We start from the raw sequence: 129,496 nt of genomic DNA, 5'->3' as shown, positions 1-129,496 counted from the left end.
TTAAGGCCCACCTAGATAAGCCAGGGTGGTCTCCTCAGCTCAAGATACTTAAATTACATCTGCAAAGACCCTTTTTCCCAGTAAGGTAACAATCACAGGTTCCAGGGATTAAGACATGGACATATTATTTAGGGGGCTACTATTCAGCTAACTATAGTAATTAAACATGCTTTGTGGCAAGGGACTTTGAAGCTTTGTAAATATCCCATTTCTCATTAAGCTTTCACTCTTCAGTTTTCATATCCATTGATCATTCTGGGTTGAATTAAGTATTACTATGAGGGTTGCCAAATGGTGGGTTTCTAATCCCATCATTCACTTTACATTTATTAGTTGGCAATATAACATAAGGGAAGCATCATCTCCTCGCATTTATTTGTTTTTTTAACTTATAGTAGTTTGGACTCATGGATTCCTATTTAATGGGTCGTAATTCATTACTATAACTATTTATTTTGATACCTAAATTGTTCTAGACTTGGCCAGTAGGACCTTCATCCAGCTGGCTTCTGTGTCCTTCTAACATGTTCCCATCATTCTTGGAGGACATCTTCATTTTCTGGTACAACACTATTCCGGGCTCATCTTGAGTCTCTTCCCTTCCTCAGACCTGGAATTGGTCATTTCTCTAAGAAATCCTGATTCCTTTTAGTGCTATTTAGGAATCTAAACAAGACTGCTAGCATATTTGTTGCCATTGATAAGTTATTGCTCCTGGACCCTATTAGCAGACAGAGCTAGAGAATATACACATATATTCACATACACACACATCCACATTTATTTCTGTATCTATCTATATCAGCATATATTTGGAACCAAGAGTTCACAGCTTCCAATTCCAACCCAACACTGGGGACTCATTCTAGTTTTCTCCCTTTCCATATGTACAAGTCTCCAATAGTAAAAACCTGCTGCCACTGTCCTCAAAATATTTTTTTATTGGAGAAGTCCTCCTGGTATGTGACCAACCTGTTACCATTGCCAATCCCTTTAAGAGTGGCCCATCTTACCTCTCTTGGGCCCTGACACCATGCCCCAGGCTACCTCCCCCCATGCCCTTGCAGATTCCTTCTTTCCTTGGACACATTTAACTGGCTTGAGACTGACTTTTCGTGGAAGGGGTGGTAAAAAATATTAGTATTTATAATAAAAATAATAACAGTAAATTTTAATTCCTCGAATAGCAGGTAAATAGTGTTTCATCAAACAATTCAAAAAATTCAGGGCAAGTAAAAGTCTCGTAGGACCCTCTGCCCCACCCAATACCTACCACAACTATAGGAAGCATGATGAGTTTGCTGTAAGTCTTTCCAGATATGTATTAGGTGCTTACATGTGTCTCACCTGTATTATGACACCAGCCTCCACCAGCCCTCCTGCCTTCTGGCCTTGCTTTCAACACAACAGCCAAGATCGTTTTAATAAGATCAGATCATGTCCCACCACTCTGCAAGTAGCCCTTCAGTTACTCCTCATTTCCCTTAGAGTAAAAACCACAGTTCCTCCAGCGGGCCACTCTGCCACTCCTGACCCCTCCGACCTCATCTCCTACCACTGCTTTCAAGCCCTTCTTCAAGCTGCTCCAACCTTGCTGGTCTCCACGAGGCACCCTCAGCCTGTGGGAACACTCCCCACTTAGGATGATGACCTTGCCCTTGCTTGGATCTGGCTGTTTTGTGGCTTGTCACCAGGTATGTCTCATTTGCAATTGCCTTATTGCATGTGGATTTTATAGTGTTACCACGCGCAAGGGGGTGGAGTAAGTAGGGCCTGAATATTTCCTGAGTGTGTACTTTATACTAGGCACTGATCTGTGGAGACAGTGGTGAACAAGGCAGACAGGATCCTTGTTGTCACGGATCTTACATTCTAGTAGGACAGAGAAATGTAAAGGAAATAGACAATTACATAAAAGCCCAGGTATTGTAGACTGTAGTAAGCACTGTGAAGGAAATAAACAGGATAATATGATATGAGGGCCATGTGGGCAAGCCAGTCTGGATGAATGATCGAGGAAGTTGTCTCTGGAGAGGTGACATTGGGGTTGAGACCTAAGCCATGTTGGGGAAGAGCTGAGGAAACAAGGGATAAAGGCTTTGAGAAAGGAAAGGACATGGTGTGCTCTAGGAACCTGGAAGACGGCTGGAGCACCATGGGTGACTGGAGAACAGAGCAAGGGCAGCGAGGGGTAAGCCAGACACTGTGGGTCCTCCTAAGACATCCTCAGCAGTTTGGTTGTCATCTTAAGGTGATAGATAGTGGATGGGGCACCTGGGTGGCTCAGGTGGTTCAGCGTCCGACTCATGATTTCAGCTCAGGTCATGATCTCACAGTTGGTGGCTTAGGGCCCTGTGTGGGACTCTGTGCTGACAACATGGAGCCTGCTTGGGATTCTCTCTCTCTATTTCTCCCTCTCTGCCCCTCCTCCACTTAAGCTCACTCTCTCTCTCTTTCTCTCTGAAAATAAACTTAAAAAAAAAAAAAGGTGATAGCGGAAAGTTTCAAGCAAGGAATGGCATGATTCAATTTATGTTTGTCAAAATCACCATGGTGTCTTGTCCAGTCTTCTCTTCCAGGAGCCCAGAGCAGCACATTCTTTTAGTGATGTCCTAGTTCCTGTCATTTCCTCTGGCATCCTAAAATCTCCAACGGATGACATTCCACCTAGACCTGTTATTCTCAAAATTTAGAGTACATTAGAATCACTAGGAGAGCTTGATAAAAATGGGTATTCTGGGTCCTTACCCCAGAGAATGTGATTTAGCAGGCCTGGAGCAGGGGAGCCAGGAATCCCCATTTTAGCAAACTCCTACATCAGTGGTGCTCAAATTTCAGGCTGATCAGAACTACCTGGAGAGCTTATTAAAATACAACTGTCTGGGTCCCATGAATGGCTCAGTTGAACATTCCACTCTTGATTTTGGCTCAGGTCACGATCCCAGGGTCGTGGGATCAGTCCTCGTGCCGGACTCTGTGCTGAGCATGGAGCCTGCTTAAGATTCTTTCCCCCCCCCCTCCCCCTCCCCCCTACTCACATGTGCAGGCGTTCTCTCTCTTTCTCTCTCTCTCGAAACAAACATAAAACAAAAAATCGCAGATGTCTGGGCCTCACCCCCAAAATTTCTGATGCAGATCTGGAGTGAGGCCCAAGATCTATATTTCTAACAACTTCCCAGGTAATACCAATGCTACCGATATTATTGGTTCAGAAAAAACATTTTCAGAACTACTGCCCAAGTTGAGTCTAACAAAAGTGATCTCTGGGACCACACTTTGAGAAACACAAGCCCAGGGACTAAAGCTAATCTTACCAGTATGTCATAAAGATCCTTTGTAATATCTCCCCAGACTATCTTTTTGGTCTCATCTTGTTACACCCATTCTCTGCCCTGGGACACCTGCTGGCATTCTTTCCTTCTGACACAGAATTCCAACAATTCCTGGCATTTGCTGTTACTGTGCCCACTTCTAGGCCTTTGCACATGCTACCCTTTCTCTTTGCCATGCCCTTCACCTAATCATTCCCTTAAGACTCTGCTCAAATGTTGTCCCTTCTTTGTTGAGTGTCCCCCAACGCTGTGCTAGATATTTATTGCTTCTTTCATTGGCTTGCCTAACACTTTGTATACATCTCTAACATAGAGACTCCAAAACATTTTTGACCAAGAATGGAAGTAAAAAATTCATTTTATATTGAAACCAAATACGCATATAAGAAATATATGAAAGATATAAGAAATTAAAATGTGATTTTGTAAAACAATATCAATATGCACTGATATTCTATTTCATTTTTTTAAATACTAGCTAGCTATGACTTTTTATTTTTATTATTTTTTAAATGGTTCTTTATTTTTGAGAGAGGGAGAGAGAGAGAGAGAGAGAGAGAGAGAGAGAGAGAGACAGGTAGGGGGGACAGAGAGAGAGCGAGGGGGACAGAGGATCCAAAGCAGGCTCTGCACTGACAGCAGTGAGTCTGATGGGGCTCAAAGTCACTAATGATGAGATCTTGACCTGGGCTGAAGTTGGACTGAGCCAGCCAGGTGCCCCTATTTTTATTTAAAAAAATTTTTTAACGTTCTTTATTTATTTTTGAGGGGGAGGGGCAGAGAGAGAGACACACACAGAATCCCAAGCGGGCTCCACACTCTCAGTGCAGAGCTTGATGTGGGGCTCGAACTCATGAACTGTGAGATCATTACATAAGCTGAAATCAAGAGAAGGACGCTTAACTGACTGAGCCACCCAGGCGCCCCTATTTTTATTTTTTAAACGTTTACTTATTTATTTTAACAGACAGAGAAAGCATGCATGAGCAGTGGAGAGGGTCAGAGAGAGAGGGAGAGAGAATCTTAAGCAGGCTTCATGCTCAGCTTGGAGTTTGATGCGGGGCTTGATCCCACAACTGTAAGATCATGACCTGAGTGGAAATCAAGAGTTGGACACTTAACGATTGAGTTACCCAGGTGCCCCAAGCTGTGACTTTTTAAAAAAAAATTTTTTTTTTTTTAACATTTATTTATTTTTGAGAGACAGAGAGAGACAAAGCACAAGTGGGGCAGGGGCAGAGATAGAAGGAGACACAGAATCCAAAGCAGGCTCCAGGCTCTGAGCTGTCAGCACAGAGCCCAACAAGGGGCTGGAACTCACAAACCGTGAGATCATGACCCGAGCCGAAGTCAGATGCCCAAACAACTGAGTCACCCAGGTGCCCCCCAATTTATGACTTTTTAAATTGACCTTGAAATGAACACACAGCTCCAGTACACTTTTCTCCTATCACATTGTAATTTTATATTTATTTCCTCAATTAAAATGTATTCTATTTGAAATTTGGGATTGTATCTTATTTATCATGGATCTCCAAAGCATACTAGTGACTTTAGCACTTAATAGACACTCAATAAATAGTAATTGAATGAATGAATGAATACAGGGCCTATGCCTTTGATTCTCCTTATTCAATGTTGATCTAATCATTAATGTCTAGCTAAACACAAGTCAGTAGGATCGATTGCTGAATCAACTGAATACCATACGGAAATCAATGAACGTCAACCCTTATCTCTTGCCATATACATAAAAATTAACTAAAAATGGATCATGTATCCTCACATGGCTGAGAGAGAAATGTCTCTTATGTTTCTTTTTGTAAGAGCATTAAACTACCCTCATGACTTAATTACCTTTCAAAGGACACACCTTCTAATACCATCACATGGGGGTTAGGATTCTAACAGAAGAATTTTGGAGGGACACATTCAGTCCCTGCAGTATAAAACATAAAATTATACAATATTTGAATACAAAACCAGGAGATTATTTTTGTAACCTGGGATAGGCAATCACTTCTTAAAACACAAAGCATAAAACAGAAAAAATTGACAAACTGGACTTTACCAATATAAAAACTTTTGCTCTTAGAAAATGCATTAATGGGGCGCCTGGGTGGCTCAGTCGGTTAAGCGGCCAACTTCAGCTTAGGTCATGATCTTGCGGTCTGTGAGTTCGAGCCCCGCGTCGGGCTCTGTGCTGACAGCTCAGAGCCTGGAGCCTGTTTTGGATTCTGTGTCTCCTTCTCTCTGACCCTCCCCCATTCATGCTCTGTCTCTCTCTGTCTCAAAAATAAATAAATGTTAAAAAAAATAAAAAAAAAAAGAAAATGCATTAATGGAGCACCATTTAGAAAATGAAAAGGCAAACCATAGATTAAGAAAAAATATTTGCAGCACATATATCAAAGAATTTATATCCAGACTATGTAAAGACTCCCAAAATTCAATACGATATTAACAACCCGATTTTTTTAAAAAATGGAAAAGATATTTTAAATATTTTGTCTATAAAGATATATGAATGTCAGATGAACACATGAGAGGATGCTCAATATCATTAGTCACTAGGAAAACGCAACTTAAGACCACAATAGGAGGGATGCCTGGGTGGTTTAGTCGGTTCGTGTTCAACTTTTGATTTTGGCTCAGGTCATGATCTCATGGTTCGAGAGTTCAAGCCCATGTCAGGCCCCACACTGAATTTGGAGCCTGCATTGGATTCTTTCTCCCTCTGCCTGCCCCTCCACACCTTTCAAAATAAATAAATAAACAAACATTAAAAACAACACAATAAGGCATAACTTCATACTCGTTTAAATTGGCTAAAATTAAAAAGATTGTCCACACAATCTTGGCAAAAACGTGGGGCAGCTGGAAGTACTAGCGGGAATGTAAATGGTACAACCACTTTGGGAGACAGTTTAGCAGTTCCTTGAAAAATTACACATACACTTACTATACTACTGTACTACTCACCTATTTCATTTTTTTAAATTTTTTGTTATGTTTTATTTTATATTTGAGAGAGAGAGAGAGAGAGCAAGCAAGGGAGGGGCAGAAAGAATCCGAAGCAGGCTCCTGGCTCTGAGCTGTCAGCACAGAGTCCAACACAGGGCTCAAACCCATGAGCTGTGAGATCATGACCTGAGCTGAAGTAGGACCCTTAACAGACTGAGCCACCCAGGTGCCCCTCACCTACTTCACTTCCAGTTTTTGACCGAGAGGAAAAAAAATGTCCAAAAACTTGTTCATGAATGTCCATAACAGCTTTATTTGTAAATCCCCAAACTGGAGACAAGCAAATCTGTCAACAGGAGAATGAACAAACATATTATGGTTAATCCATAGAAAGAAATATTACTCAATAGTAAAAAGGAATGAACTATTGATACATGCAACAATGTGGGCTAATCTCAATTATGCTGAGTGAAAGAAGTCAAGCAAAGAGCACATATTGTGTGACTTCATTTATATATAATCCTAGAACCTGCAAACTCATGTACAGTAACAGGAAGTAGATCAACAGTTAGCCAGGGACACAGATGGGAAATGAGATAGATTGAAAGGGGTATGAAGAGACTATTAGATTAGAGACTATTAGAGGTGATGAAATATTTGTTACCTTGTGAAGATAGTTTCAAGTGAGCATAGATAAGGTACAACCAATCTAACTATACCTTTTAAATATGAGTAGTTTATGGTATTTCAGTTATTACCCATGACAAAGTTATACAAAACTATTAATGACTAGCTAAATATAACTCATAAACCTAACAAACAAAAGAAAAACCCAAGTCCAAAATATAATGTATTTTAAATGCATACCTTAAAAAGGAAATAAAGGATAATGGAACTCAAAGCATTTGGGAATCTTTGAAGATCAATAAAAACATCCAACTAAGCTTATTTATAATATAATGGAAGTAATAACCATGCTACAGCTCAGAGTATAAATGTTATACAGCTTGAATATGTACAATAATAATAGCTAATAAAATCCTGTGATGGGAGAAAACTCAATAGGAGGATGTATAAGAATTCTAATTTCCAAATATTTTGTGTGGGGGCTTAATTAAAATCTTCCCAAATGCAAGCAGAGATGAAGAAGAAGGCAAAAGGGAAGAAGAAGAAAAAGAAGAGACAGAAGGAGGAGAAAAAAAGGAAGAGGAGGAACAGGGAAAAGGGGAGAGAAAGTGGGAGGGGGAGACACACTGGGGGAAGGAGAAGAATTAAATTCATAATAAGTAAAATAAGATCATAAGTATTAATTTTGATTTTTTATTGGCATGAAAAATTTATCAGTTGCAGATGATGAAACAAAGATTTGAGTACAAGTGGTTTATTTGGGGCCAAATCCAAGGAAACACCAGTAGAAGAGGAGAAAGTGAGACAGGGAAGGGAAGGAAGTGAACATGTTAGCAAACATGACAAAAAATTATATTAAAGATAAATAAATAAATGCAATCTGAATTTCATTATATATTAAAAAATAATATATTATCAAGGAAATTACTGTGTGGGGAGTTTGAGCACTCTTTCTGTGAAGAATTCTGTGTGAGTAGTTTGAGTTCTCTCTCAAGAGTGGAGAATTCTGGGACAGAAAACCAAGTGTCACTCAACCTGAGAGGAGAGAGAGCTGGGGTATGTATCCACCAAGCCCTGTCAATCAATGGTTGAGGGCTACTCTCAGATGTGTTAATTTTCCAACACTTCCAGCCTGTCCATAGATGAGCAGGAGCAGGCTGCAGTGGAAATAGAACCTTCAGACAGAGTCCCAGGGGCTGGAAATTAGATTTCAAGCTGACATGCATGGAAATAATGTGTGTTAAGGAAACAAGGGAGGGCATTCTGTACTGGTCATCCATTACATGCCAGATACTGTAACAACTAAACAGACCGACAGCAACCTTAAGAAGTTTAAATTTCCTCTCACTTGAACACAGCTTCTTAGTTTGATGTTAGCTCTCTCCTACACAACCATGCACATGCAGACAATAGCAGAATATCAGGGGAACACTTATAAACAACTATCAAGATTTAAACGTGCCAAAGCTGGTACCAGCTCTTTTATTTTTCCTTTAACTCTGTCTGCTTGCAATCATATCTAATAACAATAATTTAGATGCAGGAGAACTCAATTTCCTAATATGATATTTAGACTTGCTCTGTCACTAGACCCAAAGCACAGAGTAGCAATCCTTAAAAAAATTTTTTTTAAATTTATTATTATTTTAAATATAATTTATTGTCAAATTGGCTAACATACAGCGTGTAAAGTGTGCTCTTGGTATTTGGGGTAGATTCCCGTGGTTCATCACTTACAATACAACACCCAATGTTCATCCCAACAAGTGCCCTCCTCAATGCCCATCACCCATTTTCCACTCTCCCCCCATGCCATCATCCACCTTCCATTTGTTCTTTGTATTTAAGAGTCTCTTATGGTTTGCCTCCCTCCCTCTCTGTTTGTAACTATTTTTTCCTTTCCCTTCCCCCATGGTCTTCTGTTAAGTTTCTCAAGATCCACATATGAGCAAAAATATATGGTATCTGTCCTCTGGCTGACTTATTTCACTCAGAATAATACCTTCCAGTTCTATCCACATTCCTGCAATTGGCATGATTTCATTCTTTCCCATTGCCAAGTAGTTTTCCATCATATACATAAACCACATCTTCTTTATCCATTCGTCAGTTGATGGGCATTTAGGCTCTTTCCATAATTTGGTTATTGTTGAAACTGCTGCTACAAACAATTGGGGTACATGTGTCCCTATGAATCAAGAAGTGCTATTATTCTGATAAGATCTAAATGCTCAATAAACAGGCAAAGTCATTCCCAAGAGTCTCTTTATAGTTCTAGCCTGAGAAGACACATCTATGCTCATGATTTTGACTCTCACCTCTCAGAGTCTATGGGACTGTGGACGGGGGGGATGGTAATAAATTACTCTTGTCCAATAGTTTATGAGAATGCACCCCCCACTGCATCATCCATTCATATTAGTTGGTGAGTCATTTCTGGTATGAGAGCCTTATTTGGTCAATGGTAGTTCTCAATGAAGGGAAAAAGATATATTAATTTTAAAACATACACCAGGAGAATACTTTTCTTGATGTCTTGACCCAGGTTGACAACAAAATTTTTCAGCTGGACACGGAGACAATGTATTTTTCCAAAGATGGACTGATTCTATTGAAATGACATGAAAGTTTTATGGCTGGAATCCTAGAAGGATGTGTGGTTTTCAATAAAATATTAATGAAAAAAAGCATTGTTAAAATGATACATTTCCCTTGGCATCACTTAAGCCTTGAATTCAGAGCTATTTCTGGACTTTTCATTCACATGAGGCAATACATTCTCTCTCTCTCTGTCTCCCTCTCTCTGTGTCTTTTCCTGTATATTAATTTGAATTGTATTTGCTGTCACTTGCAATTGAAAGAGTTTTAACTAATTCAGAAATTGGACCATGCGTGGTGTGGTTTCCAGGCAGCCAAAATCCTACAAATGTCCACAAGAGAGCCACAAAAAACAGATTATGGAAACACAGAGCATTTAAGTAGAAAGGAATTTAAACATTATCTAACCCAACCATGTCACTTTTAGGACAAGTTAGTAAATCTCCAAGAAATTCAATGAATCAATATACTTTCAATGAATGAGACTTTAGAGGATAGGGTATTATAACCTAGAACCCTGAACATTTACAGGAAAAAAAATCGTTTTTGAGAACAACACTCAAAAGTCAATACAGAGTGTCATGAAGTTTTGTGGATAGGAATTGGTCCCAATTCATGATGCAGCACAATCACCTCATTTATTCTCAATAAATATATTTTGAGCACCAGAAATGTATTAGTCATTGAGTTAGGTGATGGGCATAGAACAGGGAACAAGATCAGCAAGGAATATACATACCTTCAAGGAACATTGTGTCTAGTGGGGAAGGCAGTCAATAAACTAAAAGTTCTACGCAAATAAGTATTGTTGCTATTATAATATACACTGCAAAGGAAAAGGTTGACATGAATGAATGTAAGAGGAGGATCTGCCCCTATGGTGGTGTGGTGGGGGGAAGGGGGGAGGGTTGGGGAATCCAAGAAGGTTTCTGAGAAAATGGTATTTAAGTCAAGACCTGAAGGATACTAGAAATTTGCCCGGTGAATTTGCAGGTTGGAGGATTCCAGGCACATGCAGAGCCTCTTGATGGGTAAGAGTTTGGCTTCTTAAAGAAAGAGAAAACAAGCCAGCATAAGTGATGATTAGTAGAGTGGAGAAGAATAACTCAAACAAGGCCAGGAAGATAGGGAGAAGGTAAGATCACACAGGGACTTCTGGGCAGTTTGGAAAGAAGTTTGGACATTATCATAGGAGCAAAGGAACCACTCTTCACACACGGTGGGGTGGGTTGTGGTTTGGAGGGGGCCAGAACGAATGGAGAGATAAGACAGGCATGAGAAAAACAATCCAGGCCAGAGATCAAAAGACCGCAGACAGTACTAGTTTCAATGGAGGCAAAAGTGAGGATAAATACAGGAAGTGGACTCTTAATATTCTGGAGGTATTCTCTGGCTTTCCTGTACTGGTTGAAGTTGTGTGTGGTCACTTACAATTCGAAGGGTTTTTGCTACCGCAGAAACTGGTATCAGGGGCAGGGTGTTTTAGTGGGGAAATGATGATTCAACGAGGAGGGTGGTGTGCAAGGAGGGAGAGAAAGCAGATGAGAGTAAAGAATAACAGCCAGGTTTCTGGAATGAGGCAGCGAGGGGATGGATGCTGGTGACGTTTACCAGCTTATAAAACAAAGGAGGAGAAGGAAGGGGAATACCATAGGATCATGATGGCATACCAGAGAGCTACTTTTGAACTGTGTTCCAGCTTAAGGACTTGATAAGAAAGCCAACTAAAATAGGATTGCTTTGGGAAGGGTAAAAACTACTGAAGCCAGAGAGTCTCCAACATTTCCACCTATGTTCCTGTAAAGCAGAACTTCAGCATGTCGATGTTCCGGTAAGTAAAATCTCTGACATCATGGCAGACGATTCAGCTGGCATCCCTTCAATCTGATATCCTTTAAAAATCCATTAGCCAGGGGTACCTGGGTGGCTCAGTTGGTTAAGCCTCCAACACTTGATTTTGGCTCAGGCCATGACCTCACGTTTTTCGAGTTCGAGCCCTGCATCAGGCTCTATGGGGGCAGTGCACGGCCTGCTTGGGATTCTCTCTTTCTCCCCCTCTCTTTGCCCCTCCTCTGCTCGCTCATGCTTGTGCACACAGGCTCTCTCCCAAAATAAATAAATAGACTTTAAAAAAAATTTTTTTTTTAATCTATTAGCCATTTACTTAGTGGAGGTAGAGTTCCACAAACAAGGAATTTTAAAAATTTTGAGATTTTGTGTTTCTGTGTTTATTTCTCACCACAATCCAGAAGGAGAGTCATCCTCAGCCCTGTCCTAGTAGGTGGGAAGTATGAAGTGGAAAGAGGGTCAGGGTGGGGCTAGGATTTAAACTCAATGTAAACTGCATGTAGTTCCTGAAGCTTATATGTCACATAATGATTGGTTGTGGGTTCCCACTTGTTCCAGAAAAACATATTCAAGTATCTTAGCTTTTTAAATGTTTTAAAATATAAGGAGGGAACTCAGTAGATGCATGGAGTACTTTGTGCTGATTTTAAAAAAGAGATTAGGGATTGGGGGGAAAACCTTTATAAAGACTCAAAAACTCATGGTACAGTTCAGTTATTTTTGATATGTTACTAGCTTTACAAGTAAGTTTCAACTTTGCTAAATAAAATGTGGGAATGGGGACAACTGATTTTTACATCCTCCAAATTCTGCTCATTGTATCTCAAACACAAAACACCATTAAAACCAAACAGCATATAATTTATAGTATGGCATTTGAAAAATACTTTTTTTAAATTTTATGGGGCTCAAACTCACAACCTTGAGACCAGGAGTCACGTGCTCTGTGGACCAATCCAGCAGGCACCCCTATAATATGGCATTTTTTTAAAATGAAGCAAAGTTTTAATGATTTTTAAAAATAGGCTAAGCTGTTTACCAAACCAAATATTACTTTACCAATCCTTAAAAGGAAGGAATTAAATATTACTATTTAATATAAAATTTTAAGCTTGAAATCTTAAAAAAATTTTTTTTAAATGTTTATTTTTGACAGAGAGAGAGACAGAGCACAAGCAGGGGAGGGGCAGAGAGAGAAGGAGACACAGAATCTGAAACAGGCTCCAGGCTCCGAGGTGTCAGCACAGAGCGCAAGGCAGGGCTCGAACCCACAAACTGTGAGATCATGACCTGAGCCAACGTTGGACGCTTAACCGACTGAGCCACCCAGCCGCCCCGTAAACTTGAAATCTTATAAAAGAAAAGAAACACACTTCCAAAATAACACCAAAAAAGACATGTCTTTTTTAAAGCTTTTAATTTAAAAAAACAAAAACAAAAACAACAAGAAATCGATAAAACAGGAGATGGCATTCAAAAGGACAAGTAATTAAATCATAATATTTCTGTTTCTTTTAATTTGATGTAACAATTAATTTTCTTTGGAGTGTTGGTTTTTTAATGTGCATTTCTTCCCAAAGAAAAATCACCAAGAAATAAGTTTTCCAACATAAAAAATCTACTCAGGGTTTCCTTGGGAGCTATAAACAACGGGCGCACTTTTCAGGGACAACACAAACGTGAAACTAATGACGCAGAAACCGCACCAGATTCTTACACACTCGGGCATACGGTGACACAAACACCAGTGCTTTTTCTTGAGGACTCACGAGACTATTTCCAGTTTTGACCTGGGAAGAACAAAAACTAGGATAACTTTCTCTGTTTGGCAGAGAAATCTCATCGGCTTCAAATACCAGCTCTGTCACTGTGAAATGAGTTGACCTAAGGTGTCACTCTCTATAATTCAATTCACAGAGCACAATGGATTCACAGAGCTCTTTCTGTAAAAGGCATGTGCGGTGCGTGCGTGTATATGTCTATGTATGTGTTGCATGGTTTTTAAATTTTTTTGAAAATTTCTTATCATAAAGATTCCATCTAAGGATTAGAACTTCCTTCTGCCTGCACAGGGTTCCCCAAGTTCTGTCACTCTGCCACTAACACCAAGCCTCTTGGTAATGCTTAGAAGCCTGCATCAAAGACAGGAAGGGAAAAGCAGAAGTGAAAGGGAGATGAAAACATAGGACCCAAGAAACAGAAAAACCTAAGAAAGCTTGCTTACCATAATACTAATTGATGATATAATAATTTGTACCCCCATGACATCCAACATAATTCTGAACTCAGTGTGTTTCTAAATTCAGTCATAAAATCCTGTTCATGTTAGCTTATCCAATACATGCAACCTATTTTTTTGTTTGTATAAATAACAGGCAAAATTTATACATAAACCTAAATTTGTACAAATGTTGTCCTGTCCTCCAGGTGGGTTGGAGTAATTACTCTATCACCGGATCCCTATTTTGTGACCGTGAATAAGTTTTTGTATGGCATGCTTGTTTTATCAACACCATAATTGTAATAAGATAAATACTCTCCACCCTGGATGAGTCCATATAAATACCCATTTCAATAATAAATACACCCATAGTCACAATTTGCAATGGAAGTCCTGAATATGTATTAGACATTTCAAATAAATAGCAAAGCTGGAGTGTTATACCCTGAAATGCTAAACTGTCATTCAGGAAGTTGAAGGAAAACTTGAACATATTTTCTAGCCAGTTAATTTTTTTTAATGTTGAAATTTTCAATGTAAGTCACAATTTCTGAGGTTTATATTAGAAAAGAAAAACTCAGCAAGAAAAATATTGTAAGCATTTCTAGTGACCCTACTATTGAACGTCTCAGTCTCAATGCATACAACAATACTGTTACATTTTGCTCTTAGACCCTGTTCTTTCATTTTTCCAGTGGAACTCTGTAGTCACATGTGTTTGAGTAGAATTCTGAAGGAAACAAGAAGAGGGGATGACAGAACCAGTGTCATGCTCTTCCTGTATAGATTCTACGTGCCATATGGAACAACCCAACCTTTGGCAAACTTCAGATCACAGGGTACATGTTTTAGGAGTCCACCAAATTCAAATCTGTGGTTCCCAGGTTTCAAAGGCATTAATGTAGTAGTTGTCTGGGAATTATCAAAGGCAGAGGAAACACCGCCTCATGGTAATATACTAGATGGAAAACAATTAGCATTTTCAGGTAGTAGCGATTGCGAGAGAAAATTAACTGCAGATTCTCCACCAGACTCACCTCAAAATTTCAGGATACCATGAAGAAATTCCAAGGCAGAAAACCACACTAAATTCTAAGGTTTCACATTCTCATCATGCATCATTCTAGAATGTTCTAGAATTGTATCATGGACCTTTGCTGGAAATCTGATTCTATGTATTCAGACCAGAACCAATAGTTAAGAGTTGCGGGTAAGATTCTCATAAAAGAAAAGGCGTTTCTATATTCAAAGTCTTTATAGCACATTTTTTGTAGGACTCACCAGAGGAGGAATAGAACTTTTTTAGGTTTATAAACCACAAAAAATGTGAATGACGTTTGTAGGGTTTCGTGGCCATGCTGAACATGTAGCAAAACTGGAATGGAAGTCAGGCAATAATGTTCACATCCTGGCTCTTTCGGTAAAACCATATTTGTGGGTATGTAGGGTACTTTTCCTCCATCCAAAAGACAATCCAAAAATTCCTCCACAGACTCTAGATATAAACTAACAAATGACATCACCTTTAATGGTGAAATGAGGAAACATAAAATATAACAGTGAAGAGTTCCACATCTTAATGGTAATTTCCTTAACAAAAATAAATCACCTGACACCCAACTGATCAAAAGGAGGGTATGGGCTAATACTTTAACATTTTAAAATTTGCTACTACCATAATGGTACTAGATCCCAATATTAATTGGCATCTACATATTTCTTTGTAGTGTTGAGGTTTTCATATATTTTTGCACGGTTAAGACTTCTTCTGTGGATATAGTACCTATGATATCCTACCAGGTTCCAATATATAGCATACCATATTTGCATTAACAAAATATTATTTTTCATTTTATACTTTTAGATTACTATCTATATGTGATGAAAAGTATTTAATATTTTTGTCTCCAAACTTCCTCTGTAAAAGAGGATGCATCTTATACATACCTGTATGTGTTACAGAACAGCAATTATATTGGGTATGCTTGTTTCTTTGGGTTACAATTTCCTTCTTTGTCCAATGATAGAGGCCCCTACTAAGTTCATTAGGCTGTTGCAAACATCAAGATCATTTAGGCACAAGGTTTTTGAGATAAATAAAGCATTATAAAAAATGTTCTTACCCTGTTACCAGCTACAGGAGCAACAAGGGATTAAGTCAGATCCCTCTGGGGAATATAGAATTTCCTCTACTGTAGCTAGGTGATAAGACCTGCCCAGTTCCTTGGCTAATGGATGGGTCAGCCTAGAGAAGAAAAAACATTTAAAGAGACCTTTCCAAGGCTGGTAGGAAGTTGAATTTTCTTGCCAATGGAATCAGCTGAACTATCTATTCTGTACACGTTAAGTTTGAAGTTGGCCTTCAATTTCCAACCGTTGCCCAAGAGTTTAAAGAAGAGAGAAGGTCACACCTATGGAAGTAAGAGATAAAATGTTTTTGTCTGTAGTTAAACACAAAAACACATCTCTGTTAAACTGATCCCTTGCGTTTAACACAATGACTGAATTTCCTTTCAGAAGGTATGGTTGCATAAATATTTCTTATGATTTAACCTTCCACTAATCTAAACAATTTTTCTTAAAAAATACCCCCAGATATGCTTCATCCTTTAACACTGCCCAATTAGTTGAAATTTGAATACTTCTTCCAGCTCTGTAAATACAATCATTTTGTCTAAATTTTTGTCTCAACATAAAAATCTCAGCATAGGGGCCAGCTTTTACTCAAACTACCTGTTTCAGATATGTATTACAATGGAAAAGACAACCAACAAATAAATATATGAGTAGGAAAAAAAAGGCTGGAAGTAACTACCTTTAAAATAATTGGTTGGTAGGATTATGGCTAATCTAATCTTGATTTTGGTCCACTGGCCTACATCCTCTACAAACTTTTTTTTTTAAGGTTTATTTTTATTTATTTTGAGAGAGAGATAGACAGCAAGCAGGGGAGGGGCAGAGACAGAGAGAGGGAGACAGAATCCCAAGCAGGCTCCACGCTGTCAGAGCAGAGCCCAACGCGGGGCTTAAACTCACCAAACGTGAGATCATGACCTGAGCTAAAATCAAGAGTTGCACACTTAACCAACTGAGCCACCCAGGTGCCCCTCTCCTCTACAACCTTTGAACATTTTTCTGTTTTACAACAAGCATGTATTACTTTTACAAGAAGGGTATGGGGGAGTCATTTACATAGAAAGAGTCTCAAGAATACTAGATAAATATACAACACGAGATGCCTTTGACATTGTCTCAGACACTGAACAGGAAATGGAAGGCTCACAAAAGTTCCTCTTCACAGCTAGCTCAACCTGCTTGAACAATGCTAAGTGTGTAATAATATTTTTTTTTTTTTAAAAGAGAGAGATAAATACCGTTTTAGAAAAAATTAAAGCACATTTCCTTTTAGGGGCGACTAATTCAGCAACATTTAACGAAGCTTTTAAAACGCAATTGTCACAGAGCACCATTAAATATTCACACGAAAGAGACACAGGCAGCTTAAAGATGGACATGTCCTTGTTCTTGAGATGCCCAATCCGCTTGCGACAATATGAAAAATATTCAGTGCATCTGGTTGGGGCCCACATGGATGATGACGTGTTTCTCGTAAGCCCTTTTCATTGTTTTCTCGATTTGCTTCAAAAACACTTGTGGGATTCGTCCACATAAAGTGTGCACAGTCTCCAAAAACTTCAGCTGGAGAGGGTAATACATGGATTGGAAGAGATTGTCTTGAAAGGGAAACTGAAAAATGGTTTTAAAAAAAAATGAAAGAAAATGTTTATTTTAGTTACTGAAATGCCATTTAAAACGCAAACAACATTTACCAAAAAATGAAGTAGGGAATTAAGCATGCAAGCATAGGTTTGGAAGTTCTTTTTTTTTTTTTTTTAATTTTTAAAAAATATTTATTTTTGGGAGAGAGAGAGAGCGCGTGCGAGCGCGCGAGCATGAGTGGGGGAGGGGCAGAAAGAGAGGGAGACACAGAATCTGAAACAGGCTCCAGGCTCCGATCTGTCACCACAGAACTTGATGCGGGACTTGAACTCACGAGCTGTGAGATCATGACCTGAGCCTAAGTCGGACGCTTAACCGACTGAGCCACCCAGGTGCCTCAGTTTGGATGTTCTTAGACATAGTGGAAGGGAACTCTGAGGATAGAAATTCAAAACCTGATTCAATCCTGTGCAACCTGAGGCAATTACTTTACACTATTTGGGCTTCACTTTCTTTCTTTTGTTCTTTTTTTTTTTTTTTTTTTTTTTTAAAGATGGTTTATTTGGGTCCTTAAAACTCTTAAAAGCTAAGACCAACATGTATCTTCAGGGACAGGATATTCTCTACATAGTATGCTCTTGCTGAAGAGAAGCAAGGCTCAAGTAGAGATGTGACACCACCTGCAATAAGACACTGAATTCCTCACATATTTTGTTTGTCTCAATCTCTTCTTTTCCAATTTTTTTATTTATTTTGAGAGAGAGAGAGAGAGAGAGAGAGAGACAGACAGACAGAAGGGCAGAGAGAGAGAGAGAATCTTAAGCAGGGTCTGTGCACTGCCACTGCAGAGCCTGATGCGGGGCTCCATCCCACGAGCCATGAGATCATGGCCTGAGTTGAAACCAAGAGTCAGATGCAGAAGGGACAGAGCCACCCAGGTGCCCCTGTGTTTGTCTCAATCTTAAATGAAGAAACTCTAGGGTATGTCTATAGTAATCTGATGAAGTCCACAGTTTGGCAATTACTAGTGAAATCTAACATCAATGAAATTCATTTTAATAATTCAGGTACCAAACACTGCTTGTTGGTTTTTTTCCCATGTAATCCTGTGCTTTTCTTTTCTTTTCTTCTCTTTTCAAGCAGGCTCCCTGTGGGGTGTGGAGCCCAACGCCGCAGGACCTGAACTCACGACCCTGAGATCAAGACCTGAGCTGAGATCAAGAGTCAGATGCTTAATTGACTGAGCCACCCCGGTGCCCCATTTTTAAAAAAACATTCTCTTGTCTTCCCATGGAAGGTGTCTATAAACAGAATTTTCGAAAATAGATCCTGAAGATCATGTAGTTATGAGCATGTGTCAAATTTTTATTATAATCTGGTTGAAATGGAAAAGGCCTCTAGTAAATGAAGTTAAAGATTCATTGTTGGCGAGGAAATTTTATACAAAGAGAGTAGAAAAAAAAAAAGGAAGAAGAGTGAAAAGGTCAGTAAATGCTTGCCTGGCAGCAGAGTGGGTGGGTGTCTGGTTTCCTAGAACAAGCCTTAATCCCTTTAAAGTTCATCAGAAATATTGCATAAGCGTGTTTATCAGAAATGCGAATTTCTTCCCAGAAGGAGATTATGCATTATGTAACGCAAGAAGGACCATGTTTGGGACAACTGTTTTCTTCCGCAGCACAATTTAGACTACTGATCAACTCCTTTTTCATCATGGTGTCCCTAGTGATAGGAAAATAGGTCAAAACCTGGAAGTCATCCTTGATTCTTTCTTCCCTCCCACGTCCCTCTTTTCATTAATCCACAAATGCTGTAAAATCTGTCTTTCCAACGAATCCTACATGTGGCCACCACTGCCAACCTTCCCGGTGCCACACAAGTACATGCCATCCCCATGTTGCTCCTGGATATCTCCAGTAACTCTCATCAATAGCCCTTGTGTTTTCACTCTTGCCTCCTTGCACTGAGTTACTGAGGTGATATTTTTAAAGCAAAGATCAGACCGTATCACTTTCCTGCAGGGGCTTCATGCTGCAATTAAAGTAAGATTCCAATTCCTCTCTTGTCCTCAAGGCTCCATGTGACCTGGAATTGTCATTGGTGTCTCTGTCCTTCTGGCCACACTGAATTCTTCCCTGTCCTTTGGGCTCACCAAACTCACCCTTGCCTCAGGGGCTTTCCCTGGCTTATTCCTTCTCCTTAGCAGTATCTCCCCCTAAACTGCCCCAGGGCTGCCCCCACTAATCACACTACCAGGCTAGCAGAGGCCCCCTGAGGACCCCAGCTCACTAACGCTCCTCCCTACCCCTGACTCTCAGCCCATCGCCCTGCTTCGGTTCCCTTTTAACACCTCTCACTACCTGGTACGATTTTTCTTCTTTCTTTGTTTATGTGAGTATAGTCTGGCTTCCTCCACCCACAATATATGCGTCCTGGGGACCAGGCTTTGTCAGTCTTGTTAACTTCTGAGTTTCTATAAGCTAGAATTGTTCTTGCAATAGGTGATTGTTGGAAGAACTACTGACAGAACGTGTACCTGATAGATGACTTCCTTGGGTCACGATGGGAGGAGACTGCATGTCCCCTTTGCCAAACACAGACACACAGGCTTAGGATGTGTGTGTGAGAGAGACAGGAGATGGAAAGGAAAGGAAGCAGGAAAGAGGGACAGAAGGAAAGGGGGAAAGGGGAGAGGGACAAGAAGAATATTTTCAGAGAGGGATGAAGGGAGAAAGAAATACAGTGTGAGAGAGAGAAAATACTTAGGAAGAGAGAGAGAGAGAGAGAGCAAGTGAGAAACTGTTAATAACTTCTAATTATTGAGCACAACCATAGGTCATGTGCCATACTACAAGTTTAAAAACCATCAGTTTGTTGCATTCTTGCAACACTTTTATGAGGTAGGTAATATTATCATCTCCATTTCACAGATGAGGAAACTGAGGCCCAGTAAGGTAAGAGCAAAGAGTTAACGACTAATCACCAGAAAGGGGCAAAAATTGGGCCTTGAACCAAGGTCCGTTGACCCCTACCCCAAGCCCTGACCCCACCACATGACGGTGCCCAGCCCTGGGGACAGCGGGGAAACATGTCTTCCAAGAGGGAGTCTACTTCTAATCAGGTTTCAGGATGGGGTCAGTGAGCATTCCTGTCTGAAATGATTCAGTGAAAATGGTCCCTTTAGGCCCATGGGAGGATCATCATTGAGGGTATTTGGCAGGATCATTTATGACACAGTTATTTGTTTTCTTTCTGCTCCTCCAGAAAGCAAACAAGATGTATTGTAACTCGAGCCACAGTTGCTCAATTCCAGACTAGGGTTGACAGATCACAAAAGAAACCCAAGAACGGCTCTGAGGTATATATACCTGCTGCATACTCATTGAACTTCTGTTTCTACTCCTCAATGGCTTTGCCCCTGGAGCCATGTTTGAATATCTAACGTGATGGTAGCACTAAGTACAGAGCAAATTTTCTGTGTAATTAAATCACCTGGTCTTTGAAAACCACCAGCAGGAAATGCAGGAGAAGAAAGCAGTGTTAGCTTAGCTTACATGCAGGCTAAACTCATTCCCTGCAGAGAAAATTCTGGAAATTCCAGAGACTCTCCTTAGCAAGAGGCACAGTATTCACACACACAAAAATATATGCCTGTGTCTCAGGATTCACTCCCACCAAAGCCCACTTGTGACACCGTGAGGGTTTCTAAATTCTTAAGAAAAAAATCCTCTAAATCTACATACTTGATGTCTGGGGCCAGCAAATGTTTCCGATAAAGGACCAGATAGTAAATATTTTAGACTTTGTGGGCTACACAGTTTGTTATAAATACTCGTCTCTGTCATGATGGCTTCCAACCAACTACAGCCAAACACATAAATGAATGGGTGTCACTGTGTCCCAATAAGACTGTATTTATGAATGCTGAGATTGGAATTTCATATCACTGTCTCACATTACGAAATATTCATCTTTTCCTTTTTCCCCAGTGATTTACAAAACCATTCATAGCCCACATGTCTTGCAAACACAGGCAGCAAGGCAGATCTGGCCTGAGTTTGCTGACCCCTACTCTACGTCTTGGAATTACGGTTTCAAAAGGGACATCCCTGAATCTGTGCCACTCCTAACAATCTCCAGATAAAAAGCAACATCGAATGCAGCGTTTCCCACAGTGTGGGATGCAAGGCAAAAGCAGGCAGTATTTGAGATTTTAGGTAGTGAACCCCAAAGTGAGGTTTTTATCAACTTTCCCATTTACTGCAAGAAAATAGTTCCCAGGTATCTTTAATTCACCAGCACTTGCTAATCAATCCCTTCAAGGTTGTAAGAGGGGACCTCAGGCAGTGAGAAGTCCAGCTCCAGGCCTAAATTCTACTGTGTGATCTTTCAGACTCAATCACAGGTAATGACAGTACTGCTGGCTGGCTCTGGAGGGGCTGGGAGCTACCCTTGTGACATCTGACTTGGTGCACAGGCAACGCCCTGTAGTTTATTTGAAGGAATTGGGGTCAAAAACTCAGGTCCCTGCCCTGGGCCAGCCACGCTCAGATGCATATCTGCATTTCCATCCCAGGCACCCCATTTTGAGGCCTCCCAGGCACAAGGGATGGGGAGGATGGACATGGGAGGGGGGGAATGGTTTGGGAGGGTGGTATCTTTCCACTCCTCCCTTTTTCCCTTCTCCTTCCTCCTCCCCTGGCCTAAGGTCAGGGTCCTAAGGATGCAGAGGCCTTGAGATGACTTTTGCCTCTAGGCTGCATTCTGCTGATCAGTACCCTTTGCCGGGTAAAAATGCAACACGGGGGCTAGTGCCTCTTTTTGCCTCTTGAGTACACTGTTGCAATATGTAAATAAACACTTGATTCTTACTTACAGTCGGACCCCTTGTCCTAATCGACCACCTCCACGCCCACTTGTTCAACAGGATGCTGGCAACCAGGCAACAGGCTAAGCTCGAGCTGCATAATATCATTTTGTTCTTATGTTATCGTTACCCTAACGCATTCCCCTCTATTATGGCAAATGGCACTGGGTTTCTTTCTGATGATATTTAATTTCCTCCTTAAGTGAACTTAGTTGTAAATACTGAGTGGATATAGTGTGAGGACTTAGTTGTAAATACTGAGTGGATATAGTGGGAGGGGGCAAGTGGATATAATGAAATAGTGACTGGGATTGGGGAAAGGGATATCACTCACTGCTTCTGGGGGATTCTCTGGCCTTCAAAGGCACTGGTGACCAAAGCGCCTGTACCGTCTCGTGCTGAATAAGCATGTGTGTGCTGAACAGCGGCAAGAACACACTTACATCCCGTATTGCTTCATAGAGTGCTTTGAAAGTTGGCTGCTTTTCATCATGGTAGACGCCTCGGTTCCCGTGCAGAATAGACACGCCTTCCCGCTCAGCCTCTTTGCAGTTGCTTCCGTACATGCAGTGATCGGGACGGTAGTTCCACTGGCACGGGAACACATAGAGACACTCTGGCGGTGACAAGAGAAAGACATGTCCGCAGTCAGTGCCGGCTCTCCTCTGCATGACTGGTGCTTAAACCAGTGTTTCCATAATCTGCACACCACACGGGATTTCAGTGCATGGGAATGTGACCATGACCCACAGGCCTGATGTCACTCCATTTTTGTCCTTATTTTGAGGTAGGGAATTGAAGAGGCACATGCTAATGAGGCTGTAGGTTTCACCCAAAAAAGAAGGGCAGTGTATCACGGACAAGGAGGCAGACAAGGTCAGCAGACAGCCTGGGTCCGAATCCCAACTGTCTTCACTCAAAAACAGTGCAACCTAGAGCCAGTGAGTCAACCTCTCTGTGCTTCATTTTCCTCATCTGTAAGATGGGTACAACAGGACCTCCCTCTTACTGTGAGGATTAAATGTAAAAAACACTCAGCAGAATGCCAAGCACACAGTGGTGGTCAATAATGCTAGCGCTTGTAATCCCCTCTTTGTAAAGGTTTTATGAAATAGACAGACTTGAATGGGAATCAAGATCAAAGCAAAGACTCCTCTTTGGATTAAAAACCAAACAACAAACAAAATCAACAGGAAGGAAAAACAAACAAACAAAAAAACCCTACAAGGGTAAAGGGGGGAATCCCCCCAAAAGAGCAAAGGGAAAAAAAAAAGCCCCTGTGTCAAGGTGACTATATACACTGTGAGCAATCATGTGCACACTTGTATATTTGTGTGTGCGTCTCTAAGCTGGTGGTTCTTTGCCAGGGCTCCCCTGGGGCCTTTGGGTGATGTCTGGAGGGAGATATGGAGGAGGCCACTACTGGTATCTAGCAGGTAGAGACCTGGGATACTCGAAACATTCCACAACGAACAGGACAGCCCCCATAAAAGTAACAGTGCCAAGGTTGAAAAACTCGGCTCGAATTCTGTTGGACTCAGAAAATTTCCTCCTGGTAGCTAGGGTTGTAAAATCAGCAATAAAGTCATGACCACTGAGCTTCCTGGCTCTGTAGCTTGATGCCTTTCAGGGCTGGGGCTGGAGAAGTATGGATGAAAGCTCTCTGCAAATGTTTGTCACTGTTTATGAGAAAGGCCCCCAGTGAGAACACAGAAGCATTAGAGCAAATCAATTACCATTGTCAGAAGAGCAACATAAAGCTGTGCTCCTTTGTTGGGCTGAGAGCTCTCCCTTCTCATGGAAAGGACCACAGCTTAGAGAATTACAGAGAACTTCAAGATGGAAAGCACACATCCTCTCTGGCAGACTGTGTATAATAATTCTACCACTCAGTTTTTACAGGCCATGCTGACATCCAGGCACCCTCCAATTCCTAAGCATTCCCAACACCCTGTGAGCTTTTCCTTTTCTCTGGAGGACCCCTTTCCGCCATGACGTTGCTCTTACATTCACTTCCACACTTTTAATCCATAGCTGGGAGAGAGTAGTGCTCATCCTGAAGTCACATTATCTAGATTTAAACTCCTCTTTTAGTTGTGTGACTTTTCTGCCCAATAGTGCAGAGGGGGGCATAAGGGTTCCATGAGGGAAAATATCTAAAAATGCTTTTTGCTTTTATTTTTTATTATTATTTTTTAAAGTTTATTGAGTTTTGAAAGAGAGAGAGCACAAGTGAGCAGAAGAGGGGCAGAGAGACAGGATCCCAAGCAGGCTCCATGCTGTCAGCACAGAGGTGAACGCGGGGCTCGAACTCATGAACTGTGAGATCAAGACCTGAGCTGAAACCAAGAGTTGGTGCTTAATCAACCGAGCCACCCAGGTGCCCCTGCCTGTGTGCTTTTAAACGGTGTCTGACCTCAGCCCAATTGTGGCCTTTTGTAACCCCGTGAATCCCATCACTCATTTCTGATAACCTGCCTGCATCTGCAATTGCAATTCCTGCTTAAGCACCTGCTAATGTTCCCTGCTGAGTGAATCACTCTAGAAGCCATCTCTGTTTCTGTAAATATGCTGATTGAATCAACAAATATTTATTGAGCGCCTGCTATGTATTCAGTGGACAAAGGAGAGTCTGGTTCCTGCCTTTGTGTTGTTTGAGACTGGTGATGGAGGTTTTTGCCTCTTCCCAGGTAATGCAGGACCCACTAAAAAAGGAAACCTTCCGCCTCTTTGCAGCCTCCGTAGAGGACCTAGTCCAGTGAGGGCACTCTAAGGCAGAGGATGAATAGAAAGGCTGTGGAATCAAACAAAGGCTATGTTCGAAGTTGGCTTCTATCACCTCCTGGTTCTATGACGTTGGTGAGTTATCTGGACCCCAATTTAGAAGCCGTAAAAGGAAGCTAAATTATCTGGGGCTGAATTCCAGCTTTATCATGTGCTGGCTGTGACGGTACAGTGTAATGGCTAAGGAGGCAAGCTCTGAAGTCAACCCATTGGGTTTGAATACAGGATTACCACTACTTGCATGCATTCAGGCAAATTACATAATTTTTGTGGGCCTGAGTTTCATCATCTGTAAAAGGAGGAGGACTATAAATATCACTTGTCCAGAAGGATTCTGGGGAGTACTAACTGAGCTTATAAGTATTTGGAACATGCTGGCACAAAAACAGGCACTCAGGTTAATGGAACAGAATAGAGAACCCAGAAATGGGCCCACAAACGTATGGCCAACTAATTTTTGACAAAGCAGGAAAGAATATCCAATGGAATAAAGACAGTCTCTTCAGCAAGTGGTGCTGGGAAAACTGGACAGCGACATGCAGAAAAATGAACCTGGACCACTTTCTTACACCATACACAAAAATAAACTCAAAACGGATGAAAGACCTAAATGTAAGACAGGAAGCCATCAAAATCCTCGAGGAGAAAGCAGGCAAAAACCTCTTTGACTTCGGCCGCAGCAACTTCTTACTCAACACATCTCCGGAGGCAAGGGAAACAAAAGCAAAAATGAACTATTGGGATCCCCTCCAAATGAAAAGCTTCTGTACAGCGAAAGAAACCATCAGCAAAACTAAAAGGCAACTGACAGAATGGGAGAAGATATTTGCAAGTGGCATAGCAGATAAAGAGCTAGTATCCAAAACCTATAAAGAACTTATCAAACTCAGCACCCAAAAAACAAATAATCCAGTGAAGAAATGGGCAAAAGACATGAACAGACACCTCTCCAAAGAAGACATCCAGATGGCCAACCGACACATGAAAAACTGCTCAACATTACTCAGCATCAGGGAAATACAAATCAAAACCATGATGAGATACTACCTCACACCTGTCAGAATGGCTAACATTAACAACTCAGGCAATAACAGGTGTTGCCGAGGATGCAGAGAGAGAGGATCTCTTTTGTACTGCTGGTGGGAATGCAAACTGGGGCAGCCACTCTGGAAAACATTATGGAGGTTGCTCAAAAAACTAAAAATAGAACTACCCTATGACCCAGCAATTGCACTACTAGGCATTTATCCAAGGGATACAGGAATGCTGTTTCGAAGGGACACATGCACCCCCGTGTTTATAGCAGCACTATTAACAATAGCCAAATATGGAAAGAGCCCAAATGTCCATCGATGGATGAATGGATAAAGATGTGGGTTAACAGAGGGTTACTGGAGGGGTTGTGGGAGGGGGGATGGGCTAAATGGGTAAGGGGCACTAAGGAATCTACTCCTGAAATCATTGTTGCACTATATACTAACTAACTTGGATGTAAATTTTAAAAAATAATAAAATAAGTATTTGGAAGAGTACCTAGCACATTAGAAAGCATACAATAACTGTAAGCTGTAATAATTATCACCAATGTTACTGTTAAGAACTATTGCATTAGGTCACTGGTAGGATAAAACAAAATCAAGGGAATGAGTCTAGCATAGTTCCCAACACATAGTACATTGGTAATAAATGTTTTACTCCAACTGTTTGTAGCTATGCAGGTGGCCAGTAATTCTTAAACTTTTATGGATCCACACATCTCTCTCAGAATGCAATGAAAGCTTGGGATGCCTGGGGGGCTCAGTCGGTTAAGTGTCCAACTCTCGGTTTCAACTCAGGTCGTGATCTCACGGTTTTGTAAGTTTGAGCCCCACATCTGGCTCCAAGCTGACAGTGCGGAGCCTGCTTGGGATTCTCTGTCTCCTTCTCTGTCTGCCCTTCCCCCACTTGCACTGCCTCTGTCTCTCTCAAAATAAATAAATAAACTTTTAAAAAATTGTAAAAAAAGAATCTAACAAAAGCTTTAGACCCCATCGTTGGAAAAGTACAACTGGATATATCTAAGAACATTTGCTCATAAGTTTAGGGGCTTACCGGTCTCCCAAAGACCAGCTAAGAACCCAGTGGTTGAACTCTGAGTATGCAACTGGTTTCTAGATAGAATTCAATTCACATCTTTTACAATCCTTTTCAGAATTTTGCAGAGGAAGAAACACAAAACACATGGAGCATATACATTGAAACAAGCATTTATTCACATACTGCAAGGCAGTGGTGTCGTTGGATGATAAGGTTCTGCTCCTGCTCTCAGAGAATTTATACTCTTGTACAGGAGACAGCATAGAGTATATAGTAAGAGAACATGTTTTTATCAGGTTTCATAGAAAGGAGGACATTTAAGTAAAGTTCCATTTGAACTCAGGCTTACAGACTAAGGATGGGACTTTGACAGTCAGAAATGCAGGCCTGGAAGAGCATTCGAGGAGAAAATGGCTGGATCATGGTGAAGAGTCTGGAAATCAGAGTGTGCTTTACAAAAGATGAGCCGTTCAATTTCGCTAGGATAAATTCAGTCTCTTCCAAGGGGAAGATAATGGTAACAAACTTGTCATATATAGAATGCTCTGACCTAAAACATTCAAGAAATATCAGTCTATAGTGGATTGCAAGTAACTAACTTTGATTCTAGTTTGAAGGAGAAAATGAGTAAGAGAAAGGAATTTGCCTTTGGAAAGAGCGGGTGGCTCATAAAATCAGAGGTAAAGCTGAACTGGGTCAAGAAGTGGGACAGCTCCTGGGCTCTGAGAGGTGGGCACTAATTAATGTCAGCTTTTCACGACTGCTGCCAGTTCCACAACCTTGGCTACTTTCTACTCCTGGATCCCCAGTCAGGTTGGGAGGACATGGTCTGACTGGGCGAGTGGGAGTCAGGAGCAGACTAGGCTCTAAGATTGCTTGCAAGAGTGAATGGGGTATGGGGAGGGAGGCGGAGAGGGAGGGGGTGAAGAGACAGAAAGAGAGAGAGAGGGAGAGAGAGAGGGAAGAGTAATTCCCCTGAGAAAACTGGAGCCCTGTTACCCAAAGAAAGGAAAATCAAGAGTGGGCAGTTAAAAAGTAACAGACGTGTCTCTTTATTCACAAATTTTGCATGGGTTACACTTTGCAATCTCCATTTTTTAAGGGGGGAAGGAGAAGAGGGGTGGACTGAAGAGGCAACCCCTATGGAGATCAGTTGATGAACATGCAGAGTGGACTCATGATGGTTATTTGGCATGTGATCAATAACCATTCTGAAATGGATCTATTTTAAGCACGATTATCAGGGCTGTCAAAATCTGATAGTTAAAAATGATAGCATGGGGAAATGTCCAGGTTACTTTCTGCTGCTCGGGAAATAATACGGTGAGTGGTTTTAAAATTCCAAATCCCTAGAGCCTTAAACCACTGCAATTTATTTTAAAATATTTTTCCAAGCCAAGCCCTGTTTAAGCCCTGAGTCTTTGCTATTTTCCTCTCATTTTACATAGATAAAGAAGCTCATTAACTGATTATCTATGGCTCTAGAGTCCGTTAGTGATCCCTTCAGGAGTCTACATTTATTTCCAGAGCCCCCTAACTATTTGCAAAGTACTGTGTGAATTGATTATTCCTTACGTTTCTCATTATTGCGAACTCTTGAGATCTCTAAGATTATGGAAGAGCTCAATGCCTGGTCATCTTCACTTCATGGTGAAACAGGCTTACTCCTCATTTGCTATATTACCAACAGAATGGAGGCTGTTGGATTGCATCATTAACAGTTATTTTCATTTTTTAGTTTTGTTTCTTTACTGTCTCATTCTGGAACTAGGCTTTCCTAGCATCCTCTTCTTCCTTCTTCCAGAATGTGCCCTGTTCCAGAGAAGGGCAATTAATTCTTCCAAGAAGGCCTCCCTAATCACACAATCTAAAGAAGCAATCCTCTCCCTCCAGACAGGCTCTTTCTCTCAACCTCTCATCTGTTCCCTTGATAGCATTTATCACAACGTGTGATTTGGAACTAGTTGCTGTTCTTTGGAAGTCTACCTCTTCCAATTAAAAGGTGGGTATCATGAAAAGAGGAACTTGTCCATTCTGTCTGCTGCCATATCCCCAGTGCCCACCATGGTGGCTGGCACATAGTAGGCGCTCAAAAATACCTGCTGAATGAATGAGTGCATGGAACCTTATACGTTCCTTTACCACATGTGTTCTTCGGCTTTCTCTTACTTTCTCTTTCTCCTTCCTCTCCTCGCTTTCCCTCCTGTGGACTTTCTCCTCTGTTCACTTCCCTTTTTCACTTCATTCTCTTAAATCCATGTGTTCAACCAGCCAACACTTCTGAAGACCAACCCTGCTTCAGGCGTGAAGTCTTGCACGTGAAAGACAAAAAGTAGATACAATCCCTTACCACAAGGAGCCTACAATCTTCATTCTTGTGCTTTGTATCAGAGCTCATGAAACCCCCAGATTCCCCAAACAATAAGGTGTTTCCAGTCTCCCAGAACAGTCCTAACACCAGATAGTGGGGGCTGTCAACTCTGACAACACACTCATTGCTGTCAGATCCTGGGAGTTCTTGGGGTGGGGGAGGGTCCAGGGTGGCTGCACACTCAAGTGCAGGGCTCCAGTGACCCTGGCAGTGTGAGAACAAGGCCCTAATGGGGCCACTGAAGAGACCTGTGCCATGTGAGTATGTGTCCTGCTCCCTGTGGCCCCACCAAACCCCTCACTCAACTACCCTATGTAGATTCTAGCCCATGACAACCTGGGTATATTCCAGGGGTATTTCAGCTCTTCCCTCTCCCAGTGGGCAGCATCCTACTGTTACTCTCTGGCTGAGTGCCTTGCCTTGTCGTCTATACTTGGCTGGTTTCATTTCCTTCCTTCCCTGTGCACAGCCCACCTTTATGAAAATTATTCCCGAAGAAAGGAGAGACCTAGGGGCTCATGTCTGAGAAAGGAAAATGCCACAAGGCCTTGCTCTTCTGGCTCCTGATGACCAGATTGTGGGTGGTCTCCTTATCCAAAGAGAACTAAGTTCCAGCTGGGCTGGAAATCAGTTATAGGCTGGGCTGGGCAAATTTCTCTCTCTTTCTCTTTCTCCTTGGTCTCTCTTTCTCTTCAAGAATGTGAATTAGGAAACATAGGGGGCTGTTACCAAATATGCATCATCATTGGCTGTGGGCTTGTTAGGCTGGGCCACATATAAAGAGAATGCTGAGAAACAGAATGGAATCAGGTAGGCGTGGAGAGAAGCAAGGACAGCAGAGATCCTGGGGCCTCTGAGGGATAGAGAAATCAGCTTTGGTCCTTAGCAGATTCCCAAGAGGCCTAGCACAATCTGCCCCATGTGTTCCCAGGACCGCCCCCTGGTCCCTTCCTTAGCTGGCCTGACTATAACACATTTTAAAGGGCACCTGGGTGGCTCAGTTGGTTAAGCGTCTGACTCTCGATTTCAGCTCAGGTTATGATTTCACGCTTCATGGGTTTGAGCCCTGCGTCTATCAGCATAGAGCCCTGCTTGGGATTCTTTCTCTCTCTGCCCCTCCTCCCATTCTCTCTTTCAAAATAAATAGATAAACATTAAAAAAAACCACACATTTTTAAAAAGTGGTGTTATTGACCACAGGAGGCTATGAGTAATGTTCCAGACATGTGTTCAGGTTTTTTGTGCATTGCTTCTTTGTCCATGGCAACTTACAGAACCATAATAGCAAATATGTTTATATCCTGTGTTGGGGCCAATCTCCTCTCCCTCTCTCCTTTCTAGGGATAAAGGTGACACATCTTTTTTCAAAATAGTTTTCGGGTTTAGAGAGAGTGATTGCAACACATATAAACAAAGAAAAGGCTTATAATGTGAAAGATACCAATGGATTTCAGTTCAAAGATCTCATGTTTAATAAAGCACCTGAAAAAGGTATGAAAAAGGAAGATCCAATGCAGGTGACACAAAGAATAATCAAGGAGTTACCTAGTAATTTGCTGATCTAAAGGTAGAAAACTTGGTTATTGGTCCTGCTCAGAACCAGGGTTTAGAACAACTTGAAAAATTATTTTATAATGTTCAAGTACTCAATGGATTTACGATGGGGAGCACAGAGAAAACCAGCTGGTTTTCAGCTCCAATTAAAGACAAGGGCTCCTGTCTAATTGTAAAGCTGCTTACAACTGCCTTCAAGTATTATTTACTCACTGATCACGTCCTCAAATAATCTGCAACAGGCTAAGAGGATTTCTGGGGAGGAAATTGTGCGAATCTTTTGAATTCTTATTTGGGAGTATGTACAGATGGGCTTGTAAAAGATAGTTTTAGCCACATTACAGAGGGAAAATTGCAATATTTAAAGGACAAATAATTCAGTGGAGAGATACATTTTGGGATGTCTGCCCAGCTCTGTAGGATTCCCCTTGTTTAGAATTTCCCCTCTCTCCCAAACCCATAGGGCTGAAGTTGGGAGTGGTGTGGGTTTGTACCCCTCCTCCGTCACTCATTAGCAGTGCTGCAAATTATCGAACAAACTCTCTGTCCCTTGGTATCTTTGTCTGTATAATGGGGATTATATTCTCGGGTGGTTTTGAGGATTAGAGAAGATAATGCTTAGAACAGCACCTGGCATTTAGTAAATAATAAATGTCAGCCATGATTTCTCAGCTCCATGCTCCTGGCCTAGCTGGAACCGTCTGCTTTCTCCCCCTGGGAATTTGGAATTGGGATGGAATTGGGGGTTAATCCTTCCATGTGGCTGCACCTGGAGTATGAAGCCTTGGTACTCTACTTTGAGGCCTGAGGAGCAGAGAATGAGGTCCACAACGAGAAGAATAAACAACCTCAGTGGGAGAAAGCAAGTCCGACCTGGGATCCTCATCAATTTCCCTGTCCTGCTTCATGTTCCGGGCTGAGTCTGCTGGCCTTCCCGCCCTGGTTTCTAGCAGACATCAGTTTGCTTATAAAAAAGTATCCTTTGTGCTTGGGCTAACTTGGGGGATCTTTTATATGCAACCAAGAGTCCTAACTAATACATCAACACCTAGAAAAAAAGATGAAATCTGCTTATGAAGAAAAGGAGGAGATACAGACCTTAAATTCCCTGTTACTGTCAGAGGGAAATGGATTAAAACAGGCCACCAGTGAATGGCCAAGACATTCCCTTCATCAATGAATTAGTAGTGGTAATTTTCCCCAGAAACTCGGTTTCAATCTGCTTTTTTTTCTTTTCCAGGATTTGCTCCATTTAGATCCAACGACATACGACATTAGGTTTTAGTTCAGAGTTTTGTTTAAAAAAAATTGCAAGTACAAAGTAGGCGCTTCCAAGGTGACATGACAGACAGAAAGAAGTCTTTATAAACAGGAGTCTCTACTTCAGGATTTTTTCAAAGAAATGGATGGAATAGGTCCAGGTGAGGAGTGCCCTTTTTCTCCCCCAAAGGTCTTTCTCAAGAAGAAAACATGGTTTTGATTTTTAACAACATAAATAATGGTTTTAGCAAAGAAGAAAGAGGGAAATTTTATTAGTTTTAGGTGTCGACAACAGCCAAGAAACATAGATCAGAAATGTTCTCCCTCCGTCCCCCAACTCCGCCAAATCACTGATGTAACAATCTAAGAACATCTTTTGCCTCCCGTGAAAAGAAAAAGGAACTGGGGAATCTAAGTCCTTATTTTAGGCTCATTTAACTCCCAGACAAGTCACTTAACTGTAGGGATCTCAAGAAATCAATTCCCCTCAATCTAGCCATTGTTCAGCTGTGGAAGGCCTCGTGCCTAGCCTATAATGTTGTCATTCAGTTCTGTGCCCTGCCATTAGTTTGGACCACACTTCTTAGAAGAATGGTGTGGCAAAAATCGAAAAGATATTCTCAAAAAACAGAGTCCAGTGTTGGAGGTTTCAACATTTGGCCTTTTGTGTCAGAAGTGTGTGGGCCGCCTCTGGGAGAAGCCCAGGGGGTGAATGAAAGGACGCACTTCACAGGGGACACAGGCACAATTCAGGCTCAGTCAATAGCAGACCAGGCTGGAATGCGCTCTGAGGGGCGAGGTGGGTGGACTCCTACACAAAGGGCATTCTCGCAAGAGAGCCTACCTGGATTGAAATAAAAAATAATATTTAATAAATCCTGGTCTCCCCATGTGATGGCATTCTTGTACTTCTGGTACAGAGGGTACAACATGTCCTCCCAAGCCAAGCCTGTTGGAATCATGCTGTTCTGGAAAAGAGACAACCATTAGAGTGGCTGAGGCAAAGCAAATACATTTTGTCCACTGAGAAACAGTGCAGAGGACCCCAAAGCCCCCAAGCCCCCCTAGGAAGCAAATAGGAGGGGCCCTGATGGCCTCAAGACATAGGACAAAGCAAAACTAGGGCTGGAAACTGTAGAGTTTTGCCAGATGGGGTAGCACATAGATACTAGATGGGCCAGGAACCACTAGTTGGGTGGTTCCAATTATGCCCAAATTGAAACTCTCTTTCTTATGCTTAATTCCTGCCTCAGAGGGGAAGGAACAAAATACAGATGGCAGAGTTAAGGTATCTAAGGGAAAACACCTTCTCCTTGTCTTAACATAATTTACTTTTAAAATAAAAGCAACACATTTATAGACTAAATATTCAAATAGCACACAAAGATAAAATTAAAAAGTAAAAGTATTCTTCCTACATCCTCCTACCATTTCCACCCCCACTCTTCCCAGAAATATCCACGGTTAACAATCAGGTATTCTCTTAGGTATTTCTTCTGGAAATTTCTAAGCCATAAAAGAGATCATACTTATGGTACCATGCTTTGTTGCATTTTAACTTTTTTCCCTTAATATCTTTTTAGAGATCTTATGTATCTTACCTATAGATTGATCTACTTCTTAATTAGAGGATGATTTTTTTTAATTGACTAGCTCTCTACTGAGGTTTATTTAAGTTCTTTCCAGTTCTCTACTAGGATAAAAGATGAGGCCATGAGCAGCCTTGTACAAATATCTCTGTATACATATGTAAATATATCCCTAGGATAATTTCACAAAATTTTCCATGGTTTTTGAAGCTTTGGGTAAACACAGAATTCAAACATTATAGAATTCAGAAATGCAACATAACATTCTTGAATAGTAACTGTGCTGTAGCTTTAAATACCATAAACACCTGGGCTCTTCCTGAACAAACATTTCATAACTTTGCAAATACTTTCCTCTTCCCTGGCTCCTTCCTTCCTCACCTACAAGCCCCTTACTTCCAAAAGCAGTACATTGACAATCTAGGAACATCACTGTTGAAATGACAAAATCCTGAATTTTAAACATGAAATATAAAGTATTTCCTTACCTTAAACTGGGCACTTCTTATACGAGTTAAATTCATCAGCATGACTCCTGAATTAACTCCCGCAGAGCCATAGAAAGGGTGCCGAGCAAAGCGGCTGTACCAGCCAATCTTGGGGATTTCATGCTCAGGGGCCATGGCTGCAAGCTGGGTGGCATTAAACTGCCTCAGAAGCTTCCATATGTCATCGACAGGTCTCAGAAAGAGAACGTCGGTGTCCACATAGAGAAGTGAATCCACATCCTTTAAAATCACCTTTGTGTGTTGGGGGGGGGCAGGGAGGGAAGAGAAACCAAAACAAAAACAAATCAGAAACAGAGGAAGTAGGCTGATATGTCAACAGTGCCATCAATTTCACTGGTCAAGGCTGAATTGCACAAAGGGTGGTACCACTCTTAGCTTCCATTCCTCCTTTGACTCCAAGGATACATATTAATTGAAGGGTAGAGACTCAAAGGAAGATAAACCTTCATTTAGTTTGCTTCAATTCTAGGACCCTAGACTGTATTTGGGAAGGGTTGAACTTTCAGTCCATCAGCATATGGACTGAGGGTCTCTTGTGTACTTTCATCCTTCAGTGAAGCCATCTGTCTTTCTCAGTTTTTCTTAGAATGAGGGTCTGGCATTGGACAGCCTGAAGTGGACAATCCCTAGACTAGCTCATGCCAGGCTTTGGGGTAAATACTCTCTGTCTCTGGATCCATTTCTTCTAGTGCCGATGGGTATAACTGCACCTTTTTGAATAAACATTTTCAGCTAAGATTTAGTCTCGGGAACAGGCGAAAACAAATCATTGGCAAGCTTGGTTTGTAGATCAGGGATTGGCAAACTTTGTCTCTAAAGGGTCAGATAATAAATCTTTCAGTCTCTTTCAGTCTCTTTTCATGGCAACAATACAAGTCTGCCATGGTAGCATGAAAGTTACAACAATGCATAAAGGAACGGGCACGGCTGTGTTCCAATGAAACTTTATTTGCGGACACTAAAATTTGTATTTTATAGAATTTTCAGATGCTACAAAATCTTTTGATTTTTTTTTTTTAACCATTTGAAATGTAAAAGCCATTCTTGGCTCATGGGCTGTGGATTTCAACCTCTATTGCTGTTCTTTCAAGCCAGCCATCTAATAAAGCAAATGAATTCTCCTGTCCTAACTGCTTTGCTTACCAGAGTTTTGCCTTGGAGTTAGAGATTTCAAAGCCTTAGTTAGTAATAGTGTTATTTGCCTTGTTTTGCCATTATTCCCCAAATTTAGTGGTAGCTTAATTAAGGAAGGATTTGAATATTCCTGTATCCCTGGCCTAATGTTATCCAAACAGCACCACAACACCTACTACCATAGTGACACTTGCAATGGGGTGAATGTCTGTATCTTCAAAATTCACCTGCTAAAGCCCTAACCCCCAACGTGATGGTATTTGTAGATGGGGCCTATGGGAGGAAATTAAGGTTCAATTAGGTCATGAGAGTGGGGTCTTCATGAAGGGATGAGTGCCCTTATAAGAAGAGAGGCCAGACACCTTGGTCTCCGTCTATCATGAAAGAAAATAATGAGAAGCAGTGTCTCAAGCCAGGAAGAGGTACTTAAAACCCGACCATGCTGGCACCCTGATCTTTGACTTCCAGCCGCCAGACCTATGAGAAAAGAAATTTCTGTGGTTTAAGCCACCCAATCTATGGTATTTTGTTACGGCAAGCCGACTAAGACAATATTCCATTGGAATCTCCAATATTTAAAACTGATGAACATGTATGTGCACTATACGATGTAGGTATCATGCAGATTTCAGATTTGAATGATTTCAGAGCTTACGTGATCAGCCACAGGATTCAGCTTTCTTTCTCATCTAGTAGAGGAATAGATTTTACAAACCAATAAAATGAAATTAAGAATAACGATCACAAAAAAAATTAATAATAATAATGATCACCTATCATTTCTTAAAAGATTATCTTGACATCCATCTTAACCACTTGACAATCTCGATTTTAGAATTAAGATGAATCCTTCGAATTGAACACACATACTTAAAAACTCCCCTACCTTATCCTTATTTTTTCTTATTTTCCTATGGAAAAGTAAAAAAATTTGTCACAGATTAGCCTCTGTTTGATATTTTTTTTTTTTAATTACAGTTCCAGAGTACGGTGGAGCAAGGGCAAACTCTCTACAAAAGTATTAGTAAATGCATGTTATGATAAAAATTATGAACTACATGTAAATACAATTATGATGTCTTGTATGTCCAACACAATCCCAAGGGCTCAACATTCTGCCAATTTATTTTACTGGGAAGAAAAACTAAAGCAAAATAAAGGGCTCTGCCCAAGTTCATATGTCAAATAATGCTAATGATGGCTGCATTTTGGCTAATAAGGTTATAACAAGATTAAGTCACTTTCTAGAATGTGTTTTCAGGGAAAAGAGACTGTATGGTGTTCCAATATAAAGCTAACTTAGAATTACAGAATTCGAGAGGAAGAGAAACCTATTTAAACCCATGTGAAATAGTACAAATTTCTCTTTATGGCTGATTATCTAATAAGGCCTGAATAAAAGCTCACAATGTAATGTTTTAATAAATTAAGGGTTATGCAGTCATCTGCCCAAAAGAATCAAGCTTTGTGATTTGCACTTGATCTTAGCCAAAAGGCTAAGAAGTGATAAGCTTGCTGACTTGATCACCCTAATTTTTTTCTTGGCCTTAATCATTTTTATTCAAGTTATCATTACTTTCTTCTTCAAAATGTTACCACTCCTCATCAAAACAAAAAAGAAGAAAACAAAAAGACTCTTCTGAAGAAGGTCTGGAAAAAAAAAACAAACTAAAAAGATCTGAAGAATGGAGATATTCCAACATGAAGTTATAGGCAATATCTTTAATCAAGAGAGAAAAAGGCAAAAAAAGTTGTATCAGACATTTATAAAATGAGAATAAACTCACTTACATTGGGTAAAATTTTTATTTAACCCATATCCAATTATTTGATATGAAAGACTGCTCCAGTTTTTTATTATTAGAAACAACACTACAATAGGTGCCTTTCTAGGGAAATTTCTAAGCACATAATAAGGCATTTCTTTTTCTCCTTTTTTTAATTTAATTTTTTCAAGTTTGTTGGTTTATTTATTTATTTATTTGGGGGGGGGCGCGGAATGAGCACGAGTGTGGGAAGGGCAAAGAGAGAGAGGGGAGAGAGAGAATCCCAAGTAGGCTCCACGCTGTCAGCGCAGAGCCCCAGGTGGGGCTTGAGCTCATGAATCTGTGACATCATAACCTGAGCCGAAACAGAGACTTGGCTGTTTAACCAACTGAGCCACCCAGGTACCCTGGCATTTCTTTTTAATGTAGCAAATGTTTACGCAGTTCAAAATAAAAATATCCTGAAGTAAATTTATTGACAGTTTATTCTTCCTTGTGATTCTGTTACCAACTCCCTCTCTTAGAGGTAACCGCTGATAACGGACTGCCCTTTGCTGTGCCAGAGATATTTTATGCATGTATAGAGCTATGCATGTACAATCCCCTTTCATGCTACAAATGGTAGCAGAGCATACACAATGTTATCGGCCTGCTATAAAAATAAATAAATAAAACAGTCATGCAGGAGGACTTGACGTATCGGCACACAAAGATTTTGTTCATTGTTTTTTACTTATTATTATCTACTTACATGTTATAGAACATTTAGGTCGTTTTCAAGCTTTTGTTATGAAAAAAAAGTGTCACAGTGAGAAACCTCCTCATCTTAACCCATTTCCAACATACATGAGTTTCTCTGTAGGGTAAATTCCTTAGTCAAAGAGTACATGCATTTGTACGCGTGATACATATTGCCAAACTACTTCTCTAGAAGTGGACCCCTTTGGACTTCAACCAACAAGGTAAGAGGGTGCCTTTTTGATCACACTTCAGGGTCTGGGCCTACACGGAGCACACCTCAGGGTTTCAGCATTGCAATTCATTTTAGTTCATATTTTCTTGCAAGTCTTGCCCTGGAGGACTGCCTGGGATCGTGTACTATGGCAAGAAGTGATGCGTATCTGGAAGACCAATGAGAAACATTTAAGGACACTTGGATTCCAGTGCTGGCACCACCAGATGGCACCCACACAGGCCCCAGATCCGAATGCTTCATAGGTGGAAACCCTCTACAAACCTTCTCCAAGCCCTATCTAACCCCTCCTCTGGTGATGTGTGATTCTGGAGATGTGCTTCCTGGACTAGGACCAAGGGACATGGAAGAAAAATTTAGGAATACATTTTCTAGCTGCTAATTCTGGAAAACTTGCAAGTCTTCAGTTAAGACGGCAAAGCCAGGGGCGCCTGGGTGGCTCAGTCGGTTAAGCATCTGACTTCTGCTCAGGTCTTGATCTCGTGGTTTGTGAGCTGCGTCGGGCTCTGTGCTGACAGCTCAGAGCCTGGAGCCTGCTTGAGTTTCTTTGTCTCCCTCTCTCTCTGCCCCTCCCCCGCTTGTTCTCTCTCTCTCTCTCTCTCTCTCTCTCTCCCCCTCTCTTTCTCTCTGTCAAAAATAAATAAAGCATGAAAACAAATTTTTTTACAAAAGGCAAAGCCAGTTCAACCTATGCTACAGATTGCAAACTAAGGCCTGTGGGTCAAATTCAGCCAGTGAATGGATTTTTAAGAAAATTTCATACATAGCCTTTTGAAAAAATTGAATTAGTTGCCAACATTTTTTAAAAACTGAAGGTTTCTCAGAAATATCTGCATTTCTGTCTTAAAAGAAATCGACGGCCCCAGCAAGAACAGCCTGCATCCTACAAGGGAAAAATCTGCTGGTGCTGGTTTACAGGCACTCCTTGCATTTCCTGCTCATTTACACAATAAACATTGATGGAGGGTCCACTAGGTGCCAGGGGTGACCAGCAGTGACCAAGACAGACAAAAATCTTTGCCTTCATGAGGGAGTCCGATAATAAATAAGATACATTATACTGATGATATAGTATGTAAGCAGGAGAAGAATAAAGCAGGGAAAGGGACCAGGGGTACCAGGGACACAGGGAGTTTGCAATTTTGAATCGGGTTGGAGAGAAAGTGTTGCTCAGAAGGGGTGAGCAAATGGGAATAAAGCAGGCTGGCACACTTCCAGAACAGCTGGGGACCAGTGTGCTTGGACCAGGGCCAACACACGGAAGAAGAGTCAGGGAAGGAGACAGAGAGGTACGTGGGCCACTTAGGGCTTTGTTTGCCCTGGGAAGAACTTTGGCTTTTACCCTGAATGACATGGAAGCCACTGACGAGATTCAACAGAAGGGTGACACGATCTGACTCAGAGAAATGGTCACTGTGGATGTTGCACTGAGAACAGATGACTGCGGTATGCAGGGGAAGCAGGGAGACCAGTTAGAACACCATTTTATTTTTATTTATTTTTATTTATTTATTTTTTTAATTTTTTTTTAACGTTTATTTATTTTTGAGACACAGAGAGACAGAGCATGAACAGGGGAGGCGCAGAGAGAGAGGGAGACATAGAATCGGAAGCAGGCTCCAGGCTCTGAGCTGTCAGCACAGAGCCCAACGCGGGGCTCGAACTCACGGACCGCGAGATCATGACCTGAGCCGAGCCACCCAGGTGCCCGAGGACACCATTTTAATAATTCAGTTGAGATGTGACGGCGTAGTGGCAACCCAGCAAGGGAGTAGTGGTTGAATCCTCCATGTAGTTTAAAGACAGGGCCAACAGGATTTCCTGATGGACTCTACGTGTCATGTGAGACAAGGGAAAAGTCAAGTGCAAGTCCAAGGATTTTAACCTGAACAAAAGGTACCACAGAGTCACCTTTAACTGAGATGCCACTTGATATGTGTCATTCCCGAGTTACCTGTCTGGCCCTCGCAGGGCAATGGCCCATTTGTGACCGTTGAAGCCTAGTTCCTTCACTCCCTCCTCTGCATCAGCGCTCCTTGAAATGTAAAGAAGCCCATGGGTGCTCTTGGGAGGGGATACATGGATGGGGGGGGGGTGTCTGGGGCAATGGTCAAATCATCTAGTGCTTGACCACAGTGGTGGTTACAAGGGCGTGAGCTTATTAAACTAAGCATTTAGAGTTTTGGTAGGTAGGCCCTATTTCCAAACAGACACACAGAAGCAGCCCTAACGATACACTTTGGAGAAGGGACAATCCTTAAAATCTCCAGTCTGGTATTTGTGCGTTCAGTTCCTGGCAGGATGACCTCCTAGCTCTGTGACTTTGGACAAGACCCTCAGGCTTTCCAGGCCTCAGTTCCCCATCTGTAAAAACTGTAAAGCAGTATCACCACCACCACCCTTGTCCCAGGTTGTCCTCACGACCCAGAGAAATAACACACACGAGGTACGTGGTACAATGGCTGGTGGACAGTAAGTACTCCATAACTAACAGTGCTGTTACTGTAAGAAGGCTCTTGTTCTCCCTCGTCAGGCGTCAAGTGTAATTAGCCACCATTCCTAGCAATGCCCACAGCCCTTCAAAACAAGTCAACCACAAAAAACCTCTTACACAGAGTCAGGCAGAGAAGAAACGAAGTTTTTGAACTTTCTTAAATTTTTTTTTTTTTCCAACGTTTTTTATTTTATTTTTGGGACAGAGAGAGACAGAGCATGAACGGGGGAGGGGCAGAGAGAGAGGGAGACACAGAATCGGAAACAGGCTCCAGGCTCCGAGCCATCAGCCCAGAGCCTGACGCGGGGCTCGAACTCACAGACCGCGAGATCGTGACCTGGCTGAAGTCGGACGCTTAACCGACTGCGCCACCCAGGCGCCCCAGAACTTTCTAATATCATAATCTACTTATTACCTTGAGGGAAAACAAGTCCAGAAGGCCTGTTTACTCTTTATCTGAAAAAAACAACAAAACACCAGGAGAAAAGGAAAAAAAAAACCTCACTCTTTCTGTAACAGTGTGTCTCTGGAGGCTAATTCTGCAGCAATGATTGCGGGTATTAATTTGAAGAAGATCATTTGGCCATGATATAATGGGAAGAGGAATATTTACCAAAAGGATGTAAAATTAGCCATTCTAATTCCCTTATGGAAATCAGTCAGTGCTAGAAATGAGGCTTTTGTTTTCTTAGGAAAGCGGGGCAGATAGGGAGCACACAATAGCTATTTGTACACGATCCTGCGGGTGTAATGGGCACTCCTGGACCTGCTCCATTCACCGCCTCAACCTGCTGGCTCCTTGTGCTTTGTGAGGACAAGAGGCTGGCCACAGGCAACAAAATTCTCAAGGGCTCAACAGCTTACCTTCAAGTTTGTTTTGCTCCAGTCCTGTTCTGACTTTGACAGTACAATTTGGCGGTTAAAAGCTTTGGGTTTGAAGTCTAATTACAGTAGCAACCCCCCGCCCAGTCCAGGAGGGATAGATTCCCAGACCCCTGGTGGGTGCCCGAAACGGTGGATAATACTGAGTCCCCTATTTATATTGTGTTTTCTCCTCTGTATATATATCTATGATAAAGTTTAATTTATAAATTAGGCACAGTAAGAGGCTAACAATAACTAATAATAAAATGGAACAATTATTACGATATACTGTAATAAGTTACGTGACTGTTGTCTCTCTTAGGGGTGCCTTGGTGGCTCAGTCCGTTAAGTGTCCGACCTCGGCTCAGGTCATGATCTCATGGCTTGTGGGTTCGAGCCCCGTGCCGGGCTCTGTACTGACAGCGTGGAGCCTGGAGCCTGCTTTGGATTCTGTGTCTCCGTCTCTCTCTGCCCCTCCCCCCCTCAAAAATAAAAATAAGCATCAAAATATCTTACTGTACTCTCCTCACCCTTCTATGACAATGTGAGATGATAAAACGCCTATGAGATGACATGACGGGAAGTGAGTGATGCAGGCACTGTGACGAACCGTCAGGCTACTAAGGACCTCTGGTCCTATGTGAGAAGGAGGACCACCTGCTTCTGAACTGAGGCTGAACAAAGGAAACCGAAACTGCAAAGAGCAAAACGCGGATGAGACAGGATTACTGTATTTGAAAACAATTCAAATCCCGTGTCTGCTACTAAGTGTGTGGTCTTGGGCAAGCCACTGACGCCTCCTAAGCTTCAGTTTCTCATCCTGTGAGGGGCATAGGTAGCCCACTTCATAGCACTGCTGGGATGATGAAATGAGACGGGGCGTGCAAAGTGTGCAGCAAACACATAGCAGGCACTCGGTCAATGTTGGCAGTCCATGCTCTGCTCAAGGGCTAAGATCGTTGGTTCACAGTGTGGGGTACAAGTACCTGGCTATCGCAGTAGCGGCAGTTGTAGAAGTAGTATCGAAAGAACGAGGCATATCCTCTGTTCTCAAGGAGGTCTAATGGGGGAGGCAGGTAAAAGGCAGAGCAAAGTGAGGTGTGGGGGATGACAGGGGTAGCACGGAAGCACACAGCAGGGCCCCTAAACCAGTCTCCGGTGAAAGCAGGGAAGACTTCCCAGAAGAAGCAGCATCTCTGCTGAGCAATAAGTGAACAGCAGGGCAAAGAGTTCTATAGGTAAGTGGAACAGCATGTGAAAAGGTCCACAACAGAGAGAGAGAGAGCGAGCATGATGCAGAATGGGATGGCAAGGTGCCGGGTGGGGCTGAAGCTGAAAGCAGGAAAGCCAGGCTGGTGAGCGATTAGACTAGCAGAGTGAGCAGGGCCCCAACAGAAGCTATGCTGACTGGATCCTGAGACCAAAGGGGAGATGTCAAATGATGTGAACCATGGGGGCGCCTGGGCCACTCAGTCCATTAAGCGTCCGACTTCGGCTTGGATCATGATCTCACAGTTCCTGAGTTCGAGCCCCACATTGGACTCTGCTGACAGCTCAGAGCCCGGAGCCTGCTTCAGATACTGTGTCTCCCTCTCTCTCTGCTCTTCCCCTGTTCGCACTCTATCTCTCTCTCTCAGAAATAAACATTAAAAAAAAAAAAGATGTGACAGAAAACCCAAGGTCAGATGCTTCCCCTTCTACTCACATTGCCCACACCAAACCCTAGAGAGTTCCATCAGCTTTTCCTCCAAGAACATGTGAATCTACCCTTTACTCTCCCTCTCCAAGGCATGATTACAGCTCCCCCAGAAGTCTGGAAAGGTCTGTTTGCTAGTCTGTGTCCACACTTATCCCCCCGGAATGTATTCTTCACAGAGTATCCAGAGGGATTTTTAATCTTTGACCCATGGGTTATTTACAAGTGTGTGGTTTGATTTCCAAACATTTGGGATTTTCCAGATTTCTTTGTTATTCATCAGAAAAAAAAATTTTCAATGTTTATTTCTGAGAGAGAGACACACACACACAGTACAAGTGGGGGTGGGGCAGAGAGAGAGGGAGACACAGAATCTGAAGCAGGCTCCAGGCTCTAAGCTGTCAGCACAGAGCCTGACATAGGGCTGGAACCCACTAACTGTGAGATCATGACCTGAGCTGAAGTCGGACGCTTAACCAGCTGAGCCACCCAGGCGCCCCATCTCTTGTTATTTATTTCTAACTTAATTATCGTGTAGTCACAGAGTAGAGTCTACATGGTTTCAGTCCTCTCAAATTTATGGCCCAGCATATGGTGGATCTTGGTGAATGTTCCCCATACATGTGAAAAGTAGGTTTATTTTGCAGTTGTTGGGTGGAGTATTCTATAAGTTCTGTAGCTGTCAACTTGGTTTGATACTGTTGTCAAGGACTTCTATACCCATCCTGATTTTCTGTTTGTTTATTCTAACCAAAGGAGCTCCATGGAATTTTACCTCCAGACATTAAAGAAGGGGTAGAGAACTGTGAAATTACTGCAAATTCACTTACATCAACAGATATGATGAAGTCCCAGTAGTTTATTTTTGCTTTTGTTTCCCTTGTCTCAGGAGACATATCTAGTAAAAAGTTGCTTTGGCCGATGTCGAAGAGGTTACTGCCTATGTTCTCCTCTAGGATTTTAATGGTTTCTTGCTTCACCTTTATGTCTTTTTAAAACGCTTTTTTAAGTTTATGTATTTATGTATTTATGTATTTATTTCTTAAATATATTTTTTAAAGTTTATTAATTTATTTCAGAGAGACAGAGACAGCATGCATGGGGAAGGGGCAGAAAGAGAGGGATACAGAATCTCAAGCAGGTGCCATGCTGCCAGCACAGAACCTGATGTAGGGCTTGAATTCACGAAACTGTGAGGTCATGGCCTGAGCCAAAACCAAGAGTCAGAAGCTTAACTGACTGAGCCACCCAGGAGCCCCATGTTTATTTTGAGAGAGAGAGAGAAAGAGAGAGAGAGAGAGAGAGGGCATGCATGAGGGGCAGAGAGAGAGGGAGAGAGAAAGAATCCCAAGCAGGCTCCATACCATCAGTGTGGAGCCCGATGTGGGGCTTGAACTCACCAACCTTGAGAAAATGACCCGAGCTGAGATCAAGAGTCAGACACTCAACCTACTGAGCCACCCAGGCGCCCCCACATTGAGGTCTTTAATCCATTTTGAAGTTCACTCATATGTGGAATTTAAGAAACAAAACAAATGATCCTTGGGGGGAGAAAGGGAGAGAAAGGCAAACCAATAAACAGACTCTTAACTACAATGAACAATGCGATGGTTACCAGAGGGGGCGTGGGTTGGGGGGATGGGTGAAATAGGTGATGGGAATTAAAGAGGGCACTTATCGTGATGAGCACTGAGTGTTGTAAGTGTGAAACTACTAAATTGTACCCCTGAAACTAATATTACACTCTATGTTAGCTAACTGGAATTTAAATAAAAACCAAAAAAAAAAAAAAAAAGAATGCAGCTATGATTTGGGACCATCACTCATTTTCACATTAATCAGTCAATCATAAAAAGGGAAGTGTTGAAGTCTCCAACTCAGCCTGTGGATTTGTCTATTTGTCTAAGTATGTTTTTGCTTTGGAGCTTTGGAAGTTCTGTTACTCATTTAGGTGGGTGACATCTTCCCGATGGCTTGATCCTTATACCATTATGAACTGCTTGGGAGGCTTTTTCAAAAAATCTACTTTAGAGGATACCACTTTCCTTCTTAAACCCCCTCAAGACTTGTCACTGAACTTTAAGTAGTCACAGACATACCATCGCCCATAAAAGGCCCTGGAGAATGGACATGCTCTGCTCACCTCCAACCTCGTCTTCTATCAGTGGTGTTCTTTCACCTCCTAGCCTAACCTAAGGTTTTTCTGGCTTCAGGGTCTTAAACTTTTCATTATCACTCTGTTACTGTCAAAGTCAGCAGAGGCTGGGGAGTGAAATAACTTACTACAGAGCCAATAAGCTCTTGATTCTCTTCCTACATACGGCCAAGGTCTCCTCTGTTGGAGTCTTAAGTCTTTGCTGAGACAGGCACTAACACATAAATCTCTTCTTTCAGAAGGAAAATAAATGGAAACTGGGGACTTCTTATTTACCAAGGAATCAGCTTTGGGAATGTTCTCTCACTACATTCCCTAAGTTCTTGACATCTGAGGTAAAGAAGATAAGGTCTCCAAATATGCTTAAAAAGAGCATGTTTATTTGGGCACCTGGGTGGCTCAGTCAGCTGAGCACCCGAATTTGGCTCAGGTCACAGTCTCACCGCTCATGAGTTTGAGCCCCACATTGGGCGCTCTGCTATCAGCACAGAGCCTGCTTTGGATCCTCTGTCCCCCTTCTCTCTGCCCCTTCCCTGCTTGCTCTCTCTCTCAAAAATGAATAAAACATTAAAAAATTCTTTAAAAAAGAGCATGTTTATTGGCTATGAAATACATGTGCAGCCTCTGATGCTTTCGTCAGTTTCAAGGTTTGTGAGCTATTGTTTTAGATAATTGCTTAAAAAATCAGAACTATGATTAGTGTGAAAATGGACGACGTTCCCAGATCATACGTGCTGCTGTAAATAAATTAGCAATGATTTGATGTTTCTCCCCTCCTTGGGAGCCTGTCCATAAAGCTCCATTGAGTTTCTGTGACTGGGAATAAGCAACTTCCCTGGCCTGTCAGTGAAGCCTTCCCCCATGGGAAGCAGAGCTTTCCACTCACTGTTCTAGAACACCCAGTTCTGACTTATCCTTCAGATCCGAGCTCAGATGGTACCTCCTCAGTAAGGCTTCCTGGAGAACACCCACCCTTCCCCCTTACCAGTCTCCTCATCACAACACCTAAGAACCCTTTCCCACCACTTCTTACACCAGTGGCCTTTGTTGAATTATTTTCTCATTTACTGCTTGCTTCCCTGATTAGAATAGAAGCTCTGTGAGGGCAAGACCCTCTGTGTCTACTTAACTTCTGAAGTCCATGTACCTAGCACAATGCCTGGTATAGAGATTAGGCATCCAATAAATATTTACAGAAACTAAGGAATTCAACTGCTGACCTGCATCAGAACCACTGTAAAACTTGAAATGCTTTAAGGCTGATCAGTGGATAAGACAGGTCCTGAGAAATGAGATGGTCTGTGAGCAAATGAAGTCTCGAAGACCCAAGGGGTCTAAGCATATAATATAAGACAGCTAGGGGCTAAGCATATAATTCCATTCCCTTACCTCTCAAGCATCTCTACAACGTCCTTAAAACTGAAGGAAAGGTAAAGGAACCAGAGGGGGGAGGACAGAACAGAAGGAAAGACAAAGGAGCCATTCAGATCCAAGTAGAACCAAACTCTAGAGAGGGAGCCTTTGGAAAATGCCATCAACGATAATCAGAAGAAGGTAAAAACATGTGAAGGGGCGCCTGGGTGGCTCAGTTGGCTAAGCGGCTGACTTCGGCTCAGGTCATGATCTCGCGGTCCGCGAGTTCGAGCCCCGCGTCGGGCTCTGGGCTGATGGCTCAGAGCCTGGAGCCTGCTTCCGATTCTGTGTCTCCCTCTCTCTCTGCCCTTCCCCATTCATGCTCTGTCTCTCTCTGTCCCAAAAATAAATAAACGTTAAAAAAAAAAAAAATTAAAAAAAAAAAAAAAAAAAACATGTAAAGAGGGTTAGAGCAGGAGGGGGCAACAGAGAGGAGGAAAGGACAAGGTTTCAAGAAGTAGAAAAAAAGAAATATTTTTTTGGCCAGGTGAAGAAGACATCTATGCATATGAAAAATAAGAGACCTGCTTATGACTAAAATAGCCACAATTGATCTAGTCAGAATCAGCAAGACACAGACCCTGTATTTACTAAATCAGATCATGAGTGAAGAAATGGTGCTCCCGTGGAAAGGCACAGGAAAGGCAGACACTATTTTAATTTCTTTTTAATGTTTTTATTTATTTTTGAAGGAACGAGAGAGACAGAGCATGAGTCGGGGAGGAGCAGAGAGAGAGGGAGACACAGAATCGGAAGCAGGCTCCAGGCTGTGAGCTGTCGGCACAGAGCCCAACGCGGGGCTCGAACCCACAAACTGTGAGATCATGACCTGAGCCGAAGCTGGATGCTCAACCGACTGAGCCACCCAGGAGCCCCAGGCAGACGCTATTTTAGTGTGGGAAGATGGAACAGCTCTGGAGACGGATGGAGGTGCACAGCCCTGCATGTACTCAGGGCCACAGCACTGGAGGCTTAAACACAGTTCCAATGGTTAAAAGCATTTTATATTGCATATATCTTACAGTAAAAACAGGGGAAAGGGAAACACAGGCACTGTTACCACGCCTTTGCAATTAAAGTGTGGTTTACACAATGTACTCCGTGGGGTTACTTAATCTATTTCTACCTTGGTGAATTTTCACTTCCCTAAGCCAAATACACTCAAGGCATTTTTCCAAGGTATTCTTTCATTCTTTCATTTCCACAGTTCAATCAGGTCCCTGTCCTTTTTTTTCTCTTCTTGTTTTGAAATATCAGTCGTACAGCACATTCTCCTCCAGGCAAGATGTCTATCAAAGCTGACCAAGAGGACATCTCGGGGCAAGAAAGGAGCAAGAGAGAGCAACCCCTCCGCTACCTGCCTCCAGCTCTCTTAACAGAAAGTCTTCCCCTGCGGGGGGGGTGGGGGGGTGGGGGGGGAGGTGGGGGGTGGGTGAGCAGATTCTGGGAAAATGTTTGGTGACCCCTGCCCCTTCTCATTCTACAGGAAGATCAACTGGATGGAACAGAGCTTCTAAGGTTTTCTGGACCTTCCGCGCTGGGACCAAAATTCCAGTCTCCAAACGAAAAGAAAAAAGGAAAGTACACAGCAACATAAATCTGCAACTTGATAAAAATAAGTAAAAATAAGTACCCTTTTCCTCCACCATTCTGTCACACTCCTTTTGAAAAAAATGCACACTGGACCTATATTGAAACAGGCTATTACAGAGACAAGAACTTTTGAGGAAAGAGAGAAAGCTGAATAAAAATGAACATTTCCACCAACGTCTGGGTAATCTGGGAGGTCCTCTAGTAAAGAGAGGTGAAAATCTGAAGAATGAAAACTGATCAGAAGGGGTAATAATAGCCTGAGACCCATGTAAACAATAATCCCATAAAATAATTAGGTAGGTAAGATACTATTCTGGCTAAATAATTATAATAATTATAAACACTCATATAGCACTATGTGCGAAGCCCTGTTCCACCAGCTCAACCTAATAGGTAGTAGTATTAGTATTATTAGTAGTATTAGTAGATAATAATAGTATTATCTATTTATAGATGAGGAAACTGAGACACAGAGAGGTTAAGTTATTTGCCCAAGGTCACAGAACTCTATGAAATAATGAATCCACAGATTTTTTTTTTGTCAATAAACTAATTTACAAATGTAAAGGAAAAATAAACTAATCCCTTTGTTTACTCAATACCCATTGCATGTTAAGCATCCTTCTGGGCATTTCATATACAATGGTACCTCAAAAACCTTGCTAAGGTGGTATTATTACCCGCATTTAACAGATGAGCTTGAATAACATACCCAAGGTCACTGCTGAAAAATGGCAGAGTGAAACCAGGGTTCTTTGATACCAAGGCTCATGCTGATTTTCACCTAATGCTAACCGTACATGCTCACGTGACTGGTGGATGTGGTTAGTCACAGAGTAGTTGTTCTTGAACCTCCGTGTACCTGAGAATCATTGATGAAGTTTGTTTAAAATGCAGATCCCCGGTCCCTACCCCAGATTCTGAATTATTAGGTCTGGTGTTGGCGCCTGGAACCAGTGTATATGTATGTATGTGTTTTTAAATGTTTTATTTTATGACCATTTTAGACTTTCACAAAGAGTTTCAAAAGGAGTCCAGAGAGTTCCCACGTACTCATCACTGAGCTTCCGCTGTGTTGACGTGTGACATGACCACCGAGAACTTGTCAAAACTAAGAAATTAACCTTGTACAACACTACTAACTTAAAACTATAGAATTGACTCTGATTTTAGCAGCTTTTCCACTAATGTCCCTTTTCTGGTTCAAAATTCAATCAAGGATCCCACCTTGCATTGAGTTGGTATGTTTTCCTAATTTCCTCCAATCTTTCCCTGTCTTTTCCTTAGTCTTTCCTTGTCTTTTCATGATCTTGACACCTTGGAAGAGTAGTGGTCAACCACTTGGTAAAAGTCACTCAATTTGCTGTCTGGTGTTTTCTCATGATTAGACTGAGATTATGCATCATTGGGAAGAACACAGCAGAGGTGAAGTACCCTTCTCAGTGTATCATATCTGGGTGTATATGATGTTGATATGTATTACTAGTGATGTGATCCTTGATCACTTGGTTAAGGTACTGTCTCCCAATATTCTCTGCAATAAACATATTATTTCCCGCTTCATAATTGCCAAATATTCTGGAGGAAATGCTTTTAAACATGCAAACATCTCGTTTCTGGTTAAAGTTTCACCCCCTAATTTTATTTTATTTTTTTTAAAGGAGCATAGATTATTTGAAAAAAAATGTTCTTTAGTGTTTATTTATTTTTGGCAGAGAGAGAGAGAGAGAGAGACAGAGCATGAGTAGGGGAGGGGAAGAGAGAGAGGGAGACACAGAATCTGAAGCAGGCTCCAGGCTCTGAGCTGTCAGCACATGACCCCACGCGGGGCTCGAACTCACAGACTGTGAGACCATGACCTGAGCCAAAGTCGGACGCTTAACCCACTGAGCCACCCAGGCGCCCCTCACCCCCTAATTTTAGATCTTACTTACAGCCATTAGTACTATGGCATTCTAATGGTCATTTTCTATTTTCCACACTCTTTCTACAAATGTTAATTCGAATTCTTCTGAAGGGAAGAGCTGTCACTTCTCCCCATTTATTTATCCATTCAGTTATTTATTTATATTAGTATGGACTTATGGAAAATTATTCTATTTCAGGGGTTATAGGTCCATACTGTCATTGCTTATTTTGTTGCCCATGCTGTTCCGAGTCTGGACATATGGGGCTCTTTCAGATTGCTTCCCATGCCCTTTCAGTATGACTCCCTCCCTCCCTCCATCGCTCCATCCATCCCTCCCTCCATCGCTCCATCCCTCCCTCCATCGCTCCATCCATCCATCCATCCATTCATTTTATATTTTAACACATCATTAATTTCCAGCACCACAATACACTCTGCTTCTAGCCTCTTTCAGTGGATAGTTAGGAAGTGCACCTATATATACTAACCAATGCATACACATATATCTATAATTATCTTTCTACCTATCTATCTATCTATCTACTTATCTATCAAAAACATGGATCCAAATCGATGTTTGACCTTGGGAGCCTGTATGACTGTGTGATGCTGAGAAATAATTTACTGAAGGTAATGAGAAATTTGAGCTCAGATTATTAGGGTGTCATGGTGAGTTTTAAAGAATTGGGTATGATTTTAATAAGTGAGGCTGGATGCGGAGGAGCGAAGTGGCCAGGGCATCATCCCCAGGCAACAGTATGGCGAAGGATAATATGTTCAGCATCTCAGGAGGACAATGGCAGACCAGCCTGGCTGGACAGGGAAATCATGATTTGGAATAATGCTGAAGAATTAACAGGTGAACTCAGTCAAAATGCAAAGGGCCCTGAACAAAAGGCTGGCCCTGAACAAAAACCCTGAACAAAAGGGTTTGGACTGGATCCTACATGGGAACAGAGACTCTGAAAAGGTTCTGAGCTCAGAATTCACAGGCTAAGAGTAGCATTCAAAATCCAAAAATCCAGGAGTGGCATGCAGGAGGGAAGGGACACAGTTGGCAGGGAGATGAGTAACCAGGGTGGTACAACCATCCTGTTCTCTATTATCACTGCCATGTTTATTTTTTTGTATTAATGTAAATACAGCCAGACCCAGAACACCTGGTCACAAAGAGGCCTGTACTTTCACAGTGTGTCTATATGTCTTCTAGCTTCCATACATTATGAAAAGCTCTTATGTTCTTGTTTTCTTCTCTTTCTTATTGGTTTGCCATTTTAAGAAATTCTCCAACGTACACAATACACAAATGCATGCTTGTGTGTTAGCAAAACAGCCAAGGCAGCAGTCTGTGGTGTCAGAAATTCAAGCTCCTCTTTTCCTGTCTATCCCCTCCCTACACAACACTACTCCAAGCCCCCACATCCTCTCTCTTTTCATTAGAACGAACTCATAGTAAACACTTCAGTGAACAGCACCCTGACTGTTTCTACACATTTATCTACACGTGTGATTGTAGGATGGCTAGGCATTCTGATCTTAACTCACTTATTACCTCCTCAGAGATCTCTACTCCCTGTCACTCTTTAAACTCATAAGTTTTTTTCCCCATAATTCTTTTAACTACCTAAAATAAAATGTATACCTTTTTTTTTTTTTTTTTTTTTTTTTTTTTGGTCATTCTTTCATGGTTTGGATGTAAGTTTTAAGAGCAGGAAATTTGGCTCCCTTGCTTACAACCGTATTTCCAGGGACAGCTACATAGCTGGGGCTCAATAAACACTGTTGAATGAATGGCTGTGTGTATATATACACTCACCCACATATGTGCATTTGGATTTTTAAAAATAGTAGTGGCATCATGCTATACATACTTGCTAATTGTCTGCTTTGAGATACTTTCCTTTCACTTTGGATGTGCAGAGAGCAAAGGACTTTCTGTTCCATGCTGAATATTCTCAAACATCCTATTTGATAATGTTAAATTAGCCTAAGATAGGATAGAATCACGAACACTTGGAAAGTACTGTTCCTATATACTGTTTTTTTCCGGTTTAAAAAAAATTTTTTGTAGTATTTATTTTTGAAAGAGAGACAAACAGAGCACGAGCAGGTGAAGGGCTGAGAGAGACGGAGACACAGAATCCAAAGCAGGCTCCTCAGCTGCTCTGAGCTGTCAGCACAGAGTCTGACGTGGGGCTTGAACTCACAAGCAGTGAGATCATGACTCGAGCCAAAGTCAGACGATTAACCAACCGACTGAGCCACCCAGGCTCCCCTTTCCTGTACAAACACTGGGAGTCTGTACAAAAATAAATACCCATTTTTTATTAAATAGTGATCCACCAATTTAACTGTTTTGAGATGTTAAGGTTGATCATTAAATTACCAGCATAAAATACGGTGGCACGGGAGAAAATTAAAGTATAACAATTTGTATTTTTGCTTCCATTGTGCCCTCTTGTGGAATTGCATGTAACTTACATACTCATTTTTGTGAAGTTTTAAAAAAGAGCAGAATATACCAATGTCATGACTGCAGTCACACATGCTCCCCATTAACAGATTCCTCTGATCACTTTAATCTTTGATCTCCATGCAAACACAATCAGACCGCCTCCAAGTTGGGCAAATAAACGATGGCTTTGTTTGGGATGGTTCTCCTAAAATTCTGGCTCATCAAACTTGTATTTGGTCTTTGATTTCATCATCGCAGCTGTGTGGCCAACTGTCATAGCTGCACGCAGGACGTTTTCCACAGGCCTTGCATTACTGAAGGTGTCTGGTTTCTCCGGTACATTCTGAGATGATGGCTGTCTCAGATCTTCCATCTGCTTCCATCCCTTTTGGCTTTCTTCCTCCTGTTATCAGGTGTTTCAGTCCCAGCCAGCAAGTACACACTATCTTTTCCTGTTGACTGTAGACATCTGGTAGCCAGGGAAACTGTCACTTAGAGCAGTCTAGTCTTTTGGTCAGATGGTGCCTCTCCAGGGGATGTGTTCTCTGCTAGGGAGTTGCTGAAAACAGGATCAGTAGGTCTTCAGGAACTGTAGGCCTTCCCTAAAACTGGACTAGTTTTCTAAGAATGTTTTCCCTTTCCATATATTTGAAAATCAAATCCAACCAACATTTACTGAGTATTTACTGTGTGCAAGGCTGGACACTCTTACGAGTGTTATACCTTCAAATCCTCTCTACTGCTCTTTGAAGCACTTGCTAAAGCCCTGATTGTAAGTCGATGCTCCATCTCTCCTTCCCTCCCTTCCTCCCTCCTTCCTTCCTTCCTTCCTTCCTTCCTTCCTTCCCTCCTTTGTTCCTACTTCCCCTCCTTCCTTCCTTCTTTCCCTCCTTTGTTCCTGTTTTCCCTCCCTCCTTCCTTCTATCCCTCCTTCGTTCCTGCTTTCCCTCCTTCCTTCCTTCCTTCCTCCTTCCTTCCCTCCTGCCCTCCCTCCCTCCCATCTGTCCATGCATTGAAATGCTTTTACAGAGTGCCATCTGTTATTAGGTGCTGGAGATCAAAGATCTTTCTCCTGACAGGACTCACATGCTAGTGGGAAAAGTAAAAAAATAAAAAAAGAAACAGATAAATACATCATGCAGTCTTCTAACTGAAGACAGCAGAATAGGGGAAAAGCAAAGCGAGGGGTGTAGCAATTTTAAATATAACAGCCTCACTAAACAGCAAAGCAAAGACATATGTGCTTGCGTTACACCCATTTCATAGTGGAGGAATGGAAGGCTTGGGAGGTATTCTGGAACACTTTGGTAACATTTTCTGTAAGTACAGGAGAAAACGGGGCCCTCTGAAAATGCAAGAAGTAGGGCAGAATACCTATATTATAGAAGAAACTTGGGCTAATTTCAGTTTCCTCATTTATAAAAAGGATACAAATCAGAGTTGTGAAGAGTTAACGAAACCATAAACTTAAAGATCCTCCCAGTGTTAAGTGCAACAGACACTGCATGGTCTTGGGCCACATCCCGAACATTCTTTGCTTTCAGTGGGACGTCCTGAAGATACATCTTGAAGCCCATTTCTCAAACTACTTTCAACTGCATCTCACAGTAAGAAATGCATTTACATCATGATTCTAGTATGTGCATAAATATATGAAACAGAAACGAAAAATTCAAAAATAATATTTGTCTTTGCTCTATGCAATGCATGCTCACTATTGTATTCTACTTTATTTTACTTTTTTGAAATCTGATCGTAATCCACTGAATTGAAGAGTTACCAGTAGATAATTTTCTACAATTTAACAAATACAAGGGTTGAAGTTAACAAAGGCTTGGTAAATAATTAAATACAGATAGAGAGACAAGTGGACAAATAAAATTTCCATGTCTCCCACTGCATTTACTACTTTCACAACTAACAATCAATTCCAATTCTTTAAATGCTGTTTTTGAGGGGCACCTGAGTGGCTCAGTAGGTTAAGGATCTGACTTCGGCTCAGGTCATGATTTCACAGTTCTTGGGTTCAAGTCCCACGTTGGGCTCTGTGCTGACGGCTCAGAGCCTGGAGCCTGCTTTGGATTCTGTGTTTCCCTCTCTCTCTACCCCTCCCCTGCTTGCATTCTGTTTCTCTCTCTCTCAAAAACAAACAAACATCAAAAAATTTTTAAAATACAATTTAAATTGTTTTGGATATGTGCATTCAAGTCACTAAATAATATGTTAAAATAACAACTATTTCTCTGAATCTACAGCACTTCTGACACCAAATGTGTCAATTCTCCAACACTGCGGATCTACTGGGTATCCTACAATTCAATGATGACACTAACCACCTGAGTTAGTGCAGATGCCAATGGATAAGGGCCCAGTCTTTCAAGACTGCACCCCACTTGAGATGCCAATCATAGTACTTGGTTCCCAGGTACCCACACTTATGTCTAACTTGGCTACAAGTACATGAGAGTTCCCATGATCTACTCCTCAAGTTAGATGACTTGCTGTAACAGCTCAGAAAACTCAGGAAAATGTTTTCATGGATTTATTATAAAGGATATAATAAAGGATACCCATGAAGAAGTACATAGGGTGAGGTCCAGAGGGGTTGCGCTCACAGAAGCTTCCATCTGCACAAAGCATGGAGTAAGTCACCACCCTGGCACATGAATATATTTACCAACCAGGAATCTCTTTATACTCCAAAGTCTACATGTTTTTATGGAGGCTTCATCACAGGGGCATGATAGTTTAACTCAATCTCTAATCTCCCTCTACTCTTCCTGGAGGATGGGGAGTATGGTTGAAAGTTCCAAGCTTCTAATCATGACTTTGTCTTTCTGATGACCAGCCCAATAAGAGTCACCTCAGGGGAACAAAAAACACTCCTATCACCCAGGGAATTCCAAGGAATTTAGAATATCTGTGTAAGATGCTCTTATTACCCTAATCATTCAGGAAATTACAAGATTTTTTTAGGACCTCTGTGTCAGGAAGAGGGTCAAAGACCAAATAAATACTAGAACAAAAGGTATTCCTAGCACCCCTCTCACTCAGGAAATCACAAGAGTTTTAGGAGCTATGTATCAAAAACCAGGGGCAGAGTCCAGATATGTATTTCTTATTATATCACACATGTCTTATCTATTGACTTTCTACCCTGGAAGATAATTTAACTCCCTTTCACACAAACTCCCAACCCCCCCATACTTCTCAAATACACACTTCTCATCCCCTAATACAGCATACCAAAGTACTGTTTAGCTCAATATACACTGTTATCTTATGATGGCATGTAAACACTATTTCCAATCAAGCCATGGAGTGAACCACAATACTTTACCACAATTCTTTTTTCCCTGGAATTAATAATTGCCTTTTTTGCTGTTATTGTGTTGCTTAGTTTTACACATATTTAGCAAAGTTCATTCCACAGCTTCCTGATATGCTTTAATCAGAATGTTGTGCAGCTCTCACTTTCTTTCCCCTAAAACTCTTTTATATCTCTTTTGTGGGATTCCTTGCTCCCAGGATCCCATGTCCTCTCCTTTATTTTATTTTATTTTTTTTTTCAACGTTTTTTATTTTATTTTTTGGGACAGAGAGAGACAGAGCATGAACGGGGGAGGGTCAGAGAGAGAGGGAGACACAGAATCGGAAACAGGCTCCAGGCTCCGAGCCATCAGCCCAGAGCCTGACGCGGGGCTCGAACTCACGGACCGCGAGATCGTGACCTGGCTGAAGTCGGACGCTTAACCGACTGCGCCACCCAGGCGCCCCTGTCCTCTCCTTTATTGATCTACTCCTTCATTCTGGTGCAGCATTCTCAGTAGCTCCCTGAGAGAAGACTCAGAGGAGGTAAATATTTGAAAACTGTGCACATCTGGAAATGTCTTGGTTCTACCCATGTGCTTGGTTTGTAGTTTGGCTGGGTATGGAATTCTAGGTTGGAAATGATGTCGCTCTGAATTTCAAAGGCATTGCTGCAATATTTTAGCAATTCCACTATTGCTTTTGAGAAATATGGAGCCCTTCTGATTTCTAATCCTTTGGATGTGACCCTTTCTTCACTATTGACACATAATATGACGTTTTCTCTCTATCGTTCTCAAAGTTCAAGTCCTTTCTGCCATTGATCCAGTCTGCTGTTGAATCCCTTGGTGCAGTTGAATTTTGAATTTTTTGGTGCAGTTAGTGTATTCTTCAGCTCTGTGATTCTGTTTGGTACTTTTTTATACTTTCTATCTCTTTGTTGAAATTCTCACTTTGCCTATGTATTGTGCTCTGACTTTGGTAGCATCTTTATTACTGTTATCATTTTAATCAAGTAAATCATTTATTTCCATTTTATTAAGGTCTGTCTCTGGAGTTTTATCTTGTTTTTTAATTTGTAACATATTCCTCTGTTTCTTCATTTTCCTTGACTCTCTGTGTTGGATTTTGTGCATTAGATAAAACAGCTGCCGCTTCCAGTCTCCTATACATCTCACTCAAGCTCTAGGATGTCTCTCAAACATTTGTGATGGTTCAATCCATCTTCTTTGTTCTTAGTGGTTCCCAGTAGTTGAGAGTGCCAAGACCCATTTCAATGTGGGTAAAATGGGTATTTCCTTGCTTGCCAAATGTGTAGGAATCACTCAGCTGGTTCCTAAATTTCTTTCAGAGGGAATTATTCCATGTGTAGCTGTAGACTCAGGGTGTCCATGAGAGAAGGTGAATTCAAGAGGCTCCTATGCTGCCATCTTGGACTGGAACCCTGAAAATTGAAGCCAATCTACCTGGTGATGTATGACTTTTTTTCATTTAATGTAATAGTCTTTTGGTGGTTCCCTCAACCTGGAAATCTATGTCTTGCTGTTGTAAGAAATTTTCTTGGAATTAATTTCAATGTTGATTCCTATCCTTTGTGCTCTCTATTCTCACTTTTCAGAACTACTATTGCTCATATATTGGATCTTTCCTCTAATTTTCTGTTCATTTCACTGCTATTCTTCATCTCATTGGTTTTTATTGTTTATCACTCTACTTTTGGAACAATTTCCTCAACTTTTTCTGCAGTTTTTGTATTGAGTTGCTCATGTCTGCTATCAAATTTTTATTTATTTTGAGAGAGAGCAAGAGAGTGAGCAGGGGAGGGGAGAGAGAGAGAGGGAGAGAGAGAATCCCAAGCAGGCTCCACACTGTCAGCACAGAGCCCAACATGGGGCTCAAACTCACAAACCATGAGATCATGACCTGAGCCAAAATCAAGAGTCAGACACTTAAACTACTAAACCACCCAGGTGCCCCTACACATTTGAATTTATAAACATTTTGGTTTTAGTCTCTAAATGTTTCCTTTTTGATAGAATCCTATGCTTCTTGGGGCTCAGTCAGTTAAGTGTCCAACTCTTGATTTTTGCTCAGGTCATGATATCACAGTTATGAGACTGAGCCCCACATCAGGCTCCACACCCAGCGTGCAGCCTGCTCAAGATTCTCTCTCTTCCTGTTCCTCTACCCCTGTCCTGCTTACATGCTCTCTCCCCACCCCCCCCAAAAAAATCCTATGCTTCTTCATGTAATATCTTCTTTCTTTGAGGATACTAATGATAATTTCTTTAGAAGTTTTATTTATCCTGCATATATTATTTTCTCTAAGTTGATAGTTTCTTTTTTGAGAAACTATCTTTTTTGAGATTTGTTTTGACCTTTATCATTTCTGTTAGAGTTTCTTCAAATGTCTCGTGATCTCTGGGTTTCTATTAACTCAGTCTGAATCAATTTTGATTGCTTGCAACCAGAGAATTATAGTAGGTACTCAACAAATATGAGTTATGATTCTTATGCTTCATAACAAACATGATAATTCCAGAACTACTAGGAGGGTAATCATGTTGGGAACAAAAAGGCAATTTTCTACAGTGTGTCTGATATTATAACAGTGGTGTTCTCTGCTGAGGTATGTTCTAATTGTTCTGTGTTGGTTATGGCTTGGCCAAATAGACCAAAAAAATTTTTGTTGCTATTAGCCAAGATAAGGTCCCTTTGCGAAATAAGTTAATAATCTCAGTAGCTTCCTGCCACATATCAGTCCTTAAAATGATACTAACTATAATAAAAATAGAAGCTCACACTTACTATGTGCCAGGCACAATTCTTAAGGATGTTAAATGTATTAACTAAAATTTTTACAATTTTATTTACAAATTTGTTGTTGTGAGTTGGCAATATTCTTATTCCCATTTTACAGATGAATAAATTCAGGCAAAGAAAAGTAATTTCCTCAGGTTACACAGCAGTAAGTGGTATAAGCAAGATCTGAACATATTTGGGCTGCTTTAGAGTCTATAGCCTTAACAACCACACCATATTGCCTTGATATATCTCAAATTAATTTCTATCTCCATTACATGCTTCCTAGTACTATGGCTATTAAGTTTCTTAAAGGCCCCACCATATATATATATTCCTTATCCTAACAAAGTAAAAGGGCCTATCTGAAGGCTTGAGAAGAGATGTTATAGAACAAGTCATTCTTTTTAAAAAAATTTTTTTTTAACGTTTATTTATTTTTGACAGAGAGAGAGAGAGACAGAGCATGAGTGGGAGAGGGGCAGAGAGAGAGGGCGACACAGAATCCAAAGCAGGCTACAGGCTCTGAGCTGTCAGCACAGAGCCCGACACGGGGCTCGAACCCACAGACCGCGAGATCATGACCTGAGCCGAAGTCGGATGCTCAACCGACTGAGCCACCCAGGCGCCCCAAGAACTAGTCATTTTTAACTCAGATAATAATCTGTTGTTTGGCCTCTCCAGCATATCTTCCTTCATCTTCTGAGAAAAACAACCCTCTCTCCTGTGAAAAAATCAAATACCTGTGGTTCACATGTAGGTGGCCCCTGTTGCCCATGGATGATAATGTGATTTAACTTGGGCTAATCAGAGTATCTTACCTTTCTGGCCATAATGATTATTCAGGGATGGGCACATGAGCCATTCAGGGGCAATCACAATATACCACAGGATTTTTTTCTATTTTTGAAATACAGGGACAGAAAGAGAGAACATGAGCAAGCAGGAGAGGTGCAGAGTAAGATGGAGAGAAAGAGAGAATCTTAGGCAGGCCCCATGCTCAGGGCGGAGCCTGATGTATGGCATGATCACATGACTAACCTCATGACTGTGAGATCATGACCTGAGCCCAGATCAAGAGTCGGACACTTGGCTGACTGAGCCACCTCGTTGCTCCTACCCCAGAATTTTTATGACAGTTATTAAGTACCATGCTTTTGATTTCTAACAGCTCTACTGAAATATAATTTACATATCAATTCATCCATTTAAAGTGAACAATTCAATGGTTTTTAATATATTCACAGAGTGGTACAACATCATCCCAATCTTTTTTTTTTTTTTTAATTTACATCCAAATAGTTAGCATAAAATGCAGTAATGATTTCAGGAGTGGAATCCAGTGATTCATCCCATACATATAACGCTCAGTGCTCATCTCAGTGAGTGTCCTCCTTAATGCCCCTTGCCCATTTAGCCCATCCCCTCCCCTACAACTCCTCCAGCAATACTGTTTGTTCTCTGTATTTAAGAGTCTCTTGTGTTTTGTCCCCCTCCTTGTCTCTCTCTCTCTCTCTCTCTCTCTCTCTCTCTCTCTCTCTATATATATATATATATATATATATATATATATATATATATAATTTTTTTTAACGTTTATTTGTTATTGAGAGACAGAGAGAGAGAGAGAGAGAGAGACATAGCATGAGCATGGGAAGGGCAGAGAGAGGAGGAGACACAGAATCTGAAGCAGGCTCCAGGCCCTGAGGTGTCAGCACAGAGCCTGACACAGGGCTCAAACTCATAAACTGCAAGATAATGACCTCAGCCGAAGTCAGACGCTTAACTGAATGAGCCACCCAGGAGCCCCTGTTTTTATATTTTTATATTACTTTTGCTTCCCTTCCCTTATGCTCATCTGTTTTGTATCTTAAATTCCACATATGAGTGAAGTCATATGATATTTGTCTTTCTCTGACTAATTTTGCTTAGCATAATACACTCTAGTTCCATCCTTGTTGCTGCAAATGGCAAGATTTCATTCTTTTTGATTGCTGAACATCATCACAATCTACTTTTAGGACATTTTCAGCATTTCAAAAAGAAATTCCGTACACATTAGCAGCCACTCCCTATTTTCCACATCCTGATTAGCCCTAGGCAAGCACTAATCTACTATCTTTATAAATAGATTTGCCTATTCAGTACATTTCATATAAATGGAATCATACAATATGTGTTGTTTTTGAATGGCTCCTTTCATTTAGCACGCTTTCAAAGCACACCCACACTGTAGCATGTATCAATAATACTTACTTCATTTCTATTTCCTGCCAAGTACTATTCCATTTCACACGCATAATGCATTTTATTTATCCAGTCAACAGTTGATGGATTGTATCCATCTTTTTGGGTTGTATCCATCTTTTATCTCTTAGGAACAATGCTGCTATGAATATTTGTGTACATATGTTTTCATTTCTCTTCATTATGTAGAAGTGGAGTTGTTGAGTCATCGGGTAACTCTATGTTTAATCTTTTGGGGAAATGGCAGACTGTTTTTCAAAGCAGCTGCACCATTTTATATTCCTACCAGCAGTGCACAGGGCTTCCAGTTTATCCACATCCTTGCCAACATTTGTTATAATGTCTTTTTGATTACAGCCATCCTAGTGGGGTGAAGTGGCATCTCAGTGTGGGTTTGATTTCATTCCCCTGATGACTAATGATGTTGAGCATCTTTTATATGTATATTTCCTCTTTTTATATCTTCTCTGGAGGCATGTCTATTCAGATCCTTTGCCCATTTTTTAATTGGGCTATTTATCTTTTTATTATTGAGTTGTAAGAATTATTTATAACAAGTTCCTTATCAGATATGTGATATGCAAATATATTCTCCCATTCTGTGGATGTCTTTCTTTATATTTTCTTGATGGTCTTATTTGAAGCACAGAAGTTTTCAATTCTGATGTAGTCCAAATATCCAGTTTTTCTTTTGTTCCATGGGTTTTTGGTATCATATCTTAAAACAAAAAAAAAAACAACACAGTCTAATTGAAGGTCCTGAAGATTTACTCCTGTATTTTCTTCTAAGACTTTTCCATTTTTAGCTCTTCAATATGGGTCTTTGATCCACTTGAATTAATTTTTTTAATATGGCATGAGGTAGGGAATACAACTTTATCCTTTTGCATGTGGATGTTCAGTTTTCCTGGCACCATTTGTTGAAAAGATTACTATTTCTCCATTGAATGAATCTGTAACTATGAGGATTCATTTCTGGAGTCAATTCTCTTTCATTGCTCTATATGTCTATCCTTATGCCAGTACTGCTTTGGCTTGGTTACTGTACCTTAGTAGTAAATTTTAAAATCAGGAAGTGAGAATCTTTCAACCTTGCTCACCTTTTCCAGGTTGGTTTTGGATATTTTGGGTCCCTTGAGCTCTCCTTCCTTCCTTCTTTCCTTCCTTCCTTCCTTCCTTCCTCCCTCCATCTTTCTTTCTTTCTTTCTTTCTTTCTTTCTTTCTTTCTTTCCTTCTTTCTTTCTTCCTTTCTTTCTCTCTTTCATTCTTTCTTTCTAATAAAGATTATTTTTAAGAGCAGTTTCAGGTACACAAAAAAATTAAGAGAAAGTACAGAGATTTCTCCTATATCTCCTGTCTCTACACGTGCATAGTCTCCTCTATTATCAACATCGCTCACCAGAATGGTATATTTGTTACCAAGTATGAACCTACATTGACATATCATAATAACCCCAAGTACATACTTTACATGATGGTTAACTTTTGGTGTTGTACATTCTTGGGTTTGGACAAAGGTATAGTTACATATATATACCAGTGTAATACCATATAGAATATTATCACTGCCCTAAAAACCCTCAGTGCATTGCCTGTTCATTCATTACCCTGGCTGCCCCCCAACCAGGCAAACGTCTTCATTGTCTCCATAGCTTTTTGCCTTTAACAGAAAGTCATATAGCTGGAATCAAAAATGTGTAGCTTTTTCAGATAGGCTTCTAACACTTAGTAATATGCATTTAAGTTTCCTCCATGACTTTTCAGGGCTTGATAGCTCAATTCTTTTTAAGCATTCAATAATATCCCATTGTCTGGATGTGTCCAGTTTATTTATCCATTTACCTGCCATAGGACATCTTGGTTGCTTCCAAGTTTTCAAAATTATGAATAAAGCTGCTAAAACATCTAAGTACAGGTTACTGTGTGGGCATGTTTTCAGCTACTTTGGGTAATACCAAGAGTGCAACTGCTGGGTCCCATGGTAAAGGTACATTTAGTTTTGTAAGAAACCACCAAACTATCTTCCAAAGTGGCTGTACCATTTTTCATTTCTTTTTTTTTAATTTTTCAATGTTTTTATTTATTTTTGAGAGAGAGACAGACAGACAGACAGACAGCACGAGCAGTGGAGGAACAGAGAGAGAGGGAGACACAGAACCTGAAGACAGGCTCCAGGCTTTGAGCTAGCTGTCAGCACAGAGCCAGATGTGGGGCTTGAACTCACGAACCATGAGATCGTGACCTGAACCGAAGTCGGATGCTTAACTGACTGAGCCACCCAGGCACCCCATCCATTTTTCTTTCCCACCAGCAAGGCATGAGAATTCCTGTTGGTCCACCCCCTCATCAGAATTTGGTAACACCAGCATTCCTTCTGGCCATTCTAACATATGTGTAGTGGTATCTCATTATTGGTTTAATTTGCACTTCTCTGATGACATATTATATAAAGCATCTTTTCATATACTTATTTGCCATCTGTACATCTTCCTTGATTAGGTGTCTATTAAAGCCTTGTCCATTTTTTTAAATTTAATGTTTATTTATATTTGAGAGAGAGAGAGAGCAAGCAGTGGAGGGGCAGAGAGAGAGAGGAAGGGAGATAGAATCCAAAGCAGACTCCAGACTCCGAGTTGCCAGCACAGAGCCCAACACAGGGCTCAAACCCACGAACTGTGAGACCATGGCCTGAGCCAAAGTCGTACACTTAACTGACTGAGCTACCCAGGCGCCCCAGTCTTTGGCCCACTTTTAAATTAGGTTGTTTCTTAAGAGACTCTTAAAAACTGAGAACAAACTTAGGGTTGATGGGCGGTGGGAGGGAGGGGAGGGTAGGTGATGGGCATTGAAGAGGGCATCTTTTGGGATGAGCACTGGGTGTGGTATGGAAACCAATTTGACAATAAATTTCATATATTAAAAAAAATTAGGTTGCTTCTTATTGTTGAGTTTTAAAGAGTTTTTGGTATATTTTGGATAATAATCCATTATCGGAATTTGCAAATATTCTCTTCTAGCCTATAGCTGGTCTTCCCATTCTCATGATACTGTCTTTCACAGAGCAGAAGCTTTTAAACTGAACAAAGTCCATCTTATCAATGATTTCTTTCATGGATCATGTCTTTGGCATTATATCTAAAAAGCCACCATGGTACCCAAGGTCATCTAGGTCTTCTCCTATGTTATCTTCCAGGAGTTTTATAGTTTTGCATTTTACACTTCAGTATCTGACCCATTTTGAGTTACTTTTTGTGAAGTATGTAAGGTCTGCATCTATATTTATCAGTTTGTATATGGATACCCAGTTGTTCCAGCACCATTCGTTGAAGAGACTATCTTTGTTCCATTGTATTGCTCCTCTGTCAAAGAGCAGTTGACTGTATTTATGGGGGTCTATTTATAGAGTCTCTATTCTGTTCCATTGATCTATTTGTCTATTCTTTTGCCTATACAACTCTGTTTTGATTACTATAGCTTTAGAGTAAGTCTTAAAGCTGCGTAGCATCGGTTACACAACTTTGTTCTTCTCTTTCAACACTGTATTGGATATTCTGAGCCTTTTGCCTGTCCATAAGAACTTTACAGATTGTTTATATTTGTAAAGTAACTTGGTAGGATTTTGACTGGAATTGAGGTGAATCTATAAATTGTCTTGGGAAGGAGTGACATCTTGACAATATTGAGTCTCCCTATCCTATTAAGGTCCTAAAGCTTACTTTGTAAGATCCATTAAGTACAAAATTAGCTGTTGGGTTTCTTTTTAATCTTTATTCATTTATTTTTGAGAGAGAGAGTGTGAGTAGGGGAGGAGTAGACAGCAGGGGACAGAGGATGTGAAGCAGGCTCTGTGCTAACAGCAGAGAGCCCAATGCAGGGCTCAAACTCACAAACCATGAGATCATGACCTGAGCTGAAGCTGGACGCTCATCCAACTGAGCCACCCAGATGCCCCAGTTGTAGGGATTTTTATAGACAGTTTTTTATCAAGTTGATAAGGTTCCCTTTAATTCCTAGTTTACTGACAGTTTTTATCATGAATAAATGTTGAAGTCTATCAAATGTTTTTTCTGCATCTATTTTTTTTTATTTAAAAAAATTTTTTTTAACATTTTATTTATTTTTGAGACAGGGAGAGACAGACCATGAACGGGGGAGGGTCAGAGAGAGAGGGAGACACAGAATCCGAAACAGGCTCCAGGCTCCGAGCTGTCAGCACTGAGCCCGACGCGGGGCTCGAACTCACGGACCACCGTGAGATCATGACCCCAGCCCAACCGACTGAGCCACCCAGGCGCCCCTGTTTTTTCTGCATCTATTAATAAGATCATGTACTTTCCCTCTTTTAGCCTGTTGATGTGATGGGCTACGCTAATTGACTTTTTAAAACAATTTTTTTAAATGTTCATTTATTTTTGACAGAGAGAGAGAGAGACAGAGACAGAGACAGAGCATGAGTGGGGGAGGGGCAGAGAGCGAGGGAGACACAGAATCTGAAACAGGCTCCAGGCTCCCAGCCGTCAGCACAGAACCTGACACAGGGCTTGAATTCACAGACAGCGAGATCATGACCTGAGCTGAAGTTGGATGCCCAACTGACCGAGCCACCCAGGCACCTTGTTAATTGACTTTTTAATGCTGAACCAGCCCTGCATACCTGGGATAAATCCCACTTGGTTATGGTGTATAATATTTTCTATGCTTTTTTGGATTTGATTTGCTAATAATTTGTTGAGGATTTTTGCATCTGTGTTAATGAGAGATAATTAGTCTATAGTTCCCTTATTATCGTTTTGTCTGGTTTTGCGTTAGAGCAATGGTGGCCTCATATAATGAGTTAGGAAGTATTCCCTCTTCTTCTATCCTCTGAAAGAGATTGTAGAGAACTGGTATAACTTCGTCCTTAAATATTTGATAGAATTCACCAGCAAACCCATCTGGCCCTGGTACTTTCTGTTTGTAAGGTATTAATTATTGATTCAATTTCTTTAATAGGCACAGGGTTATTCAGATCATCTATTTCTTCTTGTGTGAGTTTTGATAGTTTGTGTCTTTCAAGGAATCAATCCATTTCATTTAACATCAAATTTGTGGTCATAGAAATGTTAGTATTTTTTTTATTAAACTTTTAATGTCCATCAAAATAAATCTGTACTAATGATGTCCCCTTTTTCATTTCTAATAATAGCAATTTGTGTCCTTTCTCTTTTTTTATTTAGTTAGCCTGGCTAGAAGTTTACTTACATTATAGTTCCTTGGATTTCTGTATGAATTTTAGGATCAGCTTGTCAATTTCTGCACTGAAGTCAGGTGGGATTTTGCTAAAGACTGCACTGACTATGTAGACAATGTTGAGGACTAATGCCATCTTAACAATATTAAGTCTTTTGATCTATGAACATGAGCTGTCTTTCCATTTAACTCTTCAATTTCTTTCAACGACTCTTACAATTTTCAGAGTACAGATTTTACACTCATTTTGTTAAATTTATTCTTAGGCATTTTATTATTTTTGTCATTATACATGGAATTGTTTTCTTAATCTTATTTCAGGATTGCTCATTGGAAGTGTTTAGAAATACAATTTATTTCTGTGTCTTGGTTTTGTATCTTGCAACCTTACTAAATTTGTTTATTTTTTAAATTTGTATTGATATTTATTTATTTTGGAGGAAGACACTTGGAGTGTGAGTGGGGGAAGGGCAAAGAGAGAGGGAGAGAAAATCCGAAGCCAGCTGTCAGCACAGAGCCTGATGCGGGGCCTGAACCCACAAACCATGAGATCATGACCTGAGCTGAAGATGGATGCTTAACCGACTGAGCCACCCAGGCACCCCACTGAATTTGTGTATTAATGCTAATTATTTTTTAAGTTGATTCCTTAGGATTTTCTATATACGATATGAAGTCATTTGACAATAGAGATAGTTTTACTTCTTTCTTTCAAATCAGAATTCATTCTATTCCATTTTCTTGCCTGAATGCCCCAACTAGAACTTTCACTACAATGCTGAATAGAAATTTTGAGAACATAGGGGCGTCTGGGTGGCTGAATCAATTAAGCATCCAACTCTTGATTTCAGCTCAGGTCATGATCTCACAGTCCTGAGATCGAGCCTTGCATAGAGCTCCGTGCTGAGTGTGGAGCCTGCTGGAGATTCTCTTTCCCTCTGCCCTTCCCATGCTCATGCAAGCGTGTGTGTGTGTGCATAGTCTTTCTCCCTAAAAGAAAGAAAGAAAGAAAGAAAGAAAGAAAGAAAGAAAGAAAGAAAGAAAGAAAAGAAATTTTGAGAGCATTTAACTATTTTTTATCTGATCTTAGAGGTAAAGAATTCAGTCTTTTGCCATTAAGTATAACACCAATTGTGAAGTTTTTATAGAAGCCCTACATCAGGTTGAGAACGTTCTCTTCTATTCTTAGGGTTGAATGTGTTTTGTTTTGTTTTGTTTTTTTCATAAAGGGTACTAGCTTTTGTCAGTTTTTTTCTGCATCTATTGAGATATTCATGACCTTTTTGTTCTTTATTCTGTTTACATATTATATTACATTAATTGATTTTACTATGTTAAACCAACTTTGTATCCCTGGGGATAATCCCACTTATCTATAGTGTATAATCCGTTTTTGAGTTGCTGGATTTTCTATGGCAGTATTTGTTGAGGATTTTTCCATCTCATGAATTTTTACATTCATGAGTAATTGGTCTGTAATTGGTCTGACATCTTGTGATGTCACTGCATGGTTTTGGTAACAGGTTAATATGTGGCCTAATAGAGTGAGTTGGGACATATTTACTTCTTTTCTATTTTTTTTTTTTTTTTGAAAGACATTGGAAACAATTTGTATTAATTATTTAAAGGTTTGGTAGAACTCACTGACGAAACCATCTAGTCCTGAGCTGAAGTTGGACGCTCACCAACTGAGCCACCCAGGCGCCCCAAAAGTACTTTCTTACTGTTTGCACGGATTATTAAAGAATAGACGATCAGAACGGTCAGTCTTTACACCCTGTAACTTTTGCCTTTGGGGTTCATTCTCTGAAATGACCTCTACCAGAGGCGCCTGGGTGGCTCAGTCGGTTGAGCGTCCAGCTTCGGCTCAGGTCATGATCTCACCGTTTGTGAGTTTGAGCCCCACCTCGGGCTCTGTGCTGAGCTGTCATTTTCAAAGTTGTCCATTTCATCTAAGTTATCTGACTATCATACAGTTTTTTATACTGTTGCTTTACAATTCTTTTTATATCACTAATGTTGGTATTCATCTCCCCTCTTTCATTCCTGACTTCAGTAATTTGAGTCTTCTTTTTCTCTCTTGTTCAGTCTAGCTGCAGGTTTATCAATTTTGTTGATCTTTTCAAAGAACGAACTTTCAGTTATGTTGTTATCCTCTATTCCTTTTCTATTCTCTACTTCATTATTTTTTACTCTAATCTTTACTATTTCCTTCCTTGCTCTTGCTTGGATTTGGCTTGTTCTTTTTCGAGTGTATCAGGTAGAAGGTTAAAATATTGATTTAAAATCTTTCCTCATTTGTAATGTAGCAGTTTACAACTATAAGTGTCCATCTAAGTACTGCTTCAGCTGCTCTCATAAGTTTTGGTATGCTTATTTTCATTTATCTCAAAGTATTTTCTAATTTTTTCTGTAATTTCTTTTTTGGCCCATTGGTTATCTAGGAGTGTGTTGTTTAATTTCCACATTATTTGTGAGTTTCCCAAATTTCTTTCTCTTAATGACTTCTAATTTCATTCCACTGTGGTCAGAGAACATACTTTACGTGACTTCAGTCCTTTTTAATTCATTGAGGCTTGTTTTGTGGCCTAACATGTGGTCTGCGATGGAAATGTTCCACATGCACTCAGAAGAACATGTGTTCTACCAGTCTTGGGTGGAGGGCTCTATAGGTATCTGTTGGTCCAATTGCTTTTAAGTGTTGTTCAGGTCTATTTCCTTGTTGATGATCTACCTATTGTAAGCCACTATTGAATGTGGGCATTAAAGTCTCCCATTATTATTGGTGGACTGCCTATTTCTCCCTCAATTCTGTCAGTTTGGGCTTCATGTTGTATATATATTTATAATTGTTATATCTTCTTGGTCGGTTAATGTTTTTAGCATTATAAAATGTGCCTGTTTTCCTCTAGCAATTTTTTTTCAGTTCTGTTCTGTCTGATATTAGTATAGCCACTTGTGGTTGCTGTCTGATTGACATCTTTTTCCATCATTTTGCTTCTAACCTATTTGTATCTTTGAACCTAAGGTATGTTTCCTGTACATAGCACATTATGTTTTTTTTTTTTTTTATCAACTATCTCTGGCAATTTCTGCCTTTTGATTGGAGTGTTTTATCCACTCTCATTTAATGTTATTGATATAGTTGAATTTATGTCTGTCATTTTACTTTTTGTTCTCAATATGTCTCATGTCTCTTTTGTTCCCGTACTCTTCCTTTACTGCTTTCTTTTGCATTGAGTGGATATTTTCTAATGTAACATTTTAAGATAGTGATTTGTTTTTATCATATTTTTCTTCAGTGGATGCTCCCAGGCTTACCATATATATCTTATCAAAATGTGCTTCAGATTTATATTAACTTAATTCCAGTAAGATACACTAATGTCAGTCCTATATAGCTCTATTCTCTTGTCTCCATTTTGTGATGTCTTTGTTGTATGTATTACATCTATACCTGTCACAAACCCAATAATATACTGTTAAAATTGCTACTTCATGTAATTGTATGTGTTTTATTTTATTTTTTTTCAATATATGAAGTTTATTGTCAAATTGGTTTGCATACAACACCCAGTGCTCATCCCAAAAGGTGCCCTCCTCAATACACATCACCCACCCTGCCCTCCCTCCCACCCCCCATCAACCCTCAGTTTGTTCTCAGTTTTTAACACTCTCTTATGCTTTGGCTCTCTTCCACTCTAACCTCTTTTTTTTTTTTTTTTCCTTCCCTTCCCCCATGGGTTTCTGTTAAGTTTCTCAGGATCCACATAAGAGTGAAACCATATGGTATCTGTCTTTCTCTGTATGGCTTATTTCATTTAGCATAACACTCTCCAGTTCCATCCATGTCGCTACAAAGGGCCATATTTCATTCTTTCTCATTGCCACGTAGTACTCCATGGTGTATATAAACCACAATTTCTTTATCCATTCATCAGTTGATGGACATTTAGGTTCTTTCCATAATTTGGCTATTGTTGAGAATGCTGCTATAAACATTGGGGTACAAGTGCCCCTATGCATCAGTACTCCTGTATCCCTTCGGTAAATTCCTAGGAGTGCTATTGCTGGGTCATAGGGTAGGTCTATTTTTAATTTTTTGAGGAACCTCCACACTGTTTTCCAGAGTGGCTGCACCAATTTGCATTCCCACAAACAGTGCAAGAGGTTTCCCGTTTCTCCACATCCTCGCCAGCATCTATAGTCTCCTGATTTGTTCATTTTGGCCACTCTGACTGGCGTGAGGTGATATCTGAGTGTGGTTTTGATTTGTATTTCCCTGATGAGGAGCGACATTGAGCATCTTTTCATGTGCCTGTTGGCCATCTGGATGTCTTCTTTAGAGAAGTGTCTACTCATGTTTTCTGCCCATTTCTTCACTGGATTATTTGTTTTTTGGGTGTGGAGTTTGGTGAGCTCTTTATAGATTTTGGATACTAACCCTTTGTCGGATATGTCATTTGCAAATATTAATTGTATATGTTTTAAAGAAGCTGGGAGAGGAAGGAGAACAAGGATATATTTATGGGGTTTGTTATATTAACCTTCTTCTACCATTTCTGATTTTCTTCATTTGTTCCTGTGGATTTGAGTTACTCTTTGGTATCATTTTATTATCCCCGACAACTTTGCTCAACTCCAACCACCTTTGTGTTATTATTTTTAAATACATTACATTTCTATGTTACAGTCCCAACAATACAGTTACATACATACTGCATTATACAATTGTTTTTAAAATAAATTAAGAGAATAAATGATAAGAAATACTCATTATAGGAGTGCCTGGCTGGTTCAGTCAGTAACGCATGTGACTTTTGATCTCAGGGTTATGAGTTCAAGCTCCATACTGGGTGCAGAAATTACTTTAAAAAGAACTAAGAAAAGAAATATTCATTATAATGTTTTCTATATAATTGCCTTTACTAAGGGTCTTTTTTATGATGTGATTTTGAATTACTGTCTGGAGTCATTTGCTTTTAGCATGAAGAACTTTCTTTAGTATTGCTTATAAGTCAGTTCTGCTAGCACCAAACTATCTCAGTTTTCTTTATCTGGGAATGACTCAATTTTACGTTCTCCTTCTCCTTCTCCTTCTTCTTCTTTTTTTCTGTGAAAAGTTTTATTGTTTCCATTTGGTGCATGGCTTGGGAGAGGGTTGGGAGAGGGCTCCAGAGCTCCAGCGTGGTTTAAAAGCTGCCTTGTGGCCTCAGGAAGAGGCTCAGGCATAAGCCCCCACACCACAGGGATGCCAGAGGGCCCCTCAAAGGCTGTTGGGCTTGAGCAGTTCGTAGTCATGCTTACGTGTGAGCCTTTCAAATAGATACTTGCCCAGCCCATCCTGGGGAGGTTAGAAAGCTTGTCGCCCATCTTCTTGATGAGTTTCACCTCCTCATCTAGGAAGTGGTTCTCCAGGAAGTCACAGAGATAGGGGTCTGCATGGGCAGAACCCAGGGCATGCAGATCCAAAAGGGTCTGGTTCAGGTCTTCTCCAGAACGAGGGCTGCTTCCATGGCATCCAAGGTTTTACCCCACTCATCTGGGGATGGCTTCTGCACATCCTGGGCATGGCTGCGGTGCTGGTTTTGCATCTTTAAGAGACAGCTCAGTAGGCTCATTCTGCTTCAGCCAACTTGTGGAAAGAGTGGCCCATGCCCTCCAGAGCTACATCTTTGCAGAAATAGAAGCCCAGAAAGAGGTAGGTGTAGGAGGCCGGTAGATCCACGCTGACCAGGTGGTTGACAGCAGCATCCACTTCTGTGGAATAATTCTGATGAACCAGAGTTCATATTTGATTGCTAATAAGGAGCTAAGCTCAATACAGGGTGTTGGCTGGTCCCGGAGGCAGAGGGTAGCTGAGAAGATGGCTCTGAAGGTTGAGACTGAAAAAAATTTGGAGGGTGGTAGGAGGCTGGTAGAAGAGGCATGCCTGGGTCTATTCCATCCAAACCCCGTTGAAGCAAGAAACAGATCCAGAGGACTGTTGGGCACACAGCCTATCTCACCTTCATTTTTAAAACAGTTTTGCTAGATATAAGATTTTTGGTTGGCAGTTTCCCCCCACCCCTTGGCACTTCAAATACGTCATCCCATGGCCTTCTGGCCTCCACAGTTTCTAATGAGAAATTTGCTGTTAATCATAATGGAGTTCCCTTGTATGTAACAAGTTGTTTTTCTCTTGTTACTTTTAAGACTTGTCTTTCAGGATCTTTATTATGATTTGTCTGCATGTGGACCTCCTTGAGTTTATCTTACTTAGAGTTCTGTGAACTTTGATGGGTAGATAGTTTTTCATCAAATTGGCAAGTTTTCAACCATTATTTCTTCAAAGAGTTTTTTCTATTCCTCTCTCTCTTTCCCCTCTCCTTCTGGCACTCTCATCATGCATATGCTCACTTGCTTTATGTGTTGCACATTTCTCTCAGTTTCTGGTCAATTTTAATCATTATTTTTCTCTGTTCCTTGGATTGCATGACCTTTATTGATCTATCTGCAAATTTACCAATTCTTTCTACTTTAATTTCAAATCTGCGGTGAGCTCCTTTAATGACTTTTCATTTCAATCATTGTAACTGTTAACTCCAGAAGTTCCATTTGGCTGTTTTTAAAAATACGTTTCATCTTTTTACCGATATTCTTAGTTTTATGAAATATTGTCATCATAGCTTACTTTGCTTAAGTATGGTTCCCTTTTGTTGCTTGAAAATATAATGGCTGCTTTGAAGTCATTTGTTATTTGTGTGTGCGTGTGTATGCGTGTTAGATTGCTTTTAATTACTGACAGCTGGGGAGAGCTGGGGTCCCAAGTGGTGGTGAGGTCCCTACCTCCTGGTCAGACCCTCAGGAATCAGGCTGGTACCCACAGGTCCTGAGCCCACACCAGCAGAGCCCCAGGGCTGTACTATGTCCTCAGGGATGAGACCCCATCAAGTGACCAGAGCGAGGCCTGGCCCCCAAGGGATGAAGTCTTTTCTATTAAATCTGACATCTGGGTCCTATCACAGGCATTTTCTATTGCTTGCATTTTTTCCTGTGAATGAGTCACAGTTTTCCGTTTCTTTGCCTCAAATTTTTTTGATGAAAAAATATGGATAATGTATTTAGCATGTTAATGTATTATAGCATGATAGGATGTTTTAGATAATATATTTTAGCAACTCCAACCTACAGGGCTTATTGATGTTTTTTTATTTCTTTTTTAAAAATTTTTTTTAATGTTTATTTATTTTTGACAGAGAGAGAGAGAGCAAGCAATCAGGGGAGGGGCAGAAAGAGAGGGAGACACAGAATCTGAAGCAGGCTCCAGGCTCTGAGCTGTCAGCAAAGAGTCCGATGCAGGGCTTGAACTCACGAACCGCAAGATTATGACCTGAGCTGAAGTCAGACGCTTAACTGACTGAGCCACCCTGGCACCCTTTGATGTTTATTTATTCATTTGTTTAGAATCTTGCCTGGACTATTTTAGGAAAGTCCACTTTACCCACTCTATGCAGCCTGTGGTATTGTCCCTCAGTGGGTGCAGCCTGGGGCATGCACACAGCCATCCTGAAATGATAGTGGTTTTATCACCTCTCTTTGACTGACTCTCTAATCTTTCTGTTAAGCTGTCTACCTCTGATGGTATTACACCCAGTTATTACCCTCCACTAACTGCCAGCTAATTGTTTTTGAGGCACTAAGTGCTCCTCCATCTGATCCAATTCAATTTAGGCTTATTTGCAGGGATAGTTATTGAGGCCAGTCTTTGAACGTTGTTCTGGCACCAAGAAGGCACTTTTTATCTGTCTCTTTCCCTGTTCTCCCTGGTAAACTAACTAGCTTATAGTTTAGTTTGTTGCTCTCATGAAGGTACCAGCTTCCTCTTAATTAAGGAAGCCCCAGGATGTTGGCTACATTTGCCTGGAATTTAAGCTCTGTGATACATAGCTGTAGAGATGAGAATTCCTCATGGCCTGCCCTCCCTAAGTTAATACCGTATCTCTCAACCAGGAGCTGGGGAGAAAGGATCCCTGTATTCTTGACTGAATTGCCCAGAGTTGACATTCCATCATGCTGAGTCGGAAGGGGAGACCAGAGGGAGGTTCAAATGTCACAGACTCTCCCTCTTTCTTACCAAGTTTTACTGTAACAGGGAGAAAACCAGCATGTCTGACTCCATGTTGCTTCTATTTCCCTTGCTAGTGTGATGGAAGCTTAGAAACTCCTGCTTTAGCCCTAGAGGTAGCCATGTTAATCAGCAAAGACATTTTGCTTACGGCTAAGATTTGGAAACACTGCTTTCTACCCCAAATCTACCTTACCTGAGGAGATAGGGAAGCACATACAGAAATGACTATGATATGCTTAACATTCACAGGAATGACATGACCAGATTCCTGTACACAAAGATCACTGACCAAGGACAAAGAAGTTACACAACCTTCTTCAGATATCTACAGACATCAGTCATCTTTGGACTCCAATTCCCTCTCAGTTCCCTCTTTTGCTAAAAACATAAAAGAAGCTCAAATTTCCTGCCAAGGGGAGATGGTTCTTTAGGACAATGGTCTGCATCCCCTTGGTTTGCTGGCTTTCCAAATAAAGTCACTTTACTTACCCTAACATCTTGCCTCTAGATTATGGGCCTGTTATGTAGTGAGCAAAGCAAGCTTGGATTTGGTTACATTAGTAGATTTTCTTGAATAATCTGTTTCTTTATTTGCTTAGGTCCTTATCATAATGTCCAAAGATTCTAGATAGTTGCTTTAAAAATAATTTTCACCACTTATGCCTATCTCTCTGGGGAACATTTGCACAGAGTTCTTCTGCCACCATTTTGGAAGTAGCCACCCTTTCTGCTTTTTCTGCTTTTTCTACTAGGCTAAGCTTCTAGCATTTGGATCTCAGGCCGCTTCAAGCAATCATTATACTTCTGGAGTGAGCCCTGGAAGGACTGAGGGAGAGGCACTCAGAGCCTGGGTGACATATGTGAGCCCCCAGATCAGTCCTATGCTTGGGATCATCTGCATTTCACTGTCAGTTAAGCCAAAAAATTTCCTTCTTTCTTTAGCTACTTGGGAGTTGAGTTTTTTCACAGGTAACCAAGAGTTGTAACTAATATCCTGAATGTCAAGCTTTTAATAGTGTGTGAGTAAATGATAAGGAGTGTGGAAATCTTGTTCAACCAAACTGGGATCGAGGGTCATTTTCAAGGGATCTTTTTGATAGCTCATCTTATCCTAATAATTTATGGCTTCTTAATGTTTAATGAAATACAGAGACGTCATTTGTAGTGATTCTAATAGATGTTCCTCTCACTAAGGATTTTTAATATGTTCTCATATATCTGTCAGTATTTGTTGACGTCCAAAGCACTGGTTCCAAGGAAGCCTGAATGTTAACTGCTAACACTGAGTTATAATATTAATAATAGCACAGAGGCCTGACCTTAATTATAGAAAGTTCTTATAAATCAGGTAACCTCTCTTGTCCATTAGCTTATAGCTGACTCATTAAAACATTTCTTGTAAGTATACAGTTTTCCAAATATTGGAACCAGTTACAAACCTCTTTAACAAACTGTAAGTGGAAAAAGGAAAGATTACATATTGCTACTTGAGATGTGATGTAGAAAACCTAGGTAATCTAAGATTTCTATTTATTTGTCATAGTATGCCTTTGAAATATTAAAGGATGAGTCAACTTTGTTAGAAATATCGAAATGTCCAGAAAATTCAGGAAGAATTTACAGGTCAAGGATGTAAGCAATTTTATCCTACCTCTCACGACAATATCCTTCACTAACTTCTTCCTCTGAGATGGATGGTTGTGGCCAAGTGTTGGGAGCAAGAATGACATGAGACATTATTGTAATCTTGGAATTTATCAAAACTTTGTTAAAGGGAGCCTTTCTCCTCGAGTGAGAACTACATAGCACCTTAACCTAATGTGAATTTCCACAATGGATTCCATTTGCCAATAAAGTCTCTGAAGATTCTGCAATTCAATGATCCCTATCATGTTTTAAATATCTCTAGGGTCCCCAGAAGACCACAATTAGTGAGGACATAGATTGTTGGAATCAAGGAGGCAGACTGTGCAACAAAATGTATAGAGCCATTATAAAATCTCAGTAATTCCAATTAAATGGGAGAAAGTTATTATGAATTCATGACACTCCATTATTTTTACCATAGTGAAAGCTTTACGGCTGTCACTAAAGGAAAAGGGAAAAGTACTCTAGGATAAATTTGAATGAACAGATTTGATTTATTTGTAATTGACAGATTGTTTTAAATACTTTCAGCTTCTGAGTTACCTGAAAGTGGTATGCATCTTAGACAGCTTACTAGTACAAGCCAGCTGGAGCTTACTTTGCACTAATAATGGTCCTGCTCTTAGAACCATTATTCACAGAAATAGAAAATTAAAGGTCCACTCGTTTCTGGGACTTCATAAATCGTGAATTGGTGGGATGTGAATTCCACTAATTGTACTTAAGAAACTAATAGGCTTTGGTTGCAGGTTTGTACTCTGATCTTATTCTGATAGTGAGATCTTATGTGAGAAGGGGTTTTATTTCTACAGGCTTGGGGTAGATGACACTGCCTCAGAATATGGGTGAGACTGTGGTTCTCAATCGACTGACCTACCAATTGCTAGAATGTTCGTATTTTGGGATCTCCATCTTCACTCTGCTGGCTCAGTAATACATTTGATTTGGTTTTACAGAGATGAATTTCAAGGAAAACATCACCTAGACTTTACTTCAAATTACCCTGAGGTTCAATACATTCTACTGATGCCCCAAAATGCCAGGCTCATAATCTGCTGTTATGATACACGACTTGGAGAAGGTAAATGTCCTGTCAACTACAATCCCTCTTTATTATTTTTAAGGAGGGCTAGTTTCCATTATCAAAAGCAGATAAGGAATACCAGCACTCATTTGTCATTCAAAATGGAATGCTTACTTAGCTGGGAATGAATGAAAACCATCATGTGGTAGGTTTGTTTTTTTAATCGTGGCAATAAAGGCACAACTCAAGGTCAGGGAAAATTCAAATGTGGCTCCACTGGGTTGCTTACATTTTTTGGATAGGTGGGAGAGACAATTTTCCAATAGGAACCTGGGCTTTGAATACATTTTCCCCCCTAAAACAGAGATAAGGAGAAGAAACCTGACATTTTTTTCTCATCTTCTGACATGGTAATTAGTTATTATATTACCAACACACAGATTTTAGTTCCAGTTTAAATTAGTTGTTCCTTACCCACACTTTTATAAGGTTAATCCCACCTCACATGAAGGTCCATGGCATGGGACAAACAGGCCATTTCATGAGTGAGTGAGCGTGCACAGACACCAAGAGGACCACCAGGCCCTTTTCTTCTCACAGGTTCTGGGTAAGAAATGCTAAAAGGACCAACTTGCCATTTAGGATTTCAAGCCGACACACGGTGAGATTTTTCTGCATGGCCATCTCCCAGGCACCTCTGAGTCAAAATAGGACCCAAATTAAACTCATCTCCCTCCTATGAAAACTGGTCACCCTTTTGCCTTTTCCATCTCTCCGAAGACCACCATCCATTTAGTAGGATGAACCATAACAAGGTCATTAATAGCTGAATATAAGCAATTTCAAACAGATCAGCCTTAATATCTGTTCAGGTCAGAAACCTGGGTGAAATACTTATCACCGCACTCTCCCTGAAATTCAACGCTTACTACTAGCCAATCACGAGGACTGGTAAATACTACTTCTTGGGGAGGTTCTGAATCCATCTTTAGGGCACCCACCATAGCCTACCTCATCAGCAACTGGTCTAGCCATGCCACTGTCCACACTGCAATGAACTAGTGTGTCCTCTTTAAAACACAAGTCAGATCATGCCACTTCCAAGCTAGAGATCAGTCAATGGCTTTTCAATGTCCTTAACACAAAGACCAGACCATACAACTGCTACTGGCCTCTTCATTCACTCTATGTTCTGGTTACTCTACCTTCTTTAATTATCCCAAACATGCTCCTTCCCAATTCAGGGCCTTTGAACATATTACTGTATCTGCTTAATACCCTCTTCTCTCTCATTGCCAACCAGGCCCTTGCCACCCAGTGATCCCCACTTCTCCGGTGTTCATGCCTCAGCATAAATGCAACGTCCCAAAAGAATCTTCTATGACCTTTCTCTGACCAGTGTGGAACCCCAGGTTACATATATCCATGGGACTTCAGCATAGATCATACTTTCAATTACCTGTCCAGTGCCCTGCTAGGCTCAAACTCCAAGGGAGCGAGGCTATCACTAACTTGCTCATTACCATATTGCCATCACTAACCCAAGGCCTAGTACTTAATGGGCACCAAGTAAATGTTTGCCAAAAGCACAAATCTGTCACAAATATCAAGAGTGCAATTCATAAGTCAAAGCTGCCATCTTTGCTCCATGACAGACATCAGTTTTGATATATCTTCGGTGAGGGGTCTGGGTGGCTCAGATGATTAACCATCTGACTTCAGTTCAGGTCATGATCTCATAGTTCATGAGTTTGAGCCCCACCTTGGGTTCTGTGCTGACAGCTCTGAGCCGGCTTTGAATTCTGTGTCTCCCTCTCTCCTAACCGACTTGCGCTCTATCTTTTTCTCAAAAATAAACATTAAGGGGCGCCTGGGTGGCTCAGTCGGTTAAGCGGCCGACTTCAGCTCAGGTCACGATCTCGCGGTCCGTGAGTTCGAGCCCCGCGTCGGGCTCTGGGCTGATGGCTCAGAGCCTGGAGCCTGCTTCAGATTCTGTGTCTCCTTCTCTCTCTGCCCCTCCCCCGTTCATGCTCTGTCTCTCTCTGTCTCAAAAATAAAAAACGTTAAAAAAAATTTAAAAATTAAAAAAAATAAACATTAAAAAAATTTTTGATATATCTTCAGTGATTTTTCTATTTAGGATTTTTAAAAAGGTAACAAAAGCATTCAATTAAAAAATTAAAAACTGAAAGCCTGATCCAGAACTCTGGGCCTTTTTTGAACTATTCCCTAGCATGGCTACATCTGGCAATAGTTATTGTTATAAGAGAAGTAATAACAATCACAAAGACTCATAATACAAGACATGCTTTGGATGCTCTCAGTCCCTCAATCTTGTGGAAAGACAACTTTTTTTTTTAAAGTTTATTTATTTATTTTGAGGGAGAGAGAGAGAAAGAGAGACAAAAAGAGGCATACAGTGAGGAGACAGAGAATCCCCAGCAGGTTCTGCACAGCTAGCACAGAGCCCAATGTGGAGCTTGAACTCACGAACCGTCAGAACATGACCTGAACGGAATCAAGAGTCGGACACTCAACCAACTGAGCCACCCAGGTGCCCCTGGAAAGACAACTTCTTGCACACAAGAACCCTTTCTCTATATCTTGAAGAGTAAGAAAATCAACTACAGAATCCAAGAGAAACACATTTTCAGCTTTAAGTAAAATGTTTAACACCAGTTAATTTCACCATGTTTGCAAGAGCAATTGTCTCCTGAGAACACCTTATTAAAGGCTCGTGTTCCTACCGGAAGAAAGAGTCTCTGAGCAGCACACGGTTTGAATAATTTCTTCCATTCCTGAGGGTTTCCAACCGAAAATGTGATGGGGTAGATTCGGTGCTCAAACTTCTTTGTATATGAGTCAGGCCACTGTCGTAACTAAAAAACAAGGAATACAAGAAGAGGATGATTAGGCCCCAGAGATACGGAAAACATCTGAAGCTTCTGGATGTTCAAGTGGACACTATTCAGGCAACTTACACAGAAAATCTAACTTCACCACCACTATTAGTGCTCAGTGAATGAAAGACCATGGCTAGAATTAAAAAAAATAATAATGATAACATCCAGAGTTGGCAAGGGTGTTAGGAGGCTGGTACATAAATAACACAAGGGGAGTATAAATTTGAGTAAACTTCCAAGAGGGCACTTTGGAAACTGGCAATAACCAACTTCAAAAGATAAAGGCACAAGACTTTCAACACAACCTACTTTGTAATAAAAAAAAAAAAAAAATCCTTGTGAACAAACTAAATGACCAATAAGTACGAACTGGGAAAATTAATTATGATAGAACTATACAATAGACTACTGTTAACAGTTAAAATAAGGTAGATCTATATTTTCTGGCATGGAAAAATGTTTATGATAGTTAGGTTTTAGAAAAAGCAAAATAAAAAAGAAATTTCATAATATAAGTTCTGTCTTGGAAAACATATGCATATATATTTTATATGGAGAGAAAAATCTCTACAGATGGACACTGAATTGTTACATGTGGGCACCTGTGGAGGTGGTGGTGGTGATTTCATTTTTTAAGTTTATACTTCTGTGTTCTTTAGAACTTTTACAATGAGTATATATTATTTTCTTTGCATATGTTATTTCATTAATGGGCTTTAGTTTTCAGAGCAGTTTTATGTTTATAGAAAAACTAAGCAGGAAGCATAGAGTTCCCATCTACCCTTCCCCCTTTCCCTCTCTACCCCCCAGTTTCCATTTCTATTACCTACATCTTGCATTAGTGTGGCATATTGTTGCAATTGATGAACTAGTATCAATATGTTAGCAAGTAAAGTCCATAGCTTATCTTAGGGTTCACTCTTTGTGTTGTACATTCTACGGATTTTGACAAATGTATAATGGCAGGCATGTACCACTACAGAATAGTTTCAGCACCCTAAAAATCCCTTCACCGTTCCCTCCCACTGAATTCCTACAACCACTGATTATTTAATGTTTATTTATTTTGTGAGACAGAGAGAGAGTGAGAGAGAGAGAGAGGAGCAGGGGAAGGGCAGAGAGAGAGAGAGAGAGAGAGAGAGAGAGAGAGAGAGAATTCCAAGCAGGCTCCAAGCTGCCAGCTTGGAGCCCCAATGTGGGCCTCTAACTCACAAACCATAAGATAGTGACCTGAGCCAGAATTGAGAGTCAGCCGCTCAACCGACTGAGCCACCCAGGCACCCCTACAACCACTGATTATTTTACTGTCTCTTAGTTTTGCCTTTTCCAGAATGGGATATAGTTGGAATCATACAGTATATAGCCTGTTCAGATTGGCTGCTTATACAGAGCAGTATGCATTTAAGTTTTCCCTATGTCTTTTTGTAGACTGATAGCTTATTTATTTTTTATTTTATTTTTTTTAAATTTTTTAAACATTTATTTATTATTGAGAGACAAGAGACAGAGCATGAGCATGGGAGGGGCAAAGAGAGGAGGAGACACAGAATCTGAGGCAGGCTCCAGCCTCTATGCTGTCAGCACAGAGCCCGACGCAGGGCTCAAACTCACAAACTGTGAGATCATGACCTGAGCTGAAGTCGGACGCTTAACCGACTGAGAAATCCAGGTGCCCCAATAGCTTATTTATTTTTTAGAGCAGACTAACGTTCCATTGTATGGATATACAATGGTTTGTTTCTACATTTACCCATAGAAAGACATCTTGCTTGCTTCCAATTTGGGGTGATTACAAATAAAGCTGCTATAAACATTCATGTGCAGGTTTCTGTGTGGACAATTTTTCAATTCATCTAGGGAAAATGTCAAAGAGTCTGATAGCTGGATTGTATGGTCAGTCTCCATGTAGCTTTCTAAGAAATGGTCAAACTGCTTTCCAAAGTTGCTGTGCTGTCTTGTGTTCCCACCAGCAATGAGATTTTCTGTTGCTCTACCTCCTCGATAGCATTTAGTGTTGTGGATTTTAGCCATTCTGATAGGCGTGTAGGTATCTCGCTGTCTTCAGCTGCAGTTCCCCAAGGACATTTGATGCTGAGCATCCTTCCGTATGCTTATCTGCTTCCCCACTGACACCATAGTTCTACTTCTAAGAATTTTCTAAGGAAAAATTCCAAAAGTACATTAATATTTATTACAAGGTTGTTTATCATAATGTTGTCTGTGACAGTGAAAAGTTGGAAACAACCTAAATAACAATTTGGTTAAATAAGCTCTGGGGTTTGTCTACAGAACAGAATATGATGCAGCAACTAATGACAACAATGTACAATGAGCGTTGGCAAGCTGTTGGTTGTACAAGGATCAAATCCAACCTGCTACCACAAGCACATAGCCAAGAATGATTTGATATTTTCAAATAGTTAAAAAAATAAAAACAAATGTAATATTCTGAGATATGTGAAAACAACATGAGATTTGAATTTCGGTGTCCATAAATAAAAGTTTTATTGGAACACTGCCACACCTAATTATTTACATATTTCTATGGCTGCTTTTACAATGAATATCAGAGCTGAGTAGCTACGAGACCACACAGCATGCAAAGCCTAAAAAAGTTACCGTCTGGTACTTTACATAAGAAAGTAGTTAACCCCAGTTTTAGAAGAAATTCAATAATATAAGACTCAGTGGTATAAAAGGGAATGTAGGATACGATCTCATTTCTGATGTTTATATGAAAAGAAAAAGAATATAAATAAATACATAAAAATTGCTCTCCCTGACCATTAATAGGAAGGTTGATTTTTTTCCTTTATAGTTTTATGATTTTTTAACAATGTACATATAATGTTTATATGGTCACATAAAAATGTTTGAAGAGGGGCACCTGGATGGCTCAATTGGTTAGGCATCTGACTTCTGATTTCAGCTCAGGTCATGATCTCATGGTTCATGAGTTCAAGCCCTGTGTTGGGCTCCCTAGAGCCTGCTTGTGATTCTCTCTCTCTGCCCCTCCTCAGCTCGCACACACTGTGCACGCACTCTCTCTCTCAAAATAAATAAATAAACTTCAAAAATGAATAACTTTGCAATTTTGAGATGGATATATGGGAGGGAAATCTCAGAATGAGAAAGAGGAAGAGTGATAAAGGATTTAATAACTGATTTATAAAGGGCACTGACCAATGAGAAGCCACAACCAGGCACAAATACCCAGCACAACTGCACTGACACATCAGAACGGACACCGGGCACAAACACTCAGTACAACTGTGCGACGGCACAACAGCCCAAAATCAGCCCTGGAAGGGGAATGGGAAGGTCCCATGGTCTGTTGCTTCCCTTGATTCCTTGATCTTTAGGATCCTACCTTCTAGAAGGGTTTATCTACCTTTACCAATCTATGTCTTTTAACTGGACTGTTCAGTCCTTTTACATTTAAATCAATGCATGTATTTGAACTCCAGCCACTGAAAGTTCCTGCTGACACCTATTCCTGTGGCAGAACCACACACCACACCCACCAAGAAGGCTGCCATCCCACTGGCCCTACCTATCACCAGAATGCAACGGTGGTTATCCCCACTTCCGGGTCCCACTTTTTCCTGACAGATGAGGCACGCCTAAAGCACACGTCTGATTCGCGAGTTGCCTAGAGAGGCAAGGAAATCAACCAGCTGGCATTTTCAGCTTCTATATTGGGAGATGACAAGACCAAATGAAACTCCAAAATATTAAGTATCTATATTATACTTGGTAAATATCACCAGACATACTGGACTCACACAGCTTAAAAAATTATTTTTTAAAGTCTACTTAAATATAGTAGAATTCACCCATAAAACAGCTTCTAGAGGAGTCATGATATCAACTGGCACTTTGTTTTGTGTTTTGCCCTAAGATATATGGCCCTGAGCTTCACCAGAAGTTATCACAAGAAACTGGATATTCCCACAATGCCTCGGTTTTGTAAGGGACACTTTCGAGGAGGGAGGCGTAACTTGCCCCTGCACACCGGCATCTCCTGTGGCTTCACACAGACTAACTGCTGCTAATCTACTACTTCGGAGCTAACAAAGTGCCCAACATACTGGAGATACTCCAAAGAATCTTCGTGGAATGAAAGAATAAATAGATGATCTGAGTCAGCTTCACAAGTATGCTCTACAGTAAGATTCATTTGCCCTTCGATACAGGTGAAGAAATTGTGACTGAGAGAAGTTCTGTAACTTACATAGGAGACAAGGTTTTTTAATCTAAACTGGCACCATAATCCTTGCATGGGAGAGAAAGGGATGAGGCCATATGCCCTGCCTGTCTTTTAGCACCCTAGTACAATTTCCTTTGTTAGTTGAGCTTCACTGGTCTGACAAAGACCTGAGGAAATGAGCCATCAAAGGAATAAAGTCATCAGAGCAATTCAAATGATTTTTCAAATTCAATGATTTTCCCATGCAAGTCAGTTCCTAATTTATAATGTGCCCATTACTATGGCTCATGGCAAATTACCCCCCAACTTAGCAGTGTAAAACAACCATTTATTATGTTCACAGATTCCACGGCTCAGGTGTTCGGACAAGGCACAGAAGGATGGCTTACACTGCTGTATGATGTCTGTGGCCTCGGCTAGGAACTTGAAAGGCTGGAGGCTAGAATCTGAAATCTGGTCCACTCACATGCCTGGCAGTGGAGGCTAGCTACGTGCTGGGGACCTCAGCTCCTCTCTGAGCAGGCCTCTCCACACGAACCCTCTGTATGGACTAGTTTGGGCTTCCTCACATGTTGGCCAGGTTCCTGGGGCAGGTAACCCAAGAAAGAGTGAGGCAGAAGCTGTATCCTTTCCATGCCCTAGCCTCAAATGTCACCTGAATATTACATTAGCATACTCTCTTTTATACATACATACATATGTAAGACATAAGTAGATGTGTATGCATTAGCTATTACCTTATAATAAGTTATCCCCAAAACTTAGTAGCTCAAAACCACAAAAACGTATTCTCTCACGTAGTTTCCTAGAGTCAAAATTCTGTAAGCTGGGCTGTTCTGGCTTGGGTGGCTCATGAGAGTGCAGTCCAAGTTGTGACTGGGGCTACAGTCATCTGAAGGCTTCATGGGGCGGGACCTTCCATTTCCAAGCTCACTCGTGTGTTACAAGCAGCTTTCAATCCTTATCATGTCGACCTCTACAACGGCTGCTCTGACATGAAAGTGGCTTACCCCACGGCAAGTGACCCAACGGGAAAGTGAATGTGACCAAGATAGAAAGCGCAGTGCCTTTTAAAACGTAATTTCAGGGGCCCCGAGTGGCTCAGTTGGTTAAGTGTCTGACTTCGGCTCAGGTCATGATCTCACTGTTTGTGGGTTTGAGCCCTGCATCAGGCTCTGTGCTGACAGCTCAGAGCCTGGAGCCTGCTTTGGACTCTGTGTCTCCCTCGCTCTGTGCCCCACCCCCACTGATGCTCTGTCTCTCTCTGTCTCAAAAATAAATAAACATTAAAAATTTATTAAAAAAATAAATTAAATGAATAAATAAATAAATACATACATACATACATAAATAAATCCTAACTTCAGAACTGATGTTGCATCGCATCCTCCCTATGCTGCTGGTCACAGAGGCCAATCCTGGGTCAATGAAGGAGGGAAGCACAGGAGGATGCGAGTAACACAAGGTGGGGGTGCTGGGGCTTCTCTGGAAAACACGGTCTGCCCCATATACATAATTGTACATACACGCATCTTCCTTCCCCTCATCTTTTTTAAGTTCAAGTCTAGTTTGTTCTGCTCTGTCTCATGTCCCAGCCTCTAGCACACAGTGGGTACTCAAGAAATACGTGTTAGATGGATATTGTGTAAGACATTGCTAGAGTTTGCCCACAGCTAGTTTATCCTCCCTTCCTGCACACTGAGCACTTCTCAGCCCCTTGCCGCTGGGTGAGCCTCGTGACTGCTTCTGGGCAGTTACATGTGAGCAGAAAAGACTCACATCGCTGTCAAGCTTAGGGAGTGAAATGCATAGTCATGAAGCACTTGTCTCTCTCTTTCCTGTATGGCATCCCAAGAACATTAGAGGCCAAATGTTCCAGCAGGTGCAACTCAAAGCATGAATAGTCTTGGAGCACCAGCCTGGCTCAGTCAGAAGAGCGTAAGACTCTTGATCTCAGGGTTGTGAGTTCGAGCCCCACGTTGGGTACAGAGATTACTAAAAAATATATATATATAAACTTAAAAAAAAAAAAAAAAAAAGAGCATGAACAGTCTTTGCCATCTTCGGTCCCAGACCTGAGTGCCTGTGTGAAACATGGAGCAGGCACAAGGCAAGTCTCTGAGCTTTTCAGGAGGTGTTACAGCAGCCTGACCTAGCCTATCCTGATTCCAGATACCTTAGCTCTTTTGATCAATGCTACTAGCTTCAAGTTACAAACAGGGAAGCTGAAGCTCTAAAAGGCCACCAGGCTTGCTGGAGATCAAGCAGAAGGTGCACAGTGGAGGTGAGGTTTGCATTTGAGTCTTCTGCCTACTAGCTTGAGATGGAGTACGGTACAGTGGTTAGGCTCACGGAGCTTTGAGTCTGTGACCTTGAACTGACACCTGATGAGCAAACCACTAACACTCTCTGTGCCTCGATGATCTGTTTGCAAAACAGAAACAGGAGTGCTACCTTCCCGTAAGGGTTAAAGAAGAGTACATCACAAATCAGAAGCCCTTGGGGCGCCTGGGTGGCTCAGTCGGTTAAGCGTCCGACTTCAGCTTAGGTCACGATCTCGCAGTCCGTGAGTTCGAGCCCCGCATCGGGCTCTGGGCTGATGGCTCAGAGCCTGGAGCCTGCTTCCGATTCTGTGTCTCCCTCTCTCTCTGCCCCTCCCCCGTTCATGTTCTGTCTCTCTCTGTCTCAAAAATAAACATTAAAAAAAATTAAAAAAAAAAAAAGAAACAAATCAGAAGCCCTTGATAGATGATAATCACCATCACCATCACCATCATCACCATCTCCTGTCCCCACAGCTTCAGAGCAGCTAACCATGTGTGTTCCATCCCCTTTCCCTTCCTTTGACTCAGATCTTTTTCAAGGCAGTTTCCAATCAATTTCAAAGCTTCAAGACTATTTGTTCTTTGGCTTCCCTTGGTGAGGATGTCAAGATGACATTTTTCTTTAGGAAACCTAACATGTTTTCTAGCTTTCTGTTATTAGCCTTTCTCTGCTCAACATGACTCTCTGGCATTTCTCATTAGTACGGCCAACCTGGCGACAGGAGGCCGCCCTGCTTTGACCCCAGTCAATAGACACAGAGCAAAACAGGGTCTCACTCTCCCAGTACTTGAGGCCTTACCACAAGAGAAAACTTCCGAGACAAAGCAAAGTTTGGTCTGCAAAGTCACACATGTACCTAGACTGAGGACAAGAGGTGGTTCCAAAGTTCTCCTTGTGTACTGGTAAAAAATCATTACTTGTTCCTCACTGTAGGAAAAGTCAAATAAACAAGGATCCAGATATACAACAAAATACTGTTCAGCCACCAGAAGAGAAGAGGTAAGAATGTTTGAGTCCTGACCTGGAATGATGCTGACAATATGGTTTTAAGGGGGGAAAAGCAAGTTCCAGAACAACACATAGAGAATAACTCTGATTTTGTAAAAGAAACATACTTGAATCCAGGCACATACAATTGCATGTGTTAAACATGTAGATGTTTAATTTTTTTTCAGTGCCAAAAGGTGACTTTATTAAAGCACAGGGATAGGACCCACGGGCAGGAATAGCTCCCCAAACATGCAGATGTTTATATATACAAATACACATGTACACACATATACATATACTCACACAGATACATACATACACACACACACATCTGCACATGAAAAAACATGGAAAAATAACTCAAAATCATTAACTCTGATAGTATCTTATGTGAGACTGAGGGTAGCAAGGACTCGTACCTTTTAATTCATAACATCTGTATCATTTGAATTTATTTTACTGAACATCTATTACTTGTCATTCAAAAAACATATATAAATAGATTTTTTTAAAAAGCTACCTGTCCCCCAAATAAGAACAATGTTAATGACACCAGAGGCTCAAGCCCTGGGCTTCAAGGGCATCATCACATAGAACCCTTACGATCTCTGTAAGGCAAGTGTAATGATCCCCGCATTATAAGTAAGAACAGTAAGACTGACAGTCAAGAGTTTATGGCCACACAGCTGAGTCCACAGCAGAAATACATTAGCAACCAGGATATGCATTTCCCAAAATGCAGTCTATCTGCACTCAGGAACATGGTGCTGCCATTTATACACATTCACCTGCTTCTCAAACTCGGGCTTCAGAGAGTCTTCTGTGAAGATGTGGAACTGGATCTTCCTGTGGCTAAAGAGTACAGCTGATTTGAGCATGACCAGTGTCTCCTCCAGCCGATTGCCACAGGCCACCACGGCCAAGTGGATCCAGAGCTCTGGAGGCAGCACAGCCTGGAAACTCCTGAGTTCTCCAGGCCTCCTAGGAAGAGGAAAAACAAGTTAAAGCTATTACTAAACTCATAAAAAACAAAACAAAACAAAACAAAAAAACCCAAAACAACCCAGCTAGTGAATAGTTGGAACATTTCAAAACATGAACAGGCACAATCTGTTATATTTTATAAAGTGATAAGCATTTTGACAATTCTTCCTGCTTAGAGAAAAATACCATTTATTCCCATATTTATCCTGGCAATAGCAGCATGAGTCACTGTTTGGCCTGCCTTAGGTGTCTGAGACTTTTTCTGCCCCACTCAGCTGTCGAGTGCCTGCTGCCTGCCGAATGGCCCATGTTTGGAAATAGCATTGCTAAGCTTCAACAGCTGACACAGGGGTTGTGGTGCTCACACTCAGAGAGGCCACGCAAATTAGATTTGAACGCAACATGAACAAGACAAGGGTGGGTCGTGGCTTTCCCATGTGAAACGAGCAACATGATACTTCCATCATCTGGATGGTTTTAGGTTGCAGTGGAATGCATGACCACCGCACCAAAGGAAAACCATGCGAGTCCAGGAGGTGAGCAAAGAAAAGAACATATGTGCCTCCATCACATCCTCGGAAAGTCTTGAAGAAACAGGTGTTAATCCTAACTGTCTCGCTCAAGATTCCTGAGGTGGTAGACTTGAAATTCAGCCTCCAGCATGTAAGTCGTATTAATGAGAAACAGGCAGGAGAGGAGGCAGGTTGAGCTGAAAATTACCAAGGTATCAGATACTGAGTCAACAGCTGAGAGGGGAATAGGGTCCAAGAGTCCAGAATCATCATCCAGCTATTTCCTTGTAATAAAAGATTTGTTCCAGACAAGGAGACGCAGCCAAGCCTCAAACACACCACTGAGAGACATTCGCAGGCAAGTTGGAAGGAGTTGGCCTGGAAAAGGTGCCCTGAGACAAATGAAACTAATTTACTTGCACAAAAGAGTTGGAGGCCAGGGAAACTTGGACGAGGAATGCTACCTTCCTTCCAAAAGCTTCGAGTCCAATCAGTGCACTGCTCCATTATCCACTGCTCTGCTGAATAATGGAAGTCTTGCTCCAGATTTCTTTCATCAAGAGGAGAGGTGAAGATGTGGGTGGGGCACTCCGGACAGCTTTCCAATTCAGTTACTTACGAGCATGCTCAGGGGAAGCTCAACGAAGTCCAGATGCCGAGAGACACTCAGATTCCACTGACTTCAGGGATCACAGGAAGACACTTGAGATGTCCCAAGCATCTTCCAATGTTGTCCTCTTCTCTTCGTCCTCCTCCTGCTACCTGATGAGGCCACCATCTTCTCTCACCTCGATTGCTCTGTCAGCTCCCTAGATGGTCCACTTGCCTCCAGTCTTATCCTTAACTCCCACCCTCTGATTTCTTCTTGTTGGCACCAGAGTGAAGTTCTTCTAAAATGCAATTAGTATTGTGTTATTCTTTTGATTACAATAAGGTAAGGGCTCCTGACTGCCCTCAAGATTGAGTCCAAAGTGATGATGATCATGGCTCGTATTTACATCTCTAGCAACTGCCTCCAGCACCTCCAGCCTCGGTGGACAGCCCTTCATAACCGTGGCCACAGTCACATATTCATACTTTCCATCCATTTTCACTTCTGGTCAGAAGACTGCTGAGTTGTCTCCAGGTCTTGGCACATGTATTCTCTCTCTCTCTTTCTCTCTGTGCGTGTCTCTCAGAAATTTTCCCCTCTGCTCTTTTTCTTGCTAACTTCAGGCCATTTATTAACCAACAAATCTATACTGAGTACCTACCATGCGCCAGGCACTGCTTTAGGTACCAGGAAGACAGCAGTGAACAAAACGGACATAGATGCCTGCCCTTGAAGAAATTACACTGTCAAGGTGGTAGGGGAAAGACAAAGAAGGAAGTAGCACTCAAGGCAAATAGTAACTAAATAGCTTATATAGAAAGTTATCCGGCGATAAGGACTATGAAGGAGGTATACCCTTGAACAGGGAGGGATACAGGAGTGGCCGATGGGCTGGTAGATATTTTTATGCAGTGCAAAGTTGGGAACGTCCTCACTAAGATGGTGAGATCTGACGACAACTTGAAGGAGGTGAGGATATGAGTCATGGGCATTTCTGGGTGAGGAGCATTCCAGGCAGAGGAGACAGTGAGAGCAAAGATACACAATCAGGAGCATGTCTGGTAAATTCAAGGACCCCTGCCATAAGGACTCTGATGTCTTCCCTTCCTGAGCCCTGTGGGTGGGTTTTCATACCTACTATTGAAGCCAGCTCCCAATAACTTATGTAAAAGGATCAGAAGGCTGTGTCACAGATAATGCTAAAATCACAGTCAGTTACAAATCATGCAAAAGACTGGCCAAAATATGCTACTGATAAGATTCAATGAAAACTCGTTTCCTTGAAATTATGCTCCATTTAGGAGCACAGGTATCATCCAAAGGTTCGAAAACAGTCAATGTAATAGCATAGCTACCTTAAATATGAAATACTGCCCCGTTCCAAATAATTCTGTCCAGTTTAGCTTTACATATTGAGCTTCTGCTTGAACAAAGGCTTTGACATTAGTAATCAGGGAAATACAAATGTAAACAATAAAGCGATTCCATTTTATTTTCAGATTGGCAAAAATTAAGGAATAAAATAAACGTTGGATCATCCAAGCTTCAGAGTGGATATGAGTGTGGGGGACAGCTCAGAAAGAACCGGGGCAGTATAAGTTGACCCAAACATTTTGGACAACCATTTGGGAATGTCTAGGAGGAATGAAGATGCGCATACACCCTCCAGCCCTGTAGTCCTACACCTACATATGTAACCTAAAGAAATCTTTTACATTTACACAAGACCCATGCAACAATGTTCACAGCAGCCCGGTTTGTAATAGTGAAGAACTAAAAATAACATTGCTGTCCATGCAAAGGAGAACATGAATATATGTAATGTGTTTTTTTTTGTTGTTTTTTGGTTTTTTTTAATTTTTTTTAACTTTTTTTTTTTTATTGATTTTTGAGACAGAGAGAGACAGAGCATGAACGGGGCAGGGGCAGAGAGAGAGGGAGACACAGAATCGGAAGCAGGCTCCAGGCTCTGAGCCATCAGCCCAGAGCCCGACGCGGGGCTTGAACTCACGGACTGCGAGATCGTGACCTGAGCTGAAGTCGGACGCTTAACCGACTGAGCCACCCAGGCGCCCCTATAATGTATTTAAGAGGAATACTACATAGCAGTGAAAATGAACAAACCAGAATGTCACATAGCCAAAGAGGAAAAAAGCAACTTTCAAAAGAATAATACCTTAGATGAAGCTTGAAAGCAAGCAAAGTAGCACTCTGTGTTGTTCACAGACTCATGTAGTAAAAGTAAACATACGGGAGGATGATAAACATCAGATGCAGGATGGTGGTTATCTCTGGGGATTTAAATTTTTTTAAGTTTATTTCTTCATTCTGAGAGTGAGAGAGAGAAAGCAAGAGCAGGGCAGGAGCAGAGAGAGGGAGAGTGAGAATGCCAAGCGGGCTCCAGGCTGTCAGTGCAGAGCCCAACATGGGGCTCAATCATACAATGACTTCAGCAGATATCAAGAGTCAGATGCTCTACCGACTGAGCTGCCCAGGTGCCCCTAAATTTTTATTTCTTAAGATGAGTGCTAGGTACACAGAAATTCATTATGTTAATATCTGTATTATTTTGTATGCCCAAACTACTTGACAATTTTTTTTAATGTTTATCATTTTTGAGAGACAGAGAGAGAGCGCGAGCAGGGGAGGGGCACAGAGAGAAAGAGAGAGAGAGAGAGGGAGACACAGAATCCAAAGGAGGCTCCAGGCTCTGAGCTGTCAGCACAGAGCCCGACATAGGGCTCGAACTCACGAACAGTGAGATCATGACCCAGGCCGAAGTCAGACACTTAACCAACTGAACCAGGTGTCCAGACAATTTTTTTTTTTAATTAAAAAAAGCTTGCCCTCCTCTGCAGCCTACAGGCTACTCTCTGCAGACTTCCATGATTTGGGACTGCACAGTACAAAAAGCAGGGGCTAGGGACTGCATTCTTTCTTGGTGTCTGGTGACAGGTATTAAAAAAGAAAAATAAAGGCCTCTCCTGGTGGCAGGTCAAGTATCAGTGGTTGGGATTAACGAGACCTTTGCTGCCCCCACTCTCTTACTTCTCACATTACATTAAAAATCTCAGGCTTCAGGTAGTAAGCATTTCTGTCATGTGATCACAATGAATAGTCAAGTTTAAGGGCACTGAAATGGTGTGCCTTTCACCAGCTCCTACCAATGACGCACTCAGCACCTCTCCGATGTCACTTGAGACCTTTGAGGATCAAGCAAGTCCAGTCTACGAACCTAAAACTCCTTAACGCCTTGAATTACAGAGTTTGGGCAGGGAATGGGTGATAGGGAACGGAACACTGTTCTGACGGATGGCTAACTATGTTCTTATTTATACTTTATAAAAGGAGACTGGAGTAGACACTTGCTGTCCAGGATTTTGAGGAACTTCCAGCGAAGGTGGGAACTGATGGTACCCATCTTGGCCACCACACTGGTAGAATCTGAATGGGAGTCAACACAGTAGAAAGCAGAGCCAAAAGGTGATGGGGGTGGGGTGGGGTCACATGTCTGCTGGCATTACTTGAATACTTGCCTCCAGGTGCCCCTGACCATAACTGGATACAGTTCGATTCTTAAGCCAATACATTTCCTTTTACTTAAGCCACATGGAAACAAACTTACGGTGTAGCAACCACAAAAGAGTCCTAATGTGGGGCTTAAAAATGTTTCCAACCCCCTTTGACTAGCGCCACCTCTTTCATATTCTCACCTTGAGTCAGCTTTTGAAATGCTCACTGAATCCATTTCTTCCTTGTTGCTCAGTGCTAGGGCCCTGATCCAAAGGCTCATCCTTCTTACAGTTTTATAGCTGGAAGAGATACCAATTAGCATCTAGCGCAGGGGATTCCCTACCCAGCTGCACATTATAGTCATGCTAGGTGCCTGTTAATATGCAAACTTCCACACCCCAGAGATTCCGAATCAGTGGGGCTTGGGAGAGATCCTGGAGCTTGCTTATTAACACAGTTGTACCACAACCACCCATAGTTCAGCTATAGCCAAGAACTAAAGATCTGAGCTGACCTGTCACCTCCCCTTTCTCTCCCAAACTCTCCCTCCAGGCACTCAGGAAAACCCACTCTATGCTCAGCTTTTCCTTAGGGAATTCTCTTCGCATCCTGACTTAATGAAAACATGGCCGCTTTGTGAGGATGCCACCCCCCCAGCAGAACCTCCAAGTGGAGGCTGCTCTTCCTCCCCTGCCCTGGGAGCCCCCGGGGCAATAAGAGGACTGGTGTCCTCCTTGTTTCTCACTGCTACACCCAGACATGGCACGTGTCTTCAGAGTGAAGTCTGTAGATAAAAACTCTTCTACCTTCTCTTTCTTGCTGGCATCTCCCAGCTTCCTGAGACTTAGCTCCTCACTCACAGAATTCCTCCCCCCACCAATCCCTGCTAGCATTCTTGAGGACTTCACCCACTGTTCAGAAGATGCTCGAGCCTCCTGACCCTTGTGTTTCGTGACCTCTGCACCCACCACCTTTCCTTCTTTCTACCTGAGACACCCAGTGCTATGCTCACATCCTGGACCTTTACAACAAACTGTGTCCTCTGCCTGGAATATTCTTCCCTTTGCTCAGATCCTCCTTTTCTTTTAAACAGCAGGATGAGCTTCCCTGACTACCTCATCAAAGGAACACCCTCCCTTTTATCCTCTGTCACAGTTTTTGCTTATTTTCTTCCAAAATCTTATTTCTGCTGGTGGTTACAAATTCTTTCCTTTTAATTTATATCAAGGGCACATTATATACCATCAAAATAAGGCCATGTAAGTAAACAAAAAATCTCTATCTTTAAAAAAATGAACAGAATAGGGATGCCTGAGTGGCTCAGTCAGTTGTTAAGTCTCCGAATTCAGCTCAGGTCATGATCTCGCAGTTCATGGGTTTGAGACCCACGTCGGGCACTGTGCTGACAGCTCAGAGCCTAGAGCTTGCTTCCAGCTCTGTGTCTCCCTCTCTCTCTGCCCCTCCCCTGTTCGTGCTCTGTGTCTCTCAAAAATAAATAAAAATTTAAAAAATAAAAAAGATCAGGGGCGCCTGGGTGGTTCAGTCGGTTAAGCGTCCGACTTCAGCTCAGGTCACGATCTCACGGTCCGTGAGTTTGAGCCCCGCGTCGGGCTCTGGGCTGATGGCTCAGAGCCTGGAGCCTGCTTCCGATTCTGCGTCTCCCTCTCTCTCTGCCCCTCCCCCGTTCATGCTCTGTCTCTCTCTGTCTCAAAAATAAATAAACATTAAAAAAAAACCTGATAATAAAAAAAATAAAAAAGATCAGAAAAAATACACAATGTACACTTCCAACTAAAAAATATAAAACAGATGTGTTGAAATATTAAAGTTGGTAAATGAAAAAGGATCTTGCCCTATATGACTACTTTTTACATGTTATATCCTGGTCTTTATTCCACTGAATACATATTTTCACAGCTATATTAATAGTATGCATTCAATTTTTTTTTGTTTTCAATTTTATATTCTATGTTTCTCTTCTGATTTTTATTCTTCTTGTCACTTTCTAAGTCTTTAGAACCATCATTTTCACTGCCTCTCTACTATTCCCTCCAACTAAAACACCACAGCTTATCAGCATTTCCCTTTTGTTGGGTGTTTCCAACTGTTCTGTCGTATTTAAAAAAAAAAGTCTGGGGGCGCCTGGGTGGCTCAGTCGGTTAAGCGGCCGACTTCAGCTCAGGTCATGATCTCGCGGTCCGTGAGTTCGAGCCTGTGTCGGGCTCTGTGCTGACAGCTCAGAGCCTGGAGCCTGTTTCAGATTCTGTGTCTCCCTCTCTCTGACCCTCCCCCATTCATGCTCTGTCTCTCTCTGTCTCAAAAATAAATAAACGTTAAAAAAAAAAAAAAAAAAGTCTGGGGGCGCCTGGGTGGCTCAGTCGGTTAAGCGTCCGACTTCAGCTCAGGTCATGATCTCACGGTCTGTGAGTTCGAGCCCCGCGTCGGGCTCTGTGCTGACAGCTCAGAGCCTGGAGCCTGTTTCAGATTCTGTGTCTCCCTCTCTCTCTGACCCTCCCCCATTCATGTTCTGTCTCTCTCTGTCTCAAAAATAAATAAACATTAAAAAAAAAAAAAAAGTCTGACACTAAACATGTGGGTGCCAACATTCTGTTTTCTTCTTTTCATTATGTCCTTTGACCACATTCCCAGAAATGACATTAGTGGGTCATCATCCTATCAAGAATGTAGTAACCTTGACAGTTTCTCAAATTTACCCAAGAGTTATTAGAAAACACCATACCATGAGAAAAAACAACCCCCCCCAAATGTAACAAACACGATCCCCTACACCTCTGAGTATTTGTATGACATAATCATGGAGCCGACTGTGGAAACACGATGAGATGGGTTTGCATACGGCATCTGTGCCTCCAAATTCCGCATGTTCTAGAGGGTGATGTGTCAGTTACAATTATCATTAAGACACCGCATCAAATCACTCTGAGTCTCTGAGTGAGAAAGCTATTCCACTTCCGGCTCTTTTTCAACAATGTCAATGAGAGAGTCTCAGCTTGGTGCTAACATGTCTTGAACAGCTTTCTAATGTTGCCTAATCCTCCCTTTCAACTAAAAAGACAGCAGAACTCAGATACAGAACCTTCAACGGCCAAGTTAGAAATGCGCAACGTTGTTTCATCTTCTCAGTGTCTCCTTTGATGATTATTTCTTATTTACATTACTGCCTACAATCCATGGCCGCGATAGAAAAGTTTCCCCTAAAATAAATACACTAAGAGGGTGCCTGGGCGGTTCAGTCAGTTAAGCGCTCAACTCTTGATTTTGGCTCAGGTCATGATCTCACCGATGGTGAGCCTCACACTGGCTTCTGCCCTGAGGGCGGGGCCTGCTTAAGATTCTCTCTCTGCCCCTCCCCCACCTCTCTCTCAAAAATAAATGAATAAACTTAGAATGTGCAGAAATTAGAACCCTCACGCACTGCTAGTGGGGCTGTAAAATGGTGCAGCCACTTTGGAAAACAGTTCCCCAGTGCTGCAGAAGGCTATACGCAGAGCCACCATGTGACCTGACAATTCCAGTCCTACGTTATCTACCCTAGAGAAATGAGAACATACATCCACACGCAAACTTGTATACAAGGGTTCACAGCAGCATTATTCATAATAGCCAAAGAGTCTAACCCAAAAGTCCACCAACTGATGAATGGACAAACAGAAGGTGGCATATCCATAAAATGGAAAACGATTTGCCAATTAAAGGAATGAAGTGGTGACGTAACTATAGCATGGATGAACCTTAAACAAGTGTGAACCTTGCGGAAATACAGCAGACCGCATGTTGATGATTCCATACACAGGAAAAGTCCACGAGAGGAAAATCCATACAGACATAAAGCAGATTAGTGGTTACCAGGGACTAGGGGAAGAGGCAAATGTGGACTGATTGCTTACTGGGTGCAGGGTTTCTTCTTTGGGTGAAGAACATATTCTGAAATTAGATGTGGTCATGGTTGCACGACTCTGCAAAAAAACTAAAAAACCACTGTCTTGTACACCTCAAAAGGGTATTTGGATTGTATCGCTATCAAGCTATTAATTAAGTAAATAAATCACTGATGTTTAATGACAATTTTTTTTTTTTTAATGTTTCAGGTTAGCAATGGTAGTAGAGCCATATTATAAGAATGATGGCTCTGATGCGGGATTGCCTGCAGTTTGGAAAACACTGCCTCAACTGTCCTGGCTCAACCCCTCCCTGTACAAACGAAAAATGATATTCGGAGAAGGCTCAGAGGGAGAGCTGCCTCACCAGCCCCACACTGTCCGACACGAGGCGTCTCCTTAATCGTTAAAAGTCTCAGGAGTGTGACTTAATTAAACTTCAATTTCTGGAGTGTATAAATAATGAAATACGGCACTTATGTGTAGCACTATTTACTTTGTAGCCTATTACTGCAAAACACACTGAATTATTAAAGCAAGTAATTGGTTGCACTCAGACCCTCTTTCCTGCTGTCTCTTGCTACCTCTCTTACCAGGGCTTCTCCTGAACTGACAAGCTAAATTAACTCAGATAAACCTGATGCTGTGATACAGACAAGCAGTGGAAGCTTCGCAGAAAATCCCAGTTCTTCAAAATACAGTCTGGGGCACAGGGGTGCCTCATCGATTGGGCATCCAACTTCTGCTCACATCATGATCTCGTAGTTTGTGGGTTCGAGTCTCTTGTCGGGCTTGGTGCTGACAGCTCAGAGCCTGGAGCCTGCTTTGGATTCCGTGTCTCCCTCTCTCTCTGCCTCTCCCTCACTGACATTCTGTCTCTCTGTGTCTCTCAAAAATAAGTAAATAAATAAACATTAGAAAGAAAAAAAATTTTAAATACAGTCTAAAACCGTGCTGTTGGTAACTTGTTTTAAGAGGGAAGGAAATATAGAAATATTTTGGGGGGAAAAAGGGCAGAAGATGAATTTGAAGAAATCACATGTAGGGGAAGAATAGATTCCCTCCCAAGCGGAATCCTTCCAGATGAAACCATAGCTATTTGGAACCTGCAGAAGGTCTGCAGATGAGGCCAGAGTGGCAGTTTAGAAGTGGAAACACCTCGATTCAGCCCCTGGAAGGAGTCTGGTAATGGGTAATTATATCCACGTTACATGTTGGCAGTGAGAGACACTAATAAAGTTCCCTGCAAACCACAGGTCTGGGAACACGTTCGTCCCCTGACAAAAAATTTCCCTGCTGGAGCTGTGAGTACAGCCTTCACTTAGAAACCCAGACATGACGCTGAGGACCGTGCTAACAGTTAAATCACTTTTAATGACCCATGGTTTGGAGTTAAATCAAGTATCATTAATCTTCCACGATAGGCAGAGAAGCTGACGTTTGCCTTGAAGCCATGCTATTATATGAATAGTGTGTACACAGTGCCAAAAAACTGCTGGGGGGGGGAGTGCATAATACAATTATTTGATAAGTATGCTCGATTACGAATAGCATATTTTTAGTTTGGATCACAATATCTAAAATATGGCTGTGCTCCTAAACAAAGTCTAGGTCCAAAACATAGGAGATGTTCAAAGCCTGAAGTTGTCAATCTTATCTATATGTCTATATGTGTGCGTGTCTGCTTTTAGAAACCCTTGGACACATATACCTCCTTTATGGTGAGTAAGTGGCAATGCAAGGATTCAGACTCAGGAAGCTGGACTTTGAAAAGCTGGAGCTTTTTTTTTTTTTTTTGAGATTCTCTCAAAAAATTATTTCATCATTATGCTCTATTTGGAACTATACACCAGTGATCTAGAAAAGGAGCCTGCTTCGGGCAAATAAACCCTTTATCTGTACTCAGGGCTCGACACTCAGTGATCTGAGCTTGGATAGGATTTTAGACCCGATCCATGCACAGCCCCCCCGGGCAGGATGCTCAATGCACACCTTTACCAACTCTGCCTTCGTAACCCATGCATCCGCCATTACCTGACATCATGCACAAACGTATTTATACATATTCCTCTCCCTCTAAATATGTGATACTGCCTGGACTAATTCTCATTTCATTTGTTCCCCTTATGATTGTTTCTGACACACAAGAGATTCTATTTCTCCATCTCCCTCTTCTTTTCAAATTAAGCTGTTATTGAGATGGTAAAATATGAACTAGCAGTGCTAGTTTGAGATAAATAAATGGCTGGTGACATACGAGGGAAAAGAATGAGGATTACATATTCTGCAAACGGACACTTGTAGCCCATTTCCGAAAAAAGAACATGAAACACCAACTTAAGGGGAGGAGAAATGGTCTCTGCATTTAATTTTCATCCTCCTAGGCCTCAGGCCAATAAGGGATTTTTAATTTTTATAATTTATATATTTTAACTTATTTTGTAAGTTATAAAAGGAATGCAAACATTCATCACAGAAAAAATTTTAAATACAGACAAGCCAAAGGGGGGGGCACCATAATTCCAATTCCATAACCACTGTTAACATACAATGGAATAACCTTCCAGAGTTACATTCAATATATGTGAATGTGTATATATAACTATGTAAATACATTAAGACATTTTTAAGGGATAATTTTTATAGCCTATTTTTCCCTTACAAATACAAAAAATCTTTGAAAATAAAGAGAGACTTTATCAAAGGATCTCCTTCAAAGGGATTCTAGAAAGCAATCGAGTAGTTCAAATTGCAAGATCTGTTCCCAAGGACAGCATGGTGATAAGCAGTTTGACTTCAAAAGCACATGGGCCTGGCTTCAAATTCTTGGCTGCTCCATCTCGGGCAAATGCTTTAACCACCTCTAACCCTCAATTTCCACATCTGTAAAATGGGCATACTGATTATAGTGGACATCTGCTTCTGGTTTTGGTGTTTCTTACTAGCATCCATTTCCAAGAGTTTCTTTCTGATAAGAGAACCTTAATTGTCTTTTGGGGAAACCATTCCTTTTCTGCTCTCAGTCCATGAGGTTTGGAGGGGCTGATTCATCCACTCCCTAGGCAATGACATCAACAATCAGATATGCATGGGATCCATATCAGGTCAATAGAGGCAACTCTGGGACTCTCGTTGGACGAAGTTTTTCCTTTGGCAGTGACTGAAGGAGGAAAAGGTAAGCCCAGACCTGCTGGAATTCTCCAATGGAGAAACCCACGTGAGGGTGTGGCCACACAGAAGGCAGCAGAGATTGAAGACAGAGGCAAGATGGCTAGAAATCCGGGATATACCTGTAACCTTTGCACTTTACAGCTGTTTTGTTGTTGTTGTTTTTTTAAGTTTAAGAGAGTTTATTTATTTTTTTGACAGAGAGAGAAAGAATGTGAGTGGGGGAGGGTTGGCCGGAGGGAGGGAGGGGGAGAGAGAGAGAGAGAAAGAGAGAGAGAGAGGGAGAGAGAGAATGAATGAATCTCAAGCAGGCTCCAAGCTCCGTGCAGAGCCTGACTTGGGGCTCAAACCCACGACCCCAAGACCATGACCTGATCAGAAATCAACAGTCAGATGCTCAAGTGACTGAGCCATCCAAGGTGCCCATGCACTGATCCAGTAAACCCCCTTTTATGACTAAGTGGTATAAGCTGATGAGCTGAGACTCTAACTCTTGCAACAGAAAGTGTTCTGACCTATCCAGTAATAGTACCTCGTAGGCTTTTAGGAAGGTGAAATGAAATAATGCATGGAAGTGCTTCATACAGCAGCATGGCATATTTTAAGTCTTCATTAAATATTAGTTATTACCATCATTGTTATTATTAAATAACTTGAAATGTATAGGAAGCCTTTATTTTTCTCTATTTCAAATCCATGATAAAAACAGGCTAGGCAGAGCAGTAAAAAGCATATTACTTCAAGTATCAGTACTCTATCGTACTGCAGATCAGATTTGAAGTTTTTGTACACTTTTTAAACTCTAAATGTTTCTTCTAAAATGCCAATTTCCAATGTATTTCCAACTTCTCTTGTGTTTCTTCTAAGCCAGCAATTTGGGGGCCCGTGGGTAGTTCAGTCAGACTCTTGATTTCCACTCAGGTCATGACCCCAAGGTCGTGGGATTGAGCCCTGTGTCGAGCTCCAAGCTAAGCATGGAGCCTGCTTGAGAGTCCCTCTCTCTCTAAAAAGGAAAAAAAAAATAAAATAAAATAAGGCAGGAATTCCTAACAACCCATTCTCCCTGAGGGGTAAAATCTGATACTCGAACATCAGAGCTTGTTACTTTAAGGCTGGCAGCCAGACAGCTGAGGTCCTCGTGAGTCTCACCAAACTGGAGGGAGGAAAATGCAGAGCCTTTTCAAGCTCAACTGGAGAGGCAGGCCCCTTGAATAGCAGCAACAGTGGACAAAATTCTGCATTTGGGTGCCCTGAGAACAACCTCCTAATTTCCATGCACATGAACGTGAACGCTTCACTCACCCTCCACTTTTCTGAGCTGGCAAACAATAGCTCCCTGCCCTTGAGGAGACATCAAAGCTACAGAGAGCCACTATTCCAGGCTTGACACTCTCCAGATCAACAGTCCAACTGCCCGAGAGGCAGTCAAACCGATCCTCCCTAATCTACTCCTTCAGCTTCTACTGAGGATCAGAAGACTGGGGTTGGTGTATTATTTTTTTTTTAATGTTTATTTATGATAGAGAGAGAGAGAGAGAGAGAGAGAGAGAGAATGAACATGAGCAGAGGAGAGGCAGAGACAAGGGGACAGAGGATCCAGGACTCGAACTCACGAACCACAAGATCGTGACCTGAGCCGAAGGCAGATGCTTAACCAATTGAGCCACCCAGGTGCCCCTGTATTATTTATCACATATGAAAGCTGAGTCTTGATTTCCTCAATTCATAATCCAAGAAAAGCCTGCCCTAATCTGCATCTGAGCCCCAGCTCCCGTTTGCTGAGAGTTTCTTGCGTGCTACATACTGTGCCAGCATTCTACCTGTGATAGTTCATTTCATCATTGAACTTAGGAGAAAGCCATGATTTGCCAAGGAGGAATAATTCAAAGTTAGACTGCCAGTTAGCTGGGTCTAGTTAAGATTCAGTTCCTGACTAATAAACAACAGTGGATAATAACAGTACTTGGAACAATGAGTCATTTGTTGAGCAGCCACCACGAGCTAGCCCTGTGCTAGGTACTTTATGTACATTATTATTATCATTTTACCTCTTTGGACTTCAGTTTCCTTCCCCGTGAAAAGGGGTCGTGTTCTCCATTGTCTCTTACTTAATGTAAAGCTTGGATTCTAAATTGTACCGTGATAAATTTCTACTAGACCATTTCAGTCTGTCTGTTGCCAAAAGAGGTTGGGGGGGGGGGTGGCATGGGCAAACGTCAAAACATCACCTTCATATATATCAAAGTCACTCTTTGCTGGCACAAAATCAAGGAGTCCCAATAAAGGCATCAAGTCAAGAAATTCCTCTTTCCAGGGGCAATTTTTAGAATTTCATGATCTGGAATAAATCAAGTGCTGGGGAAGATTTGGAAAGGAACACAAAAGGAATTTCCTCTTCAACAGAAATCTCTTATTTTCTCTTTTCTAAGAAATATTTTAAATGGTAGTAAAATATATAACATATATAATTCTTTTATTTTCTTGCAGTGAGATAATGTGAAGGGAGGTATCTCCAAAGGGAAAAACAAAATCTGTTGTCAAATTTTCTTCCAAAGAATCTCATCTGTGAATGTGTATGGGGATAAGAGTCACTATAGCTACTATTTACTGAACTTAGTGAAGGTGTTAAAAGCAGTAGCTACGTATTGAAATTAGTCAGAACTCCTTGGTGGTAAGTGACAGAAACTCAATTCATGGATTCTAGGAAAGGGATGAAACAACATGGCCAGCAAGGGGCAGAAGCTGGCCTTGGGAACAACATTAGGCCTCGCCCCCCACCCCCATTGCTCTGTGTAGTTTCTCACTTCGGGTTCATGTACTCTCAGGGCACACCAGCTTTCTCCACATGGCAGAAACATGGCTGTCAATCCTGAATTTCATACCTTAGTCTTAGCCACTAGAAACAGTTTGCCATTATACTGTCTCTGCTCCAATTTTTTAAATCCCTAAGAAAGGGTCTAATTTGGCCCAAGAACCTATCTCTGAATCACCTGCCAACTGGGACAAGGTTGAAGGCACAAAATGGTTGCTCTATGGTGTGGTGGACATTCATTTCCTATGTGCTCCGTGCAACCATTCCCCTTTCTCTCCATCAACAGCAGCAGATTTTGATCTGAAGAACCATCTGGTTTGGGCAAGATGACTTTGGATAAAAATGCCAGAAACCTCAACTCCAAAGTATGTAACTAGAGGGCCCAAGACAGGGCAGGAGTCAGGATTCGCTGATTCTTGGACTCAGCGATGTCCTCAAGGATCCATATTCTCCTTTCTATTCTACTGCTCACAGTGATGGCTTCATCCTAAAGGTGCTGCTACAAGAATTATGGTAGTAACTAGGACTATTCATTTCCTTGTCCATATCTAGCACATGGAGTCTTTCATCTAATAATATAAAATATGTCTGTCGATTCGGTCAACTTGGGTCAGGTAACACCTGTGGACCAATAACCATTGCCAAGAAATGAATTTATTGAATGTTTCAGTCCTAGATACATGCAGTTCATACCATGAAAGTGGTGGGGCCTGGTGTAGACCATCTCCTGGAGGTATGTATGGTCCACCCACAAACTGCAAGGGGTGGGAGGAATGTAGGTGGAGCCAATCATAAGATCTACCATATCACCTTCCCCAGGTGGTTTGGGTGGTCATGGCCTCATCTCTAACTCAGGTGTTGGGTTTTGCTCGGTTTCAGTCAAGTAGTCAATCCTATCCTACCCCTCCACTCCTTTCCAGTCCCTTCTCCATACCACAGGCATTTAAGCCAATCAAAGTCAATGAGATGTGAAAAAACTGGGGCTTGGGGAACCAAAAAAATTCTCTCTCCCCAACAGGTAAGGGAAGGAAGCTATAATGGTCCAGGTAGTAATGTTTAGCTTAACACAGAGGCGGTTACATATGGAAATATGTATATGTGTAAATAAGTAGGCTAGTATTAACACATACATGTTTTGATCTGTCAGCTGTGAGGGTCTAAAAGAAATGGTATCCCGGTAGCAACTAGCATGCCTCATACCCAGATCTTGGTTTCTAATACCAGGCTCCAATAAGAGGAATCAGGGCCCTTTGAAGAAATGGCTGATTCAAAAACTGAAGCAGAAAAATATACAAGACGAGCCTGGGGCATCCTGTAGGGCCAGAGAGTAAGGAAATGCTCAAAAAACTAGAAATGAAAACAAAAACCAAAAACACACCGATGGGATTATGTCAAAGAAGAACAGAGGCCAACTGTAAGAGCTCCTGATGGCCAATAAAGAAACAATTCCAGCAACAAAATAGTCCTACTGGCTTGTAACTCAAAGTATAAAATAAATATCCACAGGCTCATAGTGATATAATGACTAAATACATTAATAAATGGAGGAGAAGAATCAAATCTCCCCTGCAGGACAATTTCAAATAATTTATATAGATACTCTACCTTCAAGGAGGGAGAGAGAGCATCACTTCCCACTCTTCACGTGTGTGGGCTGTGCAGAAACTTCCTTCTAAATTTCACAGTATGGAAAGGGAGTGGGGGGAAGGGCAAGCTGCCAGTAGAAAAACCTGAACAAACAAACACCACCTGTCCCAGGTGATGAAGGCCGATAATAGCAGTCATAAATCATGTCGATAGCGTATACACTTGATATGATGTGATGGAAATGGTACTTTACCTCTCGGCTATCCTCCCAATAACCCATAATACTACAATGAGTAAAGCATTAGACACATTCCAATAGTGGGGCATCCTACAAAATATCTGACCTCGTCAAAACTCTCAAGGTCACCAAAAACAAGGAAAGTCTGAGAAACTGCCACAATAAAGAGGAGCCTAAGGACATATGACAACTACATGTCATGTGCTATCCTGGCTGGGATCCTGGAACAGAAAAGGGACATTCTATAAAAACTAAGGAAATGTAAAAAAAACGAAACACTAGTAATAATGTATACTATTAATTCATTAATTATAACAAATATACTACTGTAAGGTTTTAATGATGGAGGAAACTGGGTGCAGGGTATTGGGAAACCCTGTACTACTTTCTCAGTTTTTCTAAAAATCCCAAACTGCACTAACAATTAACATCTATTGGAGAGCCCATGTGGCTCAGTTGGTTAAATGTCCAACTCTTGATTTCTGCTCAGGTCATGATCTCAGGGTTCATGGGTTTGAGCCCTGCATAGGGCTCTGCACTGACAGCATGGAGCCTGCTTGGGATTTCTCTCTCCCTCTCTGCCCCTCCCCTGCTCATGCTCTGTCTCTCTCTGTCTCAAAAATAAGTAAAAACATTAAAAAGAAATAAACTTAAAAAAAATTTTTTTTAAGAAAAAAGAATCCCTCTCTTTTAAGGATTTTATAATTAAAGATCCTCACTATGCTTCTCATTGTTCTTCACTATGAGATTATTTTGAACATTATTAAATATGTAATTTACTCATATAAGTAAAATCTTAGCATAGTGCTGGCACAAGGTGGGTGCTGAATTCATTCATTAGGTCATTTGACAAATATGTATTGAGTACCTGCTAGGAGATCACTCTGTTCTAGGTGGCAAGGTGCAGTGATCAATAAGACATGAAGTGTACATTGTAGGAAAGGAGCAAATAAAATAGAATGATCATATAAAACGCATGCTATAAAACAACAACAACACGAACCAGGGTAAGGGTGTGGAGAATGGTGGGAAGGGTCCTTTTTTCTAGAGCAGCTGGGAAGACCCGTCTGAGAAGAAAACACGAAAGCATAGTTTGAAAGAAGGGAGCTAGCAACCCAAGGATGTGAGCAAAGAATATTCCAGCACAGAGAACAAGTAAAAAGTGCTGAGGCAGGAATGAGCTGAGGGTGTCTGAAGGCTAGTGTAGCTGAAGCAGAGTGGTAGAAAATGATGTCAGAGACCTAAATGGGGCTGAAATCAGACAAGGGCTTGAAGGCCGGACTAAGAAACTGAATTTTCTCACAGTGACAAGAAGTCTGTCACCGAAGGGCTTTCACCAGCAAAAGACCTGATGTGGTCTGCCATCTTTAACATTATCCCAGCAGCTGTACAGAAAACACACTGTAGAGGGTGCTAGAGTGGAGGGATGCCAACCCGATCCTGTGCTGCTGTGGAGGTCCACGTGTAAAAGATGGTGGTTAGAAGCCAGTGGTAAGCATGGCAGCAGTAGAAAAGGTGAGAGTGGGGGTATTTTTTTTTTTTTTACTTTTTTTTGGGGTGGGGGGTTATTTAGTTTGAGAGAAAGAATGCATGTGCACAAGTGGGGGAGGAGGAGGGGGAGAGAATCCCAAGCAGGCTCTGCACTTTCAGCACAGAACCCAACATGGGGTTCCATCTCACGAATCATGAGATCATGACCTGAGCCCAAATCAAGAGTTGGACACTTAACCGACTGAGCCCACCCAGGTGCCCCAAGAGGGGGCATATATTTTGAGATTGAACCAGAATGGCTTGCTGATCGATACAAGGCGGAATCATGGACCAATCCACAAAAATGAATGTGAACAGAATCAAGACTCAGCAGTACAGAATATCACAGACAGTACCTTCAACGTGTCGTGGGGCTACCAGACAATTATAGGATCGCCGCAGTGTTGGCATTTTTCTCTGTAACACCATGCTGCTTAAGTGAGACCTTTATTCAGGCTTGAACCCTCTGAGAAGACTTATCTCAGACACCAAAGGGAACCGCAGGAAATGGTGTCTCTTGACGAGGGAGTAAACACACTTCCTCTCACTGGGGCAGCCGGGGCGGCTGCCAAGTGTAACGTGTTTCTCTATTGTCTCCCCGCCCCCATCCCTCCCAAATTCTGGGAGGGCACCAGCTCCTTTCACCACTGTACAATGAGTGCCTGGTCCAGAATATACGTGCAATAAACATTTGCTGAATGCAGAATAAAATGGCAGGGGACCTCTGCAGAGTTTAGAGTAGTGTAGAAACCATATTTTAAGAGAGAAAACAGCAATATCCAGGCTAGTGCAAGAATAAAAAGAATAAAGTTCAGGAGAGGGTTGAGATTGAGTAATCAGTAAGGGTTCTAGGCTACAGCCAATAAATGAGAAACTGATTTTGCAAGAGATGGCACACAGGGCCTAGCAATAGCCATTGTTGGGATTTCACAGCTAAACTGGATGATCTCATCACGGGATCATCAAATGTCAGAGCTGGAAGAGATCTTGGAAAACTTTTGGATTGATGTGCTCAGTTCACAGATGAGGAAATTAAGGTGAAATGGCTTGGGGACTAGAACCCAATTTTCTGGCCTCGAGATGCCAAATTCTCTTCTACATTGCACTGATTAGCAGTGCTATTCAACTGCATTTAGCATACGTAGGCCCACAGAGGAGATTTTCAGAAGCAAACTGGAGAGACAGTCGGCTAAACTTTACTCTCCAGTAAAATTCTTTTTGGAATTCATTTCCATGAAAACCAAATCATCCCTCATGAGCAACTCTTCCTCTTATCATTCAGTGAAAATAAGGTAGCCCATCGTGATTCTCTTTTTGACATGGCTGCCAGGAAGCTTAAAGCTAAATTTAATACTTAATCCTCATAACAATGGTGGCTCAGTTTTTGACAAACCGTGCTTATTTCCTCCTCCTTTTTATGACTTTTCATTTTTTATGATGATTTCAATGGCCTTATTATATATGTTTTTTTTTACTGAAAGTCATCTCAAATTCTCTATGGAAGTCAGCCAGGTATAAATCACGAATAAACCAAAACAAAAGGAAGATTTCATTTCGCTTGTGTGCTTGGAACTGCTACTTAGATCGTGGTATCCATTTTCAGATCCCACCCCTGACCTAAAAGCTTAGACCTTACCTCCGGGCTTTATATTTATAGAGAGGAGAGGCCACCGCAGGACAGATTGCATACAAATGACTAGTTATAAAATTGTAGGGTCTGTCTGCTAACTAGGCAAGTCCCTGGAAACTTCTCTGAAATGAAAACAAGATGTGGAAGGAGAGGGCTATGTTTCCTGCGCTGACGTGGCAGAACTTCACTTCCAACAGTACCCTGGGGGAGGCAAGGCAGCCGGGTCCACGGATGGTCAGCAGGTGGTGGACTGTATCACATCCAACTGCAAGCTTGCTCTCACTACTCCCCAGGCCCGAGAAATGAGATCACGTAACCTTCATCTCTTCTGGATTCTAGCCACATAACGAGATTAAAGCACCCAATTTCTAAAAACACGAGGCTTTCTTTTCCCTCCCTAAAATGAAATTCCTTCTAAACCACAAAAATTTAACCCAAGCAGGATTAGGAAAGCAATAAAGGAGCCCATGCAGAGATCTTTCCTTTTGCTCCCTCAGTGTCTCAGAATCTTCTGTCGCCATTTCTGTCCAGGTAGTAAAAAAAAAAAAAAAAAAAAAAAGTTATTACGTCCCAGAAAATGTCAACTTCTCCAGAGGACACTAGACTTTCATCTTTATGCATTTGAGCTTGAGACTTCTGGTGGCTTTTTTGTTTTCCACTCTGCCCTGAGTTTTTAAATTTTGTTCTATATTCCTATGGTGTTGGCCATGACTTCCATGATGATATAAGAGATATGTTCAAAAAGAAAAATGGCTTCAGGAGCTACTGCTGCTCATGGAAATAGTCCTTTCCTAAAACATCCATCTGGATTCTGTTCATGATCTCTTCCTAGTCAGAGCCAATTTGTTCAGATAGAGACAAGAAGATGCTGTCCCATGTTCCCAATACCTTGAAGAATGAGACCGCTGTAAAAATCTATGATGTTTCTTTAGAAAAATCTCAGAAAAACTTACGAAACACAGGCAAGACTAGTTAGCATAGGACATCAGCATAGCAGGTAAGAATGTACGGGGCCCAGGCTGCCTGAATCTTCATCCTTATCTATCACACGTGATCTATGAACCTTGAACAGGCAGCTAAACTGTGTGCATTACCTTCCTTAACTGTAAAATGGGGATGATATTAGTGCCTACTTCATAGAGCAGGCTCTCAAACGCTGGTGTGTGTTAGAAACAATAGGAGGGCTTGTTAGAACACGGATTACTGACCTCATCCCAAGGGGTTCTGATTTCATGGGACTAGGGTGGGGCCTGAGAATCTGCATTTCTAACAAGTCTCCAGGTGACACGGCTGCTGCTGGTTCAGACTGCACTTTGAGAACCACTGTCATAGGGTTGCCGTGTAGTTGACATGGTTAATCTATGCACGGTATATGTCAACAATGACTATCTTTACATACCCCTGTGAGCACTGTACCTGGCAAAAGGTTATTAGCTATGTTAAATGGTGTCAATTATTATTTATGTAAAAGTTGTACCATCCACTACAAATCATAGTAAACTTGCAGTTGAACCTTAACATAATACATTCTAAGAAACCTCAGTTCCTAACAGATATAGCCTTAAAGTATGCATACATTCATAAAATGCCGTAAATGGCTCTAACGGCTTAAAAGCGACTCTGTAGATCATTGGGGTTTTTTTCCCCCTCTAAAACTTGTCACTACCCATCTGTACATTTATTATGAGGCAGAAGAGAAACAAAAGCTGACACAGCTACTTCTTGAGGTTTTGTGTCTTTTCTCTTACAGTAAAAGCGGCAAAACAGATTTAGTCATTACAGCCAAAAAGAATTCTTCAACTCAGTTCAAGTAATTAAGGAGCCCAGCACACGCAGACGCAGCAACAGCAGTTACAAACATCACCAGCTTCCAAAGGGCAGAGGAAACAGACTCGCTGCAAGGGGATTGTTAAAAAGCTCTCCACAACAAAGGAAATGAACGCAAATCCCTAACCTGGGGGCGGTCCAGCAACCCTGAGGACAAAGATAAAACGCTCCGATGAAAAGCTGTGGCGGGTTAAACTCCACGCAGAGAAAGAGAATATCAAACATAATGTCAAAGGTTAAGATGTTTTGCTTGTAAGACACTTGGACCGTACTTAAGTCTGAAACACAACGAGGAACAGGGAAACCATCACTCTATTTTGCCCGTGCCACGCCACGCTCCTTCCAAGAAGAAAACTTTTTAATAAACTTAGGTCGAGTGCCTCTTCTGTTCTAAGCACAGGGCGATTCAAGGTTCAATGAGAGGCAGCTAGTCTTTGGTAAACATCTAACTTTTCCAACTCAGTTACATCTAAGTTTTTGGTATATATATATAAAAAAAAAATCCTCCAGTGAAACATGAGATTTAGATAAAGCATTCTTGCATCGTGATGGCTTTTGAAAGATTAAACAAAGGGCGCACGTTTGCAAGAATGCAAACACACGCCTTGCCCTGACTGTTAAGAAATGTAATATATAAGCCACCCTCCCTGACACTTCTCTTTCAAAAATGTACGTGATCAACAGCACTGGGCTGTCAACAGGACTCCACGAAGGTGGCTCTTACTTTCCAGCGGAGCAAGAAACAGAAGTGGGCAGCCCGCGGGTGAACTTGGGAGTCCGTCCCTCCAGCCCAAAGCCTCCCCTGGACTCGGCACCGGCTGAGGGAGTGAGACACGGGTCCCAGAGGGGATTCTGGGGCTGCCACGACTCACCTCGCCAACTTCTCCAGGCTCGCGGCGCCCCGGCGGCCGGCTCGGGGGCGCGGACGCGGGGGCCGGCGCCGCCGAGCGCGCGGACCGGCCCCCGGGAAGGCGCCCGGGCCCGGGAGGCGCGCGGGGGCCGACGCGGGGTGGCGCTGCGGGGCGGACGCGGGGCGCGCGGGCGGCGCGGGGGGCTCGGCGCGGCTGGCGCGCAGAGACAGCAGCGCGAGCAGCAGCGCGGCCAGCGCGAGCAGGAGCAGCGCCGCCGCCTTGCTGCGGAGCTTCATGGTGCGGCGCGGCGGCGGCGGCCCCCGGGCGGCGCGGCCCCTCTGCGCATCGCTGCGCGCCGGGCGGCTGCGGCGGGGCCAGCGCAGTAGAGCGGGGCGGCCGCCTCCTCTGCCCGCCCGCCGGGGACTGGGGTCCGGGCGGCCGGCCGGCGGGCGGGCGACGAAGGAGGAGGAGGACGAGGAGGGGGCGGGAGGGAAGGAGGAGGCGCGAGCGGGGCTCGAGGAGGAGCGGCCCGCGTCTACCGTACTGTGTGGAGTAGCCGCCCGTCCACCCACCCGGCAGCAGCCGGGAGACTGGCGCTTCGGATTCAGGTAGGGCAGCCTCAATACCTCTTCATTCATTCATTCATTCATTCATTCATTCATTCTTTAATTCATCCTTCCATCTACTCGTCCATCCATCCATCCATTCATTCCCTCCTTAACCATTCCATTTCCTCCCTCATTCGGTCACTCACTCACTTACCCTCCGGTTGCATCTCATTATTGTATGCATTCTCCCCATCATTTATTTTTATCCGTCTTGCCACACACCCGTGCACCTATTTATACACTTCCATTCAGGCAGGGGCATCTCTGTTCTGTTTGCCCAATGCAGGGCCTGGCACTTGGTGGATATCTGTTGGACCAAATCACTCCAGGTCCACATAGTCTAAAGAAGTCATAGAAAAAATTTCAAAGTCTGGGTTTAAAATCTGACTCAGTCTCCTACTGGCTTAGTGATCCTGAGCAAGTGGCACAATTAGAACCTTCATGTCCTTACATGCAAACTGGGAATGATAATACTGCTCTCCACAGCGGCAGTATTATCATTAAATTTAAAAACACATTCAAAGAAACTAGCACAGTACCTGGCTCACAATAGGTGCCCAATAAAAGCTCTGTGATAATCACTACAATAAAACGTAGCTTATCATAAATATGTAAATGCAAATATTTTTTCTCTCTGACACAGATTTGAGATAGAGTAATAACTTTACCCCCAACGTACAAATAGAGTCTTGTGAGACCTTCACAGCTATAGTCACCAGATTAAGTTTTAGAACTTTCAAACTATTCTTTCAGGGCATCTCCAGTCACAAATCTGAAGCATTAGGACACAAAGTGTTATTCACTATGAACTGCCAGCCAATGTTCTATTAACTCTCTTTTCAGCATGGCCAAAGAAGATCAGTTATAACAATGTCTCTGAGTTTCTACCAGATTCCATGTTGACTTATAGATCATTAATTTTTTTAAAAAAAATTTTAACGTTTATTTATTTTTGAGAGAGAGAGACAGAGACAGAGCCTGAGTCGGGGAGGGACAGAGAGGGGGAGAGACAGAATCTGAATCAGGATCCAGGCTTCGAACTGTCAGCACAGAGCCTTATATAGGGCTCGAGCTCACGAGCTGTGAGATCATGACCCGAGCCGAAGTCGGCCGCCCAACCAACTGAGCCACTCAGGCACCCCATAAATCATTTCAAAGTCAATTATATTCCTGGGTAGCCTGGGTTGCTCAGTTAGTTTAACTCCCCACTTTAGCTCAGGTCATGATCTCACGGTTCGTGGGTTCAAGCCCTGCATCGGACTCTGTGCTGACAACTCAGAGCCTGGAGCCTGCTTCAGATTCTGTGTCTCCTTCTCACTCTCTGCCCCTCCCCCACTCACTCTCTGTCTCTCTCAAAAATAAACATTAAATTTTTTTTTCTTAAATTCAATTATATTCTGAATCATTCTTGTATTAACATTATATTTTAATTATTTGGGATCCCATTGTATTTAAAATTTTAGGAATGAGAAGGTTTACTAACCTGGAAACTCTTCAAAGCAGGCACCACGGAAATGGCAGAGTGCAAGGTCAAGCGTAGGCTACCATTGGTTCTCAATGAGGGTGAGGTACCATTCCAATAGGAGGCATCTGGAAATGTGAAAAGGATGTTTTGGGTTGTCACAATGATTGGCTGGTTCTACTGTCATATGCTAACCCTCTTACAATGCTCAGGACACAATAGCACAACAAGAATTGTCCTGGGCCAAGTGCCGACATGGACGCCTTGCAGAGAAATGCTGAGCTATGCTAAAGCTTGGTGTATAGGCCTTTCAGATTTAGAAATGGCCACCGTCATGTTGCTATGTGGCCCAGTGAAGCAAAAACTCCCATACTCTGTCTTACCGCTTCTCTTCTTCCTCAAGGAGGACACATACAACAAGGATAAAATTAGGCATAGGGACAATGAAGTAGCACCTGGGGTTTTAGCCTCAAACACCAAAATGGAACTTGGGATAATTATGCTTGACCAAACAGAGGACTTAATTTTCTTAAACTCTACTGACTTACCTCCTTCTTCTAAATCCATACTCAACTTTTGGATTTCACTGCTCTGATTGGCGGAGAAGTACAACTTCTGACATGAAAAAGGGGTTCCAGACTCCATATCTATCTATGGCTCACACAACTTCTCGCTTGGATGTTTAATGCACAAAATGCTTGTTTATTTGACCCCCACCCTCACTCCTGAAATCTGTTTCTCCTCCTGGAGTTTTGATATCTCTAGACACTTAGTTGCTCAAGCCAGAAATTAGGTGGCAGTCATCCTTGATTTCTCTGTTTCCCTCACCTCCTGCATTAGTTACCTATCTATTATTAGTTATTATTATCTGTTGTTCATAACAAACTGCTCCCAAATTTGGTAGCATAAGATAATGCACATACTATCTCATCATTTCTGTGTGTGAAGAATCCAGAACACCTTAGGTAGGTCCTCTGCTTCACAAACTCTCACAGGGCTGCAATAAAGTGTTGGCTCAGAACTGTGGTCTCATCTGAAGGTTCAACTGGGGAAGGATCCACTTCTAAGCTCCCGTACATGGTTGCTGGAAGAATCCAGTTTCTTTCTGGCCAATGAACTGAGAGTCTCTGTTCCTTGCTATCTTTTGGCCAGAAGATGCTCTCTGTTCCTTGTCGGGTGACCCTCTCTATCAGCAAAAGCCTAAGCCTGTAAGAAGAGTCAGAGGAAGGATGCAGCAATACAAAAGTCACAGTCTTTTATAACCTAATTTCAGAAGTGACATTCTGTCACTCTGTCTTGTTCTTCTTGCTAGAAGCAAGTCATTAAATCTCATTCATACTCAAGAGGAGAAGATTACACAAGGGCTTGAATATCAGGCGGCCAGGATTATTGGGAGTCATTTTAGAAGGCTGCCTTTCTCACCTCCCATATCCAGAGAACGAGCAAATTCTGTCAAAGCTACTTCTAAAATATGATTGCCATCTGTCCAGCTCTCTCCTTCTGAATTGCCAATCATGATTGCCTGACAAGACCAAATGTTGATAAATTCTTAATAGCCTCATTCCTACCATATTCCATATAAATTGTGACAACTCCACTCCCCACCCCCCAGTCTCCACCCCTGTTACATGATGTGGCTATTTTACAGCCTACATGCAATAGCAATTACCTTCTAATTATTCTCCTTGTTTCTTCCCATGCCTTCTTCCAAGTTTTAAGACACGAAGACTTTTTTTAAGAAACATAAATTGAATCTTATCTGTCCCCTGTTTAAAACTCTGCAGTGATTCTTCATGGTTCTTTGAATAAGTCTGAACTCCTTACCATAGCATCTAAATCCAGCATGATCTGGCCCCTGACTGCAGCTCCAACTACATCCATCCTGGGGCTCCTTCCAGCTCCAGTGGCTTTCCATCAGGGCCTCTACCATTCCTGGCTTTTCCTTGCTTCAGTGTCTTTGTGCTTGCAGTTCCTTTTGCTGAATCCAGGCTCTGGAAGGCACTTCAATATTTAGATCTTGGCCTAAAGCCACCTCCTTAGCAAGACTATTGCGGACTTCCTTTTTTAAGGAGATAGTGTTCCTCCTATTACTATTTGCCCATTTTGTTTCCTATACAACACTTACTACCAATTGTATGTGTGTGTATACATACATAGACACACACACATACACATATATGAACACACACAGATACACATTACACATACATATATATATGTTTATATGTTTTCAAGTGATTATTTATGGACAGTAATATATATATATACATATATATGTATATGTATATATATATATATATGCATATATTTTAAGAGAAGGAGAGAGAGAGATTGAGCAGGGGAGGGGGCAGAGGGAGAAAGAGAGAGAGAGAGAGAGAGAGAGAGAGAGAGAGAGAATCTTAAGCAGGCTCCACACTCAATGCAGAGACCAACATAAAGCTCAATCCTACTACCCTCACATCATGACTTGAGCTGAAATCAAAAGTTGAACACTCAACCGACTGAGCCACCCAGGCACCCGTAGCATATATAGTTCTTAATTGTATAACTGGATATACCACAAAAACCAAGATATAGAACTTTTCTAACATCTTGGAAGACTCTTTATGCCCTCTCCCAGGGGTTACATTCAAGGATAATAATTACTCTAGCTTCTATAATCGTAGATTAATTTTGTCTTCTCTTTGAAACATTATATAAATAGAACTATATGATATGTATGCTCATTCAACATATTGTCTGTGAGGTCAATTCATTTTTTCCATGTATCAGTTGGTTTGCTTGTATATATGTTGGTTTGTTTGATGGGTAATATTCCATTATATGAATATACCATAACTTATTATTTTTTATTCATTTTATTATTTTTATTTTATTCATTTTTACTATTGAGAAATTATTTCCAGCTATTATGAACATTTTGTACAAATCTACTGCTGGACATAAACACACATCTCTTTTGAGGATGTGTCCTAAAGTGGAATTTCTGGGTCATACGGTGGGCATTTATTTAGTTTTAGATGCTGCCAAATGGTTTCTGAAAATGGTTGTACCAATCTGCCCTCCCAATAGCACTCCAATTTACTCCACATACCCACCTATACTTGATCTTATGTGCTAATCCAGTTTTAGCCATGCTGGTGAGTGTGTAAAATCTTGTGTTACAGTTTGAATTCTCATTTCCCTTGAGCACCTTTTACATATTTGTTGACGATTTGGGTATCTTCTTTTGTGAAGTGCCTCTTTGGGTCTTTTGCTTATTTGGGGGTGGGGGTTAGGGCATTTGTCTCTTTCTTATTAATTTGTGGGAGTCCTTTACATATTATTACTATATTACTATATTACTTTTGTCAGATATACATTTTGCAAATAACTTGTCTCTATGTGGCTTTTCCCTCTTTTAATGGTATCTTTTGATAAAGAAAAGTTCTCAATTTAGTGAAGTCCAATTTTTCAATCTTTTCTTTTATGTTTGGTATACTTGGTGTTTTGTCTAACAAATGTTTGCCTTAGTCACAAAGAAATTATTTTATTTCATTCTAGTATATAGTTATATGATCGTACTTTCTCTGATGATGGAAATGTTTTATGTCTACACTAAATGTTGTATATCTACACTATATTAATATGGTAGCCATTGGCCTCATGTGGCTATTGAACACTTAAAATGTAGCTACTATGATTGGGGAACTGAAATTTTGATAATTTTATATAAATAGTCATATTGGGCTAGTGGCTGCTATATTGCATACTACAGTTCTAGACACTTTATTGTTCTAGTTTCCACAAGTAGGTATACAACTCATTGTGGGTTATTTTTGTGTATGTGTGTTTGTGTAAAGTATAAGGTAAAGATCAGGATTATATTTTTCTATATGGATACTTAATTGGCCCGCTTGTTGAAAAACCCATCTTCTCTCCCAGTGCATTCCCAATAACGTTTCATAAATCAGGTGAACAGACTGTAACAGAAATGAAGAATGCCTTTGATGGGCCCATCAGCAGACTAGACGCAGCTGAGGAAAGCATCTCTGAGCTTACAAACATGTCAATAGAGACTCCTAAAACTGAAAATAAGACTGAAGGAACAGACAACCAAGACATGTGGGATATCTACAAAAGGTGTAACACACATGTAGTGGGAATACCAGAAAGAGAACAAAAGAAAGAAAGAAGCAGAAGAAATTTTATAAGCAAAAATGACTGCGAATTTTCTCCAAATTCATGTCATAAAGCAAACCACAGGTCAAGGAAGCTCGGAGAACACCAAGCAAATAAAGGTCTGAAAGACTACACCTAGGAATATCATATTCAAGCTGCATAAAATCAAAGATAAAGAAAAAATTTTGAAAGAGGCCAGATATAAAGAAATGTTCTAACTATAGAAGAGCAAAGATAAGAATTATGTCCAACTTCTCCAAAACCTTGCAGGCAAAAAAAGAGTAAGTGTAATACATAAAGATTTATAAGAAAAATTTACCAACCTAGAATTCTGTATCCTCATAAATTATCTTTCAAAGGTGAAGGAGAAACACTTTCTCAGAAAAACAAAAATTGGTAGAATTTGTTGCCAGATCTGTCATACAAGAAATGTTAAAAGAGTTTCTTCAGAAAGAAGGAAAATGTGGGCCCCTGGGTAGCTCAGTCAGTTAAGCTTCTCACATTGACTCAAGTTATGACCTCGTGGTTTGTGAGTTCCAGCCCCGTGTTTGGATCTGTGCTGACAGCTCAGAGCCTGGAGCCTGCTTGGGATTCTGTGTCTTCCTCTCTCTTTGCCCCTCCCCCGTTCACACTCTGTCTCTCAATATAAATAAACGTTAAAAAAAAATAAAAAAAATAAAGAAGAAAGAAAGAAAGAAGGAAAATGATATAGGTAAGAAAAAAATCAGATCTACATAAAGAAAGGAAGAGCATCTTTGATGCTTAAAGAGGGAATAAGGTAAAATAAAAACTTTTTTTTCTTATTCTTTATTGATCTTAAAAAGGCCAGTTTGTTTAAAATAATAATAGCAATAATGTGTCTGATGCTTAGAGGTATGTATAAGTGACATGAATGGCAGCGATAATAAAAGGAATGGAAGGAGGGCATTAGAAATATTTTTTTACTGTAAGGTACTTACACTACTTGTGAGGCAGTATAGTGCTGTTTAAGAGCAGACTTGGATTAGTTGTAAATGTATATTGCAAATCCTATTTTTAGAAAGAAGTATAATTGATATGCTAAGGGAGGAGGGAAAATTTAATTATGTAATACACTTGACTAAAATCACAAAAAGCAGAAAGGGAAGAGAAAAAAACCAAGAATAAATGAAAAGTGCAATGAATCAAAAACAGTAACAAATAGAATACATTTTAATCAAACTATATCAATAACTGCTCTAAATATCAATTGTCTAAATACACTAAATAAAAGAGATTTTCAGTGTGAATCAAAAAACAAGACCCAACTGTATATTATATGTAAGAAACCCACTTTAAATACAAAGACATATAAAGATTAAAAGTTAAAGGATGGAAAAGCAAAGGGGTGGAGAAAGTTATACCATGCTAACACTCATCAAAAGAAAGCTGGAGTAGCTACATTAATTTCAAAAGAAGCAGATTTCAGAGGAAGAAAATTATCAGGGGTAAAGAAGGAAATTACATATTGATATACGGGTCAATTTTTTAAGAAGACATAACAATCCTTAATGTGTATTCATCTAAGAAAAGAGCATCAAAATACTCGAGGCAAAAACTGATAGCAATGCCACAAGTAGGTGAATCCGCTGCTATAGTTAGAGACTTGACTTTACCAGCAGTCTGTCAGATATGGACACATTCATCAGGCAAGAAATCATTAAAGACATAGCACTTTTGATCCATCTATAATTGACATCTATAAACTACTTCCTCCAACAAAAACAGAATACACACTGTTTTCAAGCTCACATGGAAGATTCACCAAGATAGACCACAGTCTGAGCTATCAAATGCACCTTAACAAAATTAAAAGAATATAAATTATTCAATGCCTGTTCTCAGAACGCAATGGAATTAAGCTAAAAATCAATACAAGAGGTAACTGAAAAACTCTAAAATACATGGAAATTAAACAACACACTTTTCCAAAACACACGGATGAAAGTAGAAATCTCAAGAGAAACTTTAAAATATTTTGAACTAGGGGCATGTAGGTGGCTCAGTCACTTGAACATCTGACTCTTGAGTTTGGCTTAGTCATGATCTCAGTGTCATGGGATTGAGCCCCGCATTCAGTTCTGCACTGAACATGGAGCCTACTTGAGATTCTGTCTCTCTCTCCCCATCTGCCCATCTCCCCTGCTCACAATACTCTCTAAAATTAAAACAAACTATATATATTTATATATATATAAATATATATAGTTCAAATATATATATATATTCAAATATATTCAAATATATATATATATATATATATATATATATATATATATATATTTGAACTAAGTGAAAATGGAAATACAACTTATCAAAATTTGTGGGATTCAGGGAAAGCAGGGCTTCGAGGGAAATTTATAGCATTTGATGCATATATTAGAAAAGAAAAAGGTGGAAAACCAATAACCTAAGATTCCACCTTAGGAATCTAAAAAAAGAAGAACAAATTATATCTAAAGTAAGATAAAAGAAATAATAAAAATTGGACCAAAAATCAATGAAATTAAAAGGTGCAAATCAGCAGAGAAAATAAAACCAAAAGCTGTATCTTTGAAAAGACCAACAAAATAGATAAACTGCTAGCCAGACTAAGAAAAAGAAAAGACATAGATGACTCATATCAAAAATGAAAGATAAGGTATCACTACAATTTCCATGGATGGTTTAAAAGATAATGAGGGGCGCCTGGGTGGCGCAGTCGGTTAAGCGTCCGACTTCAGCCAGGTCACGATCTCGCGGTCCGTGAGTTCGAGCCCCGCGTCAGGCTCTGGGCTGATGGCTCGGAGCCTGGAGCCTGTTTCCGATTCTGTGTCTCCCTCTCTCTCTGCCCCTCCCCTGTTCATGCTCTGTCTCTCTCTGTCCCTAAAAAAATAAAAATAAAAAAAAATAAATAAATAAAAGATAATGAAAGAATACTGTGAACAACTTTATGCCTGCAATTTGATAAACCAATTCCTTGTAAATAACAATCTAACACAACAACCACCAGAAGAAATACATGAACTGAAAAGGCCTATAGCTACTAAAGAAATCGAATCAATAATTAATAAACTTCCCCACTCCTAAACCCGATATTGCACTATAAACTAAGTAAAATATAAATTTAAAAATAATGATAATTAGTAAACTTCCAAAATTGAAAACACAAGGCCCAGGTGGATTCATGGATGAATTCTAACAAACACTGAAGGAAGAAAGTATGCCAGTTGTCTCTAAAATTCTTTCAGAAAATAGAAGCAGAGAGAATGCTTCCTTATTCTATCAGGCTAGCATTACCCTAATACCAGAATCAGAAAAAGACATGCAAGAAAACTATAGTCCAGTATCTCTCATGAACATAGATACAAAAATCCTCAAAAAAATTAGCAAATCGAATCCAACAGTGTATAGGAAGATTTATACACTATGAACAAGTGAGATTTATTCCAGGTATAAAAGGGTGGGTTCAACATTAAAAAATCAACTAATGTAATTCATCATGTCAACAGGATTTAAAGAAAAAAATCACATCAAATGTCAATGGGTGCAGAAAAAATTCAACACCCATTCTTGAGAAAAACTCTCAGAAAACTAGAAATAAAGAGACTTTCCTCAACTTGATAAAGAACATTAACAGTAAACTACAGGTTACATTGTACTTAATGATGAGAACTTTTCCCACTAAGATCAGGAACAAGGCAAAGTTTTTCCCTCTTACCATTCTTTTCAACATCATACTGGAAGTCCTAGCTATTTCAATAAAACAAGAAAAGAAAATACAGGTATGCGGATTTGGAAAGAAGAAATGAAACTACTTTGTTTAAAGATTACATAATTGTCTATGCAGGAAATTCAAACGAATAGACAAAAACTCCTGAAATTAATAAGCAGTTATAGCAGGAATGCGAGATACAAGGTTAACATACAGAAGTCAGTCACTTTCCTACATACTAGCGTTGAACAAGTGGAATTTGAAATCTGTAAACACAATACCATGTATAATAAATAGCACCCTCCAAAGTGAAATACGTAAGTATAAATCTAACAAAATATGTGTCAGATCTGTATAAGGAAAGCTACAGAATTTGATGAAAAAATTCAGAGAACTAAATAAATGGAAAGATTCCATGTTCATGTGTAGGAAGCCTCAATGTTGTCAAGATATCAGATCTTCCCAATTTGATCTATAGATTAAATGCAATTCCAATCAGAATACCAGCAAGTTATTTTGTGGATACTGACAAACTGATTCAAAAGTTTATATGGAGAGGCAAAAGACTTACAATAACTTGTATAACATTGAAGGAGAAGAACCGAATTGGAAGACTGGTGCTACCTGACTTCAAGACTTACTATAAAGCTACAGTAATCAAGACATTGTGGTATTGGTAAAAGAATAGACAATAGACCAGTGGAACAGACTAGAGAGCCCAGAAATAGACCCCCATAAGTATAGTCAACTGATCTTCGACAAAGGAGCAAAGACAATACAATGAAGCAAGGATAGTCCCTTCTACAAATGTGCTGGAACAATAGGACATCCACATACAAAAAAAAAAAAAAAAAAAAAAATCTATACCTAAACCTTACAGTCTTCACAAAAGTTAACTCAAAATGGATCTTAGACCTAAATGTAAAATGCCAAACTATCAAACTCCTAGAACATAACATAGGAGAAAACCTAGATGACCTTGTATGTGAGAACACCAAAGGCACAATCTATGAAAGAAATAATTGATAAACTAGACTTCATTATAATAAAAAACTTCTGCTCTGTGAAAGACAATCTCAAGAGAACTGGAAGACAAACTACAGACTGGAAGAAAATAATCGCAATAGACAAAATAGATCATGGACTGTTATCCAAAATATACAAAGAACCTTTAAAACTCAACAATTTAAAAAAAAAAATCCCATTAAAAAATGTCATCCCAGAGCCTTGCATGGGGCTCAAACTCACAAATCTTGAAATCATGACCTGAGCCAAAACCAAGAGTGGGACACTTGACTGACTGAACCACCCAGGTGCCCCTAGAAGGTATTCTGTTAAGTGAAACAAGTCAGACAGAAAAAGACAAATACCACGTGGTTTCACTTATAGATGGAATCTAAAACTTAAAAGAAACAGACAAATAAACAAAGAAACAAACTGAAAACAGAAATAGACTCATAAATATGGAGAATAAACTAGTGGTTGCCAGAGGGGAGGAGGTGACGGGGATAGATGAAATAGGTGAAGATGATTAAGAGATACAAACTTCCAGTTATAACATAAGTAAGTAATGGTGAGGAAAAGTACAGCATACAGGATATAGTCAATATTGTGATAACTTTGTATGGTGACAGATGGTAACTACACTTATTGTGGTGAACATTGTGTAAAGCACAGAATTGTGAAAACACTATGTTGTACACCTGAAAGTAATATAATATTGTATGTCAACTATACTACAATTAATAAGTAAAATTAAAAAAAAAGAATACCATAAAAATAAACCAAGTCCCCTCAAAGAGTGGCACCCTGATAGAAATCTAGAAAACAATCCATCTCACAGAAGATGGGGAAGATATAGCCTGTGTTGACTGTGTTCCTCAGATGAGGAAAATAATATGAGAATTTTTAACAACCCACTTTCACATAGGCTTCTGTGAGGCAAAATAATAATAATAATAATAACAACAATAATAATAATAACTAAGAATAAATTTAAAAAAGAAGAAGAAAAAGAAAACATCCAAGGAGAAATTTTAGGTTAAAACAACCAAAAAGTGGTAGATAGTCCAAGTTCCAAAAGCAAAAGCAAACTTTAATTGGCAAAACACACTTAAATCTTAGGTATGGTGGGCTGAAGAGTGATTCCTTAAAATTTATGTCTAGTCATAACCTCAGACTATGACTTATTTGGGAATAGGATCTTTGCAGATGTGATTAAGAATCCCAAGATGAATCACCTTGAATGTAGGGCGGGCCCGCAATCCAATGATTGGCAGACTTATCCTGGTAAGAAGAAGAGATGACACAGGGAAACACAGATACAGGAAAGAAGAAGCCATGAAAATATGGAGGCAGAGATTGAAGTCATACTGACACAGCCAAGAGACGCTGTGAGCCACCAGAAATTGGAAGAGGCTAGGAAGGACTCTCCTCTGCACTTCCGAGAGAGCATGGCCCTGGTCACACCTTGATTTCAAATTCTCGACATCCTGAAGCCTCAGACAGTAAATTTCTGTTCCATAAGCCACCCAGTTTGTGGTAATTTGCTATGGTCACCCTAAGAAACGAATACACTAGGTTTCAGGAAATTCACACACATAAAATTCCAAGGAACTTGATTTCATCATCCCAAACTATAAAACACACATATAAAATAAATTATGATAGGGGCGCCTGGGTGGCTCAGTCAGTTAAGCGTCCGACTTCCGCTCAGGTCATGATCTCATGGCTTGTGAGTTGTGAGTTCGAGCCCTGCTTCGGGCTCTGTGCTGACAGCTCAGAGCCTGGAGCCTCTTCAGATTCTGTGTCTTTCTCTCTTTCTCTGCCCCTCCCCACCTCACACTCTGTCTCTGTCTCTCAAAAATAAATAAACATTAAAAAATTAAAAAAAAGTAAATTATGATAGAAAAAAAAGAATCAACATAAAGGACAAAATGTGGAGAACAATCTGTAAAAAGAACAGACATTGGAACGGTCACTGTGCAAAAGAACATAAGTATGTGCAATACCTTTTTTACAAGAGAGGTTATGGAAACTACATGTAGGTATAAGAGACTACCAAAAGGGAGAGGGAAGATTTGAAAATAAAAAAGTATAACTTCTAGTAATACAAAATTTTTAATAATAAAATTAGAAGCCCAACTTAAAAGTTAAATTGCATTTAAAATCTAACTGAAAAGAAAACTCAAAAAAAAGGAAGATGAATAAAAAAAGATAAGGAACTTACGAAAATGTAGTACAAAGAGATAAATAAATATAAAAACTTAAGTGTTTTTAAACTAAAGGAAGATAGATTTAAAAAAATGAAGATAAGGAACTGATGAAAATGTAGTATGAAGAGATAGATAAATATAAAAACTTAATAGGTTAAAAGACAAAAAGGATAGAGTGAGAATATTTACTATCCTTTTTTTTTTTTTTTTTTTTTTTTTAAGTAGACTTCACACCCAGCGAGAAGCCCGTGGTGGGGCTTGAACTCATGACCCTGAGATCAAGACCTGAGCTGAGATCAGGAGTCAGATGCTTAACTGACTGAACCACCCAGGCACCCCAATTTAATATACTTCTAATTAAACTTCCAGAAGCTAAGAATGGGGCAAAAGGGGGCAATGTTAAAAACGAAAGTGGCTGAGAATTTTACAGAACTGTAAAAAGGTACAAATCCTTAAATTGATAGAGCATAGTGAGTTGCAAACAGGATAAATGAAAAGAAACACAGGCCTATATATATTTCAACAAATACACAGAACATAAAGGAAAAACAAGGAAACTTCAATTTGCAGAAAGAAAAATCTATGTACCTGCAAGGGAACGAAAGCCAGATTTCTCATCAGCCATAACATAGACAGAATATAATGACGTGATATTTTCAATGTGCTGAAGAAAAATGTATGAACCTGGACTTCTATGCCCTGAAGAATAGTCATTCAACTTAGAGGGCGTAAACGTAAAAAATATTAAAAATATTAAATCAGTTGGGGAATTGGTTAATGGACTGAGGCTGGAAGAATTTTGAGGCACATGATAGAAAAATCTTAGATTTCTTTCAAGAGATTATTGGTAGAAATATGGATGTTTGAAATGTTGCTGGTAAGCGTTCACAAGGAAGTGAAAAGAGAAGGTGTATATCGTCTCAGGGAATACTTAAATCGTCATAAACAGAATGTTGATACAAATAAAAATGCTAAACAAACTGTTGGTGAGGGCTCATGGGGAAATGAGAAACACATTACGGAAAAGTGGAGGAAAGGAGATCCTTAGACATAGTGTTAGAAGCTTAGGTGAATTGCGTCCCACAGTGACATGCAAAGTAGAATTTGTACTCGACGAACTCTGATACTTAGTGGAATGTTGAAGGTACGGACTGGTTTCTTCTGGCTGCATTTAGTAAAATGTGAGAGGTAAGAAATAAATTTAGGGAAGAACTGTTTGAAAAAAGGTGGAGGGGAACCAGGACTTTTGGGAAATTCTCAGCCTATCCACTTTGCAAGAAATGGAAAAATTTAGAAGATTCAGTGTAAGGAAACTATACTCGGGAGAGAAAGTCATGGATGTGGCTGGACAACATGTTGCTAGTACCTGGAAAGGAGCATATATATTTGGATATTCAACCGCACAGAGGGCTCTTCAAAGAGATTAGGTGTGTGACTCATGGATATCCTCAGTTGTCTCTGCAGAAGCCAAGCATGGAGATGATATTGTCCAGCAAAGACCTGTGTTTAATAGGATGAATTCTCACAACTCACATGAGAGACCCACATGGTTTTTGAGAACGTATCATCAGTAGAAACACTGCCAGCTCAGGCAGAAAGATAAGACTAAAGGAAAGAAGGCCATGGGACCCCCAACATTCTACAGGCAGTAAACGGGTTACTAAAATAACTCCACTGCAAACATGTGCTCTCATTTCAGAAAAAGAAAAGGATAACTCAGAAGGCAAAGCTGTGGGCTCAGAAGGCAGAGCCGAGCGCCACAGAGGATTCTTCTCAGGCATCGCAACTAATGGAGTTTGTCTAGCTGGATCAAAATTGCTCGGGACCTAGAATCTCCAGAAGGAACCAGCATTTCTGACACGTTGGCTTTAGCCCACTGAAACAAATTTTAAATTTCTGGCTTCCAGAACTTTAAGTGAGTTCATTTCTGTTGTTTCAAGCCAATAACTTTGTGGTAATTTGTTATAGTAGCAATAGCAATCTAATACAGAGGGTACAATGCAGTGCACAAAGTCTGGAAGTGTACCGCCCAGAGAGTATTCAGTGAATGAATAATAAGCATATACTTTGAGACTAAGGAAACTGAACTCAAGAAGGAATAGAATGTAAGAAGCAGAGGTGGGTTAAGAAATATGTAAAACAGGAGTGGCCGGGCGGCTCAGTCGGTTGAGCGTTTGACTTGGGCTCAGGTCATGATCTCACAGTTCATGAGTTCGAGCCCTGCATCAGGTTCTGTACTGACAGCTTGGAGCCTGCTTTGGATTCTGTGTTTCCCTCTCTCTCTCTGCCCCTCCCCACTCATGCTCTGTCTCTATCTCTCAAAAATAAGTAAAAAGTTTAAAAGAAAAGAAATAGGTAAAACATATTGACAAATATTTTAAAAAGTAATATTTTGGAGGAGTTTTATAATCAGGGTGCGACTAACATCTATAAACAAAAACATGAAAGATTGATTGAGATAGTTCAGAAGAAAGTTAAAAGGTTAAGATCCCTGCTCTGCCCAGAAAGAGGATAGAAATACTGATTATATTTTTCCTAATAAAACCTAGATTCTTTATGTTCTTTATGTATAGAATCTAAAGCTAACTTTAAAAATGTACATATTAAAATTGAGGGTACAGGTGAACATAAAATATTCACTGTAACATTTCTTTTGACTCTTTTGTTTGCTTGAAAAATTTTGTAATAAAATATTGAGAGGTGAAAACCCACAGTGAGATTTCTACCAGAATAACTAAAATCAAAAAGTCCAATAATATTGGGGCACCTGGGTGGCTCAGTCGGTTAAGCGTCAGACTCTTGGTTTTGGCTCAGGTCATTATCTCAAGGCTGGGGGTTTGAGCCCCCCTGTTGGGCTCTGCACGGGCATCATGTAGACTGCTTGGGATTCTCTCTCTCCCTGTCTCTCTGTACCTTCCTCACTCTCTCTCTCTCAAAAATAAATTTAAAAAACTTAAAAAAAAAAAGTCTGATACTATCTAGCATTGGTGAGATTGTGAAGCAACCAAAACTCATACCTCAGTGGTAGGAGGATAAATTGGTCCAAATACTTTGGAAAAATTACAGAATCTACTAACAAAACGTGTGCATAATCTATGCCCCAGAAATCCCACTTGCAGGTATAACGTATATTTAGTAGAAATCATATCTATGTGCACCCAAAGCTATGTAAAAGAAAGTTCATAGCGGTTTCATTTATAATTGCTAAAAGCTAGAAATAATCCAAATGCTCAACAAAAGGAGAATGGATACATAGTGGTACATATTCATTTGATGGAATACTATACGGTAATGAGATTAAATAAGCTACTACTACATGCAACTATATGAGTAAATCTGATTAACCTAATATTGAGTGAAAGAAGCCACACACAAAAGAATCTAAACCGATTGTGTTTGTATGAAGTTCAAAAACAAGCCAAACTACTCTTGTTCCACATTAGGATACTGGTTTCCTCTGGGGAGGAGAGAGAGGTAGTGATTGGAAAGGGGATAGAGAGGGAGTTTGGGGGGTGGTGGTCATGTTCTGTTTACTGATCTGGGTGGTAGGCATGGGCATGCTTGCTTTGTGATCATTCATCAAGCTGTGCACCTGATATGCTTTCTAAACTAAAAAAAAAAAAAAAAGTATCGTTTTAAAAATTTCAAGGTAATTGCCGGTGATTTCAAAAGAGACACTAGGATCAATACTCAAGGCAGGATGAAAGATCTTCCAGTTATTTGGAGGGAATTGAGTTGAGAGGACACTGGAAAAGAGCCTTGGGAGTGGCCATGTCATAGGTATTCCCTGGGCTCTGCAGAGTGAGAACACTAAGGAGGAACCCATGGCTGAGATCTTCAGAGCAGACAAGAAGAGGTAAGCTTCCTTGGCCCTGGAGTGGGTCACAGCATGGCTGAAAGTTCTATGTCCTGAGAAGGGCACTAAGTTGAGCAATAGAGACCTATTAGGCCCATCCCCTAGAATTCACAGGGTCTGAGGCAAGAGTATAAATGGAGACCTACCTACCACCTGCTAAAATATTGGGCAGTCATAAGCCAAAGTAACCACTGTCAAATAACATGTGCTCTATGCTCATGCCTGACACATATGCTTTTATAACAACCTAGAAGGTCAGAATGAACTTTAAGAGTTCTATACTTATACATGGAGGTGGTGAGAGCAAATCCCAAGCCTCAGCCTCTGGCCTACCCCCTTCTCCCTCCACCCCTGACACATACAGGGACACCCCACCCACACATCAAAGTTTCGTCCATGGCCCTGCCAACAGCTGACCCTTGGTCACCCTCAGGCGTGAGGCTGTGTACACCAGAGAGAGTTAGACTTTAGAAGGGTCACTTGGAAAAGAAGCCTACATCAACCTTGCAAGTGGACTCGGGAGCATTTAGATAGGGACTTATTGTGTCACAGCTATCCAGAGGGTGTGCTACAAAGGGGAGGGGCTAGAGCTCTGGATGGGCACTGCCTGATGAGGGCCAGAGTAGGGCCTCTAAAACATGCTAAGGTATACAGACAGGACAGGTCCTTGTGCCAATGAGGGGGTGACTCAGCAGAAGTTGACGTGTACTGCATGGCTATGAGATAGAACTTGGATGCCTTCATAGTTTCATGCGTCTGTGCAAGAGCAATGACTCCAAGGGTCAGCAGTCTCCTCAGCTCACCCTGTTCTACTCAATGCCATGATTCTTTGAAAACTTTCTTAGAAATGAGATGAATTAGGGAGGAAGAGAAGAACATTGACCTCTTGAAATGGAGGTCTCTTCCTCCAAAGAGATGGAGGAAAAACTCTCAAGTAACTGGGTTTACCATGAACTGACTGGCAAATTACAGCTGGAAAGAGAAGTTCAGATACAGAAAGTCAAAGTTCATTTTTTTTGGCACACCAGAATTTTGTGCATTGAAAATTCCTATCTAATACAGATCATAGCAATGCTGTGTAGGGATGCTATGGTTTCAAGATGCATTTATTTTTTAGAACACTATGATTCACAGCTCACACTCATCTCATCACAGGGACAGGGAAGGAAGTTCAGAGCTCAGGTCTGAATAAAAGATGGTGGTCAGGTGGGGGAATGGACAAAGATGGAGAAAGACGGGGTAAGAGGGAACCATGACTGTATGTGTTACAAATAACTTACCCTAAGGTTGCCTTCAACCCAGGAGTTCTCTTGGTGAACTCAGAAGATGATTTTGCTATTAAAATGTGTAAATGGTTTCAAAATTCCCAGGCCATAGATATTAACAAAAATTGGACTTTCCAGGACAACGTGAAACAAGACAATGTTCACAAAAGAGGTGTTAACCTCTATGTATCATGATGCATTAGTCAGGTATAATTAAGACAAGCTGGTATGGGCACGTAGAAGTTGCTTGATGAAATAGAATATAGACCTAGAAAAAGATTCAGGGTGATATTTACCTGTGCTGTGCAACGAAGAATGTTTTTTAAGTCAACGTGGAAGGATGGCTTTGGAGTACACACCAAACCACATTCAGGATGAAATAAAAAGTTATGTACACAATGAACCAGAAAAGATCTGAAAGAAAACAGAAGTAAGTAGTTTTATGAATTGAGTCTGTAGATAGCTGTTGTGAGCATAGCAACAATTAATGCTATTTATAATGACAAACA

At 41.0% G+C, this 129,496-nt stretch overlaps 1 protein-coding gene and 1 pseudogene across 1 annotated transcript; both read right to left on the bottom strand.

Moving 5' to 3' along the window:
• Window positions 1-17,091: 17,091 nt before the first annotated feature.
• GXYLT2 (glucoside xylosyltransferase 2) lies at window positions 17,092-111,004 on the bottom strand. Its single transcript, XM_042927315.1, has 7 exons — window positions 110,730-111,004; window positions 88,354-88,546; window positions 79,885-80,016; window positions 34,297-34,548; window positions 33,064-33,187; window positions 22,618-22,790; window positions 17,092-17,337 (listed from the first exon to the last, which is right to left on the bottom strand). The coding sequence occupies exons 1-7, from the start codon at window positions 111,002-111,004 to the stop codon at window positions 17,155-17,157; spliced, it is 1,332 nt and encodes a 443-aa protein (XP_042783249.1). The 3' UTR covers window positions 17,092-17,154.
• Window positions 71,536-78,172, bottom strand: LOC122213612 (annotated as a pseudogene).
• Window positions 111,005-129,496: the final 18,492 nt, after the last annotated feature.

The sequence above is a fragment of the Panthera leo genome, chromosome A2 (assembly GCF_018350215.1).
Source record: "Panthera leo isolate Ple1 chromosome A2, P.leo_Ple1_pat1.1, whole genome shotgun sequence".
Classification (NCBI taxonomy): domain Eukaryota; kingdom Metazoa; phylum Chordata; class Mammalia; order Carnivora; family Felidae; genus Panthera; species Panthera leo.
Note: the sequence above shows the minus strand (reverse complement) of the source record. Positions and strands in the feature narration are given on the sequence as shown.

What these genes read in the sequence shown, in the direction of transcription:
- GXYLT2 (XM_042927315.1), bottom strand. Translation starts at nt 111,004, where the DNA reads ATGAAGCTCCGCAGCAAGGCGGCGGCGCTGCTCCTGCTCGCGCTGGCC. An exon ending in TATTTTTTATTTCAATCCAG is followed by an intron (nt 22,791 to 33,063) that starts GTAGGCTCTCTT and finishes TGTCACCGCCAG; the next exon opens with AGTGTCTCTATGTGTTCCCG. An exon ending in TCTATGAAGCAATACGGGAT is followed by an intron (nt 17,338 to 22,617) that starts GTAAGTGTGTTC and finishes ACCATTTTTCAG; the next exon opens with TTTCCCTTTCAAGACAATCT.